Raw genomic sequence first — 110,799 nt, 5'->3', positions numbered from 1 at the left:
ACTCATGTCTCCAGCAAGAGAGCAGGGTCACCCCTTTGGGTGGTACATTTTTCCCTGGGAATGGAATCTCCCTCCCAGCCACTGACACCTGGGCAGTCTGAAAGAGGATGTATTAAAACACAGCCTGTAACAAAACTTCACCTCAGGGAAAGGAAAGAGACCTCTCTGTGAGCAAAAAACCATTATGTTTAAGAGGACTTGAGGATTGAGACTGCACTGGGCCAGTGGTGTCCTGGTTTGGCAGGTGCTTTGCAAATTGAAGAGAAGGAGTGTAATTTTTATAATACGAAATACATTCAACCCAGCACACACTGAAGTATTTTCCTAATACTTGCAGGTCATCTTTCCCAGGTGTGACTGGAGGGTGGTGCTACACAAGAAAAGTGACAAGAGTGAGACAGCAAAGAACTCTCTGCAACCCCTTGCGCTATATGAATCACTGATTTATTTATTTGTTTTCAACTGAAATATTTTTCTGAACAAAACATGACTGACAGGCATTTAGTATATCATTTTAGGCTGATTAAAATTATTCCAAATAAGTTAAAATATTTTAAGTTAAATGTTTCAAGTCCACGGTCAGATATTTTACTGAATTTACTGAATATTTTAAAAAGTGGAAACTGAGTAAATCTTTAAAAATACTTCCAAAGAAATCACAATTTTATTTAGACTTTGAAATTTTCCCTAGGCTTGTCAGCTGAATCACTTCCCAGTTCTAGACCTGAAATAACTTCTTTTGGGTCCCCCCTCCCCAGCTAATTTGAGTATACAGTCTTTTGGCACAAAGTATAAATAGAGCATTTTTCTTTTCAAGTGTATGGACCTTGGCTGTTCCTGCCTCCCATCCTTCTGTCGACTGTTGGTATTTGGAGCCCAGCCTTGTTCTCGTGAAACAGAAAGTGTAGTTTTGTAGTAATCTCTACAGTGGTACTGATGTTTTTGTCTATAATTAGCTCTCAGAGATGAGAATGTGTTAAACTGGCAGTTTCTTCTTAGCAAGCCTCCCACACAGGCAGAAAAAGCTCTTTCACTGTATCTTTTAATGCACCCTATAACAAACTGGAGTCCAGGCATGATTTTTAGAGGGAATATGTTAACCACAGAGTGCCACCCAACCGTACAGCGAGAGAAGCGTTTACTCTGTGTGTGGGATGGTGGCAAGTCAGCCAGAGTAACTGGTAGAAGGAGCCTTGTCTGAGAGATGGGGAAGAGGAAAAATAAAGAAAATTTCTTGTTTGCTCTAAAACTTGCCACTCTTTTTTTCTTTCCTTCCCCCAGCTGCATGAATTGGTCAAAGAGAATCATATTCTACCCATAAACCCACTTCCATCCTGAAATTCTCATAGCTATGACACCGCTAGTAAGATCAGAAATGCAGAATTGCTGGGCTGGTATGTGAGATCAGATGAACAGAAGGAAACCAGGGGTTTGCAAGCTGGAGAGGAGGAGGACAGTGGAATTCATCAGTGCTGCAAGTGGTGAGAGAGCTGACAAAGAGGAGGAGAAATACAGGTCCTTTTCCTGGAAGCTGCCCTTCCTCTGGTACAACCAGCTTGAACTAAACTGGTGATATTGGAGAAATAAATGATAAATCCTGAAATTTGTACAAAGGTGCTATTGCCTGTGTGGTTCAATTCCGAAGTCAGTGGGAGCTTTTGTGACTTGTGTTGACATAGTTCATGCCAGGATTTCTGTCCTCCACACAAGCAGGAGCTTAGCTGAAATATTTAGTTGGGATGCTCAGCCTCTGAAGTCATCTGAGGGCCAGGGACACTTCCTGGGGACAATGTGGACCTTCAGCAGGGTGGCTTTCTGGAGCTGTGTTTTCTTTGGCTGCAGATCCTGCCTTCAGTTTTCTGGTAACCCAAATCTACAGGAACATCAGCCGCGTTTGCTTCGTTTTTAAGTCCTGTTGTAACAGAGATTTGGGATGGCTCCCATGATAAGTGATCTGTGCACAGCAGTAAATTCAGGGGCAAGCTGGCTGGACAGACAGGTGTCCTATCTGCTCCACCAACTACCTTCTGGGCTTCTTTGAGTTCGTGCTTGTGTTTTGGTCTTAAGGGAAGCAGAGGACTCATGGCACTTTCAGCTTCCCAGGGAAAATCCTCTTTCTGCTGTTCCAGACCTGTCCTCTGGCTCCTTATTTTTTCCATCTTCAGTAGCTTAATACAAGGTATGCTAAAGTCTAGTGTTCCAAGCTGTCTCTCCATTGACTCCTTACAGCATCCTTCCCCTGGTACTGCACCAGGGAACTGCATCCTTGGGTTCAGTAGGAATGAGGGGCTGCCTGGAGAACAACAGCAGTGTCCCCAGAGTGATTTGTGTTGGCTGAGGTGCAGTCTTTGTATTTTTAAAGAAGGCATAATTTCTTAGGAGCTTCCCCAAACTCAATGTCAGATGTAACCCCTCAACATTGTCACTGTAAATTCCAAATGCTGTGTGTTGAAGGTGAGGGCTGCATTGTTTCAAAGGAGCTGGTTTGCTCCCTTATATTTGTCCAAGCATGACTGAGCAGGAAAGTGTTTTCAAGAAAACCTTTGCAGAGAGGTTGTTTTGGAGGGTTTGTTTGTCTGCTTAAAATGAAGCTTCTGGTGGGTTAAGAATAATGCAGTTAAGAATAGTGCCAGGTTTGGGTTGCTAACAGCACCAAAGCTGAGCAGTCCTTTCAAACAGTATCTTCTCATGCTGATCTGGACTCTGACTTTACACCACTGAGTGGGAGCTTTGCCATCCAACATAGCAAGTTATGGCAAACAGGTGAAGATCAGGACCTGGGGTCTAAGAACTGGGTCACAACAACTGGATGGTAACTTAGCACCCTGTCAGTGCATGTTGTGAAACTCAGTGTCTAAGAGGAAGTGATTTACAGCAGGAGGGGAAAAAAACCAAGAAGAACCCTGAACAAATGTGCTGATGAAGGGCATTGAGCACTGCCTCTTGTACACAAGGCTGGGAGTAACATCCGAGTGCAGTGGGACATCCGCACAGGAGGAGACCTTCCAGGATGGTAAGTACATTTTGTCATCATCTTGAGAGAGCAGGGGGGTGGCCATGGAGAGATGAACGCACCTTGTTTGCCTGAGGAACTTCAAACAGCTCCTGGGGAGGATTTTGTATAGTGAAAAATCACATTCTTGTGTTTGGAATTCCAAGTCTGACACAGTTTGTTTCTGGTGAAGAAGTACCAAGAGGTATTGTGCAGGCAAGGAGAAAGCAACCTTAATGTTATAAACAGCAGTGTCCTGTGGGTACTCAGCAGACTGGCATTAGCTGGTGTCCCAGCCTGTGAAGCAATGCTAAGTAGTGCTTGTATTTATTGCTCTTGGCTGAACTTCAGTCATTGAAATTGGCAGCTGGCAGATCCCTGAAAGCTTCGAGGGAGCCAGAGTTAATTGCTGACTAGCTACAATATTATTCTTAGGATTTCTGGTTGAGTCTGTGATGTTTTCCTTCTTGAAAATTAAACTGCCTGTTTCAGAGCAGTTCTCATGGCTTCTGTACAGCAGGTGGGACTCCAACCCATCACCAGTCAAAGACATCAAGAAGGGCTTTGTTTGAACAGAATGTAGATGGTTCTATCACAGCACATACGAGATCTGTTCACCTTCATATTTTAAGAAAAATGCTGCTTTTTGAAGACATTTTGTAACTGTTGCTGAAAAAGAGAAGCGAAACAAGTTGTTTCTGGTAAGCTCCATCTGTCTGAGGCCATCACGTGGCTCTAAGAGCACTGACACCTGCAGTTTCTTAACAAGACATTACCAAATGTGACTTCAGGAGCCAGAGGGACAAGGCGACACCTCTCAGCTCCAGTTCTGTGATGAGAAGTATCCACGGTGGCTGTTTGTTCCTGGCCAGCCCAGCTGATTGGGTTATCTGTGCCAAAGCCACGGGCTGTGGAGTGTGACCTGCAGCCTCAGTAGGCTCTCCTGGCCCAGCCTGAAGGGCTGCTGCTGTTTGTCAGCTGCCTTTCTCCTCCTCCTTTAAAATTCCTTTGCCTCAGTTTCCCACCCAACTCTCACATCTTCTCTCTTGCTCTTTCTTGCCTTTCTTCCCACTAAGTTTCCTGGGTGGGTATGTGACCACTTCCTCTCATGTGTGTTGCTGTCACACACTTTCACTGTGTGGTAGGTTATATCCCCCACCTGCTTGGACTGTCAGCTCTTTGAGGTAAGACAGTGGGTCTTTATATTGTGCTTAAAACATGAACTGGGACTTCAGAGGTATGGAAATGGCCAACTGTCCTTCACTGCTGGCAGCCACTCCATTTCTCTGGGTCTGGGAGAAGGGATGTTTATCTGCATGCACTTGTAACTATGTCTAGTGTAAAAGCTTGCAGCTGAGCCTGGGGCAGCAAAAGGAAGTGACAGTGAAAAGTGTAAGTAAAACTGCTTTGGGAAGTGGGCCCTGCTACAGTGATTACAGCTGATAACAACAAGCAGGTCTTGAAATGGAAACATGGCTTTCTGCTCTGCAGCTCTAGTATGCTTTTAAGCAGGAGTGTTTATACCTTTTCTTACCTGTCCACCTTTTCCATCTTCGTCATTCTCTCTCATCTGGTCTTTTACCACAGGCCCTCCCTTTTCACACCCCTGTGTTCCCCAAGTCACTGTTTCAGACCCACCTCCCCTGTCTTCCAAGACATCCTCCACCTTTGTGGTTCAGCTCCACCAGTACCTGTGAGTTGGGTCCCACAGAAGCCTTTGGGGCTGTGTCTGGGCAGTGTCCAACCCCTGCTTGTTCCACACAGTCACAGCATCCATACTGAAAGGTGGAGTGGGCAGGAGTTGGATGCAGCATGGAACGTGTACAGCCATGCTGCTTTACTGCTGGGGGAAGGCAGACACCATAAACCCACCCAGTTCAGGTGACAACAGCTGTGAACACATGGCAAGATGGATGGGACACGTCTGGCAGGATCCTTCCTACCTAAAAGTTGAGTGTGGCCACCCCTGGAGCGACTGCATATCCAATAGCACTGCAGCAGGTTCATCCTCCAGGCTGCAAATGCCCAGCAGCTCACAGGTCTGAAGCAGTTGTTCAGGGACTGGGCAGGTGGTGGTATCATCTGGTAGCACCTTCTGAGATCTGCTGTACCCCAGGATCTGCTTCTTGCTTCTGAGAATGAAAAATGTCAGCTGGCTCCTGTGGGGTAAATTCACCTCTGCCAATGCAGGGATGATTCATGACCTGCTGGGCATGTGTCAAGTTTTTGAGAAGGTGAAAGAGGCAAGTGCCAACTCCCCTTGCCTGACCATCTGCTGTGAGTTTTGGCATATTTTGGTATTTGCTCTTACGGTTGCCTCTGCTGGTGGTAACACAAGATTGGAGAAATACTGTCTGAGGAGAAGAAGACAACTGATTTTCTAGAGTCATGGCCGCAACAGGGGAGTTTGTATTTCAGCCTGGTCCCTGTCCCCTTAACAGAGTCACTTCTGGAAGACACGCTGGCATTGAAGACAACTCACAGGCACGGGAAGAGAGCAGGAGCCTGACAGAGTCACATGCAAGATGAGACTGATGCTGCACACTATCACCCACAGCTTCTGCATTTAATTACTGCTTGTTGGCAAATATGTTTGGGTGGGTGTTGAAGGATGGCTGGAAGAGGCAGCCATGCAGTTGTTTACACATTAATTACTGCAGGGATTTTTGTGTGTAGACAGCAACGGGGAAAAACTGCAGGGACCTGTCTCTCTGTCACTTTGGAATCTGTTAATGTCACTCAAGACCCATAATACTGGGAGGATGTTGCACAGATCCATACTTAAATCTCAGAGCACTGTGTAAAGCAGTGGCAGTAACCCGCACTTTTTGTCTGTAATTGGCTATACACAAATGTTGTCATAAAGCTTTATTTTTCCCTTTGCATACATTTCTGTTTTTCAGGTTGTGAAAAAAGCATTAAAAACATCCATGATGTTTAATGAGTCCTCCAACATGAAATTAGGCGTGAACAATCAAAAAGACGTCAAAACGGTAATTACTGGGATACACCACATTTGCTTACAAGAACTGAGATTGCGCTGACATTTCTGAAAAGAAATAACAGGTTAAGAAGAATGATCTTATTGCCCATTTCAGAAATCTGTGTAGGTTTCAATCCTATTTGTAAACAAGTGAGTAACAAAACTCTCATTGATTTATCCGGTAGACTGATCAAACCTTGCCCAGAGGGAGTAATGTGGAGCTAAATCCTGCAGCTCTGTCTGGCTCAGGACAAGGAAATCATGCTCGTACAAACAGCCTCACTTCCACCATTGGCACAGCATTTATTCATGTATTCATTTATTCACTTATTCAACATGCCCAGAGTACCTGGACATCACAGTGTGTAGCATGGTGACAGCTACGATGTGACTTCAAAATAGATTTCTTACCTTGAAATGTCTTCTAAAACCTGGGCAATGTTTAAGTCTTGCTAATGTGTTCATGTGATGAAATGCAGAGCTGTTAAAAATGAGTGAGGGTTTTTTTTGCCCTTGATGAGGCAGAGAACAAGCCAGAGGGTCAAAATTTAAGTAGATAGTTTAAAAATGATTATTTAATTAAAATCACTGCCTGAAATCGATGTCAGGACTGTAGATTTTGAGAAAAGCAGAGCAAAATTAAAAACAAGAAGTGTTATCCACATAGAATCTGAAACAGAAACTTCCAGAGGCAAGTGATTTCTGTGGAGTTTTCCCATGTGCCCTTTTGGGAGCTCAGATTTATGGCTATGGTGGGTGCCTCACGACCACCCCAGACTCGATTCTCCTGCCTGGAAGTTCAGAAGCTCAGCTCTGAAGTGCATGTTGCCTGTCACTGGTGGTGGATGGTCCCAGCTCCCAAGAATTGCCATGGGGAGCCAGACATGATAATTATTTGGGGGAAATAGATCTGCATGCGTGGTTGGTTGTTTTTCCTGCTCAGTACAGGGCAGCATTTAGAGACTGGTGCTATGCTTTTCTGCATGTGAGTGGCTGGACTGCAGATCTGAATCTACCAGGTAGCCAGGCTGTTTTTATTTTTTTCCATCTACATTCAGGAAAAAAAATAAAAGTGCAGCAAAAGGGAAACGAAACTAACTCACCACACTAGAATGACATGGGAATACTGTTCACACAGATAATTAAGATTTGTGTAGTTTCACTTAAGGGAGGTTTAAGACAAAACCAGAACATGTTCAGAAACCACAAAATGTGTTTCTGCCTCTGACAATTTCTGAACTGTTTTTTCTCCCCTGACTTCATAAATTTCCTTTTTATGGTAATGCTTGGCTTGATCCCACAGCTAATCTTGTGTTAGAAATTTCCTTATTTTGATTTTGGTAGAAATTTTGTTGAACATCCATTGGTCTTGTGCAAAAATAAAGTTAATCAATGTCAAATTAATCATAAGGCTTGGGAAAAAACAAGGGATAGATATGTTGGCACAAAAAAATTAAACCAAAAAACTGAACTAAAATCACGGTCTTCACAAAAACCAACTCAAATCCATTTCCAAATTTTCTTTTTTTTTTCCCCAAGTGCATTTTATTTTATCATATCTCCTTTCCAGAGTGTTTGTTCCACTTGGTTCTCTGATTTCAAGGTTTCATTTCCTTTCCTGAAATGAAACCTTGTGATTTCAATGAGGATCAATTGGGCAAGCTTCGGTCCATTTCACTGCACTTCATCCCATTCGCTTTTATTGTTTTCACTTCGTTTCAGAATTTTCTCTTCTTTCTTTTAGCATTTCATTTGTTCAATATCTTCTCCTGTCTCTTTGTTTACCTTTCTTCCCTGAGTTCGGGATTTCAATGTGAATAATTTTGGCACGTTTTGGTCCTTTTCACTGCACCTCATTTGAGTTTAAAGGGACCTTTTAAAGGTCATCTAGTCCAACCACCCACAGAAAGAAGGGACATCTTCAACTAGATCAGGTTGCTCAGGGCCCCATCCAAGCAGACCTTGAACAGGTGTTCCTCACTTTCAGTGCTGCATCTAAGAACACCATCTGCTAGTAGCTGCAAGCAGATCTCCTCTTCAAAGACTGTGATTTATTCACCTGCACAGGTAGTCATCCATTAGCTGGTGCTTCAGTGTCTTGGTGATCACTTAAATCTTCTCTTTTCTGTGGGTCCTGTTCCAGTTTCAAATCTTAGGGGCAATTTTGATGCTTAGTCTTGTCCTGATGGCTCTTTACTTCATGAGTGTGGACAGCACAGTTGATCCTAACAGAGAAGAAGCAGCAGTTGTCAGCATTTACAGAAAGGTGGAGGAGGAAGAAGGACTCTACGGAGATCTCCCAGAGGAAGAAGGACTCTACAGAGATCTCCCAAGAACCACAATAACTGAGGAGGACACCAAGAGATCCAATGACTCCTGCAGGTGAGTCAGGTTAGATGGCACTTGGAGAAGTCATCACCAGATGGAGAAATAGTTACAGTGCTGATAATATCAGCAAGGGTTTTATTCTCTTCCTGTTGTATCATAAGTGATGAAGCACCACTAATTTGGGAAGAGTGGGGGTGTTGTTTAGGCACTGGGTAATTGGTAGTTGCCTGCTGTGAGGGGCAGTAGGGGCAGTGTCACAGCTCCTCTCCCAGTCCTGTGCTTGTATGTTTAGCTCAGCTCAGTTGCTCCTCTGCCACCTCCAGGCCATCCTCCTTTTGTGGCAGCAGTGGGAGGCAGCAGAGTGACCAGCTGGCAAAGCAGCCTTTCTCAGAGGCTGGAGGGGCAGGGAATATCTGTGCTGGGAGAGGGTGAAGAGTTACCTAAGTGACATTCAGCTAAGGGGGTTTGCTTTTCTCTATATCTTAGGCATGGTAAAATAAACAGATTTCAGAGTGGGTATTGAGAAGCTGTTTTGCTGAATTAGGGAGGACACTGTACAATATAAGCTTGGCTATAAAAACTAGGGGTAGAAAGCACTCCCAGCCTGTTTGTCCAGCTCAGTTTGTTTGCTGTGGAGATTGACATGCAGCATGGCCAACTGTGTGGCCTGACAGGTGCTTGGTGTCCTGTTAGGGTCACAGTCACTTGTTTCACAAAATGCAATTGCCATTGCAGCTTTGAACTTGTGGAAAATATTCCTTATGACTTACCCTTTGAGATAAACAGCACCGCAGCCAAACCCTTGTACCAAGCCTGGAAGAGACTGCTTGATCTAGCCCAGGAAAAAGTTCATGTAGCTTCTTACTATTGGTCTCTTACTGGGAAGGATATCAGTGTCAATGACTCCTCTTCCAAGCAGGTAAGCTAAAATCAACAACAAGCATGTCTGTGGTTGTTTTTCCTCATGTACATGTGGCAAAGGGCAGGTTGGCTGTGTGGTCTGTCTCCCAGAGACATTGCTTGACTCCTCCTGCAAACCCAGGAAGGTTTTCCATGCTGTTCTGAAGCAACACTCCAACCTTCCTCCTCCAGTCAAGTTAGACTCCATCTGGGCTCTGCCCATGTCTCTAAGTATTTTTATGCTGTTTTAAGAGCGAGCAGCTGTCAGCCTCAAACCCACATTCACCCTGTGGATGGCTGACCTGTGAAAGGGGCAGGCAGTGGCAGAGCTGAGGAGCCTACAGGATTCCGTGTACATGAGTGATGGTGCCAATTCCCACTGGTTAGTGGGAAGGGTCAGGAAGCAAAGTCTGCTCAGGGACTTCTGACAGCTGCAGAGGCTGCTTCTCCCCTGTGTGCAGACACAGGACCTGCATCCACCCACTGGGCAGCTGTCCTGGAGCCATGACACTGGACAACTAAGGAGGACATTGGACAGTAGCTAAGGAGGCTCCCTCTCCTTTGCAGGGTTCTCCTCCTGGGCACCCTGAGTGGTCAGGGTTCCTGCGTGACCTTTCTGGCTCTACCACCAAAAATAAATGACAGAGGCCATGGCACAGCCTCACCTTGCAACCACCCATCATGTTTAATTGTCCCTTGGCTCCACTTCAGCCTGTGGCAGCTAGCAAACTCCCAGACAATCCTGAGCAGGGTCTGGGGGACTGTTCTGAAAAACAGATGGGACAAGGGCACGCTGTTTCAGGCAGGAATGGAGCTTAGTTGTGTCGGGAATTCTGCTGTTTGCTGAAGTACCACATGCTGGCCTGGTTATTACTGTGGGCCCAGTCTCTGCCTCCCTCCTGGCACATCTTCCTCACTGTCCTCACGGGCTCTGGGGCTGCTCCACTTATCTTCCTCCCTAGGTGTTTCTGGTGGTATAAGGTGCCATTAACTGCACACGAGAAGAAGTAAAAGTGGCAGATGTAAGGCTGAGCCCTGTCTCTGCTAAGGGACAGCTCAGTGTTGGACAGTCTCTGTCACCTTTATCCTCAGGGAGAAATAACCCCACACATCTGTTGAGCATCAGGGTCCAGCAGCTGATTTTCACTGGGACATTCACCTTTCAACTCTGGGATGTTTATGGTCATACTTTTAAACCTTACATCTAATAGCATTAAATGACAGAAAATAAACTTTGATTCATACATTGGATCAAAATCTTTATTCCCTCTTTACTTGAAACACTCCTGAAATAGGTGAAATTTCTGACCTGCTTTGCACAGGGGTTCTTCAAAGGAAGCACCCATTAGTAACACTGGACTTGCATATATCTTACTAAACATTCTGTAATAAAATTTAAAAAATAACAATGTACCACACAGGGTGAAGATATTCTGCAGAGGTTTGAGAGGTTACTCGCAGAGAATGTCTCTTTGTATATTGCAGCAAGTTCACCAACTCTGGCTACAAAATCAAGGGACCTCGAGCTTTTAGCGGAAAAAGGTAATTATTTCCCTTCAGTGATCCACTCAGAGATTCCATATTGTAAAAGGGCACCTAGGTAAACTGGTCTCCAAGGCCTCTTCTGGTGTGGTGCTTGCATGGGTTCACAGGATAAGCACTATCTGTTCACTAATTCATGGTTTTTGTCTGTGTCTCTTTAGGATTTTCCTGAAAATTCACATTTTGTGTATTTTTTAGAAGTTACTGTGTTTCCAGGAATGAGAGATTGTGAATTTTGGTAGTTATTACTACCTGCAAGAGTCAGACATGCAGACATATTCTGGCTGTCAAGGAACCATCTCCATGCTATATCTAAACTCCTTGTTCCCCTCCCCCTCTTTCTTTAGGCGCTCACGTGAAAAAGATTGATTTTGGACATTTGACAGGAGGAGTGTTGCATAGCAAATTCTGGATAATAGACATGAAACACGTATATATTGGTAGTGCAAACATGGACTGGAGATCTTTATCTCAGGTAACCTCTGCTGCTGCATATTCAAAAATCTGGGGGAAAATTCATGTCCTCGCAGATAACAGAGAAAAATTATAATAATGTAAAATATCGCCAGTGTGGAAGAAACAGCAAAGAAAGCCCTGGAGGTGGCTCCTTCTGGGGCTGTGACACAGCTTGCTCTCTTTGCAGGTGAAAGAGTTTGGTGCTGTGATGTATAACTGCAGCTGCTTGGCCAAAGACCTCTGGAAAACGTTTAGTACCTATTGGGATGTTGGATATCCTAATGCAACCATCCCATTCCCTTGGCCTCTTAACTATTCTACCCACATTAACAATCGTCGGCCTCTGGAAGTAGAATTTAATGGAATCTTGACAGAAACCTATTTTTCTGTAAGTACCTTTGAAAATAACATGACAGACTGTAAGCTGTGTTTAAGGATTGAGCAGAAAAGGTTCTTCAGCAATCCTCCTCAGTTGCTTGTGTTCCAGGTGGATAATAATTTGTTCCTTAGGTTTCTCTGGAACTTTTCAAAGAATAGGGATAACCCCAGCATTAGCTTTCAAATTGTATGGCAGGAACAGTGTGCAGGTCTCTTTTAGTCACCTGTAGGCTCAATGTATCAATAAGTATCTGACCCAGCAGGACATGGAAGGCATGAGGAAAGATGGTGGTCCATCTCAAGTGTTTTGTGATATTTTAATGAAAACTAGACAAGTCTAAACACAAATGAGTCGAAGCCTGAGAGAAAAAAATTAATTAAATCACTGATCTATGTGTTTTCTTTTTTTTTACAGGCTTCCCCTCCAGCATTTTGTCCAGAAGGTCGCACCCATGACCTCTATGCCATACTCAGTATTATCAGTCAGGCAGAGAAGTTTGTCTATGTTTCTGTTATGGAATATTTCCCTACCAGCCGTTTCGTTCATCCAAAAAGGTACAATTTGAATCCTGAGCAAATCAGTTACTTGCACTACATAAAGAAAAAAAATATGATTCCCTTCCTTCTGCAATTAAAATATTCAGAGTGGAGAGAACTGAGGCTTTGCTCTGCATTCACAATTATCCCATGGACTGTGCCTCCCAGGTACCAAAGTACAGGATGAGAGGAAATGGCCTCAGGTTGTGTCAGGGGAGGTTTAGATTGGATATTAGGGAAAAGAAATTCATGGAAAGGGTTGTCAACTATTGGAACAGACTATCCAGGGAGTCACCATCCCTGAAAGTGTTTAAAAAATCTGTGGATATGGCACTTGAGTACATGGTTTAGTGGTGAACATGGTGCTGGTGCTGGGCTGAGTTGGACTTGATGATCTTAAAGGTCTTTTCCAGCCTTAACAATCCTAGGATTCTGTGAGTCCAATCCTGATGCTGCAGGAAGGATTGTATCCAACACCTGTGTGCTTTGCTGGTGTTTTAGAGCAGCCTCCTGTGCTCTACGCACAGCAGGAAAGCTGTGAAGTGCCAGACTAGGGACAGTCAGGTACAGCATCCTCCAAAATTCAACACAGCAGCTTTATGAATAGAGAGGGGAAAGGGAACACCAGAAATATATCTGACATCAGATTTTTCAGAGAAAACATTGTTGTGCTCTCCTTTCTTGCTCCTGTTTTTCTTTCTTGATGTCCTTTACTTCTGAAGAGTCTTGGTTTCCTGCTCTATTTCCTGCTTGATGCACTTGACCCATTTTTTAGAGGGTGGTTCTTGACTGTCCTGACCTTTGCAGTGAGAGCTGAAACAGCCTCTAAAAGAAACTCCTGGAGTTTTTTGTTTGTTTGAGGCTTGGTGGTTTTTTGTTGTTGTTGTTGTTTGGGGGTTTCTGTTTTGTTTTGTTTTGTTTTTAATAATTCCACCTAAGTTCCAGCAGCAGCTTCAGAGAGAAGGTGATAGTGGTGATCTGGAGTAATCACAGAATCATAGAATGGTTTGGGTTACAGACCATCCAGCTTCTCCCCTCCTGTGCAATGGGCAGGGACACCTTTCATTAGACCAGGTTGCTCAAAGCCCCATCCAGCCTGGCCTTGAGCCTGCGTGTGGTGAACCACTGCCACGGTCCCAGAGACTGCCCAAGGTCACAGCAGAACGATGCAGACTCTGCACATGAACCCAAACCTGAGCAACATGGAAAGTTAGTCAGTCATGGGGCATCACTAAGACTCCCAAATCCTCTTAGATATGCTTGAATTAGGGTGTTTACATGCAACCAAGTGCTCTGAATTATCTGCTTATAACATTTCTGAGTTTACCAACCATCTAAATAATCTGAGAAAGAAGTTCAAGTGAAATAATTATGTACAACATGACTTGCTGAATAGGGTAAGCTCTAGACTGCCACTTAGCCAGAATGATACCATGCATTATGTCCTCTGTCACAACTGTGTAAAGCCTCTGTTGTTCAGCTGGGGCAACAGCTTGTTCTGGGGAAGATTTTAGAATAATAGAGAGACACAGATAATTCTACTGTCCAAGAAACAAAATCTCAAGACTAGCTTCTACTTGGAGGATATATTTAATAAATCAAACAGCTCAGAGGATTTTCAGTTTCTGTGTTGTATGGTTGAGTCTCTGGGTTTCTCATCTTCTGATTTTAGCCAAGAATAAGCCCAGAAAAGTCTCTTTTCCCCCTTAGGATTGAGTGAGTTAATACTCCTTATTCTTCATCTGAAGGCTTAATCCACAGTTTGTGACATCTAGGGCTGATCAGATGCAAACGAGTTTGAAAGGCCCAGGGAAAGCAGTGCAGGGCCTCGGGCTATCTCCACAGCAACCAGCTGTAGTGCCATGAATTGAAGCTGATTAGTTCAGGTTAGGTTCCTCCAGCAGCTGAGGCAGAGGAAACAAAGCTGCTGTCTAATGCCTGAGTGTTAATCAACTGGAAACTGATGTATTTGAAAAATTGAAACCATTCAAAAATTGCATTTCAAATAGCATGATTTTCCAAGTTTTTCAGGATCTATAAGTCAAGCCTGAGCCTCAGAGCATGTGGCCAGGCCATTGATCGCAATAGGACGATGCACAGGGGAGGATTAGATAATTCAGGCCTTTGTACATAAGACCAAAAGGATTAAGTTAGGCAAATTAATTCATCATTGCTCATGGGACTGTGAGCAAATGCTAAACCTCTCTCTGTATCAGCCCTCCAATCTGTACTAAACATGGTCGTCTCCCTCCGTACAGCATTTTTTAGGATCTACGGAATGAAAATGCCATGTGGGGGTTTGGAGTTACTAGCCCTAGGATGTACATTGTCCAGCTCTTAGTGTTGTGTAGCTGGGTGAAGGATGTTAAAAATGTTCCCCACAGCTCCTGCCAACACAAGTGTCAGGAAAATGGATTTTCCCCTGTTCAGGGAACACGGAGAGCACAGCCGTGTCCATTACCTTGGGGACACATGACAAGGGCAGGGAGGAGTGGGGAGGGGTAGAGCCTGCCCACACTAGCTGATGGCACAGGACCACTGCAAACACTGGAAACAGTCTCCAGGGCCCTGGAAAGGCCATATTCTGCAAAATGGTTCTTAGACTTTCCTCTGGGCTCTGCACTGCCCTTTTTACTCTGGGCTGTACGAACAGGTTTTACCCTGGAGTTGCTATTGTTATCTTTAGTTTCCTAGGAAATGAGCATGGTGAAACCATGCTGTATCTGTGTATGTGCACTCTACTAAGCTTTAAATTTTTGAGGAATTTCACCCCAATTTGGCAGAGTCTGGAGGTCTCAAAACACGTTCTGTGAAAAGAACGGACTTGGTAGAAGGCAGAAATCTTGTTTGTACCTCCAGGGAAGCCACAAGTGCTTTACTTACTAGACATCAGAGATCCCATCTGTGCATCATCACTTGTAGTCTCAGTTTATTGTCACAGCTTTCTACTGAACTGTTTAAAAAAATATCCCTTTTTGCACCTCCTTTTCTGCAGATACTGGCCAGCCATTGACAACGCCCTGAGACGTGCAGCTTTCAACCACAGAGTGCAAGTCCGGCTTCTGGTCAGCTGCTGGGCATACACTGACCCAGCCATGCTCCACTATCTGAGGTCCCTGCGTGCTCTCAACAACCCACATGCCCACATCAGTGTCGAAGTGGTATGATAACAAACCTGATTTTGGAGAGACAGCTTGAGGATATGGCCCCATACTGGTTTTTGAGACTAAGATGCAGTTTGTGTGTACAAATATTAGCTTTTAGAGAAGCAGGTTGTCTGTTTTTGCAGTGACTGCTTCACATTCTTGTGAAAAAGAGGCCCAATATATAATCTTTGAGGAAGCAGCTATTTCAAGCTATGAGTGATATCAGGGATGTGCCTGGCTGTGGCACTTGAGACATTATCCTGGCAGTTGCTTTTGCTGAGCACTGTGACAGTAACAGTTTATATGATAACTTAGTGGTCCTCTCAGAGACCTTTTCCTGCATGGAGTACTTTAAATGGGTCTAATTGCTATCAGTTTTTTTTGAATTGAGAGATCTGCTCTCTGCCTATATAGATAGACCTATTTTTGAACACTAAATATTGCACACAGGCCATAGGCATTAGGCTGGAATGCATCAAGTGGAGTGGGGATGGTGTGAATGCTCCCAACATGATGCAGTAACCACAACAGAGAGACACCACAGAAGGAGGCGTGGGTTTCAGAAAAAAAAACTAAAAAGGGACAAAAATGTAGTTTTTGGTAAGAGTTAACACAACAAGTTAGGCATTATAGTTGCCTGCAGTACCCCTCGTGTCTGTGATCAGCCCATTCTCACACAAAATAAGAGCAGCAATCAGTGGTAAATGCAGATCTATTAAACAGCTGCCTAAAACTGCATCTAATTGTCTGCCCTGTAATGATAATAGCTGTTCCACTAATGGAACATTGTGAAGCAAACATTATCTGTATCTGATCTCAATTGCTTATCCAATTTTATGTATAGTGGAAGTATTGTTTGCTAGTTTTCTTGGATAGGAGTAAAATCTCTTTTATGGTGTATTTAATAACAGAGTGCAGTATGTTCTCTTCTGTTCTTCCCATACTATATTCTTTGAAACTATAGAAAACATGCACTGTCCAATCATGAAGTCTGTTCCTCACTCTAGTATTTCTGTTTATATTTTTGATTTCTCTCCCTCCAGAAACTCTTCATTGTTCCTGTTCTGAATCACACAAACATTCCTCATGGGAGAGTGAATCACAACAAATACATGGTCACTGATAAAGTAGCCTACATCGGTATGTATTCCATTATTCCAAATACTTACAGTATCTCCAGATCTACTGGACTGAGACTGAGACAGGGTCAGCTGCAAGAGTAAAAAATACCTCATTTTGCCATATAAAGCAAAGTGTGTTGTAGGTACAGAAGTACAGATGTGAAGAGAAGACAATAATGTAGGTCAAGTTCAGTAAGAGATTATTTCATATGATTGTGAACCATTAGGAACAGAGCATGACAAGGCTGAATGCACAGCCTGTGACAAGCACAGTGGGAATTTCACAGCCCGTGTGCTCAGAACGATGCTGGGATAGCTGGTGCTCCAGTATATAACATTATCGTGCTTTAATAAAAAAGGAACTGCTGGGAGGAATTAATTCTATGCACTGTTTGTTGAACAGAACTCTAGGAAAGGAAATGAGAAAACAGTAATGTCAACTGTTCTGAAAACTGGGACGATGTTTACGTTTCACTCTTTTATTAGGAACCCTCAAAAAGGGAATGTGAAAGTGCTCTGTCATTTCGGCCAGCTCATCCTCCCAGCAATGCACACCAGCAAATAACCTGATCTTCCAACTGGCTGAGGGTTTACAGCTACAATTGCCTTCAATACTTTAATAACTTGTTTCATACTTGAAGGCAGATATGCACGTAATTTGTTTTCATGCCTAAGCACCTTCTGGAATTGACAGATTTTTCTGGCTAAGGAGATCATGAGGAGACATGCTAAGTGATAAAATGTGTATTTTTCACAGTGCTTGATTTTCTGAATTGAGGTAGCTTTGGAGGGAGCCCTAGACAATGTCTGCAGCTAGATTCCCAGTTTTGCCTGTTTTAGAAGCATGTCAAGCTCAGAACAGCTCCTGAAGGTTTACGGATTAAGAGTCTAGTTTCTCCTTTTGTTTTCCTTTAACAAGTAAAGAGAATTAAGTCCATTAAAGACTTTTTAAACACCCATGTTAAACACCAGCTTTTACCCCTTTTACCCCTCAAATATTGCACTTTATTACCATGTTTATGAGTAGATTTGTGCATTCTGTCACAGGCTGTAAGGAATCAGAAGGTTATGAGCCTTCAGGGTTGCAGTTAATACCAGGTTTCCGAAACCTGAGGTCTGGTATAAGAAGGAGGTGACCTGATTTTTGCTGCCTTGTTGGTCCTAATGAGATTTGCAGTCATAGAGCAAATCAACAAAGCACAGAGATCAAACAGAACACTGAGAAATGAATGTTTTCTAATCAGCTACTTTTCCATTGCATAGGGACTTCCAATTGGTCAGAAAACTACTTCACTGATACAGCTGGCGTGGGACTAATTATCAAACAGAATTCAACCAACCCGCAAAGAAGGCAACAGCCGGTCCAGGAACAGTTGAAAGATCTTTTTGAGCGAGACTGGAATTCCAAATATGCGGTGAATCTGGAAGATGTGCAGGGACAGAAAGACTGTAACTGGAGAGGCAGACTCTGAAGTGAATTGAGATATACATTTAAAATAGAAACAAAAAAATGTACATGAATCTTGTTTCCGTGCAAATCAAGGAACTCTCTTCTTTTTGTCTTTGTCAGAGAAATCACTTTCTTGTGGTGTCCATATTGATGACATGAGAATTTCTGATAGTTGACTCTACCTGCAAAACCATTAGTCAGTGTGTGATGTTTGATTTTTTTGTGTGATTACCTCATCCCAGAGTTAATGAAATGCATACGGTGTTGTATGGCAATCTGTCTTATATTAAAGCAAACATCAGAGACACAGATCATTATTGCTGTGCTATTTTATCTTAGGAAACTATATATTTCAACCTAAATGTTCCATTAACGGTGTTTGCTTACATGTGTTTAAACATTTTTAATAAGCTCCTGGACACCTTAAGATTTGAGCCATGTATATGATCACCTACAATAGCAAGGGCAGATTTTTAAAAGCATTTAGGAATTATAGATACAGGGAAATACCTAAGTGTTGAGGCTAGCTGCTAGAGACAAATATCTGGGATTTAAACCTTGGGGCCAGCTTCCAACTCAGCTGCCCTGGAATCCTGAAAGTTTGGGATGTTTGGATGTGTCTGCATGTCGGTCTTGTGCAGCAAACAGGATGGGGGAGCAGAGCAAAGCTGCTACATGGGTGCTGTTGTGGCTAGGGCATTCCTCCTGCACTGTGTGCAGTGCTTGTAGAGCCTCCTTGCTCCTTCTGGGCTGCCCTGGTGCTGGCCCTGAGTAGTGTGGTGTTTCTGGGCTGCCTTTCCTTCTGCAGTCACTCAGGGACCACAACCCTGAGCCATCTGGTGCCTTATATCTGTATCCACCACTGCTCTGCCCTGGGTGACTTTCTGAAGTGACAGGAAAGGAGAGCAGGGCACGTGCTCCAGCTGTGAGTGGTGTGAGTGACACTGGGCTGGAGCTCCATGAGCCTTGCCAGGGCTGTGCACCTCTGCCTGACACTGGGAGTGGAGTCATTGACTTAGGTATTGATTTACACCTCTGTGAATACACAAAAATCTCCATACTAATAAGGACTTTTGGAGATGACCCCCATCAATGTTCCATTTTTGGTTTCCATGCTGCTCCTTAGCTATCTCTTCAGACACTTCCAAGATTCCTTGGAGTATGTTATCCATCATTACAAATCAATGCTTCTCGTCCCTGTGGCAGATTTTTTAAGCCATGTAGTTACATGTACAGATATCACTGGAATTTTGTGAGTATTCATATACATGCCAAAATATTGAGGAACATGCAGGTGCTTTTTGTGCTCTCACCCCCTATTTCCTTACTAGAGTTAGCTTGAAAATCTTTGTGAGAATTTACATCTTCAACCAACAAAACCATTTTCTGTAGAGGAGTGCCTTCCTCTAGGTGGCACTCCAAGATGTGTTTTTCTGTTTTGGCAGGGATAGATATTGCAGGAGTAAGAAGAAAACTTCTTTCTCTTCTTGTGAGCTCAAATCTGACAGTGCTGGATTAGTTGTTCAGTGGACAGAGCTTCTGGACAAGCTGGCAAAATTTTCTTATGGCCATATAAGCCTCATGTGGATTAAGGTTTGGCTTATAAAAGAAAAATAGATGCTTAGGAGAGTGCTCTTCTATTTTCTCTACTGATACCACTTTTGGCTTCCTTTATGTGTGGGGGAGGTGGGTGGGGAGTTTGCAATTAAGACAATGAACTGGATCTAAGAGGAACTTGAGATTATTTCCCTGGTTTCTTGTGAGACTTTTGAAGCCCCTTCATACCTTGATTCTTATCTACTTGTTTTCTATTAGAAAGGTAGACTATCATGTAAATTATAAGCAGGCTTTGAGTCTCAGTTCTTTTCCATTTATGAAACAGGGTTAATAATAGCCCTTATCCATTCATTTGTTACTTGTCTCTTTCATTTAGATTGTGATTTCTTCAAGCTAAGGACTGTACCAAACCTAAGCTGGGCCTCCAGTGGTATCCATTAGCATCATGCTTGGACTGATTGGTTATTAGGAAAAGGTTCTTCACCCAGTGGGTGGCTGGCCACTGGAAATGACTCCCCAGGGAAGTTGTCACATTAAGAAGCATTTGAACTACACTCGTGGACATGTGGTGTGATTCTTGGGGTTTTCCTGTGTAGAGCCAGGAATTGGACTTTGCGGGTCCTTTCTGACTCAGAATATTCTATGATTTTCCAGTCTGATTGCAGACTGTTCAGATTTTTGTCAGTATTGGTGTATTCCTGTCTAGAAAAAAGTCACTAGTTTGGCTCTTGAGCATGGATACTCTCCTCTGATCAGCTCATCCCATGTACCTGTGTTGTGAGGGAGTACAAGGTGAGTGAACTGGCCCTGCTTTACCAGAGTGGCTTTCAGGAGGGACTGCTGCACTGCTCTCCCAGTAGGATCATCTCTGAAAGCTCTTGGTTTGGTGCAGTGCCTTGTGGCTACAGCACTGCTGACAGCAATGCAGACGACAGCAAGACAGAACCTAGCTGGCTCCATGGGTTATGACTACTGACAGGGCCACAAAGTCACCTGGCTTCACACATTGGACACCAGCTTGTTCCAAAAGCTTTAGTACTATCTGTTCTCATTTCTCCCTGCCATTGCCCAGGATTTTCCTTTCCCAGCTGTTCCAGAGAAAACATACCTTTGTTGCTTTCATCCAGGTACTGAGAAAACATTTCATCCACCATTTATGCCATATCAGTCATGAATATCCCCATAATCCCTAAAGGATAGCTGTTGGGTCATGGGCACTGACTCATAGACCTCTGCAGAGGGCCAGGAAAGTTGGCTTTAGTTGCAAGGTAGATTGTGGTGGTGCAACTTCCTGAGGAGGGGAAGTGGAGAGGGAGGGGCCAATTCTTTCTTCCTGGTATCCAGTGATAGGATGTGTGGGAATAGTTGAAACCTGTGTTGGGGGAGGTTCAGACTTGGCCACAGTGACCACGAAGAAATTGAGTTTAAAATCTCTTTTGACAGGAGGAAAAGGGACAGCAAAACTTCAGTTCTGGACAGGAGGAGAGCTGACTTCAGGTTGCTCAGGGAACTAGTGAGTAAAGTCCCCTGGGAAAATGTTTTTGTGTTTGAGGGGATTGTTCTGCTCTGCTCTGCACTGGGGCAGCCTCACCTGGAGTCCTGTGAGCAGTTTTGGGTGCCACAATAAAAGACTTTAGAGAGCATCCAAAGGAGGCCACAAGGATGGTGAAGGGTCTGGATGGGAAGCTATATGAGGAGTGGGTGAGGTCACTTGGTCTGTTTAGCCTGGAGGAGACTGAGGGCAGAGCTCACTGGGATCTTCAACCCCCTCATGAGGGCCAATGGAGGGGAAGGTACCAATTTCTTCACTCTCATGGCCAGTGTCAGGACCTGAGGAAATGGCTGGAGCTGAGTCATGAGGGGTTTAGGATGTATGTTAGGAAAAGGTTTCTCACCTAAAGGGTGTTTGAGCACTGGAACAGGCTCCCCAGGGTAGTGGTCACAGCCCCAAGTCTGACAGAGTTCAAAAAGCCTTTGGACAGTGCTCTCAGGCACATGGTGTGAGTCTTGGGGTGTCCTATGCAGAGCTGGGAGCGGGATTCAAGGATCCTGACAGGTCCCTTCCAACTCAACATATTCTATGATTCGGTTTGGGATTGTAATGAGTGAAAAGTCTCCATTACCCCTATATTTTGGAACTGTGCTGTCGTTAATCATCCACCTCAGCAGACAGTGAAGTACATGCAAACTTCTGCAAATTTAAGCTGGCATTTTCAGAATCAGAAATGTCAGTAACTCACACTACTCAAGTTATTATTCGTATGGTGAGTTTATTGTGAATTGAGAATACAGAGTGTTTTAATGGTACATGTGAAGGCTGTCACATATGCACTCTGGTTTTCACTGTGCACTTGAGAGAAGCATTAATATAAACAAAGAAGCAAATAATTATATACACCTCCTTTCCCAGAAAATCTCTGAAGCAATTCCACCAGTGTGGCAGATCATTCAAAGCATTAAACTATCCCATAAGTATATACATTAAAATTTATTTATCCACATTTGAATAATATTCTTTGTAAGCATGTTTTATTCTGGTATCTTACAAACATGATTTAGTTACATGTTTTTTGGTCTTGGAATTAATCTGTTGGTTTTTGCTGTTTTTTTTTTTTAATTATTGCAAGTCTAACTATGACCCACCACAATAATAAAAAAATGAGAGGAGAGGAAGAGGCAAAGCATTAGTCTCTCTACACTAGTATTTAATTCTTATTTTGTATTTTAGAATGTTTGTGGAATATACATACTACCTTAGCTGAAATAAAGAAAAACATTTTAATAACAAAGCAAAGTAGATCAAAAAAGTCCAAAATCTAAACAGGTAAGTATAGTTCTCATAGTACTAGTTTATAACCCGTTCTAGAAATAATCTGTAATCTAAATATAACTGGTGTGTTTTGAGAAGCCTATTTAACAAGTCTTTTGCTGTCCTTGAGGCTTTCAATGATTTACTTTCATGGTTCAGGTATCTACTCAGACTTTGCTCACAGACTCATGGGCTCCTCTGTGCCTGTCATAATTGTTGCCTTTGGGGTAGATTTGGAGAAATCACTATTTTTATTAGTGTACAATCTAGTACATCTATGTAATTGAAAATTTAAATGTGGTGAATTCTGTTCAAGTTTTCATGAAACCAGCTTTGGGGTTTAATTTTCAGTTAGTAGAAAATTAAGAAAACGTTCTCTTCTGTACATATGGATGATTCTGTTTTCATTGAGGATTGAGAAAATACAACTTCATTTGGTTTTATCTCCAACAATATTAGATTTACTATCTTTTTCTTCCTCCAACAAGATTAGTTCAGTTCTTGCTGAAGATGTCACAATAGATGAGGCCCCGTCAATTTCAGCTTTTTCACCCTCTCCTATTTCTTTAGGTGATAAGCTTTCTTGCGCATCAAAAAACACATCTGGTTTATCTGTTGGGCTGTCTTCATCTGAGAGGCTCCCCTCTTTATGACCCACCTCTTCTTTGTCAACTGACTTAGCCTTTTTGGAAGGAGATGTGAAACCAAGCTTGGGAAGTCTAAACCATCCAGCTTTTTCAGCCTGCTTAGAGGAATCATCTGATGTGTCAGCAGGTTTCACATCTTCTGGAACTGATTTTTTTATTTCTGGTTTTGCATCTGTGCTTGTTTCATCCCCAGAAGATGAAAAGCCAATACTTGGAAGCCAAAATTTGAATCTTCCAGGAGATCTTTTACTATCAGTCTTTTCTTTCTCATTGGTTATGTCTTTTTCTTCACCTTCCACTGCTTCAACTACATCTTCATCTTCAGAGAGAGGAGCTGCTGTTATTCCCTCTGGTGATTTTTCAGGAAAACACTCTTCAAGTTTACTGGAACACTTTACTTCAGCAGCAGATGTTTTTAACTTTGTCAAACTTACTTTTCCTCTAGATTCTTCAGACTCATGGTGTGGTTTGTCAGATAGTTTAAGCTCAGCACTGGCAGTTCTCTGTGCTGCCACTCCGAGGCTTTCACCAGCACCTGTAGGTTTTCTCACTGATGAACCTCCTGTCGGAGATGGCTGCTGGACCAGCACTTCTAAATCACTGTGTGATTCAGGCAACTTCGTCTTGAGCAATGAGAATCCCAAAGTAGCAGTTTTGACCTCTGATGACAGAATCTCTGATTCTTTCAGTATTTCAGTAGTGTAAATCTCACACCTTTCAATAGCAACATGTTCAGGTTCTACTTTCTCACTTACTTCTTGGCCCTCTATATGAGACCAATGAATGTCTTGCCCTGCACTTGAGAGTGAGGACTCTATGGTAGCTGTCATTTGTGCTGTTTTAATGTCAGGTTCAGTCAGCGTAACAATTTTGCTTTTTGCTTTTTGAATACCCCCCTCTAGAGCTCCTGGTGTTTCTTTGGGGATAGCAGAGCTTGCTTGCAGTTGCACTACTTCAATGTCAGTACTACAGCCCTTTGGATCTGTTTCCACTTTTGACAGTAAAACATCAGCTTCAATTGGGAGAGTTCTGAAAGTGAATCTTGGTATTTTTAGTTTGGGAATTCTTACACTTACTTCTGGGACACCTTGTGTTTGGTCCATTGTTTCCCCTGTTACTCTGGCAGATGCTTCCGTATGATCTTGAGCTGGACTTTTCAGGGCAATAGATCCTTCTGGTTTTCTTAACTGCATTTCTGCTGTGCCTATTCCACTTTTAGGTGCTGAATCAGCTTCTGACTTTGGAAAATTGGTATCATCTTCAAACCCCTTGATTTCTGAATGCAACATTCCAAACTTTGGAATCTTAAACTTGTATGCTTTAATTTTACTCGTTTCTGCTCTGTCTTCTACTTGCACTTCCACTCCTGCAGACACATCCTTTTCAACACTTTTCACTTGAAATTTCATTTCAGGTTCTACTCTAGTAATTTTAACATCTGTCTTCACTGTCGGGACTTCTACCTTTAGATCTTCCAGCTTAGCAGTAACATAAGTACCATCTTCTGATCCTTTTGTAGTAAACGAAGTCTTCTTTAATTGACTTTCTTCACAGTCTTTTCCTATGATTTTCACCTCACCCTTTATCTTTCCCTTTTTACTTGCTGCCTCTTTATTTTGAATATCTAGCTCTTCCTTTGGAAGACTGACATGTATTTTCTTCTGTGTTTCATCCAGAGTAATTTCAGTTGATGATGGTTTGCCTCCTAATCCTGATGTCTCTAACTTCATGGAACTTTCTACCTTTGGGACTTCTATGTCCTGTGATTTGCCTTTATGCTCTGGAAAAGTCAGAGTACATGTAGGAAACCTATTTGTTGAACTCTTGTGTTTGTCAGTTTCTGAAGCACTTGCGTGTGATTTAGACAACTCTGCTGCAGACACTGTGATATCTGAAGTATGTCCTTCAGCACTGCACTTAACTACGTCTTCGTAAGTTTCAGTTTTTGGAATATTCACTCTACTATCTGTTCTTTCTGTGGATAATGAAATATCTCCTTCCATCTTTGGCAAGCTAACATCAGAACTCTTCACAGAATCTGCTAATTTTTGAATCCCCTCTTTTCCAATAGTAATTTCAGCAACTGCATGTGGTAATGAGAAGGTACTTTCAGGAATACTTGTTTCAGTTTGTATTTTTGCAGAAGGAATAGTTTCCTGAGCTTTTCCCATATTTTTTTCAATATCAGCATCACTTTTTTTTTCCTTTAAGGATGACCTGCCAAATGCAGGTATTCTGAATTTTGGCATTTTGAACCATCCCTGATGTTCTTCAGTCTGAACTTCTCCAGCTTTTATTTCATGTTCTTTTAATTTGATTTCCTTTTCCTCAAAACTCTCACTAACTCCCTCTGTCTTTGGTTTAGACACTGACTGGGTGCTTATGTCTACCTTTGTATCTTCAATGGCACCCATCAGAGCTTGGGGTGTTTTTATCTTATCATCAACTAGTCCAGGATCTGCCATATCAGGTGTAGGTTCTGACTGTGGAACTCCCACAGCAATGTCAGCAATTTCATTTGTCGTTTTTAGCTGGGGTAGCTCAGCTTCTATAGTTGGAGAGCTGATCTCTGTCTCTGGGCCTTTCCCTTTTATTAGGGAGATTCCAAACTTTGGCTTCTGGAATTTGGGCATTTTAATCTTCCCTTCAGGACCTTCCAATTTCACTTGTCTTCCATCCACAACTGATGAGCTTTCTGTTAATATATCAGGGCTCTTCAAATTAACTGAAGCTTCTCCTTTGGGGAGCTTAATACCTGTTTTTTGAATGCTATATTCATTGGTAGAACTTAAGTCAAGCTGTTGAAAACTCCCCTCTGAGGGAGTCAAAGAAGCATCAATCTTTGCTGAGCTGACTGTCATTTCACTTTTAGAGGCTTCAGTTTCAATTCTGGAAAACTCCGGAGTGTGGACTTTAGTGTCAGCCAGTTTTATGCTTATTTGTGCCCCTTCTATGGTCCATTCAGGATGACTTTTTTCTATATCAGGTATCTTAATTGAATCATCGCCCTCTATTTCTGTTTTAGGAAGATGAGCATCAGCTTCAACTTTTGGTGAACGAGACTGAGATTTTGGAACCTTGATCTTGGAGAGTGAAATTTTAGGCATGACAAATTGAGGCTTTTTAATTGGACTTTTTTGTTCAGCTTTTCCTGCAGATATTTCCAGATCAAGGTCTGGCCCACTACCATGATCATCAGTTGCAGTTCCTTTCATTTCTGTGTCTATTCTGCTTGACATGACAGCAAGCTTTTGGTCTTCCAAATCTCCTCCAGAATCTGATTTAACACTTGCTTCCTTCTTTGGTGACCAACTGAAGGATGGAAGTTTGAATTTTGGCATTTTGAAATGTCCTTCTTTCTCCTCTCCATCTCCATCTTGCTTTATTTCCCCCTTGATTTTTACTGCTGCATCTGAATCCTGAATATCACTATCTGTTTTTGGAATAGAAATGTCAGCTGATGGGAGGTGAGCATCAACCTCTGATGCCTTACTGTCAGTTTTGGTCATTTTGACTTCAGGGCTGTAAGTCTCTGTTCCAGTGCCACATTCCACCTCCAAGTTTGGTGCTTCAACAGCAATGTCAGATATTTCTACTGTTGCTTTTAGTTGGGGAACCTTGATTTCTGATTTAGATTGGCCAACATCCTTTTCTGACCCTTTCCCTTTAGAAAGTGTAATTCCTACCTTTGGCATTTGGAATTTAGACATTTTTGTTTTCACTTCAGAACCTTCAGCTTTTATCTCTACATCACCCACAGCAATTTCACTTGATGTTCTTTCAACACTTTTGTCAGGACTCTTCACCTCAAGCGAACCTTCAGTTATCATCTTAATATCTGAGGTGGAGAGGCTGGCATCAGCAGCAGCTGATTTCAGTGTAAACCCATCTTCTTCACAGGTAGGAAGTGTGACCTCACCTGTAGGCATGCTAATATCCATCTCTATTTTGGGAGCTTTGGCTTCTGGTTTGGAAAATTCCAAAGTTGGGACTGTAACTTTTGGAACTTTTATGCCCAGTCCTGCCCCTTCTCCACTACTCCCTTTCTCAGATTTCTGAACAGAAACAACTTCTTTTTCTTGTTTGGGTCCAGAAACATCAGTTTCCAGGATGGGCAGAGAGACTTGGACTTTCTGACCCTTAATTTTAGGGAATGAGATCTTTGGCATGGTAAATTGGGACTTCTTGGTTTTGACCTTTTCACCATCTTTTTCTGCTGTATCAAATTCTGCATGGAGGTATTGATTCTCAGGAGTAGGAAAAGTTAATTCAGATCCTGTGTCTCCAGATAAAGTAGACAAAGTGGGTCCTTCCAGATGTTCCTCAACGTGAGAAGGAGCAATAGCTTCTTTCTTTGGTGACCACCTAAATGAAGGTAGTTTGAATTTTGATGATTTAAATTTGTTTTCCTTCTCCTCAGTACCCTTCTCTCCTGAAACTACTTCCTGCTCTGCCTTGCACTCTAAATCTGAGCCATGGATTTCTGCTTCTAATTTTGGCAAGGTAACCTCCATTGGTGAGAAATTTGGATCCATTGTTGGTGCATCCAGAACAACTTCAAGTGAAGGCTTATGCAACTTTACACCAAGTTGGGCATCAGAGATTTGAGCTGGTTTTTCAGTATCAGGATCAGTCATATCAGATGTTATCCTTCCCTTGGAAATTTCAGATTCCATGTTGGAAACAATGTCACTTTCAGATGCTTTTCCCTTAGATCGAATTCTGAATTTAGGTTTTCGGAATTTAGGAATTTTAACTGTGATCTCTGTGTCAACCAAAGATATTTCAGCAGATGTTGTTTTACCTTCTAGCTTTGGACCTCCTTGCTCCTCAGAACCATCTTCACTTAAAATTTCAAAATCCGAAAGATTTTCATCAACAGGAGATGCTGTTTTTGATTGAGATTCTGTTAGATTAATTTGGTATTTAGTAAGAGTAATATCCCCTTTATGTAATGAGGACTCCACATCAATTTTAGAGGAACTCACTTCAGCTTTAGAGAAACCAATGCTAGGAACTCTGAATTTGGTACTTTTAGAGACACTATCACCCTTAATGTCAGAAAAAGGTTTAGATCCAACACTCTCTGAAGGAAGTGAAGTGTCCTCTGTTGAAGAATAACAAAGAGTTTCTGAAACGGTAAGGTCAACTCCAGATTGGTTTTCTATATCAGGTTTGAAACTTTTAGACAGAGAAATTTTAGGCATTCTAAATAAAGAGCTTCTAGATTTACCCATTTCATCCTCTTTACTGGAGGAAAAATCCAGGGGAATGTCAAAAGTGGACGCTTGGACCTCAGATTCAGGAAAGGTCACATCCAATTCAGCAGCTCCCGCGGGCACCATCACTTGAGGCTCCTTGAGGCTGACGTCCACCTCGGCGGCCACAGTGCCCTTGGCCTCTCTGCTGCTGGACCAGCCAAAGGAAGGCATGCCGAACTTGGGCATCTTGAACTTGCTGTCCTTGGTCTTGGCGGCCTCCTTCTCTGGGGCTTTGACTTCCCCTTCCAGGCCGAGGGAGGCCTCGGGTGCCTGCAGGTCGACGCTGGCCTCCGGAAGGGTGACGTCGACGGAGGGCAGGCTGATGTCCACCTTGGGAGCTTTGATATCAGCTTTTGGCATTTTGAGGGAGGGCTTCTCCAGCTTCCAGCCGGCGCCTTCGGTCTTGGCACCAGGGACGTCGGCTTTGAGGCCCAGCGCGGGGCCCTCCCCTGCGGCTGTCACGGTGGCGGAGGGGAGGTCGAGCTCTGCGCTGGGCAGGCTGACCTCAGCTGCGGGCGCTTCGGCCTTGGGGGAGGACACTGCGAATTTGGGCTTGTCGAACTTGGGCATCTTGAGCTTGCCTTTGAGGCCCGTGCCTTCCAGCTCGAGCTTGCCTTCGGCGGAGGGGGCTTTGAGGTCTATGTCGGGCGCCTGGAGCTCGAGGGAGCCTTCGACGGAGGGCAGCTTGACGTCGGGGGCCGCGATGCTGACGTCGGCGTCGCCGGCCTTGAGCTCTGCCTGCGGGAGGCTGACATCTGCATCCAGTTTGGGAGCCTTGATGGTGGGCTTGGAGAAGACCACGCTGGGCACCTTGACTTTGGGCATGTGTATTTTCATGCCGCCGCCCTCAGGTTTTCCAGCGGCCACCTCCAGGCTGGCTTCGGCCTCGGGGCCCTGCAGGGCGACTTCGCCCTCCTGGCCTTTGGGCAGCGAGACGTCGGCCTTGGGCAGGCTGACCTGGGCGTGGGGAGCTTTGACTTTGGGCAGCTTGACGCTGGGCATCTTGACGTCGGGCATCTTGAATCGGCCTTTCTCGCCCTCTGCTGCTACGCCGGCCGTCTCGACGGTCACCTCCACGCCGGGCACTTGGATCTCGGCCTCGGGCAGGGTCACGTCCACTTCGGCGGCTCCCGAGGGCACCGTCACTTGAGGCTCCTTGAGGCTGACGTCCACGTCGGCGGCCACAGTGCCCTTGGCATCTCTGCTGCTGGACCAGCCAAAGGAAGGCATGCCGAACTTGGGCATCTTGAACTTGCTGTCCTTGGTCTTGGCGGCCTCCTTCTCTGGGGCTTTGACTTCCCCTTCCAGGCTGAGGGAGGCCTCGGGTGCCTGCAGGTCGACGCTGGCCTCCGGAAGGGTGACGTCGACGGAGGGCAGGCTGATGTCCACCTTGGGAGCTTTGATATCAGCTTTTGGCATTTTGAGGGAGGGCTTCTCCAGCTTCCAGCCGGCGCCTTCGGTCTTGGCACCAGGGACGTCGGCTTTGAGGCCCAGCGCGGGGCCCTCCCCTGCGGCTGTCACGGTGGCGGAGGGGAGGTCGAGCTCTGCGCTGGGCAGGCTGACCTCAGCTGCGGGCGCTTCGGCCTTGGGGGAGGACACTGCGAATTTGGGCTTGTCGAACTTGGGCATCTTGAGCTTGCCTTTGAGGCCCGTGCCTTCCAGCTCGAGCTTGCCTTCGGCGGAGGGGGCTTTGAGGTCTATGTCGGGCGCCTGGAGCTCGAGGGAGCCTTCGACGGAGGGCAGCTTGACGTCGGGGGCCGCGATGCTGACGTCGGCGTCGCCGGCCTTGAGCTCTGCCTGCGGGAGGCTGACATCTGCATCCAGTTTGGGAGCCTTGATGGTGGGCTTGGAGAAGACCACGCTGGGCACCTTGACTTTGGGCATGTGTATTTTCATGCCGCCGCCCTCAGGTTTTCCAGCGGCCACCTCCAGGCTGGCTTCGGCCTCGGGGCCCTGCAGGGCGACTTCGCCCTCCTGGCCTTTGGGCAGCGAGACGTCGGCCTTGGGCAGGCTGACCTGGGCGTGGGGAGCTTTGACTTTGGGCAGCTTGACGCTGGGCATCTTGACGTCGGGCATCTTGAATCGGCCTTTCTCGCCCTCTGCTGCTACGCCGGCCGTCTCGACGGTCACCTCCACGCCGGGCACTTGGATCTCGGCCTCGGGCAGGGTCACGTCCACTTCGGCGGCTCCCGAGGGCACCGTCACTTGAGGCTCCTTGAGGCTGACGTCCACCTCGGCGGCCACAGTGCCCTTGGCCTCTCTGCTGCTGGACCAGCCAAAGGAAGGCATGCCGAACTTGGGCATCTTGAACTTGCTGTCCTTGGTCTTGGCGGCCTCCTTCTCTGGGGCTTTGACTTCCCCTTCCAGGCTGAGGGAGGCCTCGGGTGCCTGCAGGTCGACGCTGGCCTCCGGAAGGGTGACGTCGACGGAGGGCAGGCTGATGTCCACCTTGGGAGCTTTGATATCAGCTTTTGGCATTTTGAGGGAGGGCTTCTCCAGCTTCCAGCCGGCGCCTTCGGTCTTGGCACCAGGGACGTCGGCTTTGAGGCCCAGCGCGGGGCCCTCCCCTGCGGCTGTCACGGTGGCGGAGGGGAGGTCGAGCTCTGCGCTGGGCAGGCTGACCTCAGCTGCGGGCGCTTCGGCCTTGGGGGAGGACACTGCGAATTTGGGCTTGTCGAACTTGGGCATCTTGAGCTTGCCTTTGAGGCCCGTGCCTTCCAGCTCGAGCTTGCCTTCGGCGGAGGGGGCTTTGAGGTCTATGTCGGGCGCCTGGAGCTCGAGGGAGCCTTCGACGGAGGGCAGCTTGACGTCGGGGGCCGCGATGCTGACGTCGGCGTCGCCGGCCTTGAGCTCTGCCTGCGGGAGGCTGACATCTGCATCCAGTTTGGGAGCCTTGATGGTGGGCTTGGAGAAGACCACGCTGGGCACCTTGACTTTGGGCATGTGTATTTTCATGCCGCCGCCCTCAGGTTTTCCAGCGGCCACCTCCAGGCTGGCTTCGGCCTCGGGGCCCTGCAGGGCGACTTCGCCCTCCTGGCCTTTGGGCAGCGAGACGTCGGCCTTGGGCAGGCTGACCTGGGCGTGGGGAGCTTTGACTTTGGGCAGCTTGACGCTGGGCATCTTGACGTCGGGCATCTTGAATCGGCCTTTCTCGCCCTCTGCTGCTACGCCGGCCGTCTCGACGGTCACCTCCACGCCGGGCACTTGGATCTCGGCCTCGGGCAGGGTCACGTCCACTTCGGCGGCTCCCGAGGGCACCGTCACTTGAGGCTCCTTGAGGCTGACGTCCACCTCGGCGGCCACAGTGCCCTTGGCCTCTCTGCTGCTGGACCAGCCAAAGGAAGGCATGCCGAACTTGGGCATCTTGAACTTGCTGTCCTTGGTCTTGGCGGCCTCCTTCTCTGGGGCTTTGACTTCCCCTTCCAGGCTGAGGGAGGCCTCGGGTGCCTGCAGGTCGACGCTGGCCTCCGGAAGGGTGACGTCGACGGAGGGCAGGCTGATGTCCACCTTGGGAGCTTTGATATCAGCTTTTGGCATTTTGAGGGAGGGCTTCTCCAGCTTCCAGCCGGCGCCTTCGGTCTTGGCACCAGGGACGTCGGCTTTGAGGCCCAGCGCGGGGCCCTCCCCTGCGGCTGTCACGGTGGCGGAGGGGAGGTCGAGCTCTGCGCTGGGCAGGCTGACCTCAGCTGCGGGCGCTTCGGCCTTGGGGGAGGACACTGCGAATTTGGGCTTGTCGAACTTGGGCATCTTGAGCTTGCCTTTGAGGCCCGTGCCTTCCAGCTCGAGCTTGCCTTCGGCGGAGGGGGCTTTGAGGTCTATGTCGGGCGCCTGGAGCTCGAGGGAGCCTTCGACGGAGGGCAGCTTGACGTCGGGGGCCGCGATGCTGACGTCGGCGTCGCCGGCCTTGAGCTCTGCCTGCGGGAGGCTGACATCTGCATCCAGTTTGGGAGCCTTGATGGTGGGCTTGGAGAAGACCACGCTGGGCACCTTGACTTTGGGCATGTGTATTTTCATGCCGCCGCCCTCAGGTTTTCCAGCGGCCACCTCCAGGCTGGCTTCGGCCTCGGGGCCCTGCAGGGCGACTTCGCCCTCCTGGCCTTTGGGCAGCGAGACGTCAGCCTTGGGCAGGCTGACCTGGGCGTGGGGAGCTTTGACTTTGGGCAGCTTGACGCTGGGCATCTTGACGTCGGGCATCTTGAATCGGCCTTTCTCGCCCTCTGCTGCTACGCCGGCCGTCTCGACGGTCACCTCCACGCCGGGCACTTGGATCTCGGCCTCGGGCAGGGTCACGTCCACTTCGGCGGCTCCCGAGGGCACCGTCACTTGAGGCTCCTTGAGGCTGACGTCCACGTCGGCGGCCACAGTGCCCTTGGCCTCTCTGCTGCTGGACCAGCCAAAGGAAGGCATGCCGAACTTGGGCATCTTGAACTTGCTGTCCTTGGTCTTGGCGGCCTCCTTCTCTGGGGCTTTGACTTCCCCTTCCAGGCTGAGGGAGGCCTCGGGTGCCTGCAGGTCGACGCTGGCCTCCGGAAGGGTGACGTCGACGGAGGGCAGGCTGATGTCCACCTTGGGAGCTTTGATATCAGCTTTTGGCATTTTGAGGGAGGGCTTCTCCAGCTTCCAGCCGGCGCCTTCGGTCTTGGCACCAGGGACGTCGGCTTTGAGGCCCAGCGCGGGGCCCTCCCCTGCGGCTGTCACGGTGGCGGAGGGGAGGTCGAGCTCTGCGCTGGGCAGGCTGACCTCAGCTGCGGGCGCTTCGGCCTTGGGGGAGGACACTGCGAATTTGGGCTTGTCGAACTTGGGCATCTTGAGCTTGCCTTTGAGGCCCGTGCCTTCCAGCTCGAGCTTGCCTTCGGCGGAGGGGGCTTTGAGGTCTATGTCGGGCGCCTGGAGCTCGAGGGAGCCTTCGACGGAGGGCAGCTTGACGTCGGGGGCCGCGATGCTGACGTCGGCGTCGCCGGCCTTGAGCTCTGCCTGCGGGAGGCTGACATCTGCATCCAGTTTGGGAGCCTTGATGGTGGGCTTGGAGAAGACCACGCTGGGCACCTTGACTTTGGGCATGTGTATTTTCATGCCGCCGCCCTCAGGTTTTCCAGCGGCCACCTCCAGGCTGGCTTCGGCCTCGGGGCCCTGCAGGGCGACTTCGCCCTCCTGGCCTTTGGGCAGTGAGACGTCGGCCTTGGGCAGGCTGACCTGGGCGTGGGGAGCTTTGACTTTGGGCAGCTTGACGCTGGGCATCTTGACGTCGGGCATCTTGAATCGGCCTTTCTCGCCCTCTGCTGCTACGCCGGCCGTCTCGACGGTCACCTCCACGCCGGGCACTTGGATCTCGGCCTCGGGCAGGGTCACGTCCACTTCGGCGGCTCCCGAGGGCACCGTCACTTGAGGCTCCTTGAGGCTGACGTCCACCTCGGCGGCCACAGTGCCCTTGGCCTCTCTGCTGCTGGACCAGCCAAAGGAAGGCATGCCGAACTTGGGCATCTTGAACTTGCTGTCCTTGGTCTTGGCGGCCTCCTTCTCTGGGGCTTTGACTTCCCCTTCCAGGCTGAGGGAGGCCTCGGGTGCCTGCAGGTCGACGCTGGCCTCCGGAAGGGTGACGTCGACGGAGGGCAGGCTGATGTCCACCTTGGGAGCTTTGATATCAGCTTTTGGCATTTTGAGGGAGGGCTTCTCCAGCTTCCAGCCGGCGCCTTCGGTCTTGGCACCAGGGACGTCGGCTTTGAGGCCCAGCGCGGGGCCCTCCCCTGCGGCTGTCACGGTGGCGGAGGGGAGGTCGAGCTCTGCGCTGGGCAGGCTGACCTCAGCTGCGGGCGCTTCGGCCTTGGGGGAGGACACTGCGAATTTGGGCTTGTCGAACTTGGGCATCTTGAGCTTGCCTTTGAGGCCCGTGCCTTCCAGCTCGAGCTTGCCTTCGGCGGAGGGGGCTTTGAGGTCTATGTCGGGCGCCTGGAGCTCGAGGGAGCCTTCGACGGAGGGCAGCTTGACGTCGGGGGCCGCGATGCTGACGTCGGCATCGCCGGCCTTGAGCTCTGCCTGCGGGAGGCTGACATCTGCATCCAGTTTGGGAGCCTTGATGGTGGGCTTGGAGAAGACCACGCTGGGCACCTTGACTTTGGGCATGTGTATTTTCATGCCGCCGCCCTCAGGTTTTCCAGCGGCCACCTCCAGGCTGGCTTCGGCCTCGGGGCCCTGCAGGGCGACTTCGCCCTCCTGGCCTTTGGGCAGCGAGACGTCGGCCTTGGGCAGGCTGACCTGGGCGTGGGGAGCTTTGACTTTGGGCAGTTGACGCTGGGCATCTTGACGTCGGGCATCTTGAATCGGCCTTTCTCGCCCTCTGCTGCTACGCCCGGCCGTCTCGACGGTCACCTCCACGCCGGGCACTTGGATCTCGGCCTCGGGCAGGGTCACGTCCACTTCGGCGGCTCCCGAGGGCACCGTCACTTGAGGCTCCTTGAGGCTGACGTCCACCTCGGCGGCCACAGTGCCCTTGGCCTCTCTGCTGCTGGACCAGCCAAAGGAAGGCATGCCGAACTTGGGCATCTTGAACTTGCTGTCCTTGGTCTTGGCGGCCTCCTTCTCTGGGGCTTTGACTTCCCCTTCCAGGCTGAGGGAGGCCTCGGGTGCCTGCAGGTCGACGCTGGCCTCCGGAAGGGTGACGTCGACGGAGGGCAGGCTGATGTCCACCTTGGGAGCTTTGATATCAGCTTTTGGCATTTTGAGGGAGGGCTTCTCCAGCTTCCAGCCGGCGCCTTCGGTCTTGGCACCAGGGACGTCGGCTTTGAGGCCCAGCGCGGGGCCCTCCCCTGCGGCTGTCACGGTGGCGGAGGGGAGGTCGAGCTCTGCGCTGGGCAGGCTGACCTCAGCTGCGGGCGCTTCGGCCTTGGGGGAGGACACTGCGAATTTGGGCTTGTCGAACTTGGGCATCTTGAGCTTGCCTTTGAGGCCCGTGCCTTCCAGCTCGAGCTTGCCTTCGGCGGAGGGGGCTTTGAGGTCTATGTCGGGCGCCTGGAGCTCGAGGGAGCCTTCGACGGAGGGCAGCTTGACGTCGGGGGCCGCGATGCTGACGTCGGCATCGCCGGCCTTGAGCTCTGCCTGCGGGAGGCTGACATCTGCATCCAGTTTGGGAGCCTTGATTGGTGGGCTTGGAGAAGACCACGCTGGGCACCTTGACTTTGGGCATGTGTATTTTCATGCCGCCGCCCTCAGGTTTCCAGCGGCCACCTCCAGGCTGGCTTCGGCCTCGGGGCCCTGCAGGGCGACTTCGCCCTCCTGGCCTTTGGGCAGCGAGACGTCGGCCTTGGGCAGGCCTGACCTGGGCGTGGGGAGCTTTGACTTTGGGCAGCTTGACGCTGGGCATCTTGACGTCGGGCATCTTGAATCGGCCTTTTCTCGCCCTCTGCTGCTACGCCGGCCGTCTCGACGGTCACCTCCACGCCGGGCACTTGGATCTCGGCCTCGGGCAGGGTCACGTCCACTTCGGCGGCTCCCGAGGGCACCGTCACTTGAGGCTCCTTGAGGCTGACGTCCACCTCGGCGGCCACAGTGCCCTTGGCCTCTCTGCTGCTGGACCAGCCAAAGGAAGGCATGCCGAACTTGGGCATCTTGAACTTGCTGTCCTTGGTCTTGGCGGCCTCCTTCCTCTGGGGCTTTGACTTCCCCTTCCAGGCTGAGGGAGGCCTGGGTGCCTGCAGGTCGATGCTGGCCTCCGGAAAGGGTGACGTCGACGGAGGGCAGGCTTGATGTCCACCTTGGGAGCTTTGATATCAGCTTTTGGCATTTTGAGGGGAGGGCTTCTCCAGCTTCCAGCCGGCGCCTTCGGTCTTGGCACAGGGACGTCGGCTTTGAGGCCCACGCGGGGCCCTCCCCTGCGGCTGTCACGGTGGCGGAGGGGAGGTCGAGCTCTGCCGCTGGGCAGGCTGACCTCAGCTGCGGGCGCTTCGGCCCTTGGGGAGGACACTGCAAATTTGGGCTTGTCGAACTTTGGGCATCTTGAGCTTGCCTTTGAGGCCCGTGCCTTCCAGCTCGAGCTTGCCCTTCGGCGGAGGGGGCTTTGAGGTCTATGGTCGGGCGCCTGGAGCTCGAGGGAGCCCTTCGACGGGAGGGCAGCTTGACGTCGGGGGCCGCGATGCTGACGTCGGCGTCGCCGGCCTTGAGCTCTGCCTGCGGGAGGCTGACATCTGCATCCAGTTTGGAGCCTTGATGGTGGGCTTGGAGAAGACCACGCTGGGCACCTTGACTTTGGGCATGTGTTTTTCATGCCAGCCGCCCTCAGGTTTTCCAGCGGCCACCTCCAGGCTGGCTTCGGCCTCGGGGCCCTGCAGGGCGACTTCGCCCTCCTGGCCTTTGGGCAGCGAGACGTCGGCCTTGGGCAGGCTGACCTGGGCGTGGGGAGCTTTGACTTTGGGCAGCTTGACACTGGGCATCTTGAATCGGCCTTTCTCGCCCTCTGCTGCTACGCCCCCCGTCTCGACGGTCACCTCCACGCCGGGCACTTGGATCTCGGCCTCGGGCAGGGTCACGTCCACTTCGGCGGCTCCCGAGGGCACCGTCACTTGAGGCTCCTTGAGGCTGACGTCCACCTCGGCGGCCACAGTGCCCTTGGCCTCTCTGCTGCTGGACCAGCCAAAGGAAGGCATGCCGAACTTGGGCATCTTGAACTTGCTGTCCTTGGTCTTGGCGGCCTCCTTCTCTGGGGCTTTGACTTCCCCTTCCAGGCCGAGGGAGGCCTCGGGTGCCTGCAGGTCGACGCTGGCCTCCGGAAGGGTGACGTCGACGGAGGGCAGGCTTGATGTCCACCTTGGGAGCTTTGATATCAGCTTTTGGCATTTTGAGGGAGGGCTTCTCCAGCTTCCAGCCGGCGCCTTCGTCTTGGCACCAGGGACGTCGGCTTTGAGGCCCAGCGCGGGGCCCTCCCCTGCGGCTGTCACGGTGGCGGAGGGGAGGTCGAGCTCTGCGCTGGGCAGGCTGACCTCAGCTGCGGGCGCTTCGGCCTTGGGGGAGGACACTGCGAATTTGGGCTTGTCGAACTTGGGCATCTTTGAGCTTGCCTTTGAGGCCCGTGCCTTCCAGCTCGAGCTTGCCTTCGGCGGAGGGGGCTTTGAGGTCTATGTCGGGCGCCTGGAGCTCGAGGGAGCCTTCGACGGAGGGCAGCTTGACGTCGGGGGCCGCGATGCTGACGTCGGCGTCGCCGGCCTTGAGCTCTGCCTGCGGGAGGCTGACATCTGCATCCAGTTTGGGAGCCTTGATGGTGGGCTTGGAGAAGACCACGCTGGGCACCTTGACTTTGGGCATGTGTATTTTCATGCCGCCGCCCTCAGGTTTTCCAGCGGCCACCTCCAGGCTGGCTTCGGCCTCGGGGCCCTGCAGGGCGACTTCGCCCTCCTGGCCTTTGGGCAGCGAGACGTCAGCCTTGGGCAGGCTGACCTGGGCGTGGGGAGCTTTGACTTTGGGCAGTTTGACGCTGGGCATCTTGACGTCGGGCATCTTGAATCGGCCTTTCTCGCCCTCTGCTGCTACGCCGGCCGTCTCGACGGTCACCTCCACGCCGGGCACTTGGATCTCGGCCTCAGGCAGGGTCACGTCCACTTCGGCGGCTCCCGAGGGCACCGTCACTTGAGGCTCCTTGAGGCTGACGTCCACGTCGGCGGCCACAGTGCCCTTGGCCTCTCTGCTGCTGGACCAGCCAAAGGAAGGCATGCCGAACTTGGGCATCTTGAACTTGCTGTCCTTGGTCTTGGCGGCCTCCTTCTCTGGGGCTTTGACTTCCCCTTCCAGGCTGAGGGAGGCCTCGGGTGCCTGCAGGTCGACGCTGGCCTCCGGAAGGGTGACGTCGACGGAGGGCAGGCTGATGTCCACCTTGGGAGCTTTGATATCAGCTTTTGGCATTTGAGGGAGGGCTTCTCCAGCTTCCAGCCGGCGCCTTCGGTCTTGGCACCAGGGACGTCGGCTTTGAGGCCCAGCGCGGGGCCCTCCCCTGCGGCTGTCACGGTGGCGGAGGGGAGGTCGAGCTCTGCGCTGGCAGGCTGACCTCAGCTGCGGGCGCTTCGGCCTTGGGGGAGGACACTGCGAATTTGGGCTTGTCGAACTTGGGCATCTTGAGCTTGCCTTTGAGGCCCGTGCCTTCCAGCTCGAGCTTGCCTTCGGCGGAGGGGGCTTTGAGGTCTATGTCGGGCGCCTGGAGCTCGAGGGAGCCTTCGACGGAGGGCAGCTTGACGTCGGGGGCCGCGATGCTGACGTCGGCATCGCCGGCCTTGAGCTCTGCCTGCGGGAGGCTGACATCTGCATCCAGTTTGGGAGCCTTGATGGTGGGCTTGGAGAAGACCACGCTGGGCACCTTGACTTTGGGCATGTGTATTTTCATGCCGCCGCCCTCAGGTTTTCCAGCGGCCACCTCCAGGCTGGCTTCGGCCTCGGGGCCCTGCAGGGCGACTTCGCCCTCCTGGCCTTTGGGCAGCGAGACGTCGGCCTTGGGCAGGCTGACCTGGGCGTGGGGAGCTTTGACTTTGGGCAGCTTGACACTGGGCATCTTGACGTCGGGCATCTTGAATCGGCCTTTCTCACCCTCTGCTGCTACGCCGGCCGTCTCGACGGTCACCTCCACGCCGGGCACTTGGATCTCGGCCTCAGGCAGGGTCACGTCCACTTCGGCGGCTCCCGAGGGCACCGTCACTTGAGGCTCCTTGAGGCTGACGTCCACGTCGGCGGCCACAGTGCCCTTGGCCTCTCTGCTGCTGGACCAGCCAAAGGAAGGCATGCCGAACTTGGGCATCTTGAACTTGCTGTCCTTGGTCTTGGCGGCCTCCTTCTCTGGGGCTTTGACTTCCCCTTCCAGGCCGAGGGAGGCCTCGGGTGCCTGCAGGTCGACGCTGGCCTCCGGAAGGGTGACGTCGACGGAGGGCAGGCTGATGTCCACCTTGGGAGCTTTGATATCAGCTTTTGGCATTTTGAGGGAGGGCTTCTCCAGCTTCCAGCCGGCGCCTTCGGTCTTGGCACCAGGGACGTCGGCTTTGAGGCCCAGCGCGGGGCCCTCCCTGCGGCTGTCACGGTGGCGGAGGGAGGTCGAGCTCTGCGCTGGGCAGGCTGACCTCAGCTGCGGGCGCTTCGGCCTTGGGGGAGGACACTGCGAATTGGGCTTGTCGAACTTGGGCATCTTGAGCTTGCCTTTGAGGCCCGTGCCTTCCAGCTCGAGCTTGCCTTCGGCGGAGGGGGCTTTTGAGGTCTATGTCGGGCGCCGGGAGCTCGAGGGAGCCTTCGACGGAGGGCAGCTTGACGTCGGGTGCTGCGATGCTGACGTCGGCGTCGCCGGCCTTGAGCTCTGCCTGCGGGAGGCTGACATCTGCATCCAGTTTGGGAGCCTTGATGGTGGGCTTGGAGAAGACCACGCTGGGCACCTTGACTTTGGGCATGTGTATTTTCATGCCGCCGCCCTCAGGTTTTCCAGCGGCCACCTCCAGGCTGGCTTCGGCCTCGGGGCCCTGCAGGGCGACTTCGCCCTCCTGGCCTTTGGGCAGCGAGACGTTCAGGCCTTGGGCAGGCTGACCTGGGTGTGGGGAGCTTTGACTTTGGGCAGCTTGACGCTGGGCATCTTGACGTCGGGCATCTTGAATCGGCCTTTCCGCCCTCTGCTGCTACGCCGGCCGTCTCGACGGTCACCTCCACGCCGGGCACTTGGATCTCGGCCTCGGGCAGGGTCACGTCCACTTCGGCGGCTCCCGAGGGCACCGTCACTTGAGGCTCCTTGAGGCTGACGTCCACCTCGGCGGCCACAGTGCCCTTGGGCCTCTCTGCTGCTGGACCAGCCAAAGGAAGGCATGCCGAACTTGGGCATCTTGAACTTGCTGTCCTTGGTCTTGGCGGCCTCCTTCTCTGGGGGCTTTGACTTCCCCTTCCAGGCCTGAGGGAGGCTCGGGTGCCTGCAGGTCGACGCTGGCCTCCGGAAGGGTGACGTCGATGGAGGGCAGGCTGATGTCCACCTGGGAGCTTTGATATCAGCTTTTGGCATTTTGAGGGAGGGCTTCTCCAGCTTCCCAGCCGGCGCCTTCGGTCTTGGCACCAGGGACGTCAGCTTTGAGGCCCAGCCGGGCCCTCCCCTGCGGCTGTCACGGTGGCGGAGGGGAGGTCGAGCTCTGCGCTGGGCAGGCTGACCTCAGCTGCGGGCGCTTCGGCCTTGGGGGAGGACACTGCGAATTTGGGCTTGTCGAACTTGGGCATCTTGAGCTTGCCTTTGAGGCCCGTGCCTTCCAGCTCGAGCTTGCCTTCGGCGGAGGGGGCTTTGAGGTCTGTGTCGGGCGCCTGGAGCTCGAGGGAGCCTTCGACGGAGGGCAGCTTGACGTCGGGGCCGCGATGCTGACGTCGGCGTCGCCGGCCTTGAGCTCTGCCTGCGGGAGGCTGACATCTGCATCCAGTTTGGGAGCCTTGATGGTGGGCTTGGAGAAGACCACGCTGGGCACCTTGACTTTGGGCATGTTGTATTTTCATGCCGCCGCCCTCAGGTTTTCCAGCGGCCACTCCAGGCTGGCTTCGGCCTCGGGCCCTGCAGGGCGACTTCGCCTCCTGGCTTTGGGCAGCGAGACGTCGGCCTTGGGCAGGCTGACCTGGGCGTGGGGAGCTTTGACTTTGGGCAGCTTGACGCTGGGCATCTTGACGTCGGGCATCTTGAATCGGCCTTTCTCGCCCTCTGCTGCTACGCCGGCCGTCTCGACGGTCACCTCCACGCCGGGCACTTGGATCTCGGCCTCAGGCAGGGTCACGTCCACTTCGGCGGCTCCCGAGGGCACCGTCACTTGAGGCTCCTTGAGGCTTGACGTCCACCTCGGCGGCCACAGTGCCCTTGGCCTCTCTGCTGCTGGACCAGCCAAAGGAAGGCATGCCGAACTTGGGCATCTTGAACTTGCTGTCCTTGGTCTTGGCGGCCTCCTTCTCTGGGGCTTTGACTTCCCCTTCCAGGCTGAGGGAGGCCTCGGGTGCCTGCAGGTCGACGCTGGCCTCCGGAAGGGTGACGTCGACGGAGGGCAGCTGATGTCCACCTTGGGAGCTTTGATATCAGCTTTTGGCATTTGAGGGAGGGCTTCTCCAGCTTCCAGCCGGCGCCTTTCGGTCTTGGCACCAGGGACGTCGGCTTTGAGGCCCAGCGCGGGGCCCTCCCCTGCGGCTGTCACGGTGGCGGAGGGGAGGTCGAGCTCTGCGCTGGGCAGGCTGACCTCAGCTGCGGGCGCTTCGGCCTTGGGGAGGACACTGCGAATTTGGGCTTGTCGAACTTGGGCATCTTGAGCTTGCCTTTGAGGCCCGTGCCTTCCAGCTCGAGCTTGCCTTCGGCGGAGGGGGCTTTGAGGTCTATGTCGGGCGCCTGGAGCTCGAGGGAGCCTTCGACGGAGGCAGCTTGACGTCGGGGGCCGCGATGCTGACGTCGGCGTCGCCGGCCTTGAGCTCTGCCTGCGGGAGGCTGACATCTGCATCCAGTTTGGGAGCCTTGATGGTGGGCTTGGAGAAGACCACGCTGGGCACCTTGACTTGGGCATGTGTATTTTCATGCCGCCGCCCTCAGGTTTTCCAGCGGCCACCTCCAGGCTGGCTTCGGCCTCGGGGCCCTGCAGGGGCGACTTCGCCCTCCTGGCCTTTGGGCAGCGAGACGTCAGCCTTGGGCAGGCTGACCTGGGCGTGGGGAGCTTTGACTTTGGGCAGCTTGACGCTGGGCATCTTGACGTCGGGCATCTTGAATCGGCCTTCTCGCCCTCTGCTGCTCGCTGGCCGTCTCGACGGTCACCTCCACGCCGGGCACTTGATCTCGGCCTCGGGCAGGGTCACGTCCACTTCGGCGGCTCCCGAGGGCACGTCACTTGAGGCTTCCTTGAGGCTGACGTCCACGTCGGCGGCCACAGTGCCCTTGGCCTCTCTGCTGCTGGACCAGCCAAAGGAAGGCATGCCGAACTTGGGCATCTTGAACTTGCTGTCCTTGGTCTTGGCGGCCTCCTTCTCTGGGGCTTTGACTTCCCCTTCCAGGCCGAGGGAGGCCTCGGGTGCCTGCAGGTCGACGCTGGCCTCCGGAAGGGTGACGTCGACGGAGGGCAGCTGATGTCCACCTTGGGAGCTTTGATATCAGCTTTTGCATTTTGAGGGAGGGCTTCTCCAGCTTCCAGCCGGCGCTTCGGTCTTGGCACCAGGGACGTCGGCTTTGAGGCCCAGCGCGGGCCCTCCCCTGCGGCTGTCACGGTGGCGGAGGGGGAGGTCGAGCTCTGCGCTGGGCAGGCTGACCTCAGCTGCGGGCGCTTCGGCCTTGGGGGAGGACACTGCGAATTTGGGCTTGTCGAACTTGGGCATCTTGAGCTTGCCTTTGAGGCCCGTGCCTTCCAGCTCGAGCTTGCCTTCGGCGGAGGGGGCTTTGAGGTCTATGTCGGGCGCCTGGAGCTCGAGGAGCCTTCGACGGAGGGCAGCTTGACGTCGGGGCCGCGATGCTGACGTCGGCGTCGCCGGCCTTGAGCTCTGCCTGCGGGAGGCTGACATCTGCATCCAGTTTGGGAGCCTTGATGGTGGCTTGGAGAAGACCACGCTGGCACCTTGACTTTGGGCATGTGTATTTTCATGCCGCCGCCCTCAGGTTTTCCAGCGGCCACCTCCAGGCTGGCTTCGGCCTCGGGGCCCTGCAGGGCGACTTCGCCCTCCTGGCCTTTGGGCAGCGAGACGTCGGCCTTGGGCAGGCTGACCTGGGCGTGGGGAGCTTTGACTTTGGCAGCTGACACTGGGCATCTTGACGTCGGGCATCTTGAATCGGCCTTTCTCGCCCTCTGCTGCTACGCCGGCCGTCTCGACGGTCACCTCCACGCCGGGCACTTGGATCTCGGCCTCGGGCAGGGTCACGTCCACTTCGGCGGCTCCCGAGGACACCGTCACTTGAGGCTCCTTGAGGTTGACGTCCACCTCGGTGGCCACAGTGCCCTTGGCCTCTCTGCTGCTGGACCAGCCGAAGGAAGGCATGCCGAACTTGGGCATCTTGAACTTGCTGTCCTTGGTCTTGGCGGCCTCCTTCTCTGGGGCTTTGACTTCCCCTTCCAGGCTGAGGGAGGCCTCGGGTGCCTGCAGGTCGATGCTGGCCTCCGGAAGGGTGACGTCGACGGAGGGCAGGCTGATGTCCACCTTGGGAGCTTTGATATCAGCTTTTGGCATTTTGAGGGAGGGCTTCTCCAGCTTCCAGCCGGCGCCTTCGGTCTTGGCACCAGGGACGTCGGCTTTGAGGCCCAGCGCGGGGCCCTCCCCTGCAGCCGTCACGGTGGCGGAGGGGAGGTCGAGCTCTGCGCTGGGCAGGCTGACCTCAGCTGCGGGCGCTTCGGCCTTGGGGGAGGACACTGCGAATTTGGGCTTGTCGAACTTGGGCATCTTGAGCTTGCCTTTGAGGCCCGTGCCTTCCAGCTCGAGCTTGCCTTCGGCGGAGGGGGCTTTGAGGTCTATGTCGGGCGCCTGGAGCTCGAGGGAGCCTTCGACGGAGGGCAGCTTGACGTCGGGGGCCGCCGATGCTGACGTCGGCATCGCCGGCCTTGAGCTCTGCCTGCGGGAGGCTGACATCTGCATCCAGTTTGGGAGCCTTGATGGTGGGCTTGGAGAAGACCACGCTGGGCACCTTGACTTTGGGCATGTGTATTTTCATGCCGCCGCCCTCAGGTTTTCCAGCGGCCACCTCCAGGCTGGCTTCGGCCTCGGGGCCCTGCAGGGCGACTTCGCCCTCCTGGCCTTTGGGCAGCGAGACGTCGGCCTTGGGCAGGCTGACCTGGGCGTGGGGAGCTTTGACTTTGGGCAGTTTGACGCTGGGCACCTTGAATCGGCCTTTCTCGCCCTCTGCTGCTACGCCGTCCGTCTCGACGGTTGCCTCCACGCCGGGCACTTGGATCTCGGCCTCGGGCAGGGTCACGTCCACTTCGGCGGCTCCTGAGGGCGCTGTCACTTGAAGCTCCTTGAGGCTGACGTCCACGTCGGCGGCCACAGTGCCCTTGGCCTCTCTGCTGCTGGACCAGCCAAAGGAAGGCATGCCGAACTTGGGCATCTTGAACTTGCTGTCCTTGGTCTTGGCGGCCTCCTTCTCTGGGGCTTTGACTTCCCCTTCCAGGCCGAGGGCGGCCTGAGGCGCCTGCAGGTCGATGCTGGCCTCCGGAAGGGTGACGTCGACGGAGGGCAGGCTGGTGTCCACCTTGGGAGCTTTGATATCAGATTGTGTATTTTCTGACATTTCCTCTTTTTGTTTTGATTTTTTACTGAAATCACTCTTCTCTATTTCAGTATCAGGTTTTGAAATCAATATATTTCCTTTTGCTTCTTCAATACTAGTTTTCATTTGGGAAGGTTTCATAATTATTTTTTTTGGACTTGGCAACTGGACTTCTGGCTTTTGTTTTATGTTGTTTTCATTTAGTTTTCCTTTGGATATCTCTATTTCCGTTTCAGCACTTGGAACCTTAATTTCTCCTGTTGGTCCACATACCTCAAGTCCTCCTGTTTTTTCTAATATTTGCGCTTTTCCTTCCCTTTCAGTTATCTGTCCTTCAGTTTGGTCTGTTTCTTCCTTGGTAGTCGACCAGGTAAATGTAGGGAATTTTAACTTTGGCAATCTGAATTTGCTTTCTTTCCCCTCTGTATCTTTTTCTCCTGTCTTCATTCCAATTTCTATGTTTAAGGTTTTGTCATTTGTGGGCATGCCATCTTCCTCCACCTGTTCTTTTTTTACTCTATCTTCTGTGTCCTCTCTGCTTCCTTCTCTTGTTATTTTCATGTCAGTTTTAGGTGTTTTGGCCATTTTGAATGATGGCATTTGTATTTTCCAAGTAGATACTTCTGATTCTGCATCTGGCATATGAGTTTTCACATCGAAATTCCTGCTGTCCTCTGAAGTCATATCAGCTCTTTTTTCTGGTACTGACTGTGGAACATCACTTCCCTTTTTGGTGGTGTCAGTCTCTGTCTCTTTTCTTTTGGGCATGGAAATTCCAAAATTTATTTTCTGAATATTTAGTTTTTGTGTGTCGTCTTCTGCTTGTTTTTCTCCTGTTTCCAGTGTCTCAGATGTCTGTAATTCTGCTTTAGCAGTGCCTATTTCTAGGCCTTTTACCTGTACAGATCCTTTAGCTGTGTGACCCATCGCATCTATGTTAATTCCACTTTCTCCATCTTTTTTATCTGCTGATCCTTTCTGTTTCTTTTTTCGGGATTTTGATGATGCTTGTGGTGATTTTTTAGTTGGGCTTACTTTCAGATCAGCTATTTCTAAACTGGGCTTTGGTATCTCTGTTGTTATGTCTGGTACTTCAGGTACACTAAATTTTGATGTTGCTTCCTTGTCTTTTTCTTTTTTAATGCTTATTTCAACTTCAGGGTATTGTTTTACATGAGATGGAATGCCGTTTTTCATATCTTTTAACTCTTTTGTTAATGTTTCATGTACCTCCCCTGTTTTTATTTCATAAGCAGGAGATGTGGTATATTCAACAGTTAAGATTTCAGGATTTTCCAGGCTTATATCATCTTTATGTATTTTTTCTCTTCCAGAGATCAGTGTAGTTTTTATTTCTTTTTTTTGCTTCTCTTGTTGTTCTGTTTTGGACCTGTGCATTCTGAATCCAATGCTAGGGAACTTCAGCTTCCTTTGGCTTCCTTTTTTCTCTTTGGTATGGACTTCTTGTGGAAATTGAGACTCTGTGTCTGTGCTTGTAGGGGAAATATCCTGTGTAGCAGGCTCATATGCATCTGATGTACTATGAGATCTTCTGTGCCTCAATATCTTTTTATTTTTGATTGATTGAAATTTTGGCCATGATAATCGATCTTTTTTAGGTCTCTTACTTCTTCCTACCCTTTGGCTTACAATTAATGTTTCCCTGTCTTCTTCTGAAATGGCTTTTCCTGAAACATGCAGTGTTTCTTCAGGAATGCTCTCACTGAGTTCTTTTTCCTAAAAGAACAAATAGTAGTCAGAAGATTAGAAGTAACCTAAATACAGGTGCAACTGAAAATAAAAAACATACTATAAAATAAGTAGAAAAATGTTCTTTTTATTACTCATATCTACTTGTTATATAAAAAAATTCCTGAAGATTATGTAAGTATGTAATGTGAGGCAGAAATTACATGAAACAAATGGACTGCAATATATGTATTTCTGAAGATTTTCATTCTTTGCAAAACATTGCAGTAAACAGAGGTTTCTATATGTATCTCTATATATGTCTGTACAAATATATATTATATATACTATTTATATATATGTATATGAAGAAAAAAAATCTTTAAGTTGATGGAAACCTATGAAGAGATTGTATGTGTATCAAAATATCAGTGGTTAAACACATATTTTTTAATAGATAATCTTATGGAGGAGCTTTGGAGAAAAATGTTTACTGATAAATTACAGTTTTAAACATATTGAATATAAGTATTACAGAGATTACTCAAGTCTGTTTGATCAGTGGACAATCAACAATAAAAAAATGCTGACTCACTAAAGAATATTTTTATACCCTAACACAGGATTTATGTAAGATCTGTAGTCTCACTCAAGATATTTTAAAAGCTGCAAATATTCTGTGGGATTTTTTTTTTTGTCATGAATATTCATGCTAGTAAGTTTAAACACATGCCTAAGTCTTAAGAAGACACAAGTGAGTGTTTTCTGATCTATTTCTGCACAGCATATTACTACAGTGTGTTACCCAAACTTTGTGAACTATTCAAATATCTACCTCACGTATTCTTTCCTTTTTGTGCTGGGCCGTAGGATCTTCTAGATCTTCTTGCACGGCAATTTTTCTTTTGAGGCTGAATTGGACTCTGTATGGCTCGGAATACTGGAGAATCTTGAGTGCATCTTCATATTTGATATTATCGAAAAATATTGTAGCACTTAGAAGCTGATCACCTGCAAGTGGAATCATATATAATTTTAATTATTTTGTGTTTTCTTATAGTTTTTTTCAATTTTTTTTTTCGATTTAGTTTTGTATATACTACTTTATATGTGTCTCTTTCACTCTTCCAGTGAAAACTGATTTTTTAATGGTATACAAAAACCATCAAATTTCATTATTGTTCAAGCAAGTCTTAGAAATTATTAATATGGACAGGTTAAGCTCACAGATAACATTAGTTGGTTTGAAATCTACTGTTTCTGATACCTAAAGAGATGGCAGATCATGCAGCTACTAATCTCATTATTTAAAGATACAGAATAAAACCAAAGCAAAATAAAAAATCAGACTGTACCTTCTCTAAGACTAAATATTTTTGAAGCAGGAGATTCCTTAAGTACTTTTTTAATAAATATTCCTTCATTTCCTCCACCTTTCACACTAAAACCACTAGCACCAGCTTCCGCTTCTGTTTTCAGGGTCACTTCCATTGTCTCCTAGAGTCAGAAAAATATATGAATTTGTAATTTTTATTAATTAGCATTAAAGGGTTCTAAGTTTTTCTACAATAAAAAATTCCATCTCCTCACGTGTATTTTCAATAGTTCAAGAAAGACTATCCAAAATAGAGGATATACTTACTCAGTGTGGGTTTGATTCTGTTCTAAATTAGAATTAAGCACATGTGTTAAGGTTATGTTGGATCAGGGCCTTAGGGAAAATAGGTTATAATTTTAAAATGTGAGACATATGGAAACTTTTAGGGCTGAAAGACTGTATTTTCTGTGAAGATGTTAACCACTCGAATTAAAGTCAATGTGCCAGAAAAGTCAGACTAAGAGCTAGTGCTCTACTGCACTGGAATCAGAGAAGGCTAAAGAAAGAATTCTAAAAAGAATTATGGATGGACCACAAGTAGGACAAATAAATGTTCATGCCTGTGCCACAACTCAGCCACTCGGGAAGTTCCTGGTTAAAACAAGTCCAAAGTAATTCTTTGCCCATTTGTCCTTGTTTCTGTCCACCCATTCATGTCTGTGTTATAACAAACTTTACTATTTACAAGGCTCACATCTAAAACTATGGAGTGCTTTTAGACTGACCTGTGGATGACTCTGTTTTGATTTGTCTGTAGAATGTTTTTTGTTTTCTTCTTGAAGCTGAAAAATAATTTTTTATTATTTAATGTTCCAAATTCATCGTGTTCTTAAGTACAACAAAAGTCAGTTTAAATTCCTGGTTTAGAGTAAGAACTGAGGCTGACTTTAATGGCAACAGAACAAAATCAGGATCAAGTTCAATGTACAACATGAATGATTTAACTATACTAATCCCAGTGGTAAATTAGATGCCAAGGCCTCCCTTCATTGTACCAAAATTTGCATTACATGAATGTCAGAGACCAAATGTCTTAAGATATTGGGAACTTTTCTGTGTCCTAATGTAGCATATTGCTTATGCTTTCAATTTTTTAAACATACTTTTTTTACTTATTCAACTTCAGCATGAATTTTAAACTGTTGGCTACTTACCTTAACATGGCTGTACTAATTAAATCTTTAACTTTGAATAACCAAGAGGTACAGGTAATTTTGAAATAGTTACAAGTTAGATTCAAGGAAGTTATGTATTCTAACAGGAAAAACACTGTAATTTCTTTATGCTCTCTGCCTTGTGTCCTTTATAGAATTAAGTCAAATGCATTTTCTTGCCAATAAACAAGAACATGGTCAGCAAGTCTAGCACAAAATAAAACCATCAATGAATAGAGATGCAATTTTGGTGGGGAAGGAAGACAATATGGCTGCAACAATATCCCATTCTATGACATATGACCCTCTGCTACTTGTGGGAGCTAAAGCCTCTTGAATGAGCTTAATAAAGCCGTTCCTGCATGAAAATTCAATGTCTTGCCTTTAAATAGTGTTCTTCTATGGGATACTCATAAACTGGAGAGGATCCTTGTGGCCTTGGACGAATGTCTTCTACTGCCACTTCATTAACCTGTGGAAAAGACGTGAGTGGTGGTAAAGGATCATCCACCATTAAACAGTGACTCATTTTTAGGACTGTTTCTCTAGGTATGCATACTGTCCTTCTGAGTAAAAATCTGTCAGTGATGGTGGATAAAAAGTAACCAATAACTCTTTTTTTAGGTCAAGAACAAATACAGTTCTCAAAGCATTCAAAACCACAAGGGACAGAGTTCTGAGAGACAAAACCAATGGTACACTGATTTTGGTTTTCTTTATGTATTGTATACATCTACAGACTGAACAGACTAAAAACAGACAGATCAATTAGTAAGAATTGACAAAAGTAAAAAAAAATCCCTTCCCTGCTCTATTTGCACACCTAAACTTTGCATCCAATGGCTTCAAATTTTATTGCCTTCTATAAGCAAGCAAACCATGGAAAAGTCCCAGCAGGAATTTCTGCTGACAAGCACTTGGCATTCTTCCTTCTGCAGTCAGACAATAGGGAACCTAAACTGTCTAAATCTTTAAAGAAGAGTTACTGTAGTTAACAGCCATGTAATAGTTTGCTAAGTCTTGGTAGTAAACTTATGCCAATGAACCATGGCAAAGAGCAGATGCCTTTACATTGAAACATCTTTCTGGTTTTTGAGCTGGCAGGACAATCCCAAGCTAAAATACAACATTTTTAATAGGGAGGAAGATCATCTGCAAGACCCAGCTATAAACAAAATATTTAAGATCCCATTTTGCCAAACTGTCATCACAGAAAAATTCAACTCTAAAAAACTCACAGAATCTTCATCTTCTGCATCAGCATCGGCATCAGCATCTCCTGGGGGCTCAGCTGGTCTCAGCTGTCGTCCAGAACCTGAAAGCAGCACACAGGTTGTTGGTGCTTGCAGGATCCACACAGAGCATAGAGCAGTCAGCTTGCAAGCTGAAATCCTCTGGACCAGCACGGTGAAGGATGTGCACAGGCCAGTGGAAAGGCCTGCCTTAATTTAGATTCCTGGCATCACAGAGTGGTTTGGGTTAGAAGGGACCTTAAAGACCATCTAGTTCTCCCTACTAGCCATGGGCAGGGGTTATAATCAGCTAACTTCTAGTTCTACATTGTCTCCCATCTGGGGGTTTTTCTCCTTCACAAAAGCCTTTACATTTCTGGATATTCATATTTCTGGTATCTTTGGAAAAAGAAAAGCAGTGACCATCTGCTGACTCCTGCACCAGCCCCCACCTTTCCAAAGGGACTGAGTGTAGCCCACAATGAAGGCTTAGAGGGATCGGAGACCAGAAAAAGGGGAGGAGAGGTGTACAGAGGGAATCTGAAGTGTTCTTCCCTGAGTTATTTTATTCTTCAAAATATCAAAATCAGTAATTAAAAGTTTTTTAATTCCCAATAAATTAAATTGACTGAAATTCTGCATATTGAAACTCTGCTTCTGACAAAGGTCTTAAAAACAGGAGAGTAAACATCATGAAGCGTTGATAGTCATAAAGACTCTGTTTTCTTAGTTTTTAAAAGTATTGAGGGCAGACAGAGATGAGCCAAAGGAGATGGGCTGTCTGAAAATATGATTCTCTTGAAATGCCTTAAATTGGGCACCAAAGAATGAAACCAGCATGAATTAGAACATGTTTTCAGAGATCCAGGCTTAGCCAGTAGAGGACAGTGTGGCTGAACTACATATTCCCTAATGCACCAGCTATTCACATACCCAAGTCCTTGTCCTAATAACTATGTCTCTTTCCTGTCTCCATGCTTGTTTTTTCCAAGCCATCAGGCTGTCTAGCTCTCTGACACTCGGTTCTGCAACTGCCATTACTATACATAGTTTTGGCTCTCCTAAATAGATCCTCTGGCTTAAAAATATGCTCAAAAACTAGAGAAAACAATTGACAAGAAGAACTGTGCAACTCATTGTCAGTTTTCAGTGGAGAGTCCTTGGGCTGGAACACAACATTTCTGGATGTTACATGCTGTGTGTGCAGACAAGATGGCACGACTTAGTCATGTCTGCAATCACTCTGACTTACACACATTGCCAAGCTCTTGTTAAAGTGGCTGGGATTTTGCTGGTCACTCTTCATAGTTTCTGGTCTCCTCTGTTTCTTTTTTCCTTGATTTTTTGAATATGAAATTATATAGTACAGGCAAAGTTTTGAAAGAGTTATGTCACCATGATCAGTGATGGACCACTTTGTTAAGATGAATGGAAATAGTGCACTTCCAGTGGGAATATCCTGTAACAGTCTATGGGTCAAATTTCCAGACTTGATAGAGTAGAAGGCAATCCTCATTAGACATATGTACAGCATCATAATCAGCTGTCCTGCTCGAGGGAACTGGGATCAACCCAGAACACATCAGGGCTGCCAGACCATGCCTCCTTTAGCCTTCACAGCACTAGTCCTGACACCTACAATGGACAATTCTAGAAAATTCTAGAAAATTGTTTTAATGCTGATTCTAACTCAGATTAAAGACCTGCTTGAAATGTTGCTTGATTTCTTTTTTTAAAAGCTCTAGCATTTGCAATCTTCAGAAGCTCAAGAAAACTGGAAAATTAGCATAACCTTGTTAAAAAAATTTAGACATGGATTTATGAACCTGATTTCAGGCATTTCTGTTTGAAAATTCTGGAATCCATTCATGAAGCACTTCACCACATGTATTTTAATAAGCATCATATGAGGGGAAGAGCTGCAGGATTGAGGTTTGATTGTTTAATTTGCTTACTGCTTCTAAAGATTCAGGTGCCAACAATAAATTTTATGGCTGTTACTAAAATTCCAAGAAATAGTAAGGACTTAGTTTTGTGACATTGCCATATTTTTCACTTGGGAGAATCCCACCCACAAGCCCTGCAGTCCAGTAGAGTGACTTAACAGAAAATTGCTTGGATTGCTGGAGTGTATGCTCTTCAGTGCAGCAGTTCAATGTTAACTGCAGCATTGATCCCTAGTGGCTGCCAATGATTTTGCTACTGGAAAAGAAACAGGAAAGAATTATCTGTGAGACTTCTTAGGCTGGTTCACTGCTGTTTCTCTTGTTTTACTCTGGTGTAAATTCAGTGACACTTTAGTTGTCTGGAACTAGAGCCATGCAAGTCCAGTACCTCTCCTAAACGGTGATAGTAGCGCCTTTTCCTAAAAAACTCGAGGAACAGATTACTGTCCCCAGGGCTGACAGAGATGTGAGTGAGACTGCGTGGAGGGGCATCGAATACACAGATGACCTTCCCTCCCAAAGCTTCACACCGAGGCCTTTCCATCCACCCCAATTTCCCCAAACTCTGCCTAGGCTGTGCCTCTACGATAGTTAACCCGTGTCATGTAAGACTTGTTGTGCCCTTGATTCCTACTGTAGACTAAGATTTGCTTCTGATTATTTCCCGATTCAGAATACTTTCAAAAGGAATCTATAAAAGAGGGGAATGACAGTGTGTTTTCAGCAAAGCTGTCTTTCTGAGTAGAAAAGCCTGTGCCAATAAACTATGATTTATATGCATGTCATTCTCATGCCCTGAATAGTAGCGAAGCCAACATTTTATAGATTTTAACTTTTTTTATGGACCTTGGACAATCAATGCTTTGTTCAAAATGTTTTCATAAACAAGATGGAATTTACATCAGTGACTACTTCTAATAGCCACTGGACTGACTTCAGAACAAGGGAATTTTTTGAAAGTAAGCAGTAGGAGTTATATAGGCTGGATCATTTTCATATCATGTGACTGAAATGTGTATCTGCTTCTTGAAATGCAATTATTTAAAAATTATTTTATCTTTAGCTTAGCAACCCAGATGGACTGTTTGGGAAAAACCACAAGAAAAAAGTAAAAACAGGTTATTTTTTTGGTATTCACATTCAGTGGGCAGCAGTCTCCAAAATCACATTTGATATAATATAATGAATTCCAAGTATGACAGTGTCATTGAATTTAAATCAAGTGTGCTTTAATGTATTGTGTAAGGAGAAACCTGGCTTTAATCAGAACACTGGCATATAAAATTCCTGTGGTCTTTATACTTCAAAATAAAATAAAACAGTACATGAGAATACCAGAGATGTTAATAAAAGAAACAATAATGTCTTTAGCTGCTCATCCTAGCTTCTCTGCTCCCAGACTACAGCCCTTTCTCTGCAATTCTTCGATTTGGGCTTTTTGCTTTTTAAGATTTTCTACTAAAGTTATATTTGCATATGAATAGTGAATTTAAGTAACCGGCTCTTATCTTTAAGCATTTTACTTTTCTTTGCATCAACTTCAATGTTACTTCAAAAAATAGTTTCTCTTAACAGAAAGAAACCTGATCCATGGTAAATATCTGTCCACAGGTGAAAAGTTTTATGCTTTGCTCACTCACTTATTGTTATTTAAGGTCACAACCTGTGCCTTTTCTTTATGAGGATTTTGGCATTTGCTAGTTACCATTTCTAAGCTGCGACAAGGAACTAATAGTCTGTTTGTGCAGTGTTGTGGAAATAGCTCTGAGCCCATAGCCAGTTAGAAAACTTGTGCCTAGACATGTGCACAAGGCTGGGACATCTTTAGATCTGGTCTTTTCTGACAGTGCAAAGCACACTCTGGGCACATAACCTCATTTGTGTTATTAATAAGGAGAAGGAGGAATGAATATTTTCAAGACAAACGACAACAGTAATAATTTAATGTCATTGTCATTGTTGGAATTGTGTTTCACCCACTAAAGAATTCATACATGGAGGTCGGCAGTTTTCACCGTGCTCCCTCATGTGCTTATCTCTTCTTGTAAACAAAGATGTGCATGGCTGCTGTCATGGACAGCTTCAGCTGGCTCCTGTATCATTCCTCTCTTCCTGCAACCATCAGTCCCTGTACCTGCATGTCTGTCTGTCCCTCTGCCCTCAGGCATCCTGTCAGTGGGCCTGTTATTCCTCGTGTGTGAATGCCTGGTAACTACTAATGCATTGCCCCAGAATGTCTTTTGTTTTTAAAACCACATCCCTCTCTCCAGATGGATGGTTTGCCTAATTTTTTTCCTCCACAGCTTGTTCTCCCTCTCTTGCAGGTATCGCAATTACTGGGATTCCTTTTCCTCCCTCAGAGCTCTCACAGCCGCCTGAGCAGTGCTGCTGTGAAGTCCTGCAGCCCCTTCTGATTCACTTCTTGTATTTGAAATAGGGAATACTTAGAATAGTTAGAATATTTTAAATCGTGGGCCCCAGTTCAGGAAAGCACTTGATAACAGGAACACTATGCACATGCCTGGCATTTGTCTTGGCCTCTCAAGAGCTCTTTTTCAGATAGGTAAGTTCACCTGACTTCCAAGCAAGCAATGCTGGAGGAAAAATGATCCTGCAAGCATCAGCTGCAAAGATAAGAATATGAAAGTATCTGCAAATAAACCTTGTTATGCATGTACTGTGTTCCTGAAGGAAGCTGCCATGAGGTTTAAACCACGTTTTATGGCACAGGCTCTCGCACAGTCTGTGCAGGCTCGACCACGAGCTCCAGAAGGTTCATGGGATTTCCAGTAAGCAGCTCCAGTGATGCTGGGGAAAACCACCAGCAAAAAAAATCAAAGAGGTTTGTACAGAAACTACAGAGATTTCCTAGTGCATTCCAGAGACCTGGATTCATTCCATTGTCCTGCAAGATCCCGCGGACTGAGTTACAACAACTGCTGGGCAGGGCTCTGGGGCATGGCTGGAGCGCAGCGGGAATGCTGCGGCTGTCACTCTATCTGGGCAGGATCCGTGGCCATGGGGAGATGTGGGCACTCAGTCACGGAGAAGGCTGCCTCTCCCAGCCCTGCATCGCAGGAATGTCATGTTACTTCACTTGAACCGCTGCCAGCGTGACAGCGGGGGCACCCAGCAGCTCCACCTAGAAGAACCAGCTTGGCAGCTCTGAACGGAATGGCTGCCACACTGGGAAAAGCAGCCGTTCTGCCCCAGAAAAGGTGTTAAAGTGAGGATCAGCACCGCCCCTTTAGTGTTTCCCCTCTAGCCTGTGCTGGGAGTGGGACCCTCCCCACCAAGCCCTGAAATTTCTGTGGGGTGAAGACAAAGGACTGCTCTGTGGAATGAAGATAAAGATTTTGCTGCTGAAGGAGTTTAACAGGCCTTATTATCAGCGGGATGCTATCAGAACCAGCTGGGCCGGTGTTCAAGCTACACTCCTGCCTTTGTTTTGCACTGGTTTGGCAGTGCCCCTTGGCTGCACTCTGTCCCTGGGCTGCATACTTGTGCTGTGATGAATGTAGCTCAGACCTGGGAGCTGAAAACAGGGGCTTGTAGCACAGTCGTGCTAAAGGAGCAGCTACTCCCGAATAACCAACGTGTGTGAATAGTTTCCTTCCATTCAAGGCATGAACAAGATGTTTTGATTCATTGCCTTGGTATGTTAAGCTGCCCTTGTCGGCTGTTAGAGTACTTCATTAAAAGCCTTCAAATCATTTCGTCTCAAAACCTTTTGAAAACAGAACATATATGTGAGTTACAAGCATGAGTCTCCTTGCCCAGCCAGAGGACTGTCCATGAAGTTAACACCTACTTTTATCAAAAGGAACAGTACTCTGCTCTGCAAAGTACATCCAAGCAGAGAAATGTCTCGGGAATTAAGGTTTCTTGCAGACCACACTGAGCTCTGTAATATTTTATAGGGCATTTTCTACAGGTTGACTAATATCAGGAAAGATGTGTAAGAGCACTGGCAACTAAGAACTGATATAAACACTACCATAAAAAGAGAAACTAAGAGCCCCCAGATGAAGAGTGAATGGCTTTCCCATGAGTGTGTGTTTATTGATAAGCTCTGCCCACAGATTTAAAAGTATTAAAAGCATTCCTGCTCACACTTCACAATAGGAGCAAAACCTTTAGGAAAGCTGATCAGAGAGGAGTTCTTTATTCTTACAGTGGGCCACCTTTCTTCTGATGGTAAAGATAAACTTAATAGAAACCATAGAACAATTCAGAGCATGAAAATAAATCACTCTGGTGGGGCTCTGCACAGACCTTCTCAGCTTAAGTTATATTTTAACATGAAAAGCACAGGGGACTTTTTTTTCTTTCCAGTTGTCAAACTGAAATTTCCCAGATCCTGAGTTAATGACTTTCATCTAGCTATCATCATTTATTGGTTACTTGGCTATATAGGAAATATAGTTTGGCCAGATCCACGTAACTCTTCTGCTAGAATCAAATATTTACTAAAGCATTTAATTAATCTGATATTTCATCTCTTACTGAAACAGAATAACATTTCCTACAAGTAACAGAGAGTTTGAAAATAAGCTCTTAACTAAAGTTTATTGCGAGAACATGAATGGAGTGATGTCCAAAAGAGAAAGCAAAAGCAGGCAGCAGTGGCTGATACCTGTAGGTTTTTTTTCCTGGTCCATCCCTCTCCTTCCTCACTAAAGCACAGCTACAAATGGCAGAGTGAAAAAGGTAGCTGGAGAAATGCTCATGGTACCCAGCAGACAACCAGAGGTTCAGTGCTGTTTCCCCTAGGCCACAGTTCTGTCTCAGAAGCACAAGTTTTGTATCATCTCTAGTTTTAGTCTGTTTGCATGGGGAGTAGGTGTAACTTCCTGCCCTGTGTCCCTGTCTTGCATGTCTTAGGCAGGAATTTTCCTCTCCCTCAGGTTTTATGTGACAGAATGGGCATCCAGTCTGTGTTTTACTTCCTGCATGAATTCCTACAGTGCTTTCTTGCATAATTATTGTGATAGTGAATTAGGACCCTCTCTGATAATTATCAATTATGATTTTTCCAGGATTGCAGGGCCACTGTTCTCAATAAGCTGGTAAGAGAAGGGAATCAATTTTTAGCAGTTGATGCTATGTGTGGCCAAACTCCTCGACTGAACCAAAATTGCTTACCACCCTTTTGGACAGAAAGTGAGTTAGCAATTCATAGCCAAATAAAGCAATAAAGACTGGTCTAATCTACTCTGATCCTCAACAGTTTTATCTCCTGGGACCCTCAACAGTTTTATCTTGTGGGATATACTTGCAGTTGGGTTTTACTTGCAATTGAGTCTCTACCATGCTATAAAAAGTTGTATAGATACCCAACTAAAATTTCCTTGAGTGTCACTGCCCATCTGGATAATCTGGGTTTTAAGAAGGGTTTCAGGAACATGTTGCAAATGAAGAGCTCTCACTTGCTTACTAGCTTCAGAAACCCTAGTGAGAACTACTCTGCAGCTATTTGGTTATCCAATATATTGATTAGGCATCTTGCAGTTTTCTCCCCTCTGAAAGAAACCCCTTCACCTATACAACAAACTGGGCTTGGGAAGTGAATGCACAGCACATCTGCCTTCCTCTCAGAGCCAGGAGCTGATTCCTGCTGTCCTCCCTGTTAGACAGCTGTGAACTCAGCTCTTACCATGACTCACCTAGAAGTCCAGGCAGGTGGGTGCCTATTGCAGATAAGGCCCATAAAGATCACACAAATTAATTTTGCCAGATTCCTTCCCCACTCTGATTCACCCTTCCAAGAACTCAGGCTTCTACCAGAGCAGATTGCCTGTTCCACTGCCAAAGCACAGCCCTGCTCAGGTTTATAAATGAATCAAATGAATGCATTTATGGAAAATGATCACTCTGCCTGCGTAGGCTTGACTGGCAGCCCTGGAGACTCAATTTCTCTGGCCACAGAGTCAGTATTTTTTAAGAAGTAGTGGTTGTAACCCCAAGCTGTCTCTTAAGGTAGCCCAGTACCGACACACTAAAGAAAGATGCTAATTCTTGGTGGTTTAGGTAGAAAGAACATTTGTTCCCTAAGAATAGGTCTTAAGAGTAAGGATAGAGGATCTGCTAACATTTTGCAAAAAGCCCAAAGCAACTGATGCAGGCTTTATGTAAATGGCATTTACTACTCCAAATTAGAAACAGACTTTTTAGCCCAAGCTGCTAAAAATGCTCTTCAAACCCTTTTCTTAAAAAACTCCTCATCAGAATCAATGCTCTGTAAAAATTTTTGCATTTGGAGATAAACATATACATACATACATGTATATAGAAAAAGAGTTCGTATCATGATCCTTATGGTCTTAAGGTCCTTATGGTCTAGAAGACTTGTATTTCTCCTTACTCCATTGATAAAATTCATTACACAATTAAGTGCCCAGATACAGCAATATTAATGGAGTGGTGTTACTTTGGCCATCTCTTTGGTATGCTGGGCATAGCCCCTCTCAAAACAGGAATGCAGAAAAAAAACCTTGTAGTTTTTCCACAACCTTTTATGGGGGCTTTTATATAAATATCTGCCCTTGGAAACAGGTTTTCAGTTCAAGAGAAAATTCCCTGGTCAGCTTGTTTGGATGTAAATCACCACAGAAGAAAATATCTTTTAAGCTTTTAAATTCCTTAATGTATATGCAATACGAGAGATACCGGGTAAAGGTGACAGAAAATTATTATGGGAAAATATTTTACATCAAAGATAAAGTTAACAGTTCCCTCACTGTGTTAAGATAAAAATCTTTTCTGTCAATAAACAGTGAAAGTAGCAAAATAGCATTTGGCACAGCTCATTTTTCCTTGTTTTTGTGTGGTAGGAGATTCTCTTTAAAATTAGAGAGAATTTCTGGATGCAGACTGTGGGTTTACAAAAGCATAAAATCTCATTTACAGATAAACTAATCCATTGAGTCAGATAAATAAATAAATTAGCTTAGTTCTGTCCACATCAGTGTAATTCAAATCTGAATAAATGGACTATAAACTTGGGTTTGAGTCACAAAAAGTTCAGATTTCAAAATAATTGAATTGGTCACATACCAAATTCTTTTCGAAAATGTTTTCTCTTGATTTCAGCCCATTGGATTGTACCTCTTTTTTGAACACCTTTCCCTAAGAGATGTATACCTTGCCCTAGCATTTTCTAAATGTGCTGTTTGATTCATGTCTTCTTTGACAAACTAAATATGTTAACTTAATTTTCATTGTTTGAAATTAGAAATAATTATGTGAGACTGAAAAGCATTGGAATTTTAAGTGCATATTAATTTGCAGAAGGAAAAACTGGTGCTGACAAACTTTTGTTGCATTATATTTTTGAAATGATAAAATTGAATCATTTCATGTGGTTTTTAAATGGTTCAGTACTGATTTTCCATTTCTGTACCTCCTAGCACCCAAAAATAACAAACCAAAATGCTTGCCTAATAGATTAGAGAAAAACACAGCTTAGTTAAGGAAATAGATTTCAGTTTTAGGTTTCACAGACACTAGTGTAAACGACAGGGAGAAACCATTTCTTTAAAGACTCATTACTACAGTTCTGGATTTCTTTCTGGTTAAAGACTCAAATAGCAAGAATGTCACTACGCTGTGGTTCATCCATGTAGTAACTGGTGAATGAATTGAGATGGCTGGAGTTGTTTGAAAGCACTAAGAGGACTATTTCTTGGAGTTGATTATCAATCCTAAAGCTGATTCATAACATTTCTAAACATCCAGAGCCTCTCTGTAATACAAAAATAATGATATCTAATGGAAATGAGTAACTTTATCATACTGGTCTGTTCACACTCAGGTTAAGTATTTTCTAACTCAATTAAAACAGGACGCATTCTTTTTGATGGCACATGGTAAGGTTTTTTGTGATGAACAGCTGTGCCAGATTCAGGCTAATGTATAAGGGGGAGTAAATTACATTTTGCTCTTCAGCCAGATCAAGGGCTCCACTGAAATAAAACAGCTTTGTACCAATACAAAGTATAAGGAAGACCCCGGGGCTTCAGTTACAGTTTTTGAGATCTGCTGCAAGGTGGCTTCTTCAGAGTCATTTAAATCTGTGCAACAGGAGGACAATCCAGTGGCTCATCCCAACTCTGACGAATAGCAATGACCACCTTGATTTGTGGAACTGTAAAGAGTTTGAGCAAAAGGAAAGAATGGGAGGCACCTGGAGATGCCCTTCAGTCCATCTGTAGGGTTTTCTACACATCTTTGGCAAGAGTATTTTTAAACCAATGGTTTTTTACTACCTTTGTTCTCTTGCACCCTGCCTGATCCAATGGCCCCAGTGAGGACTCTGCTCTCTGTGAGCTGTGGTTCAGCTCTCTGTGAGCTCTGTGTGCAGCAGAGAGACCATTGCTCTCTCCTCAGGAAGGTGGATTTGCATTCCTTGCACTCTGCACAGCTTACAGTCAATAACGCCAGAAAAGGAGAACGATTGCTACCATGAAATTATCCCGTCTAAAACAAAAGGCTCCACCACCATCTTACTGTGACATTTTTAAATACTGCAGTCCCAAAGTCCTCCATGGACTGAGATGTTATTAAGGTTTTAGCAGAGACCGAAATATTTGCTTTATATAGTGGTGTTGGGGGCAGTGTTGACAGAATTCTGCAGCTACACTGAGAGCAGAATTTGTTTTTTTCTTCATTGCAAATACTTTGAACACTACTTAATCCCACTTCGAAGATCTGTCCCCATTTGACCAAAAGAGAGTACAAAAAAAGCACTCTGCTGATCTTAGAAGACACATATGCAGAACTCTTTTTTTTTCAGAGAAATCAAGTGCAGGGCTTGATGCAACAGGACACAGATAGGAAAAGGGTAAAGATAATGCACACATAAGCCCAGAGTAAGTCACAGAATCATAGAATCATGGAATAGTTTAGAAGGGACCTTAAAGATCATCTCATTCCAAACCCCCTGCCATGGGCAGGGACATCTTCCACTAGACCAGGTTGCTCAAAGCCTCCTGAAGTCCTGCTAACTGAAAAACAGGTTCTTCTACACTTCCACATCAGGGAAATCTACCACAGAAAAATTATCTCAAATGGTTTTGAAAAGACACCTGGGCCAGCATCTCAAATGTGTAGGACCCAGATTCAACAAAACTAAGTGAAGCACAGAGTGAGGGTTAAACTGTAGGGTCTCATGGGGCATGTTCTTCTGCTATGGGTTTAGTTCAGGAAAAGAGCTCTTTGTTTTTGGAACGCAGCTTGGCCAATGCTAGGTCTTGTTCCTGATCCCTGGACTTCTAAAGCCCATTCTCAGAGGGCTCCAGCACACATATACAAAGTACATGTTGCTGCAGGTTTATCCTCTGCAGCTGCAACCACTGGACCTGTTAACAAATTCTGGACTGGTTGGTACAAGGAGGTTCTAATGAATTTGTTACTCTTATTGCTTGGGCAGGTGTGGATATTACAGCTGTGTTACTCTGCACACCTCTGCAGCAGGGAAGGTCATGAACACTTCACACGTATACGTTCAAAGAGAGGGATCTGAAAACGTATCTGAACAATTTCTAGGGAAGTTTAAGTTCTCCTTGCAGAGCAGTGCCAGCTCAGGGATACTGGAAAACACATTTTTCATGCATATGTTTTTTATTAAATGCAGCTGTCAAAACAGAGCAGGGCTCATGTTCCTGAAAAGGTGCAGGGAAGAGAAGACAAATGGTTGGAATAAAGCAGGAATGTGCCTACTCTGCCTAGGCAAAAATCACCACTTCTGTAGAGCCTTGAGGGCAACCTTTAAACTAGCTGGCTCAGGGACGGGTAGCTGTGTAGCTGTGGGATTTCAGTGAACGCCTTACAAACCCAATCAACTCCCCAGGGAAGCCAGTACTTGCTGCACAAGCCACTCCTCCCGTGGCCGGACGGGCTGGATAGACACCAGCTCTGCACAAGCTGCACCTTCCCATTGCTGTGGAGGCACAGCCAGCCAGAGACTGTCCTTACCAATCCTCACCCTCCCTGCAATGCTGCAGACAGTGTGTTCCAAGTGTGCTGGCAATGAACTTACACCATCTACTGCAATCTGGTAGCACCTACCTCTAATAATTTTGCTGCAGTAGAATTATGGAGGTGAAAACAGAAAAGCAAGATTTTTTTTTATTATTATAATTTTCCTCTTATTCCATAGATAAAAATTCAGATTTTAGCCTCTGACCTAAATGTGTGTTCTGAAGGTGTTCAGCTGGATTTATAATAGTGCAATAGCAGAATTTGGCTGTGATCTTCAGACGACAACATCAGTTAACAGACTTGCTTATTTCTCTATAATGTATTATTTGGGTTTTCTACGAGGTTCCTATTCCACAAGGATAATAGTATAAATACAATGCAGTTCTGTGGCAACAGTGTACCAGATAAATTCAGCTAACTCTGGGTAATATCACAAAAAAATATGTGTTTATAGCTTCATGCCAGTTTCTGACTAATGCTTTTGTTTGTTGCTATAGCAAACCACACATGAATATGATAGCCAAAAGCATGTTTATGACTAACCTTAGCTCTCTGGGGATTGAAAATAAAAAAAAATCCCTAAACCACAACACACAATGTGAGGAGAACATGATAGGAAACACCTTTTTTGGCATGAGCTACTATGAACATTAAAAGAGAAGAACATCATAAAATGGAAAACATTAGGAAATGGGAACTGTGGGAATAACCGCCTTTAACCCACAGCAATTCAAATCGAGCTTTCACTTCACATCACAAAGTTGTCTGTGCAGGACTAGAGAACATTGTAGGAAGTCCTGGCTGTATGTTAAGAGATGGATTTAAGCCTCTCAAATCTGGAGAAGCTTTGTATCACACTTTAAAGCCCTCAGACCACTTTACTGGAGATAATTTTTGCACTGTGCCTTGACACCTAGGACGTGGATATTCACTTAATTAATTTCTTTTACCATTTATGCTTTAATAGTTTCCAAGAGCCTGTCCCAAGACTAACACCTCATTATGCTGTACAAATACACAATGGAGAACAATGCTGGCCCCAAAGGGCTTTCTGTTAAACTAACAGAGCCAAAGGGGAGGGTGCTGGACAGAGGGGGAGGCAGAGACAGAGAGGTGATGTGACTGCATTACCCACCCAGTCAGAGGTTGAACCCAGGTGTCTTGCACCCCAGTTCAATTGACTAATTCAAATTGCCAAATATGTTACTGTGAGAAGACGAATACATTATATACCCTGCAGAGGAGAGAAAATCAATGCAGTTGAAGTGACACCTAAACTAGGACAGTTTACAACAAAGCTACATTATGTCAGGCAAAATTTATACTCTTGTTACCCTGTTATTCTTAAAAACCTTTTTCTTTCATAGATTAAAAAAAAGAAAGGGAATATTACAGTAGGTTGTGTAGATCAGATCAGTCTCCATTAATGTCTTCTATTGATATTAATCACTCTGCCTCCGGACTACATATTGCATCTTTATTCTCAGATTTGTACAGTGCATAAAGGCACATGATTATCACAATTCCTGGCAAGTTCTTCCATCATCTGTATGATGCTTAACAGAGTCTTGAGTTCATGTGCAACTTCATGGAGAGATAGGTCTGCCCAAGCTCTCGTGTTCCAGGTTTTTCCAAGAGGTTTCATGAAAGACATCTTGACCCATCAGTAGGATCATCAGGACACAGCCATAAATGGAAGCTTACAGAAGTCAGTAGGACTTACATGGTACCTGCTGGTCATGCCACAGGATGAAATCCTGAAGTATTGAGATTTCATTCTGTGCCTACTCAAGCAAAACATCCATTGGCCTCATTGAAACTGATACAAGGCATGTTACATTGCATTAATCTTGTAATTCAGACTGTGGTATGGGTTGAGCTCAGCTTTAATTTCATCTTGCAAAATCCAGCAGAGCACACATCACTGCTCACAGCAATCACACCTGCATCCTTGTAAGAGTAAATATTTTGAGAAAAAAATGCAAGTCTTTTTTAGATTAGCCATGAGTTCCATTGATGGATACAGCAAGTGGCACTAAGACACCAGTGTTGTATAAAGTGAGAAACAAAGGCAAATAAGAGAGAAGCTGAAATTTTCCAGCTATAGCCTAAGTATCACTGCTGGGCTACAGAGCTGGTGACATGCAGAGGGCCATATATGACTTTCTCTTTGCTTCCACATGACTTATCGGTTCTTCACATTTGGCAGAAAATGCATCTCACAAAAAAGAAAAAAAGGAAGCTGCCAGGCTTCTTTCCTCCACACTGATAACCTGGAAACAGCTTTGGAAGCACACATACAGAGACCATTTCAAAATAGCTATCCCATTCTCTGTGATTTAGCCCCAAAGCAGTAGCTCTTTCCTGGGAGTGCTGTAGAAAATGAAATAGGAGAACATAGGTAGAGGTTGCCAACCCAACTTCAGCTCCAAATTACTTTCTGATGGGTACTTTCTGTCTGGTTACTGGTCCTTATGGACACATGTTTATGCAGGCAGGGTGCTACTTCATGAGCATCTTTCTCTTTGGGCTTTCAAAAGGCACAGCTACCCCTGTCACCCTCTATCACACAGACAGCACTGCCTAGCACGTATGAATCTGCCAGCTTGGCAATTGCAGCATCTTGGTCATGATCACCAAGGTGAAGTCCACCTGCCCAAAGCACCATGTGAAACCAGGTGAGCTCTCCCTACCTTGCAGAAAATAAGATAGCAAAGTGAAAAAAAATTACTTGCTCAAAGTCACAAAGCAAGTTGGCAGCAGAGCCAGCAATAAATACAACCCAGATGTCCTGGATTCCACCTCCTCCCTGCACCATGCTGCCTCTCTTAGCTCAATGCTGGAAGGAAACGTCTCACATTTACTCATCCCTCCTTTTCCTTTGTCAATAGAAATTAAAGCAGGCATCTGACTGCCTAAGCCTTGAATACTCCGATGGTTTCCAAGGCTTGCGGTAAAGTCAGCCAACATTTCTATTGAATCCAGCCCTAATGGACAACTAGAAGTGATTTCTTTGCCAAGTAGCCTATCAGTGCAAAACTCATTTAAGCACATACTACTTTTATATAGATATGCATTGTGTATACATATATATATATTTCATGACTTTGCTAAGAACCACTAATTACAAAAATGCAATTTTTGTAACTGTGCTGGTTTTGGCTGGGGTGGAGTTAACTTTTTTTCATAGTAGCTGGTATGGGGCTGTGTTTTGCATTTGTGCTGGAAACACTGTTGATAATTCAGGGATGTTTTTGTTATTGCTGAGCAGTGCTTCCTTCCACAGAGTCAAGGCTTTTTCTGCCCCTCACAGCACCCCACCGTTGAGCAGACTGGGGGTGCACAAGGAGCTGGGAGGGGACACAGCTGGGACAGCTGACCACAACTGACCCAAAGGATATTCCAGAGCATATGGCATCTGCTCAGCATATAAAGCTGGGGAAAGAAGAACAACGGGCAGGACACATTCAGAGTCATGACGTTTATCTTCCCCAGTGCCTCTGATGGAGTCCTGATTTCCTGGGGATGGCTGAATACTTGCCTGCCAATGGGAAGCAGTGAATTAATTCGTTGTTTTGCTTTGCTTGTGTGTGTGTGGATTTTGTTTTACCTATTAAACTGTTCTTGTCTCAGCCCATGCGTTTTCTGACTTTTACTCTTCCTATTCTCTCTCCATGCCACTGAGGGAGGGAGTGAGTGAATAGCTCTGTGGGGCTGAGCTGACATCTGGGGTTAAACCATGACAGCAACTTAACCAAGCAGTGAATAAACTGATTTACTACTATTAAAAAAAAAAAAAAAAGCTACAACATGCTTTTTGTAAGTATAAATTTAAAACAAGCCTCTACACCTTTTTATTCTGTTGAAAGGTACGAAAGTCTGTCAGGATGTTTCTTTAATTGAACCCACTCAGGTCTGGCAAAAGACTGATAGCCAATTAACATTAATTTTCCACCAATTTATGAACAGAATGTCCAAATATTTAAAATTTTCTCATTAAGCTGTCTATGGTGTCTGTGTGGTAGGCCTTGTTCATATATTTTCCAAAAGCAATGTACATCTCATTTCCATGGAATACGTCATGTCCTGTCAGCAAAATGTCCTTACTGCTGTCAGCCCAAGGTAAGTCCATGTCTCTGAGCAGTTAAACACTTACTTGCCTGTTTTCTCGCCCTCAAGGTGAATGCCATTCCATTTTTCCTACCTGTCATCATACAAATCCAGCTGGGATTGTAGGCATTGTGCTGCTGTTGCTATAACTCCACTTCCAACGTGCTGCTCTGCCTACTGAAGGAGCTGGACAGAAGTTAAAAAGAATTGCAGCATTTCATGTTGTATCCTCCACTCACCCAAATACTCAAGAGGCATGACAGTGGGAACAAAAACTTTAGCAGCTGCAGGTTGCCTAAAACACTTAACAACCTCATTTCTTTCTCTTGACTGGAAAACAAATGCCCTCCAGATTTTGCATTCAGGTCTCCTGTCAGAGGCCTCTGCTCTTCTGCAGAACAGCACCTGGAGATCCTGTACACAGCAAGGTCACAGAGCTCTTCTTAGATGCTCTGGTATTATGTGCCTCCACCATGAGCACTCTGCATGGTCACACATGCTGGATAACTGCATCCACAGCTTTGCTGCAGCCAACAGGGCTTTATTATGATTGAGATTTTCTGAGATCTTCTAGACAATGAAACAGACAAAAATGCAGCCCAGAAAAGCCTTCCTTCTCTCTCTGTAGAACTGTTTCTGCTATTTCCTCATTACTGTCACCTCCATTTTGCTCGACTTGCTTGACACAAAGCTTCTAAATCCTCCGAGGCGTACCTGGGCAGGAGACTGTATCACTTAACACGGTGGGGACTTTAACCTGCCCTCAGACTGCAGCAGCAATAAATGACAAGAATAGGTCTTGACAAAGGTGGCTGGGTTGTGCCATTTTTGTGCAAAAATAGTAAGTTTTACAGATTTGAGCCTGTGTTCATGCCAGAGACACTGCTGTCGGCAAAGTTTCTGTGAAGCAGGAAGCTCTCGCTCCTGCTCCTCAGAGCCACTGCAGCCAGGTCAAGGACATTGCTCCTTGCTGCAATCTGTCAGTGCCTATTTAGCAAGTCCCAGCTCCCTTCCCCTGAATGCACAGGCTCTGACTGGCCTTCCCCATGGTTCCAAGTGTGTCCGAGAGCCAAAACCTTATCGCAGTCCATCTCTGTCTCCTCGCAAGAACAGAGTTAGTGGAGGAGTTGGCTTGGTCTGCTTGTGCTGGTATGACAGCCAGCTCCTGTTCTGGATTAGAGGATGATGGTTTTCCCTCCCTCTACATCCCTTACTGGGCATTTGAAAGAGGAGGATTTGTGGGGAGGGGAGACATTCATAATGTTTTTTTATAGGTCTTGTCCCTTTGCTCTGGGGCAAATGAAAGCCCTGGACCCATTGGCTGTATCTGTGTGTGCTGTCCGGGGGCCTGACTTTTGTCAGCCCAGGCCATGAAATAACAGTGTGATAGTGGAGAGGTGTTCATGCAGGACCTGAGCTTAGCTACAGCTCCCTGCACAGAGGACTGCTGGCAGAGGACCAGTTTTCAGTGCATGTCACAACTTGGGGGATCATTGCAAAAGTGACGCTTCCCTATCAAATGCCAGGGTGGAGATCTGCTGACTCCAATCCCCATCTTTCAGATCAGGCAGGGACTGAACATGAACCAGCAATAAGCCCCAGACACACAGGAGGGCAAATAAATTAATGAAGCGCAGCTGAGAATGGTGGGGGCAGTGGTCAGCAGGAATACCCCAAATACATTGTGGTGCATCTTGTTGCTGATGTGCAACACAGTTCTGTGGCACCAGCATCTGATACAACTCCTACAAGGTGTTTCCCCTGGCTGGAAGATGCTGTGGTTGCCCACAGGGGCAAGGAGGGAGTTTTGCTGCATGAGGTTGTCTCACCCACACTGGTTTTGACTGGCCTGTGGCTGGATGTGTCTCTGTGTGGCCCTGATGGCTGCTCTCTCAGTGCCCTTCCCTTGAAAAATAATCCAAAATCACTGGTTTTCTTTCCATGCCATTTGCTTCCATCCCTGCTCTGGGGTTGTCTTTGACTCCATCAACTGCATCCCGAGGGTTTGCAGGCACCTTTAGGCAGCCTTACTGAGGGAGCAGGCTGTGGTAGTGGGGTGTGCAGTGGGCTCCCCAGCTCCCATACCTGTCTTTTTGCCAAGGTATCTTCCCTCAACACTGCCTCTGCCAAGCAAGCTGATCCCAGAGATACCAGCTGCAAAGGACTTCAAGGTGGGCCTGCAGCAATCTTCCTTCATGGGTGCTGTATGAATTCAAACTTTTCTTCGGGAAAAAAAGCTCTAAAAACTGAAAATAAGAAATCAGGGTTTTTTTCACAGGTTTTCCTACACAAGCCATGCCATCAAGTATGATCCACGTCCAATCAGACTCAGGTACTTCACCCTCTTGGCTCCAGACCACCTGCAGTGCTGAGTGCCCCGAATGCCCCTGCCAGCATCGCGCTGGGCAGCATCTGCCTGCCTGCAAACACCCAACCTGCAGAAGCATCACCCATCTGCTCTGCCATCTGCCTGCCACAGCCTTCCCTACCGCTGCACCAGGCACTGTTCTCCTGGAAGAGCCACGGTTCTGTGCTGACAGAGGGACCACAGCATTTTTCTAATCGAGAGAGAGTCATTTCTGAATTTGTGTGACAAGGTGCTCTGGAGTCTGTAGGTTGACTGGGACATCTTCTTGCTAATGTACAGTAAATGGTGCTGACACATGTACCTGTTCATGCTGTCTGCAGAATGACAAAACACTGCTGCCCTCCAAACAACATTTTTTTGCTACCAGATCCCCCCACCTACTGCTGCTGAGATCCTGCCAGTCTGGGATGCTGTATTTTCCAATACCCTCTGAGCAGCCTGACTTCTGAACAGGGATACCTCAGGCACCCACACACCCTCCATGCTCCCAGTCCTGCTGTGCTCAGCAGCAGCAGGAGGGGAATGATAGTCCAGGTCTCTGGGAGGGCTCCCATGGCCTAGGGCTGGCCACGTAGTTGGGATGTGAGGGGTTCTGCAGGACTGGGGCTGTTTATCCACAGTAGAAAAGCAGACAAAGAGAGAAAGGGAGAGAAGGAGGGGGAAGATCTGGGCAGAGCTCCCAGGAAAACGTCGCTGTGGATAGTTTGCTTGGGCTTCTCAGGGACTCCTGATGGCTGCTCTGATCTCCTCACCATGAGACCCAGGGATGATTTGTTGTCACATGCACTGAGCATACTGTTTTCTTTCTAAGAAAAAAGCTGGTATATTTAGGAGAGATTACATTCATCCTTGAGCTTATCTGAAAGTGCTAGGCTTATTCTCTGGGCTTTAAGGTTTATTTAGACTAAATAAGGTTTATATATGTGGTTGGTGAAGCATGCAATGTATACATTGTAATTACGTAGTTAACACACTGATCTCTGTGATGAGCTTTCCTGGCATAACCTAGTACAGTCATCCAAAAGCTTCTTTTTAATCTCTGAGGAAGGATAATTTAAAGAAGAAAAACATGATTTCTCCTGCTATCTCTTTCCAAACCCTTTCATTCACAGATTGCTTTTAGACTGACTGAAGTAGTGGTTAAATCCACTGTGAACATATAATACAAATACAGATGTAAGATCACAGTGCCATTACTAAATTTATTCCTTTTGTAGCAGATCTGTGGGGGTCCTGCCTCCATCCAGCTCTGTTGATCACTGGAATGTCCCCCATAAATACGTGTGTGTAAAATAACTTTCTAAGTCTGTTCTACACCACTTACATGGTCAATCATTTTCTAGTCTGAGACATGCCCCCAAAAAGGAGACTGATAGCAGAATCTAAGAACGTATTACCCATCACTGCTCATGGGAAGCCTGAGTAGCAGGCATCACCATGGACCCAAGTGTTGCATGTAGTAATTTTCATGTGAAAATGCCCAGTTTGCCTCCAAAATGGGCTCTTACTCGCTCTTTAGGCACTGAGTTGGCTGAGCTATTCATTCTGCAAACAATTTTTTTCTCATAATCAAGCCCTTTATGTGAAAAAAGTCAGTTTTAAGGAGTGTGAGGACACAGTTCATATGAAAATCAATGCAACCTTTCACTGAAGCATAAATCAGATCAGCTCCAACATATATGAAAGTATTTGGGGAATGTTTAATGACATTTTTGTGTTCTTGTAAATTATTTGCTTTCAGCTGATTTTAGAAGCAGGCATAGAGGAAGCTCAGCTCATATCAGGAAACATCAGCAACTGAAACCACCAACTTTCTCGTGATAGTTTTACAGATCTTCATCTTACAGACCTTCCAATAAACACACACACAGAATCACAGAACAATTAAATTTGGAAAAGACCTCCCAGATCATCAAGTCCAACCTTTGACCTAATACTGCCATGCTCACTTTTCAAGCAAAAAAAAAAAAAAACCACACCAAAAAACCCCCAAACCAACCCAATCTTTTGGATGTTTATCTGATGTGAGGGAGAGCTGCTAACTTTTTTGGGGTTATCAAAAGCTGATCTCTAGCTAATTTTAAAGATATTGATGCCTAGTCCCACTAAGCCATTTTTCCCCTTCAGAATACAATGCAAGCATCAGTTAAAGCCATTCCTGCTGCATGGAAAAGTTACTATTCCATTTGCTACCAAACTCGAATAATTTTTGCTCCTGCATGCATGTCCTTTGAGTTTCTTCTTCTTAGGCTAAAATTCACATTTTGGAATTTGCTCCTCTGAGTAATTGTGCTAAGGCCAATTCTTTGGATTAAAAAGTGAGTGATGTGAGGCAAGCGAAAGAAAAGTTCCTGTATGTGTTTATTTGAGGGAAAAGTAGAGCATTGTGTCTGGCTGACAGTTAGAGGTCCAGGACCTGGAGCAAATCACACAGCAAGTAAGTGAAGAGAGGACCTGTGGAAACCTGAATGACATTTGATTCCTAGGGCTGGTATGGAGTATGGGAATCCTAGGAAAAGTGAGAATCCCTGGACTAACAAAATGTGTGAGCTTTCAGGATGCCCTGAAGGTGGAATATTTTATACCTATAACAGTTTATCAGACTATTTAGATAGGACTTGTGGAAATGGGAAGAAATATGTGCAGCTTGAAAATGTTGTTTTTCAATGCTGGCTGGCTGTAGCTGCAAACACACCACTGTTCGAAGGGAGAGAACTGGGAGGTCAGTGGGCAGGTAAAAGGTATTTAAAATCAGAGGGCTGCATGGATAAGAGCTGCTCCCCTGATTCTGTGAAAGTCAGGCACAAACCACTGCTATCAAAATCAAGTGGTGCTTGCTCTCTTAACTACAGAGAAGAAACAACATTTGCCCAGCAGTGAAGAGCAGTTCCTGCAGCTTTGGAGTCTCGAGAATTTATCAGCAAGCTTGGAAATCATATAAACCTTATCTCCTTGTTTGTGTTTCTGAAAAACAGATAATTCTGCCCCCTGAAGACACTGCTATCTTTATTAGGCAGATGAAGTGGACTTGGTGCCTGCTCTTCTTCAGGCACTTGCATTCCTGCTCCATGGAATTTTGCTGGGATTTGGGCTGTTACCGTGGCCTGGGACTCATTCCCTTGCAGAGCTGCCACCCCTGACTGATAGGTCCTCTACCAGTTATCTTGGCCTATTTATTACTTACATGCCATAGTAACCTCAGCATATTTTGACTTGTTTCAGTCACTCTGGACTACACATTTGGTCATCCCCGTCTTTGACAGAAAACTGCAGACCCATTCTCTGCAATAATTAAGCAGTTACTTTCAGATATTTGGCTAACTGTAGTCTCCTTTCAGGAAGCAAACATGTTGGTAGGAAGTATTTAGTATGTGAAAGGTCCTCTCCTAGCCTGAGGTTTTGTTTTCCAATATGAAATAATGAATTCCAGCCTTGACTCTGAAATCCGGAGTGAGATGAGCAAACACGTTGATTTAGCAAATTTTCGTTGGAGCAGGCATAACCCTCCTACACTGGGGCTAGGCACAGCTGCGGGTTATGCAAAGGACCTTTCTTGCCACAAGGATGTTGCCTTGATTTCTGTAGCATGTGGAGAGATGGCAAACTAGTTTTGGTCAGGTTTACTCTTGGCTCCATTGGGAGCTGAACCCCGTACCTCGCTCAGCGCTGCTCCACCACTTGGCTGTGGAGGGAAAAGCCTGCTGGGCACACTGGAAGTTACACCTCAGGGAAGCAACAAGGCAGCAGTTGATAGCTGGTGTTGTCAGGAAAGCAGTTTGTTGGTGCACTGGGGGTCAGGGACGTGGCAAACTGCCTGAGAGCAAGTGCTCGCCCTTGCTGGGTCTGCCTGTGCTGATGCAGAGGGCCAGGTCCCCTCCTCGCTCCAAACAAGGTTACTGGCGAGGCCTTTCACAGCCTTACTGGTTCAGATTGAACCTGCAATACAGAGCCCAGTAACACAGTGAGGTGCTTCTCCAAAGGTGAAAACCCTGGGTTTTTTCAGGGCATATTTTGCTGTTCCCTAATGTAAGCGACATTATGGTATGCAAAAATAGTTAGATGTAAAAAAATTGATTGAATCTATTTACTCAAACATTTACTTAGATTATAAGCGTTCATACCTTTCCAATACACTGCCTTATATTCTCATTATTTAGGTCTCTGAATGTGAGGAATCCTGTAAAAAATCTTACTCTAATCACTCGGTGTTCTACATTTGCATAGGCTGAACTGACTTCTTTGCCCAAGGAGAAAACTTGAGGAAAAAAGACAACCCAAAGCTCTGTGTATATCTGGAGGTTCAAACCAAGGGAATATACATTCCTGTGGCTTCATGTAAGGCATGACATCCCAGTAAGACCCTGATGCTCCCTCCACTCACAGTGACAACATTAAATGAAGTGCCTGTGAGTTTCATGGTGTGGCTTCCTGCAGAAAGGTGTGTCCAAGCAGGGGGCACTGAACCCCCTGAAGTCAGCGGGAGGTTAACTCAGATTGCAGCTCTTCCCATAACCATGCATTACAGACTGTTGGATTTTGTTTCAGTGATGAGCTTCAAGTACAACCAAAAGCGAATAGAGGCACGTTGACCTCATAGTTTTGTGAATACAGATTGAGCGTCCAAGACAATTAAAAGCAGGGAATACGTGCCATCTCCAAACCCCTGGTGAGCCACTGCCAGAAGTTACCGCTGCCCCGTCCGACTGAAAAGACATTAACACCCGCGGCAGAGGAGGTTGGAAGGCAGCCATCCCCGATGGATTGCTTATGAGCACTGACTAGAGTCAAACTGACTTCAGTCAGAGATTTACACAAGCCTCATAATCTAATAGTAGAGTTTACTTTATGAGAGTGCCACACCAAAGATAGTAAAATGCAGTTTTAGCTAACAAATCTACATGCTTGCACAGAAAAGCGACAGCCATCATGGAGCATGTCAGCACTGCGGAGCGCCTGGCGCAGATTTATAGTTTTCAGTTTATTGCTGAAGAGTTATTGTTAACTCCATTGTTATAGACTTTCTGCAATTAAGGGTTCCAGTCACACTTATCATTTTTAAACATAGCTAATAAAACCCAATAAATCCTGAGATGTTACAGGTTTTCTCATGCTGTTAAACAGCTGAAACTTTTTTAAGCTGGATTTTTGACCTGCATTAGGATAGATTTTGGAAGTAAATTGGCTCTTGTTAGCTGCTTTAGTTCTAATTTGCTTGGATCTGCAAAATTTTGTGTAGTTTTTCTTTGTTATAGTAAAAGAAAGAGTGAGGCAATACTTAGACCTTTTCCCTCATGCATGAAACAGGTGATCATAAGCTAAGTACTGTATCTCTTACAAGTTACCTTCCAAACTTCTGTGTTTCTTGTGTCATAAATTATAAAGAATAATGGTTATTTTTGTTTTAACAATGAGTTTTGGTCTTTTCTCTCACATGAGTAATGTTTTCTCTCTTTTCTATTGAGGCTTTGAGAAAACAGACTTTTCATTTTCTCTACAGGTGGTTACAGTTATAAATTCTACTTCTGTCCATCTGTATTCACATCTTCAGAAAGATAGCAGGATACATGGATGGGGCACAGAACCTAGACAGGTGGACAGAAAAATTTTACCCTGCATATTTCCCAGCACTTTATGAACTAGCCTCAGCAGCCTTGCAGTGAGCACTTCCAGGATCCAACTTCTACTGACAAGGTTATGGATCTGCTTTTTAAATGTTTCAAGGTTAACCTTAGTCTCAAATTCTATGAACATTCAGAGATCCTAGTGCCAAGTCAGTATATTATATGAGAGATATATATATATATATGTTTCGAATGGTATCTATTTAGATATAATATCCACAAAAATAGTATTCCTCTTATAGGAGCAGAGATACTATAAAAATCCAGACATATCTAGGGGAAGAACAAATAACAGAAAACTCATATTCATCAGAAACCAGCCTCACTGTAAGAAACTTGCTCTTTGCACCCTGCAATTCATTGCAACAATTGGAACTGGCTCTTTGCACTACAAAAGAGTTTCACTATCTTTGAGATCGTCCCGATGGGTTAAGTATACAGACAGAGGAAGTAAGAAAAACAACATGCATGATCTGTAATAGAGATTACTGAATGGAGGGGTGTGTATACACTAAGAACCAACATCCCTCTGAAAGCTTTGGGAGGCTTAGAGGGTTGAAACCTCCTGCGTAAAAACGTGGATCAGAAACTTTTTATCAGGGTGAACACATTTGTTCATCCCGGATCTCACCTCTTCCCATACTCAAGAAAGAGGCAGAGCTTTACACCAGGTGGGATGCACCTTGGTTGAAGCCCTGGGCATACTCTCCCCCAGCAGTATCATTTACACACAACATCTTCAGGTTTCGCTTATCAAGTACAGCAGCTGGGAACATTATGTTCTTACAATTGGAAAGTCCGGTTTCTGTACCAAAGGACGCAAAATGCTCACGCCCACACCTCTCTGCATTTTTTAAAGCCCATCATCTACTGTAAACTTTTGCAATCTGCATCAGAGATTTCAAAGAAAGAAAGAAAGAAAGAGAGAGAGACGTTTGGGTTTTAAGAAAAAAACTTACCAAAAATAACTGAAGTTCTCTAAAGTTGCCCTGAAGTTGAAATAGCCCAGAACACCAGTGCAGAGCCTGCCTCAAACTCTCTCTCTTTCTCACTCCCCCTCTCTCTCCAGCAATTGGAAGGAGGGCTGTGCAGAAATTCAGCAAACAATTTTCCTTCTATGTCGACCGGGGCGTTCCTCACGGGCAGAAAGGGGATGGCTAAGCCTGGGTGAGGCTCGTTGCTATCCCCAAGCCAAAGAGCACTGTCGCAGATTACACAGCCTGTGAAACCCAATCCCTTTCTCTGCTCAGGCAACAGCTGTACGGCTTCAGCTGAGGCAGGAGCAGGGGATAGACCCCGGGCTTGTTGCTGGTCAGGCTTTCCATGTTGGGGGACGCTGAGGAATGGGGGCACGGGGGTTTCCGTGAGCTCCGTGTCTTCTCCCAGCTCGCTGCCTACAGCTGCAGGGCGCTCGCAGGGTGGAGATGCGGGGCAATTTCCGCGGGACTGAAAGTATATGGGATGTGGGCGCCCGCGCAAAACAAACATCTCTTTTCCTGAAATTCATTCCCAGCCTTGCTTCAGGACATAACTGGGTAATTAACGTTGTATGGATTAGTAAATTCTCATGCAAGCATGCACACACGCAGGACGCAGTCTGTCAGCCTGTCACAACACCGTGGTTCAAACGGGCTTCAGGGCTGTTCCAAGGTCCTCTCTAGGTTCCTTTTTCCTTGTCACTTTTAGTCAGCTGTTTGATTCTTTCCGAAAACCCCCTGAATGCTGAGCTGACAATTCTTACACCAAGTGAAGCACTATGGTGGCTCTCAGGGTGGGAGTGCCAGTGCTTAGCGCTGCCTTCATCCTGTCCTGATATTCTACACTTGAGGGAAGCTGCTTAGCGCCAGCAGAAGTGGATTTATGAAAATTCCCAGCCCCTCCTCTCACCTGTTTCTATTTCTCCACCCCATGTAAAGGAAAGAAATTTCTAATACAGCTGATTCCTCCCTCTCCCGGGAATTCCACCGATCCTTTGACTCCTCCCCCCTGAAGCTTTAAAAAAATCACAGCAGCAGATTTCAGCCCGGGTTTCCGTGTTTCACAGAAGGATTTGGCTACTGGTTTGCATTCTGTCAAATTGGGGTGAGGTGAGAGAGGGTGCAAAATACAAACAACATATAAGCAGCCCTGGGAGTGTCCTGCAATTGCTTCAGCTGCTTTGACAACATCCCAGAGCAGGTAAAAAACACTCCAGCCAAAAGAGAAGGAAAACCCCTGTGTTTACAGAGCAGCCTCGTTTCACGTCGAGGCAGATGCTGTGCTGCAGATTGTTATGCTGTTGGCTCTGAACAGATTTTGATACCTGAAATTCTGCAGATGTTGGGTTTCTGGACCCAGGTTTAGAACATGTGCACATGGTTTCCACAAAGGGCTTTTGAAAATATAGAGGGAAAACTGAGTGTATAGCTCTGATTCCATCCTATATGGGTGCTCAACACAGGCATTTTATGAAAACTGGGTCTTAAGAGAACCACAGTCCTTATTCTGTACTACAGCCAATTCTTTAACTTGTGCAATTAATGTATATTACTACATCTAATTATACATTATATATTAATTACAGAAGATCACATAATTTAGAAATACTATATGTAATTTTATTTAATTAATAAACAGTTTTTCAGTGCATGAACTGAATAACGCTTCAGAAATTTTGTCTATTTACTATATGATTATATTGTATATCTGTAAAAATAAATAATATATAATCACATATAATGTGTGATTACATACTATGTATATAATCATATATAATTAATATAAATATGTTGTGAAGCAGTATGCAGTTCACACGCAACCTCTATCTTCCTGTGAGTGTGGCATCCACATCAAGAATTAAAAGCAGAGGTTGGCTGTGGCCACTGCAGGGAGGAAATGCTGGGAAGGAGGAAGAAGAGACAATGGGACAGTGTCAGCACAGGGGAAGTGAGAAAGTGGCACATAGAAGTGTTCAAGGCCAGGCAGGATGGGGCTTGGAGCAACCTGATCTAGTGGAAGGTGTCCCTGCCCATGGCAAGGAGTTGGAACGAGATGGTCTTTGAGGTCCCTTCCAACCCAAACCATTCTATGATTCTGTGTTTCAAGCAAGACGTCCCGCAGCTGGCTCAGGGATGGAGGTGGCCAGAAGCAATGAAGGTTTCCTGAAGTGCAGTCAACAGCAGTAAAGTAAACTGTCTGAGAATGGGAGCAAGACCTTGCTAAGAGCTAGCTCAGGCTTGCTCTGCTGCCATCCCTATTTCCATGCGCTGTCTTTAGGAGGTCCAGCCTTTCTGAGCTGTCTTACAACATCCTGACAAACAACATATATTTTTAGAAACAGACATGCAAAACAAGAAGCTCGGCCTACAACGTGGATTGATGTGGGGACAGTTCATTTGGATGCAGAAATCTGGCTCCTACCTCCAGCGCGAGTGGTGCCAGCAGCAGCACTCCAGCAGGGCACAGGCTGTGGGGTGGCAGCAGCTGCAGTGTGCTCCATCCCCACTCAGTGCTACATTTCAGCTGTCTTTGCTGAATATATGGATGGGTGTTGTTTTGATCTTTTAAGAATTTTTAAAGCCCACATGAGACAAAACCCTGGCTAAGATGAGAGAAGACAACTGTTTGTCCATAAACCTGGAAGAAAAGACTCTGTTAGTTTTCATGGTATTGGGAAATCTACGTTCACTGTCACTGGTTTTTCCAGCTTCATCTCGGAACTGAAGGTGTAAGGCTGGATGTCTGAGCACTGCCCTGCTGCTGTGACTCCTGTGAAGACAACTGCTGTGTCAGAGATTTATCCCCACACAACTTCAAGCCTAAAACCTCCCCTCTTGTCAACCAATATGGTGTTGTTCTGGGACTGTCAAATTATTTCAACATTATTTGACTGACAGGAATTCATAATGCTCACTTGGTTCATTTTTAAATATTTATCAAATCCACTGTTTGCCTGCTGAACTATTGAAAAAATGCTATCAGACTGATAATTTCCCAATTCACCAAGTGATTCCAATATTCAGTGAGAATACTCCAAACAGCCTTTGTGTTTACTCTTCCTGACAGACATCTAAACATTAAAAGATAAAGCTATTTGAGTTATGCTGCAGCAATATTAAAAAATATTCTTCTCTGCTCTATTGCCTTGCCAGGGAGCACCATTGTATCTCACATTTCTCTACCCCACATCTAACCCCATTTCCCAGCTTCCCTGTGTTACAACGTTGTTTTCTCTACTCTGTTCACAGGTAAGGCTGCAAACAAACAGTTGAATGACACAAGCTTTCTTTTACTAGTGCTATTCACATCCTGACCTGTGCATGGACTCATGGTAGACTTACGCATAAGGGTGTGCTGCTTTAGTAGTAATTGAGAAATGAGATGAAAAACAACGGGAATGTTCTTGTGTTTTCTTTGGCCCAAAGTGAGAGAGACAACATGTTCCATGAGATTATAGTAATGCATGCTCTGGAACACGAATTCCTGTGTGGAGGATGCAAGGGTGATCATTTCTATTCTTTTTCCTTTTTAGCAGTTACAAATCTTCAGGTGTTTGGGGGAAAAATATGAAGCCACAAATCTCCACAAGTAGATAAGACTGGGTTGCAGAGAAGACCAGATAAGAAAGCAAACTTGTCTGCACAATTCAGAAAGGAGTTAAAAAACTGAGGACCTCCAGCTTAAAGAGAAATGTGCTGCCAAGAGAAGGAACCATTAGAGAAATAAAAAGGAAGGGAGAGAAAACAACAGTATGAACTCAAGATGTAGAAGAGTGGATGGAACCGAACATCAGACTGGCAATGAGAGGAATGAATGGGTGGAGGCATCTGGCCACCAACTCTCAGTTCAAGCCCAGAGGAAGAAAAATGTAACATTAATCACCAATTTACAGACATCTCCCATGCTTTGTCTCCCCTGACTGCATTTTGTTACGACACAGGAATGCATCTATTTATCTATTTCACAGTCAGTTCATTTGAACTAAAAAGGTATTTAAGCCACCCACACAAACTTCCTCTGAATTTCTTCTCTTTTGCAATACATAAGCCATTAATTTGATTGATTTGCTTCAACATTTTTTTGCATAAAACTCTTCCATTTGCAGGTAGACATGCAACCTCACAAACAGAGAGAGAGCCAGGTATGGAAATGAGGTTCCATCACTGCCTCTTTTAAGAAGCCTCCCAGTTGGACTCAAAGACCTCATTCTGAAGTTAGTCAATTCAGATGAGTTCCCCCCCAAAAAAGTGAATGGGTGTCATTCATGTATCTTGTAACCTAACTGAAGTCTGTCCTCCAAATAGATTGGTCTTTTCATCTGAGAATTTACTCAAAAGAGGCTCCAGTGTCTACCTGCCCTTGGCAAGTTCTACTAGCACTACCTGCTTGCTGCACTGACACCAAGATGCAACTGATAATATTTTGTATAGAAGGAGGTTTCTCCTTTGTGAAGATAAATAAATGTCAACTCCAGGTATCCAGGTCTGGAGTAGTAAAATCCAAACTCAAGGCAAAATAACCCAAACAAACCTGGGGAGGAGTTGTCTCTTTTCAGAAATTCAAATATTCTCTTTCAGGATGGCTAAAATTTTTTTTTTCATTTTAGTGGTTAATATTGTTGGTGAAGGAAAAAAAAAGGAAGCTAAAAATGCAGATCTGCAACCAGCATAAACAAAAACCCCACCAGCAACAGAGAAAGCATTATTTAGAAATGAAACAAAATGAGACATTTCAAAGAGCAATCCTTCCACTAACAGGAGGACAAGGAAAAGGAAACTAATTCACTCTGCACAGTTTCTTCTATTTTGTCCTCGGGCATATACTCCATCTCCCTTTGTCCCCCAAATGCATTTCCACTGGCCCTGAGAGTGCTTGCATTGACCTTCTGCAGCCAAAATAGCTTGGACAGAACGAACCAGAAAAACAGGAGCCAGCCAGAGCAAGGGGCAACGCAGCCATGGCCACGGACCTGGGGGAAAACTGCTATAATTAGCAAGGCTCATACAAAACCCACGGCACTCATGGAGCTGCTGCCTTCCTGCCCTGCCTGTTGCATATTAAATCATTCAGAGAAGAGGGAAACAAAGCCACGGCCTGCAGAACTCTTCACACGCCCTGTCCTGAGGGGTCACCTCACCATCAGCACCTTCCTCCACTGCTGTTGCTGGACATCCATCTCCAGACTGTGCTCTGGAGGGCTTTAATTAAAAATTAATATTTACTCCATGTTCCCTATAGCCATCTCGTTCCCTGCTCTCTGCTGTTTTCAGTTCCCCGCCCAACTGGAATTCAGAGCTGGCTTACCGTGGACCTTTATTATTTTACCATTTTAAAATCTGTGACGTTGTATGAAAAGCAGACCTGGGCTCCTCCCTGAAAAGTGAATATTAGTGACAAATAGCCGGCAGGAAGAAAACAAAAACATCTCTTCCAGCTGGAAAGATAGGTGTTAATTACCCGTGAATAACCTGTTTGTACTAGGCGGTAATACTCAAGCACCTGAAAAAAACTTGTTTGTAACAAACTGTTTCTCTTTCTGCAATGTCATTAGGTTGCCTTAAGCACTTTTCTTTCCACAATTCTGGTACTTCTGGATATCACGAAGTCAGTAAGTTTTCTTGTTTCGAAATCCAGGGGGAAAAACGCCCTAGGGACTGTCAAAGTATTAATACAACATTCACAAACTCTCCATTTTCAATCATTTACTGAGTTAAATATTTCTGAAGTACGTTTAAGCATCTGTGTGACGTTTGTTATATTTGATCGAGACACTTTTTTCCTATCAAATTGAAAGCTGAAGGATGTTGCCACCGATGTGGTATCATATAAAATAATTTTAAAAGATCTCATATAAAAAGCAGACATCAATAAAAGCCAAGTATAATTATCAAATGCAGTAGCTCAGATGCCATTGAAAAAAGCAGAAGTTTTCATCTGCTGTAGCAAAACAGATTTCAGATGCTTCACTAAAGGCTGGGGTTTTTTCCCTTTTGCTTTTTACCCGTCCCGGTACGGAGTGGCATAAACTCTTGTTTTTTGTGGGTGCTCGTGTGGCTTACGACATTCCAGCTGTGGAAATGCTTCTCAGTGAACCCTCCCTTGTTGTTTTTCTCTCCAAAGCCTTAAGAAAAGTTCTTAAACAAAGATCTTAAAATAAAAGAGTCCTGGCAGATGATCTCACGATGTGCCCTGGGGTTTCCATGGCATTTAGCGAGCCACCAGTGATTAGTACATTTGTCGAAGGAGTAACTGGTAACTGCACTGAAATAATCCCTTTCTTCTGGCTTCGGGGTCCCGATGAAACCTGCTCTCGGCGATGGGAGGGACCTGGGGACCTGGCTGTGCCCACGCAGCCCCACTGAGGAAAGGGCTGTTTGCTGGCAGTGCCTCTGGGCACGGGGGGGACATTTCTTACAGTTACTTCTTTTTTGACAGTGTTTTAACCTAAGACCTCACACCAACCTGGAATACCACCTGTTACTGGATTACGTGCAGCTGTTTCTGGGTCCTGCTTGGTGGGCAGGAGCTGGCAGATACTGCCTTTGACAGCAAGCAAGAAGCCCAGGTGAATGGGAAAAACAGGAGAAACTCCCTCAAACTGGGATCAAGAAAGCACCAGCTCCTGTCTTGCTAATAAAATAAACTGTTTTCCTCCAGATGATGAATGCTCACCCTGTTTTGCCCCTCCGTTGCAGGGGCACAGAGGGAGTCTGGGGATTCAGGGAGGGTGTTTCACACACACAGGGGTTGCTGTGTGTCCGTGGCTGGCACACACCACCATGGAAAAACTGGGTCAGTGCTGCTGCTGTGCCTGAGACTCGGTGTGCATCTTCAGGGCGTGGGCTGGGACAGAGAAAGGACTCAGCAGATGACAATGGGGCTCAGTGTTTGCCGTACGATGTCAGCAGCACAGCAGGGTTTATTTCTTAACGAAGTGAGTCACTTGATTGGTATCAAGTATCTGTTGAGCTGAGTGACGGGGCGGATGCGAATGTTAGAGGACCTCGTTTTAAATATACCATTCACCACTCTGGACTGGCTTGCGCTGTGTAAACAACATCAGTGAGAGATGGAAATACATTAGGTTAATTCCATCTGGGGTTTTGAAGTCTCCTGCTTCCTCACAGAGCTGAGACTGCTTTTCCAACAACATGAAATTCACCTCAAAGCCCTACATCCCATCACAAAAAAGCCTTCCCTTGGAAAGGGGAAAGCCAGAAGTACAGGGTAAGTAAAATCAGATAATCAGCACAGTTATCTGACTTCTGCATTCCAGCTTACTCAGCTGAACTGGCTCGCTGGTGCCAGTTCAATTAATTTCTGGGCATAGAGCAGTGATAGGGGATAGAGTCACCCCAAGGCACCCAGAAAGGAAAACTGTGGGAAACAGCAGCCAAGAGGGAGTAAGAAAATGCCTCCACAATGCATTTGTGATGCCATTGGCTTTATCTTGTGCAATTCCTATAGCTGGAATTAAATCTTTGGGCTTTAAGGGTCTTGGCATATGTATGTTTTGGTTTCAGGCCTTTTCATCCCATTTACTGTCACTGAGATCAGCTGTAGTATTGCCTGTGACTTTTAATGGAGGCAATGTTGAGCCCTTTAATGCTTCATTCCTGACTTTCTCCCGCTGAACAGCAGAGGAAACAACAGGAATCAGCCTCAGTCAGGGGTGAGAAATACTTCATGTTGTCTTTTTCACTGTGCCAGAGAAGGGTAAAATATTGCTGAAACTTGTGGACTCCTCGATACACATCCAGAAATTGCATTTAAACACTGATTGATGCTCCTGGTAGAGAAAATCAGCTTGAAAGGTGTGAACAGGATTCAGTTGGGTTCTGTTGAAGCCCTCAGCTGTGGGGTAGCATTTGTGTGTGAAGTGGAGGAAGGAGCCCTGCTACCTGTGACACACAGAAAGAGACCTTTCCACACCACTGCACTGGTGCCTTTGAGTTCAGCTGCCAACCACTTGGTCAGATGAAGAAACCCAGCGTGTAATAATTAATTCCTCCTAATTTTCAGTGATGCTAATGGTAAACAAGGTCACTGTTCAGTCTTGCATAGCACATGGTGCTATGTTGGTTCTGGCTGCAGTTGCCAATAGATAGGAATCAATGAAGTGAGAGAGAATAGCTCATATTTTTTTAAAGGGAGACATTATATATATTGTGGAGTTTTGACGGCAGAACTGCTCTCAGTTGCTGATGCAAACCCTATAAATGTAGGCTGAGAAGAAAGAGCCCAAAATGGGTCAGGAGCAGAGAAGAGCATTTATTCTGAGATCACAGCAAACTGAACACTGCCAGCACTGAGTCCTGTTCTTCCACAATCTGTTATCACACAAATGCTTGTATTTTCAGTCTTTCTTTGCTTATAAATAAAAGTATTTTAGTTTTATTTTTCCTTTAAAAAGGTATTGAATGTATTTGGGGAGTAGGAGAAGAACTGAATCTTAAAGATTTTTATACAGTGTTCATGAAAGGATTTGGAAAGCTAAATCAGGAATTACTGATAGTTTAGCTTTTTATTTGTCTTGTTTCAAATAAGAAGTTATGTTATTGATTAAAAGAATCCCAAGAAGTACCTGGATTGACCAGTGACAAAATACAACAGCAAAATAAATGGAAGAAGGGATTTAGCTCTGCTCTTTTCTACCTCATGCTTGGTCAGCTTAATTATGTTAGCATTGTTTAAACACCTTTCTTTTTAAAATATGGGGAAAAGTGTCCTTAGAAGTTTCTTTATTTGAAATGAGTATTCCTGTGGATGAATGGTTAAGACAGAAGTTAGCTTCTAAATTTCTAGGGAATTTCTAAAATGTATTTTTTAGCCGCTGTTCAGTTCTTGCTCAAGGAACTTGAATGGAGGCTGTAGTGCTCCTCTTGGTATCACTTGGGTGATCCTTCCTCCTCACATGGTCCTGAACTCCCTCCAAGCCCCTCTGGCAGCTGCAGGATCCTGCCTGGACTGGGCTCTTGCCACATCCCAGCCCATGATTCTGAGTAATAAGAGTGACTCAGGAAACAAACACATGTGACACCTCACAAGCAGCTCTGTGAAGGCTTCCAATTTCACACTGAACAGACACATGACTCATCACCTTGTGCTGATGGCTTCCTATGTAGAGAGTGGTTCCGTTAAGCAGCGCTGGCCCTACATATCTCCAAACTCAAAATCCTGGTTTCAGGAAACTATTCCTTTTCCAAATACTCAACATATACATGACAGAGGAAAAGGTGTGATAGAGAAATAGAAAAGCAGAACTGCAAGCATCACCTGCTCAAGTCTGATTTGTTAGTCCTTAATGAAGATTTTTGGATGCAAGAAGAGAAGCAACTTATCCTTTAAGCAGCATCCATGAATGAGAAGGATGCTGATGTGACAGCACAGGTCCTGCAGCGACATGGCTAAACAGCCCGGGGTTAGTCCTCGGGCTGCCTTTTTCTTTTACTTAGGGCAATGAAAAGGCTCAGAGTGTCTTGTGATAAACTACTGCCTGGAGCCCGTTTCCATCTGTAATTGTTAGCACAGCTGAGTATTGTCCCTGTGTTAAAGGAATCACCCATTACTCCGGGCTCCCTGCATGACTCAGCTCCTGAGTGCTATTTCGGGTGGCAGAGGGGAGAAGCTGCCAGGCTGGCATTCCCTCCTGCTTTCTTTGTGAAAATAGGATGTGGCTCTGCACGACAGGCATTGGTGCTCTGTGAACTGTCTGAAGGGCTTACACGGAGCGCAGCCGTGGCCGTGCGCTCTGATATTGTTGATGGATTATAAACGATCCATTATCCACCCGCTTGAGGAAAGCCAGAGGAATGGAAAACTAAAACGTGAAACTAGTGAGCACAAGACCGAGCAAGTGATTCATGCTGTGTGGAAAACGGGCCTCACTGGGTGTAGGCCTGTAGTTCTGTAGAATTAAGTACAACCACAGTGTCTAATAATTTATCTCATTTACAGCAACATTTGTCTTCCTCTCGGTCCTCAAAAATGCCTGGGCACAGCGCATGCACCATGGGTGAGCCTTGACCGTGTCTGCTTCCCCAGGTGCCTTTCAGCCCCACAGATGGCAGAGGAGGTGGAACTCTGTTCTTCTGCTGTGAGGAGGCAGATAAGGGGACAGAGCAGATTTTGCTTAGCACACAAACTCAGTCTAACAGCAATTAAAGCAGATTTGATCTGGTTTGTATTCCCTCTCATCTGCAGTTATGCTGGGTTCAGAGGGTTTCTCGTTCACTCTCTTTTCTGAGCCCTTCTCATTGGGGAGTTCAGTGAGAAACATGAACACCACCACCTTGTTTCCCGCAGAGCTGCAGGAGGAGCTGGAAGGGCTGGGCACATTGCAGAAGGGTGCTCAGCTTTTCCACCATGACCCCCTCAGAGACAGCTTTCTGCTCTCCTTGCTTCCATCATTTTCAGCTCCAAGACTAATTCTGGAAACACATCCATAATGCTGTGGCCTAGGACTATTCTTTCTCTGCATTAGAATATTTTTATAGTCCATTTTACCAAGGAAACACAGCAGAAAAGCTGCAGATTGGCTTTTTTTGATTATTCTCTCACTTCTTGCTGAAAAGTTTCTCTCATCAGTCTGCTGAACAGGGAAATTTCAACAGGGAAAACCAAATTAAACACAGTTTATACTCAGATATAAAATTCTCACTCAAAGAGAAATGGCTTTTTTTTTTTCTCTTGGGAAAAAAATTAATTTCCTCTCCTGGATTTTGAACTTTATTCCTTTCTTACAGATCCTTTGATGAGAAATGAAGGACCCATCAACCATCTCCAAACTGATCATGCAGCACAGAAAACCAAAAGCCCTTGGAGGTGACAGGAAGTCCCCAAGCATCAAACTGAAACTTTAAAACTGGTGAAGGAATGAAGGAGTGAAACATCCCAAATGCCCAATTAGTCAGTTTTATTAACATATTGTGTGTGGTCTCTGTGAAAATCTGGCCACATCTCACAAACTCTGAGACCATCACAAAGATGTTGCATGTGCATATCCCATAATAAAGCTATTAGAAACCCAAGAGGAGTTTTCTAGTGTGAGTCATGATACTCAGGAAGAGATGAGGCAGGGCAGCCAATTCACTTTTCAACAGCAGCGTGAGCCCAGCACAAAATCAGCAAATCCAGATGACCTGGATATCGCACACAGAGTTTTATTTACAGCCTCAGAAATGCCTAAATCTCAACCAAGCTGCAAATCAAACTCCCTGCACTGATTTGGAGGCGGGAGGGAAAGTGCAGATGCAAGCAACAGCTTCAAAGGTTTATCTGTAGTTTGTAGCACCCACCTGACTCTCCAGTAAACTTGGAGAGTGCAGGACCAAGGGTTGTGAGACAAAGGAGTGAGAAGATGGATGAATTGGTCCTCACTAACTGCACAGAGGAGAAGGAGTGAGACCTTAGAAGACATCTTGAGAAAGAGATTAGTTTCAGGTACAGCATTAATCTTTCATTTTCTTAGTTTATACTTTTTTAATCTCAAGGAGATTTTGGCTTTTAAGAAGGGAACAAGTTACAACAGAGCAGCACTGCAGAACACCCTTGGGGTGCCTATGAACCAGAACAGGTTTGGGAATCTGCAGCTCAAGGCCCACAGTTGTCATCCAGGGAGCTGCAAAAAGGAAAGTTGCCCTGACAGATGTTAGCTACAGCCTTCCAGCAAGGCCACCCATTAACACTGAGAAACAGTTTATGGAGAACAAAGTGACCAGGAACTGGGCAGAGCAGAACAGTGCCAGGGCCAAGATGCAGAGAACACTGGGTATGCACTTCAGATAGAGCCAACATGAGACAGACAGGGGCCTGAAGCAGCCCTTCTTTCCCAGCTATGGCAGTATTTTCTCAGTTCAGTGGCCCTGCTTGTTCACTCCTTAAAACTTCACTGTTTCTGGACAGAACATGTCCTTACCAGGAACACCCATCCCTTGGGGCGGGAGAGGATGGCAGAACATCAGCCTCTGCTTGGGATCAGTCCTGCAGATGGTAGAGGTGGAGAGAGGAGAACAGCAGGCAGGAATTACGGCAGGCTGTAGGGATTAAGATTAGGTACATGTTCGACCCATCTAAGGCTCAGCCAAGGAGAGCCCATCTTCACCTGGACTGAACAAGAAGCATGGTGGAAGCCTCCAGGGCTCTTGGAGACAGATGCCAGCAATACAGAAGAAGCTGTAATTTAATGTGTGGAACAAGGAGGAAGGGAGTGTTGGAATGATGGGTCTAGTGGGAAACAATCCTCTCAGGAGTGTAGCTAGGATTTGCCCCTCGTGCATTTTCTGCCCACCACAACAGCATTTCACAAATCCTCTAGCACACAAGTTCATGAGGAAGAGCCTAGAGGAAGATTTTGAGCATCTCTTAATAGTAGATGAAGTAATTGGGTGGTAAGATTTTTACCCAAGGTGTCTCCAGTGATGACCAAACAACACAATTCCTATTTTAGACCCCAAATGTTCAATGACTGATCAATACACAGAAACCCACAGCTGGTGATTTCAAAACTATTGTTATTTCCCTGGAAAGCCTGGAAATCTCTGACTGCTGAGCAAATAATTTTCACTCATGAAAGATTTAAGCTTTGTCGAAGTGGCGCTTTGCCAGCAGAAAGAGAGGCAGTGCACATCAAAAATGCTGCTTTTAATTTTGGCTGTACCTGCTGACCCTGACCTGGTGACAGATGGAACACACTGAATGTTTCATAATGCATAAATACTTTGTCCCTCTGCACAGGATGGACTCAGGACTTCTCATAGCATGACACACTGAATGGCCACTCTTTCTCCTGTACCTGCTGGCACCTCACAAGGCAGCTAAAAGCTGATTTCAAAGCCACTGCTCCTGCCTGGGGGTCCCATAGCCCTTTGCATCCTTCTGGTTTTTATTTCAAAAAGCGCCATTGTGTGCTCCTTCTGAAAACAGGGCTATCCCTCTGGTTTAGGCACATCCATGAGTTTGCCCAGCTCATCAGTGATCACAAGTAATGAAGGACAAGCATAGCTGGTAGAAATAAGGGTGTAGTTACAGGCTTTTTCATCAAGTCACACCTTCCCCCTAACCTCTAGGCTGAGAAATCTGTGCATGCTCCAAATCTGGAGAGGTGTCAGTCAGACTGAGTGTGCTGAAAGCCAGTATGGATAGATGCCTGGTTTAGGACCTTTCCATGATCCTTTGAAGTATCCATACAAGACAAAACAGCAAGAATTATGAGAAAATTGACACCCTCAAGCAAAGACAGACTTTTATTCTGAAAAAACTACTTAAATGCAATCTGCTGCTGTGTAATATATATGCCAGAGGGACAAAATATGGTGTAAAGTAAGATCTCAGCAAGCTGAGATCCAGCTTACATATTTGGCCTGTTTAATCCAAGGATGAAAATAATTACGCAAAGTCAGTCTAAGCAATCCCAGAAGGATTTGAGCATACGAAACACAGTCACTGCAAGAAGCGGAAGGAAGGGAGAGCTTCACCAGTTTTAGTTCCCCTTGGCTTTCCTACACTTGTGTGTGAATTTGGCCCAGGAAACTGTCTGGCACTGGGGATGGTGATCATTCATCCTCTCTATTTGCACAAGAATGTGGGAAGGGCTTAGAAAAAACTCCTCTTCTCCCATCTGGGGGTCTGGGTGGGTGCCAGTACATTCAATGATGCATAACCATTTCAAGAAGCTCCTTGCCACTCTCTATTTTGTAGGCATTTGTAAAGAAAGCAAATGCACATGCCCCAGCAGTACGTTGGTTGCTCTGTCAGGATAGGGGGTATCCTACTTTTCTCTGCTTGTCATGAGAGCAATATGAGGCAAAAAGGGAATAAAATCAGGTCACATCTAGCACACATCCAACAAGATTTTCAAACCCCGGCAGCCGGGGAAAAGAGAGAGGAGAAACTTACAATACAGGTAGAAAGTCTTGATGTGGTGTGTGCTCAAAGAAGCCAGAAACTACATCTTCTTGAGGCCACCAGGTGCCTCTTCTCCTGCACATCAGCAGCAAGGCAGAGGAGGCAAAGCAACAAGATGTGCTGCAAGAAGTGAGGTCCTACCTGGAAGCCATGGGCAGGTTTTGGTCCCAGTGTCCCAGCTGACAGCTGTCCCTGCAGTGACGGATGAGGTGCTTTGGGTCATTCATGCTGGCCCAGGTCCCAGGGTGGGGCCAGCAGGGCGGCTTTGGCTCCAAACCCCGCCTCACATCATGTGAGCCCGTCACTGCAAGGTCTTCCCAAAGGGTGCTCCTGTCTCCCATGTCTCTGGGAGCCCTCCTGAGGAGCCTCTCTGCGTGTTGAGCAGCAAATTGCAGCCAGTCTGCCTCGCCTTGGAGTGCTCGCCAAGGCTTTGTTTGTTTTCTCTTCTGTTTCAAACATCCTTTGTGCCTTTCTGGCTCAGCTAGTTAGCTAGAATGCTCAGCTTCTCCAGTTTTTAAGTGCTGCCCAAATAATAGTTGGTCTGATGTAGAGAGACTTTAAAGCCTGGGCTGAAGGTGTGCTGAGTAAGGAAGATGGTCTCTGCCAGTGGCAGGTACATCCAGCTGATATAGAGAACATCAGGGAAGACACAGTGGCTTGGGGCCAGTATCACTGTAGGGTTTGTACCTTGGTTTCTGCAGTGCCCTGCAGCCAAAACTGCCACATCTTTGCTCCTGATCCTGGCACAAATCACTGGGTTAAGGTAACAGAGGGGAAACCATCAACACCTGCAGTTGCAGGAGGGGTAGAAAGGATGACACCACAAACTCGTTGGCGCAAGGGAACATCTCCAGGGCATCCTCAGTAGCCATAAAGAGTGGGAAGTCTGAAAAAGAGGCACCTGGGGAATGGGAGGAACTGCTCTGAGACTGCTCAGAGGGAGAGGTAGGAGAAAGACAGAAAGGCCATATATAGCCAAGAAAATCAGGAAGAAAAGCAGCCTTAGATATTTGGAATTGTTCTATCAGATGGACCATCAAACTGTATTTTAAAGGTTTGTCTGAGCTTGACTATTTTTACAGCTCCATGATGCCACTTATCTTTACCTACCACAAGGCAGTTTGTCCAGGGGTTAAAACTGCAGCTTCCAGCCATGTGGCAGCCTGTTGTAATCCGCCTCTATTACATAACCCAGCAAATATTTTGCTAAAGTTCAGTTTAATTGCAGGATTGATGGTGGTGAGAAGCATATTCTCCTTTATGAATTTTTCCCCTTTGGAAATCAGGATAGAGACATGCAAATGGCAGTTTTTTCTCTGCTTGCCCAATTCAGTGGCCAAGAAAAGGCGCTGTGTTCCCCCTCACACCAGTCATGTTTTGCTTCTCAAGGAAAAGGTTAACATCTCTCCTTTCCCTACTTCTCCTGCTGTGGCACGTACCAGAGATCAGAGTGCAAGAGACAAACATGACACAAGTCAAGCAAAGAACTAGAAATAGGGTAGGGAGGAGGTGACTTATCCTTAGTCCAAATTAGGTGGAGCCCAGCTATTCTTGTGCTGTTTTGCTAAGGTTGCTCTGGATTAAGAGAGGACACAAAAGGGAAGGGACGGAGACAAAAAAAGTTTTGTTATTTAGCTTTTTCCTGAGACTGTTTATAGCTTGCTTGACATCATTTAATGATCATTCATGGCAAAGCTTTCCTAGGCTGTTTTCTTCCTCCTCCCTTTAATGCCACTGTTGCTTTTCTGATAATGAAGGATTTCTGTGGCTCTTTCCAAATCTCATCTTTTCTCCTGCTCCTCCTCATGTGCTTCTCTCTTCTCATCATATTGTTAGCCCTTCTGTGCAGTACAGAGAACAGCTGTTGGAAGCTCAGAAATGCTGACTGTGGGCCAGATCACCAATTGCTCTGTTCTTCACAACAACTTGAGATCCAGCTCTTTCAGATCCATGCTGACCCACCTTTTCCATCTTTTTCCATAGATTCTTTTAATCCTTTTTGTTTTTCTAATCATAGCTGTAATCTTCATTTACTAAAGCTTTTTGTGGTCCAGCTACCTTTTCCAGTTACACTAGTAAATCCAGAGTAAATCTGCTGGTGTAATTGGGATCATACGATATGAGATGACTGTAGCTTCCAGGAGCCAGAGCCAAAACCAATGTCACCATCGTCAGCATCTTTCTCACTGTTGTTTCCAATATCAAAGAGAGATTGTAGTCTGGGAATGAACAGTGATACCGATCATCAGACTTGGAGTTAGGTTGCATAATTTACCTACTTCAATCTTCTCCAGATGCTTTTCAGCCATTAATTAAGTATAGGAGCCCAACAAAGACAAGGGCTATCATTTTCAGGGTGAGGCACTAAGAAAGCAGCAATGTTCTCAAAGGCACATACAAAGAGTCCCCTCTGGCTCTGTGGTGAAACGCCATGTTGATTTTATTGGCTCAAAATCAGCAATAGGAGTAAAAAAACCAGTCCCTGTCTCTTGTCCATGTCCTACCAGAATGTTGATCCCACTGGGAAAATGGGTGCCAGGTGCTGAGTCTTTCCCATGCCACAGTTGTGTCAAATTTGGGGTTGGTGTTTTGTTGAATAGGGTCAGAGGAAATATAAATGTCTGTGACAAGCCACTCCATATGGCACTGGCTTCACTGTGGCTATCACATTTCCCCTTCCAGCCCATGGCAGCAGGCTTCCAGGTCCCTCAGGACTTGGGGATAGATTTCCCCCTTTCATGCTACTGCTGAGTCCCAAAGGGATTTACTTATATTGGTCACCAGTCCAAGCTAAGCACAGCTTTGGTGCTACCAGACCTTGAAAACAAAAGTGTGGAGAACCTGATCTGTTCTGCATTCATCCACATTCACAGCACCTCTCCTGAAACACGTCTGATGCCACAGTAGCTTAAAGCATTCTGCTTCATGCTGTGTGTCATGAACTTTAAAAAAAAATAGAAGCCTGGAAAACTTCCAAGATCGTGCAGTGCATCTGCCTTTGTGCCCTAAGAAACGGGTGAGGGTGGTAGGGCTGTTTCCTTTACTTTTCTTGGCCCATAGCTGTGCATCATGTTCTCACACTGGGCTAGTCTGCTGGTCCATCCCAGCTGTGTGTTTCATTAAAAATGTTTGTATTGAGGTGAGATGGAGAACCCTATGGCAGTGAAGGACAGATGAAACAGTTTTGTTTCTTGTCTCTTATGTATTCTATCAACACAGCATTAAATGCAGGTAGAAGAGTGCATGTGTAGTGCACCTGTGTAATTTACAATTAATTTGCTAGCATTCATTTACTAATATTTCTCCCACAGTAATTCTAACAACCAGATAGATTATTTTTTTTTTGTACAGCCTGTTCTGACAGAGGAAGACACACTGATAGAAATCTAATGGTAATATTGTACTAAAGAAAACTGGAAGCCAAGCCAGGACTAATTACTCCAACCTCAGACCTGGCTGCTGTCTGCATGGCAAGGCTCTGTGCAGGCACATGGGCTGAAAATGGCCCAGGGAGAAAACGATCCTCCTGCAACCTCACTGCCAACCAAAACCCCATGGGGATATCCCACTGCTCAGTAATGCAGCCCCGAGCACCCCACACATCCAGGTCACCCATGGGGGCTGCGCTGGCAGACACTACAGGACAGACGTGCTGGGGATGGGACTGTGGTTGGGACAAGGGTGCGTGGCGCTGTGCCATGGGAAACACGGAAGCGAGGAAAACACGAGGTCCATCCGCACAGGACACTGGCCCTGGGTGACCATGTGTGCTGCAAGCTTGGATCCAGAAGTATTTTGCAGCCACTCCTCTGTATGGACAAGCCCAGCCTGGCTGTTTGTTTGAGAGTTTGTCTTGGCAGCGAGTCCCCACGTGGAACCAAGGGTGTCATTTATCTCCGGTGGTAGCAGCGCTCCCCACAACGAGGAGCAATAGCAGCAGCCCTGGAGGCCCTGGCCCGTGGGGGCTCTCCCTGGCCTTTGCTTCACATTCCTGCACCTCTCACACAGCAACAGGGGCCCTGGAAAAGAGGCTGCTGCAGCCGGAGTGCCTTGGACAGAAACAGATGGTGCACAAACTGCTGGGCGAAATACTTTGGTGCCCAGGGAGGAGCGCACTACCAAAGCGGACTTGAGATGTCTGTTGATTCTCCTTCCTTCTTGAGTTTTTAAAATGCAGCAGCAAAGAAAAATCAACATTTTTCAGCTGGTTTTGGTTTGCTGCTGGGGTATGTCCCTTCCTCACATGAATCAGAAGCTGTGGCAAACACAATGTGCTGTGCCTCTGACGGGTACATACCATCCCCATTTCTTACAGCTTGATGGAGAACAGCAAACCCTTCATTGGACAGGGGATGGACAAAGAAAGCCTTGTTGCCTGTGGGGCTCTGTCATGCCAATGTTTCGTTTCCACTTGTGCTCATAAGTCACCAAAGAGCCTGTGCATACCCATTGGAAATAGAAGTGTGAAACTAATAACTAAAAATACAAACTCTGGAGGGAAGAAGATGATTCAGGAGGGAGGGAAAACTGAGAGAAGCCAGAGGGATGCAATTTACTGAGCCTGATTCATGATGCTGGCAGGGAGGTCTCTGCCAGAGCCAGATGAATCAGACTCCCTTTCATTCTGTGCTGCACCACAGTTATTTTGGTGTCACCATGGATAGAGCAAGAGTAGATATTGGGAAGCATTACTGGGCAGAGAGTGTCTGCTGAAACTGAAACAGCTTGTCATCTCAACAATGTACTCACCGAATGAAGTAAAAGGAGGGAAAATGAAATATGCTGATATGTCCTGAGAACCAGGGAGGGTGTTCTTCACCCAAGCTGGGAGTCTGGCTCCTACAGTTTTTGTTTATCTCTGTCTCTTAGTGGGGCTGGAATAGATGCTGTTGCAGCTCATAGTCAAACATCTTGAGAAAATATTTCTAAGAAATGCAACTGAGCTGGCATTTTGGTTTAGATCTCAAAATTTGTGGACCATATTCAGCAGCTCATATGGTGGAATGGACACACAGCCTTTGGCACGGCAGACAAGAACAGAGGAGAGGAGGTGTTGCTGTGTTGTAGTGTCTTTCTGGATGGCACAGCTTGCAATGGAGCCCTGACCAGGGACTTCCACAGCTCCAGCTGATCTCAGGCTCTCAGGTGTGTTATTCTCACACAGTGCAAAGGTCAGCCTGGCAGTTGCTGAAAAGCAGCAATCTTGTGGTCCAGATGTCCATTCAGCAAAGGCCTAAGGTACATGTTTTATTTTGACCCTTGCTCCAATCTGGTGGCAATTAGGAGGCCATACATACTTGCTCAAGTGTCTTATTGAATGGGGTCTTTTAAAAATGGCCATTAGTTACTGGGGATTTAGATCATGCCCCAAAACAAGGTAAAGAAAAAGTTTAGAAAACATTTGTGCTAGAAAGACCTCTATATTTTAGGATTTGGCCAATTGCCACAGTTTGCTGATGGAGATGTTCTCTCCTCCTACTTATTTGTTGTTCTGACTCAAAAATTATCCATGAAAAACATGTTCATCAACAACTGCAAAACGCTCCCAGCCTCCTCCAGATGTCAGATCCAAGTGCATGCCTGTGCTTGCCTGGCTAATGAAAACTGGCAAATTTTTGTTTATCTGTTTCTCACCTGTGTCATCATGACAGTCAGCTAAAGCAGGAGCAGATGAGTATAGCTGGCAGAGACAGGAGCTTACAAAACCAGCCTATTTTTAGCCAGCCTTCCTTCCATGCTGCGGAGGAAACAAGGCATTTAATATGCACTGCTTGATGTGGGATCCATGGTGTGGTTGTCCCCACCCTTGCTCAGATGATCCTGCCTCATCACCGCACTGATATTCTTTTCTGAAATCCATACCACATGCCTGGGCAGCCAGCCAGCCTACCTGTCTGAGAAAAACAGAACTGCTTCTCCCTGCCACACCCTAAGCTCTGAGGATGATAGCCCATTGTCAAGAAACATCGGCAATAACTGTTTGGAAAGCAGATGCCTGTCAAATTCCACATGCAACCATCTTTCCCAGCCTCATCCCTTCCCAGCACAGATCTTGTCAGAGGTGCCATGGCCCTGATCCTGCTCGACACCTCCCAGGTTGGTGCCACGGCATGACCCCATGCAGGAGATGCTCCTCTTACATGTGACCCATCCCAGCATCCTTTCGCAGCATCAGAAAACTGGTACCAAAGAAATACCAACCTGTGTTCATGGCATGGGAGAACTTTGTTTCCTTAGCCAAAAAAACTGGAAGAAACCCAACCCAAACCTTTTGCTAATCAGTGAGGAAAGCCTGGGTCTGTGGAGTGCTCTGATAGTGTTCTGGTTGTATTTGTTTCTATTAGGTAGCACCTAGAAGTCCCAAGAATGTCTCTGATGTGGTAAATAGGAAGAGTAGCAAGAGCCACAAAACTAGTTTGTTTGCTAAACAAGTAAATCTGTGCAGGCAGACAAACATGAAGAAAATGCTACTACTGGAAAAGTCACATTTATAAAAGAAAATATTTTCACCAAAACTATGTCAAATGTATTTTGAATAAATCATATTTAAATACTGTCAGAGTGTAGTCCTAAAATATTTGCTATAACCTTATAGCAATTCAATTAGTTTGTCTAATCACCAGGTAACCAGCAGAGTTATCTCTGCAAAAGATACAAAAGACTGTATCTTTTGCTGGGTGGAGAGGCATGAGTTATTCCTTGAGTTGTCTCCTTGATTCCAGCAAGTCAATTTTGGCAATAATAGGACTCAGAGTCTGACAAGCAATTTCTGACTTTCCAGTGTTATGGAAAATATAATCCCAAACTATTTACAAAAGAAAACAGAAATAATCGGGCATTTAAAAAAAAAAAAAAGTAACTCCACTTTTAGACTATCGAAATCTTACAGACTCTGTTTTGTAGATTATAACTTCTACCAGAATAAATAGCGAGGAAATTTATTGCAGAATGTAGATAAACATAGTTTTTTGTATATTTGAGGGAGAAAAAGATACTGTAGAAATTTCAGATTCTTGGCATTTTTGTAGACACAACTTTAAGACTACAAGTTGCTTGTTTTAAAACAGGTCAATCTCTGCATAAACTAAAGAGCAGATTTGTAATTTATTGATACTCTTCTGCCAGCTAAGCACTGTTTTGCATTACTCTTTAGACTCATTCCTCCAGTCATCACTGTTCTGCTTCAGCGATATTTTATATTAAAATGTGTATCTTTTCCCCTTAAAAAAAAAAAAAATTAAATTGCTAATTTCCTCCTGCTCTGCAGGGAAACCCAGGAAAATAAGCCCTACTTCCAGAGTGCCGTGTTGTCCAGCCAACAGACCGAATACAGAACATAGGACACGTTGAATTTGCAAACATACACTGCAAGAAACAGCTTTAGCCATTGTAAATGCCGGGTGGATTGGATCATGCAGGAATCCTGCTACTCTGAGAAATAAAGGGCAAGCTCGTGAATTAAGGCATGCAACCCAAACCAGGTCATTTAGACACAGCTTGAATTTAATTTGTCTACGAAGTTAAATGCTTCTTTAAGCATAGCTTCGATACACGCAGGAAAGTTTAGAGGAGGTAACGACAGGCTTTTCTTAACTCTATTTTTCCTTATCTGATTCATGCAGCATCAGAGAAAGCCACACCCCAGCAGCTGCAGGGTTTGCCTGGGAGGCTGAGTGGCAGCGAGCAGAGCATAAGAAAGCAGAAGCAGAATACAGAAAAGTATAGAAAACGTAAGCCCACCACTGGCTGGAGATCCTTGCCAGTTAGGAAGAACTAGATGAAAGCAGTCACACATCTTGGTAGATTATGGTGGTACAGCAATAACAAGAGAGGAAAACTTTGTCTTTTCAGAGGATCCCGGTGCAGAATCAGTCCCAATCCAGAGGAGGAGACGGAGACTTTGTGATTCTGTGCTGCAGGAAAAGTGCAGCTAGACTGAAACTAAATGCTGACACACTCCTCAGCCTCTCAGTGAATATACATCCTTGGATGCCAACCAGATTATTCCGGGCTGCCCTGCATTGCATTATGCCTCACTGATCACTGCGTGCAGAGCTGGAGTTCAGGTCATTGCAGAGAGAGAAGAGGAGTGGTGAGGATGTTCCTTGCAGAGTCTGAACACACTTAGGGAGATTGATGAAGGCTGCCCGATTGGCTGCTGCACTCCCCAAGCTCCAGCGGAGAGGCCACGCTGACACGAGAGCAGAGCAGCCTCCTGGTGATGGAGAGAGCCAGGAGGAGTGGGGCTGGGAAGTGTTCCGCATGCCTCCCTGAGGAAATGCAGAGGAGCATGCAAGGAGGGTGAGCAGACCCTGGGATTTTACCTTCCCTGTGAGCAAGGTCTGATGAAACTGCTCGCCCTGAAATCAGCAGAAGGGAATCCCACTGATCTGCTTAAAATTACATTCTTAAACCCTGGACATTTATCAGCAGAAGGGGTTTGAGACACATCTTGGAAGTGAACTTGTATTCATGGCCAGCTACTTATCACCACCAAGAATGAAAAATATATAAATCATACGTAGACTTTCTGTGTTGAACTTATTATAATGCTCAGACATTTCGTTGGTTATTTTTAAAATACAGAGAAATCATGCTGCCCATTCCACATGTAACCAGCCTGGGGCCAAAACCAGCTGCTGAGCAAGAATGTGCATTGGGTCTGACCCAGTGCCCACTGGATCAATCAGACAAGTTTCCCTGAACCTAGTGGAAGCTGAGGAGAGAGTGAGAGCAGCCAGTGTGAGCCAGGAGGCCAGTGCTGCTAAAGACAGGGAGTGTGTCCGTAGCATCACCCCTGTTTTCTGGCTGTGCGTATGGCAGTGGTACTGCTAAATAGCACAGGGTGGGAAGGGATTCAAGGCTTTGTGCTAGAGTTGGTCTCCTTGGCACTTATGGCAAGAAGGCAACAAGTGTGGCTGTACTGCTTCTGGCACCCACCTTAGATCATGCCCAACCCTTAGTTCATCTTGAGGAGCATAACCCCCATGACACCAGTTAGCCTGGCCCCACCAGCTCTGTGGGGATTTTGGTGGGAGGTGACTCCCATCAGAAGTCAGGTCTGTGGACTTCCAAGGCCAGGGTTCAACTGCCATGGCTTTAGTTGTCTGCAGAACAAAAGCTTCATGCTGTGTCCCACTGTAGTCAAAGGACTGTAGTCATCCAATGTTGTTAATTGTATCTCTAACCTTTCCATTCTGCTAACTGTGCCTGATGGCATAAATCCTTGAGCAGCAGAGCCAGTCCAAGGCCCCAGTTTGTCATGGCTCAAACATGGAGAAGATGGATCAGAAGATAGAGTGGTGACTCAGGGATTCTCTGTGCGCATAGGATGTGGTTTCTCTCTATTTGCAGAACCAGCTGATCAAGGGAGCAGTGTGGTATCCGACAAGTGAATTATTCTTAGCGCAGTAGAGGGATAAAAATCCACATGTTCTTTCATACTGTTGAAAGCCCTTTAAAGAGACACTTTTGAACACGGTAAAATATTTAGTGAAGATGACAACAGTCAAGTATAAATGCAGATGCAAGCACATGTGCCCACACACACAGGAGAGCAGCTCAGCTGGAAGATCTTCCTATTTGCTCATTTCAGCCATATGTTTGCACCTACAAAGCCAAAATACTTCTTGTGGCAGATATTTTTGGTTAGCTTTATTTTTGCTTCTGATATCAGTAGTGAATTCCTGTAAAACACAGAAAGTGTGCAGGGTAAGGAATGCACCAATATGTCACTATCCAGCACAGGAAGCAGCAGGGCAGGACCTGAAAGAGACCCATAATTGGGGACTAGATTTAAATGAGGTTTCAGAGCTTGAAGCATGACATGTGCAGAAATTAGCCCAGCACTGCACTGCCAGGCACCCCTGCTCTCTGCTTGGGCTGCTGCCTCGTGCTGAACACAAATATCCTCTGGAAGGACCTTGTTTCTGTTGCCCAAGAGATTGGATCTCTCCCACATGGGCCCAGCGGGGGCTGCTCTGTGGGAGAAGTTCAGTCCATCTGGATTCCTGAGCATGCTAAGCTGCTGGATCTCCAGAGATGTTTTGTTCTGTGTCCTTGGAGCATAATTTATCCACAGTAGCAGGCTTGGGTTTCTCCACCTGCAGTGGTTTAGGGGTGGTACCCACTTTTGTCATACCACACCAGTCCATGGAGCACTCTCCTGGCATGCAGGTGGTCTGTGTTCAGTTCTCAGCTTGCTTTGTGGGGCTGAGGGTTTGGATTCACATTTTCCTTATCGTGGAAGAACCAGAGACATAAATATGGAGCTTCATTGGATCCGGAAAACATCCTTTCTTGCCACCATTAAGAAAGCTCTGTGTCTCTTGCTTTCTGAATGCACTCCATCAAAGTCTTCACAAATGCAGATGAAGTGAAGGTGACAGCCCCTTTCTGAAGGAAATGGCCATAAATCAGCAGCTCCTTGCCCATGGACCAGATGTCACCACAGTCTCTGCTGAAACAAGGTCTGAGGTGCTGATAGAAGGGACCAAAGATTTAGAACTGCCCTGCTGGCCACCACAGCTCAGCCTGTCCTCTCTAGGCTCTTCCCAGCCTTCCTGCTGCTCTCTGCAAGCATTTTCAACCTGTAAATAGGGCTAATGCTACAGTTTTCTGATCAACCCTTTCTCTGTAAAATCCAAGAGTCTTGTCCTCTGAAAATGTCCTCTCTCCGTTGCTCATTATGTTCAGGCAGGTGGAGATGCCCTCAGGGCTGGCAGCTGAGTCTGATGGCCTCAGGGCAAGTGTGTCATGGAAATATCCACAGATGACAGAAGAACTGGGAAAAGCAATTGCAAAGTGCTAATGCTCCCTCAGGGGCTGTGAACAAAAGTAAGATAAAAAGACAATACCAGACCTTTCTTGTGACATTTCGTACCCCAGAAAAGTTGCAGTGGGGGAGGAGCAGCCCCTGGTGCAAGTGGGTTGCGGTTTGGGAACACTGCCTGTCCCGGAGCCTTTTTCCATGTGCTGTGCAGCCTTGCTGCTCTGTGGCCCTTCACCGCTTGCCATGTCCCCTGGACCAGGCTGAGTTGGACCAGGCCACCAGCAGAGCAATGTCCTAGAGCAAGGCAGTCATTGGTGTCAGTAAGGTTTGCTGGTGTGGTATTTCTGGGCCCTTTGTTTCCCACTGAGTCTACAAAGACCCAAAAGTGAGGTTTTGGGGGAGCATGCTTGCATGACTAAGGAAGAGAGTAACTGAAGTGTCTTCAGTTGTTAAAGAGAGACACGTACTGTGCAAGTTAATTTTCAAGGATTTTTTAATAGTGTCTGGAAAGAGCAGTGCACCTCTGAAGGGAGATTCCTCTAGAGATGGGTGTTGCAGACACACACACCTCTCTGTTACTGCTCAAGGAAGCTGGAGGATCGATTCAGTCCAGTTTCTCCATTTCCTTGTGTACACAAAGGTACCTGATGCCCATCCAGCCACCTTAGGGCCCTCAGACATCTGCATGGGGCTGGCAGATCTGACACAGGACTCAAGGTAAACCTGTTCCCTTCCAGAGAGGCCAGCAGAGGCAAGGCAGCATATCTTAGTTGTCTCAGAGAGCACCACTTGCCTACATTTGGGCAGCTGAACCTGGTCAGGGAGGCCGCACTTTGACATTGTTAAAGCTGAGTGAACACATCTGTTCTGGATCTTGAAAATTCGAATAAAGGGTACATAGAAATTGTTCAGAGATGCATATTTGTTTTTCTGCATTCATTCCTATTTGTTTCATTTGAATTACTCTTTCCCTTGCAGTTCAACTCATCCAAACAGTGCAGCACAAGAGAAGATGGCTCCTCAAATGAGCTTGTATTTCTGTCCTGTGTGTGCTTCCTTGATAGTAACACCTCACTGGGCTTCCTGTTGGAAACTTCCTCCTCTGGGTGTGTGACCCAGTTCATTTCATCCTCCAGTAGGATTTATGGCTCTGGCACGGCACACCTCGTTCCCTCTGTGTTGTTGGAGGAGGGCAGCCTGTGCAGGAGCACAGTGGCAGGGTGAGATCAGGGCACAGACCTGATCTCCTCCCCCAGCTGGTCGATTTTCACAATAACACCATAGTCTTGCCAAAAATATAAATACTACCAGAAAGTAGAGGCTAGAAATATACTTCCTGGAGGTATCACAGAATCATAGAATAGTTTGGGTTGGGAGTGACCTTTAAGGCCATATAGTACAACCCCCTGCAGTAAGCAGGGACATCTTTACCTAGATCAGGTTGTTCAAAGCCCCACCCAACCTGACCTTGAGCACTTCCAGGGATGGGGCATCTGCCACCTCTTTGAGCAACCTGCATTTCACCTGTTTCATTGCAAAAAAACCTTCTTAATATCTAATCTTTTAGTTTAAAACCTTTCTCCTTGTCCCACTATTACATGCCCTTGTAAAAAGTCCCTCTCCAGCTCTCTTGGAGCCCCTTTAGGCGCTGGAAGGTACTATAAGGTGTTCCTGGAACCTTCTCTTCTCCAGCTGAGCAACCCCTGTTCCCTCAGCCTGTGTTTGTAGCACAGGTGCTCCAGCCCTCTGATCATCGCTGTGGCCTTCTCTGGACCTGCTCCAGCAGATCCATGTTATATCCTGAGCAATTCTTCCAAATGTCAGCTGGGTCAGCACTCACCATGTCTCCCTCCACACACCAGTGTGTTCAGATGACTTTGCCATAGGTCAGTGTGTACGGCAAGAAGAATTCCAGCTGTCCTCTTGCTCTGCAGTTTTCATACCACTGAAAGGTTAATGAGGCTGAATGCCTCCCTGATCCTCAAATACTTGGGCAAAACATGGGGAGCACAGCTTGTGCCTTTGAAACTCAGAGCTCGAGGAAGGCTGCTCAGCCACAGGCATCTGTTCTCAGCAGGGCTGGCTGCGTGAGACTTGCAGTGTCTTCTCCAGCCCTCCAGCTGCTCTCCAACAGCACATTGCTGAAGTGGGAGCAGTTTCTTCGTTCCCATGGGCACGGGTGTCACTGTCACTCTGCACTGTAACTGTCCAGGTTGCACAGCTACCTCCCAGCCTTGATTCCTACATGCATCCCAGCATTTGCACTCCAGCATCCAAATTAATATCCTTGCTCTTTTGAGGGCCCAGATCCCTGTCTCTTCACTCCCTTCTTTCTTGCTCTCAAAGTCCTTCTGTCCTTTACCATTGACCCTCAGTGGCTGGTTACTGGTCAGATGGTGCTGCCACTGCATGGGAAATTATGGAAAATGGGTGGCAGGAGATTTTTCCCCTGAGGTCTGTTGGGATCAGAGGGGAGCTGCATTGCCCTGGGAAGCAGGTTCACATTGCCACATCCAAGAGAAGGCCCAGCTTGTCCCTCCTCAGCCTTGCTTCTCCCCTTCAATGGCCTCCTGAAGTACACCCATTCTTATTTGCTAGATGTCTTCTGCTTTGATTTGTACTCTGGCCAGTTCAGCTATTTGAGATGTGCAAGATCCTGCAACATCGCCTGAATTACCAACTTTCTTGTTAGTTTTATGTGACTCTGTGGTTTTTTTTTACATAACTTTGTAGATGATTGGAGGTTTTAGTCTACGTGACATGGACCAGTTCCAGTGACTTTTCCCACCTCACTTTTGTGATCTGCTATCTGCTGAGTTACACAATCTCCTCCAACAGTAACATTCAGCTCATCACTCCCCCAAGGTAAAAATCTGCTTAGGGAGCTGCTCTCATCTCAGATGCACTTTCTGGCACAAATGCAATGGGAAAGTCAGACAACAAAGTTCCCTGGAGCCAAATGGGTGTCATTCATTCCTGCCATGTCTTGCTCTTTTAAGCAATACAGCAAAAACAGAACAGAGAACTTAGAAGCAAGTTTAGAAGTTGTCTGAAACTGTTACTACAGGCAAGCAGAGCTAATAATTGTACATGGAAAAATTAGATACAAAATATTAAAATACTTTACCTGAAATAAAAAAAACAGAACCCAAACCTTCTCAAGTTCAGCCTTCCAGCCCCATCCCTCCCTTTTAAATATGTCTGTGATTTGCTTCGCTGTTGGAACTGTGCACATGGAGTATCCAAAACGAACATGCAAGGCACCCTCGGTTTCTGCTGCAGCCTCCCTGATGCAGAAGGAACCCAGGTGCACTGGCCTTTAGTGTGCAGAGTCCAGACACATGAAAAAATGGATCTTTCTAGTGAAATTTGGGTCAACTCTTTACACTGGTGTTTTCCTTCAGGCCTGAGATCTTTTCCCTTAGTAAGTTGGGACCACAGCATTTTGCTGGAATGAGTGAAGACTCCAGAATATGGTTCCTGACTGTAAAGGGTCTTGTTGTGGTGGTTTGTTCTCTTTTTTTAATGTGTATGTGTTCGGTGCATGCGTGTGAGCATGTATTGGTACATCCACTGGGCAGGGAAAGAAGAAAACATGCAGTGCCCAGTGAATTTCTGTAGGGTCATGTTTTGATGTCCTGACTCAGCTGTTCTTTTGGCCAAGCTCTACTGACCAGCTGTTCAAAGCTATTTAGACACTGGATGTCTCAATATAGTTCAGCATCTGTCTCAGTCTGACTGAGGACTGGGCAAGATCTGTAGAGACTGATCCCTCCATGGTTATTATTTTTAAAGACATTGGCTTTTGCTGCTGATATAACTGGACCCTCTGTGCCTAAATTTCTTTTTTTTTTTCTGGAGAATTTCTTACTATGGCTCTTTGTGCCTTTTAGAAGAGTCCCCTCTCTGCTCTCTGATTTTAGTGTCCTCCTGATAAGTCTTTAGGCAGAGATCAAGGCTTGGGCAGAAGAGATTTCACTGCTTTAAACAGTGAGAAAAACTTAGGCCAGGTTTAGTCTCCTGCACTCTCATTACACTATAGTAATGCTAAAGTGCAGTACAGATATTCCTAGCAAAATACACTTGTTTTCAGGCTTCCTTTTTGAGACAATCAGGTGTAATATCTCAATGTTTCACCCAAAAAGACACTTAGTTTGGGTTCTATTAAAATAACTTTGAAAGCTTCATTAAAATGTATCTGAAAATTTCTGAGTGAAATATATCAACCTCAACTATATAAAAGCTTTCATTTTTACAAGAAACTGTCTTCATACACTGACTTGTCCAGTTAGGAGGATAGTTCATTTATCTCTTTCTGTTTCAGTCATTTGAGGCCCAGAAAATTAATTACAGAAATTTCTTCCCTTTCACAAGGACACATTTTTCAACCTTATTTTCCTCAGGGTATGAAGCATTGGTTACCTAAAATACGCTGGTTTTCCATAGCTCTGTTTCCCAATCTCCTCTTCCAGCTGAAGAGAAAGTATCACTGCAGAAAGATTTCTTCTTCCACAACAGTCAGATCAGTGCTCCTCCATTAACCAGTCAAAAGGTAACGATCTTTTAGCTACCTGGGTGACATGCATTGCCCAGAGAGAAAGGATTTCACAGGGCTGAGTATTTCAGGACTTTGCCTCTTACATTTCTCTGTCCAGTTCTGACTGGAGTCCTGTGTAGATTTTGGGAGAACTCGACAAGTGGGATTCACCGAGGCCAACAAGGAGCAATCCCATAAGTTAGCCTGCAGAAAATGGCAAGGAGAGTAGCAGGGACCTGCAAAGAGATATAGAAACTTAGCTCTGAGATGCAGAAATCCCTGCTCTCACCTGGAGTCTGTAACTATAGACTCTTTCCTGGAGATCATGTCCAAGCCACTCTTTTCGTCACAAAACACAGCTGGGGAGAGGCCCACCTGCCTTTGCATGGAACAGCTCAGTGTTTGCAGGACACTTCTGGAAGGTGAGAAGCTGAAGAGCAATTCCCTCCATTTCCTGGAGAAGGTCAGCTGAAGGTGACCTCTAGATGTGCAAGAGCCTTGTGAGTGTTGGCTACACCATGGAGTAGGAGAGAGGCACTGTGCCCTGCATGGAAACATCCCTCAACCCAGCAGCAAAAGCGTTTGAACTGGGCTCTGGCACATCTGGGAAAATGTTTTGGCTGGTGGGCATCTCTTTCTCCTGTGTTGCCAGAGGCCATGTTACAGAGCTTGCTGCCTTGGAGGATGCCTGATGTGAGATTTTCATGACTCATCCCTGCAAAATAATCTCCCACATGAAAAAGGCCTTTTAACTCCAGGGTTTCATGTGTTGTCCCAGTGCTGAAATTTGCCCAGACCATCTTTGCTGTAGGTTTTCTCTATCTGCTGCAGACTTAGGTGTCACCTGTGCAGTGCCTCCCACTCCATCAGCCTGTGTTGTGCCTGCTCTCCCATTCTCTCAGCTTCCTCCAGGCCGGGACCATGCCCCTGGTTTGTCAATGCTGGCTTTGTGAAAAAGAAAATTGTTTTACAGAGATGAGTTCATAACAAGTGGATCACCATCCTTCTGCCATCTCCCTTCTTTATCAGTGGGATTCCCAAAGGGACCACCGCTCACAAGTGACAATCCATTAAGGTCCTTCCTCGTGTTAGCTGACTTGCACAGCTCACCCAGTGACACCCAGTGCCTGGCATGGGGCTAGGGGCTGCTTGTGATTTCCACACTTTGCCTTTGCCTCTGGAAGGGGCGTCTCATGGTGCTCCAAAGGATGCTGTTTCACAAACAAAAACATTCACTTGGTTCCTTTATCATTTCCTGAGCGGGCGCGTTCATCTCCGTCCTGCTTGCGGCTGTCATCCAGCGCCTGGATCTGAGCAGGAAATCTGCCTTGAACAACACGTGAGGGCTGCCAAGACATGCATTGCTGGTCCCCACAGGCACCAGCAGACAGCATTATAATTACTTATCCTCAAGAGATCAAGTGGTACGTGGTGTTCTTCTCCAAAGACCGGAGCACTTGCATATCGCACAGTAGCTCTGCTTGGGGACAGAGGAGGGACAGTGCCTGGGGCTGCTGTTACACTGGGACAGAGAAGGCTACGGGATGATTTTGGTGTTGCAACCTCCATCACATCTGACTGAGCTGTTTGCTGTGAGCTCACCAGGCTCTATCACACTGGGGAGAGCTGTGACTCACACGGGATCAGATATTTGAGCATGGCAAAGGCTCAACTTCCCGGAGACCAGGGACTGAGGCAAGCACTGTGGCTGCTCTCTGCGGGTGAGGGACTGCACCCTTCTGCTTGCTCGTGCTGCAGACCAACCTCAGGGTTGCTGGGAGAGTGTTTTTCTTCCTGCTTACAAGAGGCCAAAGCCTGAAACCCTGAAAGTTTCATGCAGACCTCACTCTACCCTCCCTGGCAGTGAGAGCTGTGCCCCTCCAAGCCCAGGCATCCACTCTCCCTCCAGGATGGGGTCTGGCTGTGCTGTGGGATTTTTGTGGTTTTGCTCACAGAGGAGGGCAGGGAGAGCAAGTTCTGAGGAGGGAGACAGTTCTGAGTTGCCTGCTGGTGTTTCAACCTGGTCCTCAATAAGACAGGAGCCTTTCAGCAGGGCTGCTGCTATTTATTTCATATGTGCAGTACCTCTGTGAAGGGAAAGCATGAGAGTGACTCAGCTGCTGCCACAGGGATTTACAGTTTCAGCCAGGCACAGGGGTGGGACAGCCATGCCACCAGAGCACAAGGACACACCATCAGCTGCAGCCACTGCTCTTCACCTGCCATGGAAGTTTGGGACCAGTTCCCACTCTGATGTTAACAGGGGCCATGGTTTGCACAGCAGCATCTCTGAAACAGGGTTTACAGGGAGGGCTGTTCTCCCTGGATAGCCTGACACTTCCAGGCAGGTTGTGCTGTTTTCCAGAAAATAGGGACAAAAATCAAATGTGTGATGCTCTTGAATGGATCTCCCTAGGAAAATACCCTGCATGTGAACAAAAATGTGATCCCAAACAGAAAATGGTCACATAACTGAAATATGTGTATGTCTGGAGGAGAGATAAGAGTTGGTTGAGAGGGAGGGTAACTGCAGTCCCATCAGAGATAATAGAATCCCTAAGAAATAACCCCCTGCTGCTCTGTGGGAAGTGAGGGCTGCTCAGCACAGCACTGAGCCTTGCAGAGACTGTGAGCATTCAGCCAGAGACCCTGTGCTGGAACACAGCCCTCTCCTGCAGCCACCTGGGGTGGGTCTGCTGGCCACCTCCCTCTGCCCTTCTCCCGGTGTCCAGCTGCAGTGGCCCATTAAGTTCACTGGGTTCTTCACACTGTCAGTGGCTGACATTGCCTCAGGAGTGTCACCACCCAGCACAGGGTATGACCTGAACACCTGTCCCTCAGGATTGCAAGGAAACACCTACACCCAGCTGGGATCCACCACCCAGGACCCTTTCCTGAAGGCAGGTGCAGACACACCACCTCTCACAGACCTCACCAGAGCTGAATCTTTTCTATCTGAATTAATCCATTCCACCTTTTAAGTGAAGCTTTGGTCCAAGAACTGGGGAGCCAGATTTGCTGAGTGATGGGATTCAAATCCATGCTTGCTCATCAAGGTAGTCCAGTGGGATCTGTGGGAATTCCCATCACATTTCCTGAAAATGGGTCTGCTGTGCAGCAAGAAGCTCAGACTCTGATCAGATAGAGAGGCACCACTGCAAATATGACTGTGATTTAATGGTCGAGGTAAGTAGGTGGCTGCCAAACCTTGTTCTACATTTTGCATTAAATATTTAGCACATAAAAAAAGGAAATGCTTTTCTGGAGCAGAGTGCCCCTTCTTCTAGGTGAGTGGCTTGACTGTTAAACATCAAAGTCATCATTTTTCCCTTGCTGCATGTGCTGAGGTTTCTTTGCTTTCTATAATCTGAAGGAAAAAGAGTGACCTGTCAGAGGTAACTTGCAAAATATTTCGCTGGGGAATACCAGAATACCATTATCTAAACACTGCTTTTTGATGAGCTTATGGGATTTTTGTCCTGGCTTTGGCTTGCAGGTTTTTGAGTTATTTCATGATGCAAGACTACCCTAAGACTAATGGAGAGAAATGTTCTTTCTTCTAAACTGCTGCACCCCTATGAAAAAAATAGGTGTTAATATGGCTGTTTTCCCCTTTGCTTTTCTGAGTGGTTTTGGTGTGAGCTCTGAGCTGCCGAAGGTACAAAGAGATCCCACAGCTTGATGGGGAAGGTGGGTACCTCCAGCTGCAGCACAGGGCAGCATTTAACAGTGGCTCTAATTATCCAAACGGGTTGCTGAGAGAGGCTGCTGTGGCTTCCCTACTGCATTAAGCCCTTAAATGAAGGCTGTTTTCTTTAGGTATTTTACAGGTTGCCTAGCATTTATCAGTGGGTAAGAGCCAGCACATGGGTGTGAAGATGAGGAGACAGAGGGTGCAGGGCTGGGGACCACTCCGGGAGCAAGAAGGCGCAGCAGAGGAGAAACCATGGGGATGAAGCTATGGCTCAGGGAGGGAAGTGTACAGCCAACAGGCGGGGTCAGGGACAGGCTGTTAGAGGGAACAGTGTGTTGGAAAATAAAATAATTTGGCTTTTCTGTTTCAAAGAAAAATAGAGTCCTCTGTGTAAGTCTGTGCTGGGATGCCCTACCCGACCTTGCTCTGAACCTGGGTGTGTGACCAGATGTTATCTGGTAGGGGCCTTGTAGAGGTCTGTTGTAAATACTGTTTAAAGGAGATATTCCTACCAGAGGAGGAGGAAGAGTTGTGCCAGGAGCAGAAGTGAGGGGCAGAGCCCCAGTGACAGTGACAGTGGGATAAGGGCAGGATGGCGGCTGCCCATCTCCCACATCTCAGGGCCACCCGTGCAGCACAAATGCACCTTCCCTGTGTGAACCCCAGAGCTCTGCTCTATCTGTAATTCGTTTTGCATGATTAGCTTGACATGATGTAACCCCTGTCCTTGTGACTCAGCACGCCAAGTATAAGCATCAAATGACTACAGAGTCATCTGATTTACAGGAGTCTCACTTATAACAGCTCATTACCGAGCCAGCAAAGTATCCGTGAGCCAGCCAGCAGAGAGCAGATTGGAGAGCTTATGAAAGCAGATTTTGGGAAAACTTTCCTAGTCAAGCCTGCTGACTGACAGCTGATAAGCAAAATCATCCTGCCTTACCTTTTAGGTTTTCCTTTCTCACTTCGCTTTGGCTCAGGAAGCCAAGTTTCACCAACCAAAGCCACCTCAGGAATGGTCTAATGAGGCTGTTTGAAACCAAATTGAAGTGAAGTCTGGCTGAGAGCTAGGTGATGGAAGTAAAGTTTTCCACCAGCACAGGGTGAGACCAAAGGAAACTCTCAGAGCTGCAGTTCTGTTGATGGCAGAATTTGCATGCGGCGTCTCTGCACCTCTGCTAGTGTGTCCTTTCATGACTCAGGCAGAGGTCAGAAACTCCAATTGCCTGTGAAGTATTTGTTCATACACAGGCTCTCTACATTTATTTTATTACTTAAAGAGAGCCAGATCGCCAAAAGTTTTCTAAAATCCCCCTACTGTGCTTTACAGCTCACTCCTAAAAAGCTACATTGGGTCAGTGACTTGGGTGGTCAGGCTGCGATATTTTCTGAAGTACTGCAGCTAAAACTACTCCCATGGAATATCCCAGGCACTGAATGTGCTATTTGACTGCAAAGCACCTGTTTGACATCAGCTGTCTTTAACCTAAGTTAGGAAAGGAAATGGAGACATTAAAAAATGCAACACCACTGGTATTGCCTGATCTGATCCCTGCTGTCATGTATATTTCTCTTTCTGGGCTGGTGCAGGTCTGCCTGTGCCCTGAAAACAAGAACTTGGAGGGATGAGGCTACAGCTACTCTCAGAGAGCTCGTACTTATGGATAGAGAAGACACATACCCAAAGCCCTTATCCACATGGTACAATGCAAGCTTTTCTAACAGGGTATTTCCCTGACCTCCAGGATATAGGATACTTGGGATAAGGGGTTTCCAGGAGCTGAGCTGGGCACTCAAGTCTCCCCACAACTAGATGGGTATAACTCCAATCTGTTGCAGCCACAAAAGAAATAAACGTTTTTATTCCAAATCTCTGGGCTGTTCCCAGCCCCACTTAGAGGGGCCATATTCCCTACCTGTACATTTCCTCAATAGCAGATTGTCATGATGCAGAAAACACAAGGAAGAGATTCAGTTTTTAAGGAAAGTACAGAATGTTTGGGTGTATGCTTATCCATGGGTATTTTTCATTCTCTCTCACTCTTTTTATGCAAAGCTGTCATGGGAGACATCTGACAGAACCTCTTGGGCTTTGTCCATGTATGACCATTGTTTGTATTTAAAAGAATAATCTCAGTAATGTTTTGCCTAGTTCCCATGATTTATTGCTTCAGGATAAGATTTTCTGGAAATCGGTGAGATCCTCCAGGATCAAAGCAGCCTAGAGAAGGCAAGGTGCTCTTATCGTTACATCTTCAGTCGCCTTACTTTCCCCACAGGGAGAAGTAATTGTGCATGCAGTTTGTGTCTGGAGGCAGTATATTCTACAGAAATGCCACTTATTACTGCATTGCTTTTCATCTGCAGAGGGGAAAAGTGATGTGAAAATGCCCGGAGGAGCAGGAATGTGGTAATATGAATCTCATTTTACCATGCTTAAAAGAACTTCACGCAGACAAGGAATTGGTAAAAGAGAGTCAACGCTGAATAAAAATTCCCAATTAGAGCCCTATTGAAGGCAGCACTTCTGTGGTGAGGTGGGTTAGCTCTCCCTACTTTTACAGAAACCTGTGCTAGTGTGTGCTTGCTTGGCTTTTTTATAACCTGTCTATACCTCTCCCATCTTGAAGCTGTGGCTTTCTTTCTAGGTACTTGCTTGCCACTCCCAGCAGCTGGATGGCCAAAAGCTCTGGTGTGGTGGTGGGTAACTGGGCAGAGGTGCTGCAAGGTCATTGCTCCAAGGCAGGGCACTGGAAGTCCCCAGTCCTAAGATACAGAGTGTTTTGCCATCAAGTGTTGGTGACTCAAAGTGGTTTGCCATCACCTTGAATGGAAACATCCAGTTAGCGCTGAACCTGATAGAAAACTGATGGTGCTCAGCTGCTTTTTAGCACAGGAGAGCTATCGTCCTCCTGGCTCACCTGTGTTTCCTCAGCAGGGATTACTGTAACAGTGCTCAGCAGCTGAGCTCTGGCTTGTGGCAGTCTGGGGACAGAAGTCTCATTTACAGGCTGGGTTTGGAAAGCAGCATATGGATGGAGGGAAGGCTTGTAGCTGCTGCTGTGGGGCCCAAGGTTTTGGGGAGGGCTGGAAGACTCCAATTTTGAGGGTTGTCTGCTCCCCATGGGCTGGGGCA

The 110,799-nt window shown here is 46.4% G+C and overlaps 2 protein-coding genes across 3 annotated transcripts; one reads left to right on the top strand and one right to left on the bottom strand.

The window, feature by feature from the left end:
• Positions 1-2,908: 2,908 nt before the first annotated feature.
• PLD4 (phospholipase D family member 4) lies at positions 2,909-18,144 on the top strand. 2 transcript variants are annotated; one of them, XM_010395955.4, is made up of 12 exons: positions 2,913-3,013; positions 3,510-3,693; positions 5,896-5,985; positions 8,119-8,357; positions 9,039-9,222; positions 10,625-10,745; positions 11,093-11,220; positions 11,389-11,589; positions 11,995-12,134; positions 15,112-15,277; positions 16,306-16,402; positions 17,647-18,144. In XM_010395955.4, exons 3-12 carry the CDS (start codon positions 5,923-5,925, stop codon positions 17,853-17,855), a joined length of 1,548 nt encoding a protein of 515 aa, XP_010394257.2. In that variant the 5' UTR covers positions 2,913-3,013; positions 3,510-3,693; positions 5,896-5,922; the 3' UTR covers positions 17,856-18,144. The 2 variants fall into 2 exon arrangements, with proteins under 2 accessions (XP_010394247.2, XP_010394257.2); XM_010395945.4 differs by lacking the exon at positions 3,510-3,693 and having other exon boundaries at positions 2,909-3,013.
• A 3,496-nt stretch (positions 18,145-21,640) lies between these two features.
• On the bottom strand, positions 21,641-88,899 carry AHNAK2 (AHNAK nucleoprotein 2). Its single transcript, XM_039552176.1, is given in 28 exon segments — positions 21,641-35,232; positions 35,234-35,308; positions 35,415-35,854; positions 36,179-36,893; positions 36,895-36,974; positions 36,977-37,145; positions 37,147-37,994; positions 37,997-38,122; positions 38,125-39,149; positions 39,151-39,235; positions 39,238-39,319; positions 39,321-39,607; positions 40,652-40,907; positions 40,909-41,123; positions 41,126-41,164; positions 41,167-41,197; positions 41,199-41,335; positions 41,338-41,478; positions 41,481-41,610; positions 42,660-42,834; positions 42,836-43,608; positions 43,610-46,036; positions 46,824-46,999; positions 47,344-47,485; positions 48,092-48,148; positions 48,903-48,992; positions 49,759-49,835; positions 88,803-88,899. Coding segments are annotated over 28 exon segments (21,483 nt in total). The 5' UTR covers positions 88,885-88,899; the 3' UTR covers positions 21,641-22,629.
• Positions 88,900-110,799: the final 21,900 nt, after the last annotated feature.

This window comes from Corvus cornix, chromosome 5, assembly GCF_000738735.6.
Source record: "Corvus cornix cornix isolate S_Up_H32 chromosome 5, ASM73873v5, whole genome shotgun sequence".
Taxonomy (NCBI): domain Eukaryota; kingdom Metazoa; phylum Chordata; class Aves; order Passeriformes; family Corvidae; genus Corvus; species Corvus cornix.
Note: the sequence above shows the minus strand (reverse complement) of the source record. Positions and strands in the feature narration are given on the sequence as shown.

What these genes read in the sequence shown, in the direction of transcription:
- PLD4 (XM_010395945.4), top strand. An exon ending in ATCAAAAAGACGTCAAAACG is followed by an intron (nt 5,986 to 8,118) that starts GTAATTACTGGG and finishes GTCCTGTTCCAG; the next exon opens with TTTCAAATCTTAGGGGCAAT. An exon ending in ACTGGAGATCTTTATCTCAG is followed by an intron (nt 11,221 to 11,388) that starts GTAACCTCTGCT and finishes CTCTCTTTGCAG; the next exon opens with GTGAAAGAGTTTGGTGCTGT.